Source organism: Epinephelus fuscoguttatus, linkage group LG1, assembly GCF_011397635.1.
Source record: "Epinephelus fuscoguttatus linkage group LG1, E.fuscoguttatus.final_Chr_v1".
NCBI lineage: Eukaryota > Metazoa > Chordata > Actinopteri > Perciformes > Serranidae > Epinephelus > Epinephelus fuscoguttatus.
The window spans coordinates 2,084,038-2,228,216 of NC_064752.1; the positions used below are offsets into that span (position 1 = coordinate 2,084,038).

Sequence of the window (144,179 nt, forward strand, 5' to 3'; positions counted from 1 at the left end):
TCAATGCAGAGACAAAGCGAGTGTGCGCCGGGTTCGCACGCTGCAGGACGCCTCGACCCGTCTCAAATGAAAGTTCATCAACTTCTAAACACCCGCCGAGGATGGAGAGTCGTCGTATCAGAGCGTCAGTTTATCTTTCTTGTAGATTGATTGAGTACAGTGCGAAGTTTTCCTATCACATGCTCATCAGATTATCTGACACGCTCTGAATACCTGCCATTCAATAATCAATTTACTTGCTATCTTTCAAATTAAACTGTCAAACCGACTCTCTGCTTCTCCTTCTGTCTCTCCCGTAACATCTGCCATTCACCAGCCAGTTATTGTCAATTTTTCAGATTATTACACATTTAAAACCCATCCTCCCTCCCTCTCTTTCCCTTTCCCTTTCCCTGAGGAACAGTTACAATATTTAAAATATAATAAGACCATATTGGCGACACATTTTCCGGAAAGTGAGGAACACTCATTAGAAAAGTGAGAGAAAGATGAGAGGAGAGAGAAGGGGAGTGGCGGCGATGGTGTGTGTGTGTGTGTGTGTGTGTGTGTGTGTGTGTGTATGGTGGAGGTGGTCGGGATGGAGGGGGCCAAGCAAATAGGATTTGAAGCCTAGCAAAACAGGAAGGCTCTCCGGGAGAAGGGAGTTGTCACTTTTCATTAGATACAGTCATACAGATGGGCCCCGGCTCGCCTGACGCCCTCCCTGCATTCATACAGCTGGAGATATTTACCTTCTCTCCCTCTTGATGTGTGCGTGTGTACGTCTGTGCTTCTGTGTGTTAAGATGCTTCTGTCACGTCCTACCTTCGTCCCCCATGTTCGTGTGTCTTTGTGTTTCCAGCTTCTCTTCATACTGTAACATGCAACCTGCCGTTTGTCTTTCATTCGTACAGTTGCAAAGGGGGAGAAGTTATTTTAGGCACCTGGAGATCCAGTAGTGAACGTCCTGTCATTTTGATGCATAGAAAATGTAGCAACTGACATTTTGAGCTCTCCCAACACGTGGAAGGATATGAGACTCTCCTGCTGGAATCAACAGTACATAAGATTATCAGCTGCAGAAGAAAATATCAGCTTCTTTCATAAAAGTCAAAGCTGAAGGTACATGTACAAAAATACTCATGGACAGAAGTCGCGTCAACTTTCACAGAACTGCGATTTTTAACGCTTGGGCCACACGGCCTGTGTGAGCAGTGCATGATGGCTACATCGCTAAACTGCTGCAGCTCACGTGTGAGGTGTTCACACAGACGGCGTTGCTGCTGCAGAGCTTCCTGCTACTCTCACTACAGTATTTTCACAATTAAAAGCCACTCCTGCACTCATTTATGGAGCGTGCAAGACACTGCATTGTTACCAACGCGGTCATGACAATGTTTTACAACATAAAGCCTTGTGTTTACAGATGAAGGGATTCTGACAGATAGTCAGAAGGCTTTTATTTTGAAAAGGGAACGAGAAAGGTTGAATTAAAAAAAAACGTTTTACGTTTTCTAATGTGACAAATATAGACGCTGAAATTAGGGATGAGCGAGCTTACCTTTATCTGTATCTGTTGAGGCAACAAAGTCATCTGTATCCGTATCTGTACTCCGGGTGGGCGGAGTTTATGGTAAAATGGGTGGGGTTTAAATCAGAAGTTGGTGTTTTAAGCCTGAGATTTATATGGGTTGATCAGAAGTTGCTGTATTTATTATTCATTAGAAATGTATTTACAGAACAATCTCAGAATTAGACTGAACACAGCTTCCTAAATGAGAATTATCCTTCATCACAGATACATGGCATATTTAACTTGTACCCATACTTGTAAAAAGTGCATTATCTGTTCCCTATTCTTGTTTTATTGAGTAACCCAAACCCAAACTGGAACTGCACTGCAGATGTTGCGCTAGACTTTTTCGTTGCCGGTCATTTTGACCGACAAGGTCATAAAAATCCAGTCATAATCTATTTTTACCGGTCATTTTAATTTTCGTTTTTAAATGATAATAAAGATATTCAAAGACATTTAGTTTTCATTCGCTTGTTTTTAATAAATCCAACAAGCAAGTTATAAAGTGTGCATTAATAAGGACATGAACAAAAAGATGAACAGACATCCACACACCTCAGTGCTTCAGTTCGGCGTCTGGTCTACACGCAGCCACGAGCGCTTCTGTCAAGCTGGATCGAGCGGATCGTACCAAACAGGAAGCCGGACACAGAAAAGACGAGAGAATCCGGCCAATTTTCAAAATAAAATAACAGCACGCACTGAGGAATGTGTGGAGAAAATACCATGTTTATAATTTAAAATAACACAACAGTGCATAACCGAACACATTTTTCAATACCCTAATCACTTCATTACAATTTTAATTTTGTGTCACCGAGCCTACAGACATAACTACATAAATAAAATGGTCAGAACAATATGCCCTATTCATTCAGTGTTTATCCATCATGCTCAATACATGGACATGCAATGACAAACTGTAATTAATTTATTAAGTTATAAAAAACGATTAAAATATGGCCTTGCCCATGTTTAAAATGACCTGTTGAAGTGAAAAAACGAGTACTGACGGGAACAGACGAGTGGAGTCAATGTTTAACTGGCGCGGAGAGCGCAGGAGAAATGCGCTGCCTGTGTCGACAGTCAAGACAGTCAAGGTCTTCTGCGGCACTAACGCGTCCGGTATGTCCAGGCCATTATGTTAACAACGCTACATGAAGCAGATTAATGACTTTTTCTCTGCAGTGTGAAAACGGCAGCCACTTAAACCACTGACTGTGCACTCTGCCGCCAAGTGGGCAGGGGTGGTAATTGCAACCAGTCATAATGACCGACGGCCTTCAGATTTTCCGGTCATTGTTCAAAAAAACGGTCAATGCCCGAGAATATCCTGTTAACGCAACCCCTGCTGCACTGCAAGGTGATATAACATCTATATGATTATCAAAAGGCCATTTTCTCTTTTTGCTGAAACTGCACACGTCACACAAAAACAGTAGACAAGACTTGTATTTTTTGGAGCAGTCGAGCCACCTGAGCAGCACTGCTCACACAGGCAGTGTGGCTGCTGTAACTTGTTAACATGGGGGTCGAAAAAAACCCAAGAGATTCTGCATTGCACATGCACTGCTCACGTAGGCAGTGTGGCCCGGGAGAAAGCCTGATCTTGCTACGGAAGTCTTAAGAGGCAAGCAGGAATTTTTGTCGTCCAAGAACAGTTTTTTCCTCATCTGTAGAAATCCTTGATTTTTGGGGGGATAGCTGATTGAAAAATCATCCAAATAAAGAAAATGTTTCACCTGTTTCCACAAGTTGAAAAAAAAAGACAAAAAGAAAAATCATCAACAGAAATAATTAAATCTTTCTCCTCTCTCAGGGCTCCTCAACCCCAATGTTTCTTACTAAACAGAAAAATATAACCAATCCAGGTTTTCCTCTCTCACCAAACTAACATTAATTTAATTGCCCTGTTAAGTTATCCTAAAACACACTTAAAAGGAAATTTTGGTTTATTTCAACCTGTCTCCTATCGTCCTAAATTTGTTTCAAGTTACTAGTGACATTAAAATAATAGTTAGCATGTTAGCCGTTAGCCTAGATACAGCCGGGGCGCATAGTAGCGTCAGACCTGTTAAAACCTAAGTGAACGGGCAACCTTCAAGTGCAAAGTTAGTCCACTAAACAAGCTTTTTTTCCACAAAGACCGCCTCATATCGTTAGGATAAATGTCAGAGAACATATAGAAAACGACATGTAAACGTGTTGTCTTACGTTACCGGTGTGCTGCCATGTTTGTTGTTTACCATTTAGCTCTGCTTTCCAAAGCATTTACTGAGTTAGATGTAAAAATAAACCTATGTTTGCTCTTCATGCTGTTTATCCCGCCGTCTCTTTAACGTTATGCCTCTCAGCTGTCGGCTGAGTAGCAGCTCTCACTCTGACAGAACGTCATGTTCAACAAACATGAAATTAATGGTGATGTCTTAAAATGAATGGATGCTTATATGAAAACCTAGCGACAGTGCTATTTTGGTCATTGCTGCAAAACCTCACCTCAGTGAGTCGCCACCTGTCACAGGTCCATTTGTTTAAACTAAAACGGTTGCAGTGGCAACAGTTCACATAAAGTGGCTGCCGCTCTGGTCATCCTGCTGTGTTGCTTTAAATGGGAATGTCAGTTCTACTCTCATTAAAAATGTTTCTTTGCTGCCAAACACAGCACCATTAAAGTGTTATATTAACAATTATTAAATAATAATAATAATGAAACCATTTAAAAGGTGCCTTTTAGCACACCCAGGGTCACCTGTTGTAATGTTGCCACTGAGCGTCGTCCAGTGTTTTGCAGGGTCATTCTGTGCTGCAGTTCTTGTCTGAAATCAGTCAGGAATAAATCAGTTTGCTTTTGGATTCTGGGTAAATTCTGAATGAATTCAAGGTGCTGCGTTTTGCAGCAAAGAAACATTTTTAATCTTCTACAGCTCTCATTTGTGCCTCTGACATTTTCACCTTCTCCATAGCAACACCAGCTGAGGCTGCCGTATTTAAAGCCAATGTCTACACCAAACAGAAATACACATGACTTCTTGGGTATTAAATCAGTTATAGTAATGGTCACAACATAAACATATGCTATGATATCCCTTTTTACGTTGAAGAGTAAAAAAAAAAGACTCTGGACCCAGCAGCTGCTTCCTCCACACAGCTCTACCTGTGCTGTGTCTGACAGCAGTATACAGTATATAGTGTATTCTTGTCTTGTCTGGCTCTCTTTGTATTTTTGGCAGGTCATAGTAGTATCATATCGTCTTCTTCAGACTCTCCTTCTCCAGCGCGCACACTTTCTCTGTCTTTGTCAGACTCAATATCACTTCTACCTCTCCTGCCCTCCCTCCCTCCCCCTCTCTCTCCTGGCTCTGCTGTCTCCCTCTGTGGTGTTGGTTAACTCCTGCTTCTCCTCTCATCAGTGCTTCTGTCATGTACCGTCATGAATATTGAAACACCACCTCCCTCAGTAAAGCCTGGCCTGTCTGAAGATGTTAGGAGCAATGAATACCTCCTCCAGCAGCTCGTCCTTGCTCTGCGCTAAAATGTTTGAGCGGTGCCTGGATGCTGCACGGAGCAGGAACAGCCCTGTAGTCCATTATGTCGGCGTTCACAGATAGTCCGCTGACCTTGCTGTCGTTTCCTCTGATGTCTGTGAGCATCAGGGAGAAGCCAGCAGATATATATTTAATATTTGTGACAATTTTTAACACCACAATGCTGTTGTAAACCTGAGTCTAGCTGTGGTTAAGTGTTCAGAATGCGTTTCAACTATTGAAATCAAAACACCTTTGTTTTTGCTCCCATTTTTAATTATTTAAAAATAGAAGAGTTTAGATTTTTTGTTTGCACACGTAAAACTTACTTCTCATAAATTTGTTTAAATCCATGTTTATGACCACTTTGCCAACATAACCGATCCACCTGACAGGTGTGACGTATCAAGATGCTGGTTAAGCAACTCTGATGTGCCTCAGGATGGTCACAATAAAAGGCTGCTCTAAAATAGTGCACTTTCATTAACGACACAATGCTGCAGATGTCACGTATTTTAAGGGAGTGTGCTGTTGGCATGCCAACTGCAGGAATGTCCACCAGAGCTGCTGCTCGTAAACTGAATGTTTATTTCACTACCAAAAACCTTCTCCGCTGTGACTTTGGCAGTTCATCCAGCCAGCGTCACAACCACAGACCACATGTAACCACAACAGCTCAGGATCTCCACATCTGACATTTTCACCTGCCTCTGAGAGTTGATTCCTGACAAGTATGGAATGTGATTGCTTCTTCCTGCTTCCTGTCATTTTGATATTGGCAATGTACAGCAGTTGATCTGCTTGAAAGTCATTGTTTACAAAAAAAGTTATAAAAAAAAGTTGGAATGTGGACTTGGCAGCTCGAGGCAAGGCACAGAACCCCTTAACTGCTCCAGGGGCAAAATAATATGGCCGACCCATCGCCATCCCCCTCAACTGTAGCCCTTTTTAAACAGGAGTTGTGCAAATTTGCAGGAAAGCCCAATCAGTCTTCTTTCAGCAATGGCCTCTTCGTTTGCGAGGAGGGCGCGCAATTCCTTGTCTCCCCAGTTGCTCATCTTTACAGTGTCTGTCAGGTTTGTGTTTCCCTCTTGCTACTAGCTGCTCGCTAATTCCTGCTATCAGCTGTTTCCTGTTTATCCACCACGAGTGGCTCGCACGTGCGGCGTCATCAACAGCTCCTCCCACAAGTCATCAACAGCCCCTCCCGTTGCAGCAGGCCGCCTCGGTGTGTTTAAACTTAAAGTTCCACCAATATGTCTACCCTACGAGGTGGAAAATTGGGCGCCTTGGATCAACTCGCCAATCCGGCTCTGTGTGTCTAAACGCTTGCAGCTTGCCGGCAAAACGGCCCAACATTCGGCAAAAATCTGGCAGTGTAAAAGGGGCTAATGTGTGTGTTGTGTTATAAGAGGGATATGTGGACGTTGCATTTCAACTGCTAGTTGTCTGTAAATGTGTGGATTGGTGAATAAAGAATACATTCAATTTAAAATCCTGCTGAGTTACAGTAACCAATGTTCTCCTGCTTACATGTATTGTTGATAAGGTTTAGGGTAGGCACTCTTTTCTCTGGTCTGTTCAGTCAGGGTGGCTTTCACTCTGTCCTCTATTTTTAGCCATGCTTCATTCTATCGATGGCCATGATCTGTTGTCACAATGATCAGTCTTCAGTGATTCATACTTAGATATCTCAAAAACTATTGAATGGATTATGAGATTTCAGACAATCGTGGTCCTTGGGGGATGAATCCTGCTGATTTAGGTTATCACCTGGTGTTTCCTCTCACGTGATCATGAGGTCGACATTTTTCTCTTGTAAAATAAATAAACAATTATTGGGTAGACTGCCACAAAATTAGGTTCAGGCATTCATGGTCCCCAGGAGATTATTACTTATAACTTTTCATCTGCCGCCATCATTAGATCAGTATAACAGTTTTCCCAATACTTCAGCTTATGACTAACTACCAATGCTAACATGCTAAACAAAGAACATGGCAAACATTTTAGGATTAGGAATTTATTTATTCAAAACAGGGACAATACACAATTTAACATTAACCTTGTAGGACAAGAGAAGATGTCTTGAGCCAGGTTATAGCAGCATTTGCTAATTTCCACCTGTAGTCCCTGGGCAGGTAGATGAAAAAGGTGCTAAACATCAGCACACAGCATGTTAGCATCCTGATGGTGGCATTCAGCTCAAAGCTCATACAGCCTTCAAGTTAATGTTTTATGATTTGGACACACTGTAGTTTATTCAGCTTTACTGGTAACTGTTGTGTAATCAGTGAAGAGCAGAACATTTGTGTTTCCAAAGTTCAGGTCTGGATCAGCATCTCCTCTCTCCTCCAACATCGTCTCAGCCAACCAATCACTGCAGAGTCGCCGGTATAAACAGCCCCCTCTTCCTCACTCCTCTGTGTTGCTCATCTCGCAGGCACCCACCATCACCTCAGCTCCACCTTCCATCAGATGACTCAGGACTCCCCGCGGCGGCCAGCTCAGACACCCTCCTGCAGAGCACTCTCTCAGGACGCTGCTCCAGCTTTGGGCCACACGAGCTGAGACCGTCTCTGCACCAAAAGGCTCGGTGCAACAGTTTTACATCTTATTCACGGGTGGTGAGCTGTTCTCTTCTTTAACTATGAAAAGACTACAGATTTATAAGATAAATAATGTGTTTAATAGAGCATGTAGACATGGAGGAAGAATTTAGAGGTCTCTGGGCTACAATACCATGCTAACTGCAGTCGAGTTAGCTGGTGTGTTTTTCCGAAGTGAAATGTTTCTGCTTTCCTTGTTTTTTAACTGCTCCAACATTTTTTACGCCTCCACGCTGGCGACAGCCTTCACTGGAGGCATTGTGTCTGTCCCATTCTTATGAACGTGATGTCTCAAGAATATTTGCGGGAAATTCCTTCAAATTTGGCAAAATTGTTCACTTGGACTTAACAATAAACTGCTTAGATTATGGTGGTCGAAGGTCAAAAGTTAAGATCACTGTGACCTTGTCTGTCTCCTTATTGTGAACGTGATATCTCAAGAACCACTTGATGATTTTTTTTTTTTCAAATTTGGCACAAACATCCACCTGGACTCAGCGATTAACTGATTAAAATTTTGTGGTTGATGGTCAAAGGTTCAGATCACGGTGCCCTTGTTGGTCTCATTCTTGTGAACACAATATCTCAAGAACGCCTTGAGGGAAGTTTTTCATATATGGCACAAACGTTCACTTGGACTAAAGTAGCTATAAATTGATTTAAATTTTGTGACTGAAGATCAAAGGTCACTGTGACTTCACAAAACACGTTTTTGACCATAACTCAATAATTCATGCGCTAAAATTTGTCGAACAGGATACAACAATACATACAATGCAACTGAATTGTCAGTCAAAATATATATACTTGCATTCACCCACAAATTAGACATACAATAACACAAACAACACATAACCATAAAAAACAAACAAACACAAATGTCTGACAGGATAAATTAATGAAGGTCAAAAGGTCAAAGGTCAGCTTGACTGTGACATCATCATGTTTTAACGTCATATCTCAGGAACAGAAGGGGAGACATTTGGTCAGATACTGAATTGGTGACTCTAATCTTGAAACTGTGCTGATTGTATAGATCTTCTGTGTGTGAAGCATCCATGTTTTCACTGACATGGATGGAGACTGTCAGAGACACTGGACTGGTTCATGATAATTGGGGATAAAGTAACTCTGCATTCACTGGCTCGTACTCAAACACACACAGACACAAATAATTTCTTTGTTTGATTTTTAAATAACTAAAGACAGGATGAGGCCACAGTTGGTGGGATTTCGGAGGCCCCCGAGCACCAGCCCAGCCAGCTCAGTGGAAAATCCATGCTTGAGAGCATAATGGAGCATTACATAGAATTCTCACCCATGCAAAAGTTCATTTACGTTGGAGTCTCATGTTTCCTTCATCCCATTGTCTTAAAATGCTGTTTTTGGTACTGGTTAGTATTTTCTCAACAGTTTACACAACCATACCCTTAACTCATCCGCCACGTAACCCCAGTGTCCTACAGAAACCTTCTACTGTCATAAACATCAGGACTTTTTATCAAAAATTGAGGATGAAGTGGTCAATTGTCCAATTTTGTCTTTTTTCATTTGTGACATTTAACAATACATTTTCAATTATCTGACTCAGCCCCAGACTCATGGAACATTTTTCTCCTACACAATGGGGACAATGTCTGCTGTCAGTTATAATAACACTCTCAAAGATGGCCTAGTTCTGGGACAAAATACCAACAATTTTCAAGATATGTTTCACTGCTCTTCCCCTTCAATCATATCCCTCTCTCCCCGATCACTCCACGTCACTTCAATGGCACAACAGAGATTCTGTACATTGTCACAGGTAACTACATACCCTCGAAAAACATCTGCTCCTCATGTACCTCTCCACTTGGCTCTGCTTTTCTTTTAGCTTTCATATATGATCACTGAGCAGTCACAGACACACAGTCAGTTCACTGCGGCTGTCGTCCTTACACTCCTCTTTGTTTGATCTAAGACAACTATACTCTTAATTAAACGTAAATTAAATGAAACCAATTTAATAAGTTTCACATTTCATTCACACAAAATGAGACATTGCTTAAAAGTGACATCTATGCTCGCTTGGTAAAAAAGATTTGATGACAGAATAAAGCAAAATCAAATTAAAGCAGTTTTTATGAGGACAGTCGACACTTGAGTCTGTATGTCATAACATCTGGGGGATGTCAACGCTTCCTGGTCACATCACTGGCAAGCAGACTCTCTGGAAGGCTAGTGACTGAAAATCCTGTTTTCTCTGATTTTAGGTACAGTGACAAATTTAGGCCAAAGCGTAATTTTCAAGATAGAAACCTGGAGTTTCTATGTACAAGTGAAGCAGCGACATGAAACACAAAGTGATGAAAATAATCACTTTTGATGAAAATTTGTCAAACAGACGGTCCAGACAACTTGTCTAAATCAAGCTAACAGACATTAGCTAATGCCTGTGGAGAATTGTTTTGCCTCCAGCTAAGCCCCGCCCACCAAAAAACACCATGCTGTTCACTAACAGTAAAAGGGTCTGTAGCTGACACAGAGATAACATCTGTGCAGAAGGAAAAATATAGAAAATCCTTAAAACAGCTGACAGAGATAAAGTCCTTTATTTTATTCTATTTAAGGCTTTTGGTTCGACTCTCAGCCCCACGTTGAAGTGTCCTTGAGCCCGACACGGAGCCTCAAACTGCTGGTAGTGAGCAGGTCGGCCCCTCACACGGCCGCTCTGCTGCCACGGGTGTATGAATCTGTGCTTGCGAGCGTGGGTGAATGTGCTGCATTGTAAAGTGCTTTGCAGTGCTCTTGGGATAAAGGCGCTATATAAATGCATTCCATTTACCGTTTACCATCACCCTACTTCACACTCCGACTATTACATATTCACACATCTCCACCTTCACCAGAACAATTGCATGTTAAGTGCCTTGCTTGTAGGCACCTGAACAGTAACTGGCGGTGGAGGTACAAGTGTTTTTCATTCACTGTTCATGAGCGTGTCTGAGATGTGGGCCGGTGACCTTCCAGTCAAAACACCGCTTTGGAGAGAAATCAATGTGGAGAACATATGAGCTATGACGAATAAGGACTTGTTCAGTCACAATTATTCTTGGCAAACTTTCCCAATCAAAGTTCAGCGTTAGTGGTGCTTGTGGCTCCCAGCACGAGGCTGTCTTTAGAGGTGAACCCCTCTTTGCACACAAAGACCTGAAAAGCCATTACAAGACAAAAAACACGAGGCTTTTACCGCGGACAAAGACTGATTTTATGAATTCATGGAACACTTAGTTGAGCTTTTATATCAAATCAAGCATTATTTCACGCAGTGCTAAAATGCATGAGCACATATAAAACCACTCCAGGTGCTGTCCATAAAGTCAATATGAGCAAAGACACACTCAGTCAGGCAAATAAATAAGCTTTTACTTCACACAGATACACGTTTGTTTTTTTCCTTATGTAACACAAAATGTGAAAAAGCAACTTTGTTTGGCAAAAATGGAGAAAAATTCATATGTGAAAAAGTTGGCAAAAATATGAATCACTTTTATTTTGGTCAGTTAGAGGACAAATATATTATTCATAATGAGCGCAGTATTTATCAGTCTGTCACATCCAGCTCAGTCACCAGAAGAACATGTTGGCGCTGTACGTTTCTGCAAACCACAGATACATGAGTAAGTTTCAAACACATCATATCAACGTTTCTAAAGTGATAATGTATGAGCTGACTTTGTCAGTGGGAGGTGGAGGGGATGATGGATGGTGAAACACTTAGGTGAGATGCCTGCCAAGCTGCAGAACAGAAGCTCTGGACCAGCAACAACGACTGCTTTTGGTGGCACAATGCGCGATGGAAGAACAGCAACCAGTCACTAAAAAACACACGTTTGGCTACAAAGGAAAGGAAAGGATTTACCATGAAAAATGAAGCCAATGCAGAAGTGCCACAAGCTGCAGTTCCTCTAATGTCCACTTGAGGCTGGCTCCAAGAGTGAGTCAGTTCCCACAGGCCCCCGTGTTAAAATGTAGAAATAACCATCTTTAGAGTGTGCTCCAAAAAACTGTTCTGGTCTCTGTAGCTAAGTTCAACATTAATGACAACTGTACAGGGACTGAATTTATATATAACTCACCTGTTTGCATTTTATTAAGGCTTAAAATTATGCATAAATAAGGGCGGGGTCTCTTTAAGTGACCCGGGAGAAGCATGTTTGAAACCATGTGAACTCTGAGTCATTTCAGGTACGTCCTCACCATGTTTCTTTTCCTGGACCTAACCTCCCTGACTTTACGTTAATTACATAACTGTACATTAAGGGCGTAACGTCATTCATGAGGCGCTAATTTGTAGGACAACATACAAACCGTTTTACAAGAATTCGTTGCCCCATCACAGCTCCACCTTCTCGCCCAAGTATGATCACTTCTGGCTCCAAAAAAAGACAAGATGACTACTGCCGAAATGCTAAACTCGAGGCCAGGGTTCCAGCGATGTATCGGTTTCAAGGTATATACGTGATATAAAAGTTGACGGTTATCGTACTGTGTACATTTTCTCATCTGCGATATTGAAAAAAAAAATGTAACTGGATGGAGAATCTCCCTTTATTTTAGCTTTTTTCAAAGAGGAGACTTTTTACACAAACATTCATTAACAAAACGGTTTAAAGTTTCAGTTATAGTTATAAAACATTTGTTCAACCAACAATAACCCTTCTGTTTTCATTCCTTTAAGTATCATTCTGACTAATTGTAATATAAATTCTATAATCCCATGAAGCTGTGATTATATTCTGAGACAGTTATCACACCGTGAAAAAACTTGGCTCCAAAAAACCAAGATGGCGACGGCCAAAAAGCTGAACTCAAGGCTTCAAAATGGGAGTCCACAAACCGATGGGTGACGTCACAGTATAGCTACGTCCATTATTTTATACAGTCTATGGTACGATGCTAACATTTATCCTGCTGACTGCGCTGACTGAATCTAACTTTAGTTGTTGCACTGATGAGATTGTTGTTATTTAGTGTATTTCACTACTGCTAATATCATACTATTACGACCCCAATTCGTACATATCCCTGGTATTTTGAAAGGCTGCGATCACATGATCAATAGGCTGATGGAAACTTTATCCCGGGACTTTCCCCAGGAGACCGATGTTCGGAACCACGTGAATGTTGAGTCATTTACGAAACATCCTCACTGTGTTTCTTTTCCTGAACCTAACCTCTGTAAATTTACGTTAATTACGTAACTGTACATTAAGGATGTAATGTTATTCGCGGGATGCCGATTTGTAGGATATCATATGAACCCTTCTACTAGAATTTGTCGCTCCTCCACAGCTCCACCCTCCCGCCCAAATATGGTCACTTCTGCTCCAAAAAAACAAAATGCGACCTCAAGGCTTCAAAACGGGAGTCCACAAACCGACGAGTGACGTCATAGTAGCACTACTGTAACTTTACGTTAATAACATAACTGTACGTTAGCAACGTAACGTCATTCGTAGGACGCTAATTCATAGAATATCATACGAACAGTTTGACTAGAATTTGTTGCTCCTCTACAGCTCCACCCTCCCGCCCAAATATGGTCACTTCTGGCTCAAAAAAACCAAAATGCCGAACTTGAGGCTTCAAAACGGGAGTCCACAAACCGACGAGTGACGTCACAGTAGCACTCCTGTAACTTTACGTTAATAACATAACTGTATGTTAACAACGTAAAGTAATTCGTAGGACGTAGAATATTGTATAATATTCGTAAAATATCATACTAACAGTTCTATTAGAATTTGTCGCTTCTCCACAGCTCCACCCTCTTGTCTCAGTATGGTCACTTCTGACTCCAAAAAAACAAGATGGCGACGGCCGAAATTCTGAACTTGAGGCTGGGTGATGTCACGGTAGCTACGCCCATTATTTTGTACAGTCTGTGGTACATTGCCAACATTTATCCTGCGGACTGAATCTAACTTTAGTTGTTGCCCTGATGAGATTGTTTTTATTTAGTGTATTTCACCGTGTCCATGAACAACAGAGCCCGTGACACTTCACCACTTCACTGCAATGCTACTGATAAAAAAGAAAGCTGCAGGATGATCATTCACCTCCCGGATCAATGTCATCATCATAATTCCATCTGAGGAGGTGTTGAGTAAACATATTGATTTATTTGCTCATGATTAGGGCGCATGCCTTCAGAGGCACAAACAGGCGGGGGGGGAGAAGTGAATGAAAAAGGAAGGAGACAAAGAGGAGAGGAATAAAAGGAGAATGTGGGAGACAGGAGAGCAAATATAGTGAATGGGAGAGAGGAGGAAGGATTCAAAAAAGAAAAGGGAGAGGGGGGCAGTTTGGGGGAGGAGTAATTCAGAGAATGCAAGCCACTGCCCTCCTCCCTCCCTCTCCCTCCCTCCCACTCTCCCTCTCCACTCCTCCTCCTCCGGGTGGAAATTCATCCTTCAGGCTCGGCAGCGGACATTTGTGTGGAGGACCTCGGGAGTGAGGGACGTGTTGAGCCGCCTCTCTCCAGCCGAGGTGCAGCCTCTACAGCCCCGCTGTACTCGTCCGGTGTCACCGCTGCACACACTGATGTGATTTATATTGATTTTTATTGCTGTCACCACTCGAGACAACATTTCTGTCTGTTTTTTACGCGTCACATTTTTCCTGTTCAACTTCAGGATTTCTGGTGCTGGTTTAATCCCAACTCCGGGCGCTGCTCCATCTGGAGCTTTTTCTACTGCACTTCTGAATCAGTAACTTTGGAGCAGCCCGAGGAGACAGCCTGCCGCCAGCCGGAGATCCGACACCGAGCACAGCCTATATTTGTCCGCTCGGCTGTGTGCGGAGAGGAAGGAGGAAACCCAGCTCCTGTCGCCACCTCCGCCACCAGCCTCCTGCTCCGCCGCACGGAGGGAGCAGCAGCAGAGGAAGAAGAAGAAGAAGAAGAAGAAGAAGAGGAGGAGGATTTAGGCTGAATTACACCAAGGGATATAAAGCTGGAGGAGATTTGACGGTCAGTTTGTGTCTCTCTCTCTTGTCTCTGTCTCACTGCTCAGTGTGTCTCGCACATTTCTTCCTCTGTGTTGCTGGAAACTCGGAGACATGGAGCGGATACCGGCGGAGGGGACAGGAGACATATGTGAGCGGGTCTCTCCGGTGTCTTGTGTTGCTTTGTGTCGAGGTGTGATCGTGCACACTCGGAGCAGCGTGAAATTGGGTGCGTTTGATAACACATCCGGGTCCGCTCGGCGGGGTTTGGGCTGCAGCAGCAGCTCTGTGGTCGAGGATATTTTTAGGCAATCGCTGTGTTATTAGCTGCCTTGCTGGGCTCCTTATCCCAGCTACCGCTCTCCACCCCTCCTTCCCTCACCTCCTTCCCTTGCCTCCTACCCGCCTCCCGTGCCCGGTGCTCGGACAGCTGAAGCCGCCTGCAGCCCGGCAGGCTCATTCCTCTGGCTTCAAACCGAACAGGTGCATTTTAAAGCCAGGCCAGGACAGGCTGTGGTCCAAGAGGCGCGCGCGCGCGCACACACACACACACACACACACACACACACACACTCTCTCTATCATGCGCACCGTGTTCACACGCTCCGTCTCGCGGGTTATTTTTGGCGTCCAGTGAAGGGACAGTCCCTCGAGACTTCCAGGAGAGGTCCGTGCACCCAAACTGAGCCCAGTGACCTCATTGTTCCTGCTACTGTTCCTCTATCATCTCCTGTGCACGCGAGCCTGTGCGCGTGCTCCCGTGCGCCACAAGGCTAGTTAAGTTGTGTGTGTCAGATGTGTGAAACGTGTCGGCGGACATGGACACACAGCTCGTTATGAGCTCCGGTAATGAGCTCCAAACACGTCCAATAACAGACACCGGCTCCGGTAATAACGCGGGGCTGTGTGGAGGTGAAGTGTGCGCGCACCGGAGGATGTGTTCGCCCTCCTCGTCGTGATTCCGCGCACGTATGCTTTGCCATGGAGACGTTTGACAGCCTGCCGCGGTCTGGGTCTGTCTCCTCTGACCGAGGGACGAGACAAAAAGAATATATGTGTGTGTGTGTGTGTGTGTGTGTGTGTGTGTGTGTGTGTACAGGGGACAGAAATATTAAGACACCACAAGTATGGTGTGTTATGGTCCTCAGTGGTGTCCACAGTGCGTCAGGTGGGACATCAGGTAAAATGGGACAAGTAGGGTTTCACATTTTGGGCTCTTTAAATATCAGCAGCTAAACATGTTAGGGACTGTTCGTTACTTATGAGGGGAGGAGGTGCACAAAGGAGGAGGCGTGTCAGATAATTCTGGATACACTGGGCAGGGGAGGGGCCTTCAACTGTCAATGGCCATAATTTGTATTTATTTTTCGGACTTTGTTTTTTTAAGAAATCAGGCATGTTTTCTTTAAAAAAAATTACCCAAAGTACAACATTTATAAAACAGAAATTATTGTTGGATTTTCAAATATCCGATGGTCCTTGAACACATCATGTGGGATGTGAACCAAATCTGAGCTCAAAATATTTCATCAAAATCACTTCATTCTACATTTTAAAATTTGGCCAAAAATAAACTTTTAGCACCACAGGAGTGAAAACACAAGGGTTTTTCAACTTTTTCAATTTTATTTATTTCTCTGGTTTAAATGTTTCTGTGTCGATTAAGATTATTTAAAAAAAAAAAGGGTTTTGCTTTGTTGTAGAACAGCTGAGGAGTGAAAGGAAATAGGGGACACAATAGTAACAGCACGCCACAAAAGGCCACAAAGCTTAGCCACCGCTAAGGCCTCAGCCTACCCGGCGAGCTCAAGGGCGCCCCCTTACTGCTAAGGGCATGTTTTCTTTTAAAATTGCCAAAATAACTTTATTTATTGATTTATTTATTTTGTACATTAAAAATAAATAGTGATATAAAATAAAGTAGAAAAAACCTACAATATAGAGACAAACAATAAGTCATGAACAGACAGTGATCAACAGTATCACAATACTTTAGTCACAATACAGTATTATTGAGACTTTAAATATGTTGTGATATGCTGAATATTGCAATAAAATATATTGTGATTTATTACCTTTTTTCCCCCCCTTTTTAAACTGTAAATTATGTCCAGAAAGGAAAAATTTGTCAACATCTGTTTTATCTAATAAAGTTTTCAGTCTGTCCGTCTCATCTCAGACGTTTTTTTTGTGGCAGTAAAATGTATCTAGAGGACTGAAAAAGCGACTGAATATATTATTTGTATTTGTAATATTAAAAGTTTATATAATACAAAAAATAATACCTGTCACTGACAAAATTAACACTTTTCCTCATGTCAAGAAACTGGGAAAACTGGGAAAAAAACAAAAAATATTGTTGGATTTTCAAATATCCTACGGTCCTTCGATCCATCATGTGCAACCACTGCATCAGAATAAAACAATGTAAAAAAAAAAAAACAAAAACTGAGCTTTAAAAGGTAATTTCACCAAGATCAGTTTAGTCTTTGAGTCTTATTTAAAATTTGGCCTAAGATGAAATTGATAATTTGTGTGAACTAACCAGTGTATACGTCAAGGATTTTATTTTCATCTTTTAACTTACAAACATCAAAGAGTGAGTTTTATAAATGGACATTTATGGTGTAGTTATGGTCGTGCATTTACACTCGGTCACTCAGGGGCTCAAGGGAAAATATTTGTAGCTTCAGTGGGGGTAAAAAAACAAGTCACACTCCAACCCTGCCCTCCTCTGATAAATAAAGAACAGTCCCTTTTTACACTGCAGAGCGGAGATTAAAACCTCACTGGTCCCAAACGTTTCCATGTGACATGATGATTTTCTGTGTCGGTCATGAGTACAGCTGAAACAGCAGAGTATAAAAACAAGATGGCTGTAGGATGTTGTAGTTTTTTAACTGTTTCACTTATAATCAAAATATTTTCACAATTCACTTTAATTTTTACAGGAAAGAGTTTTTAAGTGAGTGCTTCAAGCACACAGGGAAAATTGGACAATTTTCTGATGTGAACCCAAAATGTTTTTAGGCTACCAGGTGCTATCAGATCATGACACATGGTGTTATGTGCCACCCTGTCATATGACACACATTTTCAGTATTTTTGTCACTTAAAAATATTTAAGTTGATGCAGTGAGTCCATGTCAGCCACAGCAGTCCAGACGTAGTCATAGTTGTGACACATGTTTGTTGATTGTCGACAGCATGGCACTGAGGAAACAGGAAGCAAAGGACTGGGAACACATGGTGGAAAAAACGGATGATCTTTATTAATGAATAGTTTGGTTACATTATTGATTTAATTCATTATTAAACTGATGCATAGATTTAATTTTTTAAAAGTACAGACAAACATGACTGTCTCAGCTGTCCCATTTTACCTGAACACATCATGGGAGTGAGGTCGGGGTTCTCGGTGTGTTTGAAGGTCCAAAGTTTCCAAAGTGTTGAACTTGGAAATGTATTTTCTTTGTGAAGATACAGCAGATACACAACAAGATGTGAAAGCAAAGGTGTTTATTTGGTGATCACCAGATGACCTGACGTCACCCAGCTGATATAAATGACATGTAGTTACATTTTCTGACTGTGAACCTCAGGAGCTCCATGACACGTCTAATGAATGTGTTTGTCGTGCTGTTTGGGATTTCCAGCACTGTCTCTGGTGTCCTCCTGATTGTTTTACTGGAACCAGTTTAGATTTTTTTTGAGTGAAAGTTATTTTCTCCTCCATGAGGGAGGCCGAGGCTTCAGGTCTGGCCTGACTACAAAGGTGTTTCTCTTTTTCCATCAGTTGGCTGTTGCAGCCTGACCTTTGAGGTCCTGGTAGCGTTTCAGTTCATGCCTGGCTGCGATCCTGAATGTGATTTGCAGAGTGTGTGTGCAGCAGCAGCAGCAGCAGCAGCAGCAGCAGCAGCAGCAGCAGCAACAGCAGCAGCAGGCGCACAAGTGAAATTCCCCACGTTTTAAACGTGTCGTTTCCAATGACATGTTTCGGCTATTTCTGTTTTAATGTCATTCGATCGTTGAGAAACGCTTGGCCGCTCCATCCCACAGGCCCCTAAATAAATTAAAGGACTCGACTGTTCAGTAATGGGCAATTTGGAGGGTTGGGAGTGGTCCCATGGGTGTCATTATTCTCTGGCTGAGGCCTACAGAGGAGGCCTGAAGGTCCACCTATTCTCCTGCCACCCCCCATGGACACACATCAATACCTCCTCACTTCATCACCCCTTCATCATCTCTATTCTGCTTTACTCTTTTCACTCCTTAGTGACGTAAATGAGCCAGGCCGACAGCTGAACACACTTGCTCTTATATGTGTGTGTGTGTAAACAGGCATCATGTTGATAGGACTGGTGTGTTTTGTAGACAAGCTGTCTTTAATCCTCGACACAGAGAACAGTGTTTGTTTCCCTCAGAGCAGCAGGAACCGCCTCCACTGATGATGATGGTGCGTGTGTGTTTGTTTCTGCACTGTGCTGTTAGTTTGCTCACTTAGGGACTGTTCCTTATTTATGAGGGGGGTGTTGCAGAAAGAAGGAGGCATGTTGAATAATTTTCTAGGCACTGAGGACGGACTTATGTTTATGTATTTAGGGGAGGGGCAAACAACCTTGCTGAAGTTTGTATTTATTTTTCGGATTTTTTGAAAACAAAACAGGCATGTTTTTGTTAAAAATCGCCCATTTGTCTCAGCCAGAAACTGTAAAAACACAAACTGTTGTTGTATATTTAAATATCCGAGGGTCCTTGAACACATTACACGGACAAACGCTCCCATTAAAAAGAAAAACATAACCAAATCTGAGATTAAAATAGTGACATTTCATCAAATTGATTTATTCTACATTTCAAATTTGGCCAAAATGAACTGTTAGCATTAACTATGAGTGAAAACCAGAGGCTTTTTCAACTCCAGGATTTTGCCATCGACTTTCACGTCTCAAACATCAAAGGGAACGTTTTTAAAAACTAATAACTGGATGGGTTGTGCATTCCCCGTCATTTAGGAGGGATCAGGGAACAATATTCATAGTCTCACCACAGCCACCCGCCCTCTGATAAATAAAGAACAGTCCCTCCGGTGTGTGTCTCGTGTATACTGATATTTCTTGTTTTATGAGCGAGGATGAGTTTGGGCGTGTGTGTGTGTGTCTATGCATGAGTTGGCTCTGTGGTAAGCTTTGCAAAGTCTCCCAGAGCAAGACGCATAACCTCCTCCCCTCCCTGTGATGGCCTCGGCGTGGCTGATGGCGAGCCGTCAGTGTTTCCCCCTGCAGATGTAGAAGTGTGTGAATATGAAGCTGCGTCTTGCTGGAAAAGGACAAACATGTTGAGCTGACTTTCCCCCGGATGAAAAAAAAGGATTAAAAAACAGATTAGTGTCCCAGGCAGTCGCAGTAAATAACCTCATCTTGTCTTTTTTGATGAGGAGCAGAGGACACACAGCCTGTGCCACACACACACACACACACACACACACACACACACTCATCTGTTTGTGTATTAGACTGGATGTATTTATGTGGCGCCTCATCATCCTGCACTGTAGCAGAGCTGTAGTAACACAAAGAGGTGAGAAACACCGTGCACATGGAGCTCTCTCCCTCTGCAGTGAAAAGAGCTCCAGTTGTTTTCACGCTGTGCGTTTCTTCTTCATGTTTTCTAACATTTTTACAGAAGGAATCTCTGTGCTAACCTCTGAGGGTTAAGTAAACAGTGTGTGTTTGTGTGTACTTCGCCTGTGCAGTTCCTGGTGTTTGTGTATTTCTGTTTCACCGGGTCAGCCCCGGCAGAGCTCGCCTCTGAAAGGCACCTCAGTCTTCAGTTAAAAAGGTGTTCTTCCAGCCTTAAGAGGTTTGGATTACCTCTGGAAGGCATCGTGGCAGCCATCTTTTCAAGGTGATGATCAGCTTAATAGGAACTGAGAGCTGCTGCACGAGATGTAACACGCGCTTTGTGTTCGGCCTGCTGTGTGTCGGAGGAGGAAAACAAAGTCTTCGGGTCTGTTCTGTGGTTTTGCGAGGAAACCCTGGAACTCCGGTTTGGGTTTTGTCTTTGCCTTTTTTTCCCCACTTGAAGCTTACATAATCTTTAATGTGCTGAGTAACTTCTGACCTGAGATGACCCACACACAGAGGCTCGGCGCAGACTGCAGAGTTTCAGCTGCCTGTCATTTATGGAGACGGTAAAACCCCTTTTCCACAAAAATGAGTATGTGTGCGTGTTATTAAACGTGGGAACAGCCACTAAAAATAGGTGATAGACTCCTTTCCCAGCAGATGAGGGTGCCTTTATGTAGCTAATGTGTTTCTTTATTTACTGGTGTGTCACATTTGACGCCACCAACAGGCGTAAAACAGATCAGTAAACAGTAAAGCAGTGTAGAGCACCATGTTACAGTGGTGTCTTCCTTTTTTGTTTTATATACTCTATATATTTATTATCATATCTGTCACTTATTAAGGGTGGGACTCACCAGAGGATCCAGTCTGTTCAGCTCACCTCGGACTTTTTTTTTTTTGGCAGCGTAGTGGACTGAAAAAGCAACTGATTATATTATTCTAGCAGGCTACCTAAAGTTTAATTTGAATTTGTCACATATATAATAAATAAATCTACATGACACTGTGACGATATGATCTTGCAGCACTAATCTATCACGACACTGTGCTGTATTGATTTTTTTCCAACCTGTATTGTTTATTCAGTCTCTCTTTCAAACTCTGTGCAGTTGAGATGTGGCTAAACATTCGAGTGCTGCTTGGACAGAGATGGACAGTAATGAAGGAGCTAAAACTAGCCAACACTTTGTCAGTGACCTCTTACACTGAAATATGACGTGATAGATCTTCTGTGTCTGTTGTTGACGTTCTGAAACAGCGTGTTAATTTACATTTGCTATGTTCATTCTGTCTTTGCTAAATACACTAAAGTTTTCACAGGACGTTTAGTTTCTGCTCGTTAGATGTTTTCAGTTTGCTTTCAAAATAAACTCATAACGTTGGTAGAACACGAGTGTAGAACGTTGTATAGTGCTCTTATTTAGGGTTACACCTGTTAATGAGGAAACAAGAGACCTGAGAGACCCATCAGAGCAGGACAGCGCACCAGTTCCTACACACAACAGTGGAGGGCGTAACAGTGTCTCAGAAAGGACAAATGTAGGCTGTCCATATGTAAAAGTTAGGTTTAGATAAAATACAACATGGTTTGGCTGAAAACAGGCACAGGAAGCAAACAGCGGGCTCTCGGGTGAAAGTCCAGGGTTTGTTGGACTCATCCACTTTCCAGCTCTTTATATTATGTTGTTACCAGCTGTGTTTTAAACCGACGGCACCCAGCGCGCATCATACTGCTGTTAGTGGGTAAGGAATTTTTGTTACTTCTGAAACTCCCGGAGTACACAGTGCTCCCATAACTTAACAGAAATATCACAAAGGATGTTTAAAAGTCACATAATCCGTTATGTGCTCAATAAATCACATGTGGCCGTTAACAAATCTGAGGAGATTTATTTAGAATATCCCTCCGATCACTGTGCTAACAAGGCTGTTTTTCTTTTGTCCCCAAGGAGTTCAAATTCACTTTTTGTTTGTATTTCACCCGACAACAGCTTTGGTTTTTATCCCATTTTCATCTCGGCAAACAAGATTTTCGTCACAAGGCAGATTGGAGTCAAACATATTCCCCAGACGCTCCCTCCACCCCCACCCCCTCTCTGAGGGTGTTTCTTCTGTCTACGTCTGAGCTACTCCCTATTTCAGAAATCAATATCATCCAAAGCAGGATTGAGTTCCTCTGTTATGAAACGCCTTGTGTATCATCCACATGATAAGTCTAATCTTTGGCTCCCTGCTTTTCAAACTTTAGGTACAAGTGGAGAGAAGGATTCTTCTTTCAGCTCAGAGATCAGCAGAGATTTTTTTCTTTCCTATTTTGAAAGCTTTAGGAGGAAGGTGAAAAAAAGTGTGCATGTTGTGGAATAAGCCCACTTTATCACATTGGGAGATGAGATTTAGATCCTTTAGGCACTTTCTTTCTCTCTGTGTCTCATTCTCCTCCTCCCTCGGCCCTTCTGGGCTAAAATAGGGGATGAGGCATCTCCTGCGTTTCGCTGCCTACAGTTGGCTGCAATTCTGTCGCTGTGAGTCATGCTCTTGCCATGGCTGAAACACCACTTGTCGATACACATACTGCACATTTGTCAGAGAATAAAACGGTCCTGGGATGTTTAAAGAGCCTCGCAGGCTTTAAAAGGTGTGGGCCTGGGCTACTGCTGCTATTCTTAGTCTGAGATAACAACAGGAAAAAACAGAGCGGGCTTCAGTTGATGACGTCGGGCGGTTGAATCAGAGGGTGTGCAAGTGTAAATTTGGAGCACGTACAGGACAGAGAGCTGAAGTTGTTGTCATGGTTTCAGTGCGGTTTAAAATAGAGGCCAATGAAGACGTGGAGCCAAACAGAGGGGTTAATCCATAATGTGCAGCCTCGGCACCTTCACTTTGACTGTTTGCTGAACATTTAGGCTCCCTCTGATTGTAATCTACAACAGCTCTTGTCATGAGCTGTAATTCCCTCTAATGCATTTCCTCTGGGTTACAGTGCTCACTGCAGATCTTGTCAGTCTGTCAGAGCTTATATTGTTTTTCTCGACTCTGCAGACGAGTCTCCAGCTGCTGTTTCACTCACCTGTTGGGAGTCGCTGCTGCAGAATCATCAGCATTATAGGTTAAAGTTTGCAATCAGAGGAAGCAGGAAATGGAATCAGAGGTGTCCATGCAGTCCTGCTCATGTGCAGTTACGTTTGCACAGGATGATTTGTAGGTGATTTATCCATACTTGAAAATCGTCATGGTTGATTTAAGTCACAGTGTAAACATTTGTGGTGTGTCAGTGTTTATAAAAGTTCACACCCATCAGCGTTAATTTAACAGTTTTGATACAGGCCTGGAGCCGTATTCATCCTGTGAGCGAACAAACAACAGTCTAATCAACACCTGTCAACTTTAAATAATCGTCACTGAAATTGTGGCTCTTATCAACTCTGGGAATGTGCTCAGAGGAAATTATTTCAGACACGATGTGTTTCTGACTGCAGGTTTCCTGCGAATAAAAATCATCAGAAGAAACTCAACAATCAGAATCCTGATTCTTTGACATCGCAGTGACATCGTAGTGACATTGTATTGATGGGACGTGTGATTGGAGGATAGACAGCAGTGTTGTAACAACAGAACAGGATCTGTGAGGCAGCCAACCTGCTAACACCTGCTAACATCTGGCTCTTTATTGTAATGGGAAAGGCTACAACCGGCAGTCACGCCCAGGTCAAAAGACTCTAAATTGACTCCAGCTCAGATCTTAAATACCGTCCATCTGTGCCCAAGCTGTGCTGGAACATAGATCTAAAAAGTTTGAAAGAGAGACTCAATAAGTAAGCGATATAAGAAAAGACGTAACCACTGTTAAGTGTTCACAGGCCTCCACGTTGCTTCCTACTGTTTACTAACCTGTTTTCCAGCACGTCTGTGACACCAAAAAAACCTGCACACACAGAAGGGGAATGGAATTCCACTGGGAACGGGAAAGAAATCTGTCGCCTGTTTTTTAAAAACAGCGTACATGTGCTAATTTTGATGGAAAAGGGTTGTAACAAGCGGTTCACTTCTAACTTCAGTTGCTGCATTATGTCTATTAGGTGGCGCTGTATCAAACCCGGCACACTGCAGCGGGACCACAGTGAAGTGGTTACCAGCCTTACAAACACAAGACGGTCAGTGAAGTCATTATTAGTCTCTGTTTCCTGCCGTTCAGTGTTGTGATATAGCTGTATCTCACCGGCTGGCATTTAGAAACGCTGTACCAAACGTCAGCTGGCCCCACAGATTCAGCCGACGCCCCTTTCTAACCGTAGATAAGTAGACAACAAGCTTAATTTTCATCCCAACTGTCCTCTGAGTTCAACAAATAACAATTCTGTCTGTGTGCAGCCGACTGACGACACCGAAAAGAGATCTGACAAAAATATTCAGTAACTTTACTCTTACAGAGTGTAGTGACCGAAATCATTTCACACACACATCATTGCCTGTGTAAAAAAAAAAAAAAAAGTGTGTGCTTGAGCCAGTTGAAGTCATGTGCGTACACATGATGAGGATGGTGCCACCGCTCTTGATGGACGTGTATTTTCTCTTCCGCAGCGAGCTCAGCTGGGCGGATGCTCGCTGACAGGTGTGACGTGTGGCTGAACTGGAGTGTATTCTTGTGGGGACTCATTACTCCACCCAGCAGCAGGAATAATCCTCCCTATGTGGGGTTTGATAAGAAGATGCCTTTCAGTTATTGATTGAGTTGCCCTCGCTCACCCTAAATATCTGTTTAATGTGCTGTATCATCAGCATGTCCTCAGATCTGCTGATGCTGGAGAGTCATATCCAGCAGCTCAGTGGCATCGGTAAATTTCTGGCAGCCGCAGACGCCAAATGACACAAAATGTCCAGGCTGGGATAGTGTGGGGAATAATACTTCTTATTTTTTCTAACTCAGGCTTTGAGTGCGAGGCAGTGTGACAGACTGTCTGCCATGTGTGTATACGGCTGTGGAGCTGTTAGGGTGTTGCTCCTCGTGGCAGTTTCCCGTATAATTGCAGCTGACATAGCTGTGTACTGCTGCAGAGGGAGACGGTGCAGCAAGCTGGCCAGGCCATTATGAGCGCTCAGTGTAGCTAACTGCTCAGGCCTGTATGTCACTGATAGAGAGGCCATTTCAGTGCCGGAGCTCAGGAGGGTGGGGGAATTGTTCTTGTGATGATGCACGCATCTCGCTGGTGGAACCTGTGGCTCTGCTGCTCACTTTAAACACAGATTTTAACTGCTGACAGTGACACTTGTGCTGTAAGATACAGCAACATTTCCATATTTGCTTGGGTGCATTTTAATCATTGATTTAACTCCTCACATCAGATATTTTGACACGGTTTCCTCTGCACATCAGGGCGTTCATTTACTTAGCACTTTTTGAAACACACAGTGATAAAGCACTTCACATTTAGATACGATGCACATAAACATTCAAGTGCACATATGCACACCAATGCACATACATACATATATACATATAGACAGTATATAGGCAAGATTTACTCGTGGCATACAGAGAGATTTTTATTACAAGGCCAACCTACAGAAATGAGTTTTCAGGAGCAGCTTAAAGCAAAACACAGATTCAGCACTTCTGATGAAATCAGGACGACTGCTCCACAGTTTGGGAGCAACAACTGCAAAAGCTCCTCTGGATTTAAACCAGGAACAGGGAACACAAAGGAGGTCTCGATCAGATCGTTGAAGTAGTCGACTGGATGAAGCATCTCTGCTGTATATGCACAATGTTAAAATCAATTCTGTGTTTACCTGCAAGCCAAGGAAGGGAGGCAAGAACTGGGAGGATGTTTGACTGATGACTAGCTTTTGTTAGCAACCTGGCCGCAGCATTTTGTACCATTTGCAGTGGAGCTATAGAGCACTGTGTAATAGTGAAGATGAAGCTGCAAAGTTGAAGCGAGAAAAGATTAAGTATGCTCTAGATGTTTTTTGCTCATAGTGTTGGTTTGGTTCTTGCAGTATTTCTCGACTGGAAAGACATGACTGAAGTTCAAATGTTGGTCAGTGTTGTACAAGTAGGACAAGTACGAGGTTATGGGATGTTTAGAAAGTCATGAAGAATTTTCCTAATTTAAAGTAGTCACACATGGTACATACCATACTCAGTGAAATCTGTCTTAATGGCTAAATGAACATTTTCTCCACCATATTTTCCAATTCTTTTTGAAGGCGTATGGAGCAGGTCATCTGTTCCAGAAATGTTCACCAGTATTAACACAGAGCAGCCCAGCAGTGGGACAGTTTTTCTGGAACCACTATTTTATAACAGCCTTTTTACTTGCTGCCAGCAAGATCTTTAGCAGACACGTATCATCGTAACTTAGTCTGTCGGGGATGTGTCCAAGATAAAGGGACGTGAACATTGTACTAAAATCCAAAGTTTTTGAAATGATTGCTGCTATTTTCTTTCAGAAAGTCTGAACAGAACAAGACCTAAAAACATGGGCATGGTCAACTAATGGTCCAGTAGGATTGCTGAGTGCCATTTTGTTTAGACTTCTGTTTGGTTATGATGAAAAAGCGAATCAGGTTTTTCTGGCAGAAGTCTCTCCAGGTTCAGGAGTTAGTGGAGGTCAGCTGTGTTTCAGGGCATTCAGCTACATGTTCTCAGTTATTTCAACGTCTAGTTCTTTTTCCCATCATTGTTTCACATTTAGAGACAGTCTTGATATCGCTAGCAACGGGGTCAGTTTATTTACTGATGTCTGCAGTAAAACAGTCAGAGCCGATCAGAAGGAGCTCGGTTTTGTCAGAATGAAGAGCCATCCAGTTTGTAACAGAAGCTCTGCAGTCATGACGGGTGATAAGGTTATTAAGATTATTAGGTTTGACTGAGAAGTAAAGCTGCATGTCATCAGCATAGTAACGGTAATAGATACCCATAGAGGGGTTAGGGGCAGATTGCCCAGAGGTAGCATATACAGTGAAAACAAAATAGGTCCAAGGGTCGATCCCTGTGGGACCCCACATATAACAGTAGCAGAGGAAGACACGTGATTGTCTGTCATAAATTCAATTTTATAAATATTAGGCCTTTTAAAGTCAGTAAATAGTCTTAAATTTTGAATTTGTGAGGTCTTAATTGCCACAAACATTTTATCTAATTTAATTTATCCATCTTTTAATTTCCTTAGGTCATAAAGACGTGAACTTTTCTTTGCAAAAGTCCACAGTTTTGGTGTTATAAATCTTTAAACCTACCAACGAAAAAAGTTTAACCATATAACTATATTCCAACATAAAACCTACCTCTGCACAGGAACACATTTATACTACTTAACTTTATACTTACCTTAGATGCTTGAATAAGAAAAATAGTCTTAAACTTGGTTAAATATGATTTTGAAAAGATCTTAAAAAGAATTATATTTATGTGTCTGATACCTGTAGACACAGTGCGTGAGCTTCTGATTAACGTTCCCTTTCAGTTTAAAACTTCTTCCCCTTTCAATTTAAATCTACAAAACGTCCACTGACTTCCCAGAATTCCTGTTTCTACTTCTTGCTCCTCATTCCTCAAACCTTTTCTCTGTTGTCCGGTTACAGCACATATAACTCAGAGTGTGTATATATGTGTGTATATGTGTGTTTGTGCGTGTGAGCGTGCCACAGCACTGATTTGGGAGAGCAAAGATGGGGTGGCAGTGCAGTCATTAGTTCTGGGGCATTAACTGCTTATCAGTGGACAGTTTTATTAGCCCCCTTGTTTTGGCTGGTTAGCCTCCTGGACATGGAGCCAAATGGCGCTCTGAGTTGCCCGGTCAACCATGGAGGAATTCTACCGCCACGCCAGAACCCTTAACGCTGTGAGAAGACCTAATTGTGATTCGACTTCACCACTGAAGCAGCGGCCACATGCTGTGAAATATTTAACACTCAATGAGATTTCAGCATCAAGATGTGGCCTCATGATCTGAGATAGTCTCAGCAGGCTGAGATGACACATGAAGTGTGTGTGTCGGGGGGGGGGGGGTTTTGCTCGACTCAATGTTCCTGAATGAAAAACCATTTGGGTTTATCTAATCAAACATGAAGGGATTCCACCAGGCTGCAGTCCACTTTTTTAGGCCAACAAACAACAAAACTGGTTGTTTTTTAACGAGACATTGCTGCATTTCCTGCCGGTATATTGCCACAAAAGAGGTTGGTTTTTACGGAGACATCACTGTGTTAGTTGCCAGGGTAGTGCCACAAATGCAGGTGTTTATTTGCCCAAATATCGCCATGTTTCCTGCCAGAATAGTGTCACAAAAAGCATTTGTTTTTAACCAGACATTTACTGAGACATTGCTGCTTCTCTGGCCGGGATAATGCTACGAAAAGTGTTTTGAGACATTGCTGCGTTTCCTGATTGTGCCACCAAAACTATATGTAAAGCCAAAACATGATCTTTGTGTGTGTTTTTGTGCCTAAATAAACCACACATTAACCACAGCTTTGTTGTTTGAATGTAACTGCTACATAAAGGCGTATAAATGTAATGTTTGGGTGGTTTGCAGAAACACACAATGCCAACATTTTCCTGGATACTGAACATGTTATTGTTTGTAGCTGCTTTTTTTCTGGTATTATTGACACAGTATTTTCCCCGTTGTATTGATACCTCAGTGCTGTAAAACAAAAGTAATCCTGGTGTTCTACCTCCAGTCTGATCCTTGGATCTCGACGCATGCTGAGTGCAGACTTTCCATTCTCACTTAGCCTCATAATGATGCTGAATTTGTTCTCTGTAAGCACTGGAAACAGACCCACATGTAGAGGCGTGTTGCTCGGTCATCCATGAAGGAATTCTGCTTCACCACAAACAGCCAACGCAGCCACAGAATGTCAGAGCCTACTGGTGCTGTAACCATGGAGACGCGTCTGGTTAGCTGGGCTGAATGGGGGCGGTGGAGTCCTTTTTTAAAAAGTCCTTTTGTAAGTAGTTATGCTCAGTCAGGCCCAGATGAAAGTGCAGACATTCACAAATATTGGAATAACATTTGGTTTTACTTTCTTGGCGTGAGGACTGCAGATGCCTCAGATAGTGAAACACATTCAAATAAAATGCTGAGTGCTTGTTTTAGCTTATCTGGCGCACAGAGTTAACACCAAGAGCATAAAAGAGAGAAGGAAAAATCTTATCTGACACATGGTGTTAGTGCTTTGAGACTATTTGCAAGCCTTTTTATTAAAAATTGATAACTGCAGAGTAACTCAGAGAAGCGGAAGAGACGAACCTCCGTTTTCACATATTTGTCGCTATTTTAAAAGGACAGTCTTTCATCTGTCTCTTTCTATCTGACTCTGTGTGTGTGTGTGTGTGTGTGTGTGTGTGTGTGTGTGTGTGTTGACTCAGACAAACAGCTTGGCCCTTCCACCTGGTCGACAGCTTTTAAAGCGTCAGTGGGAGACAAATACAGCAGGCCAAGGAAATGACTTGAGAGGAACTGACATGTTAAATCTCACAGTCAAACACCACCAGGTCGACTTCACACAGGCCCACTGTGTGTGTGTGTGTGTGTGTGTGTGTGTGTGTGTGTGTGTGTGTGTGTGTAGATTCTCAATGGATGACATTGTTCCTGGCATGTAGTCAAACACACACACTCTCACAGGCAGGGTCATATATGTACATGAGGCGGTGCAGGTCAGCTCACACACACACACTGCATCATTTGACACAAGCAGGTCTGAAGGCTTCAGGTTACACAAATTCTACAAGTTTGGGCAAGTCAGTAGGTTTTTCAAATAGTGACACATTCCAGCGACGGCAGGAAGCACAAGACTGAAGAGACGGAGTTAAATTTAGTTTCCTGCTACTAAAAAATGTAGTGCTTTTGTTTTTTATCTGAAGGCACTTTACTGAACACACAGTTCACATAATTAGGATGAGAACAGTTGGTTTTAGGGCTGCGACAGAAGTTAGTTTCATCATCGCTTAACCTGCTGATTATTTCCCTGATTATTCCTTATTAATCCGCCCTCTGTCTGCGTGTCATATTTTCTGTGTTCGGGGTGTTTCTGGGCCGTTACGTCTACAGAGCTCAGGTGAGGTCAGGGCTTTATAAAAAGGTAGCAAAAGGTGTCCAGAGCCTCTTTTACACTGCCTGTTCAGGGCGGGAATATCGCACCATTATTCGGCCTCACGGTACTGTGTATATACGCTACGATCACTGAATCTGGGGACAGAGTTGTGTCGCCTGTAAGTCGCCACGGGAGATGGTAATGGTGCTGAAGTAGGACAGGATCATGGGTGTGATGTTTTGATGGCGTGTTGTGTGTGCAGCCCACCATGGGAGATTTAAGGAGTAGCAGTTAGCGGCTAACTTAAAGACAAAGCAGCAGAAAATGTCCACAAGTTGGGAAAACAATGAGGACAGAAATAGAGGGCTCGGCAGGGACGGAGCACCTGCTGCAGACTTCACTACAAGCTGATTGGCTGTTGAAACAGGTGACGTGCTTTAAAACCAGCCAGTGTCAGGCGACACCATCAGCCGGCTTGAGTCCAGCTCAGACCGGCCAGTTCACACCACTGACACTTTTCTCTGTAACATTCTAAAGCGGTTTCATCTCGTTGTGAATCTTTGGTCTGAACTGGGCTTTACATTCCACCCCTGCACCAATCACCTCGTCCCAGAGCCCTCGCTGATATCGTCAGTGTGTCCTGTCCAAAACTAAAACATTATATACAGATATAAAAGCAGCAGCTCCTCCATCAGAGTCACTGAGAGCTGCAGTGAAACTTTAGGATTCTTTTCTTTATAGATTTCTTTAAAGATTTATCAGTTATCAATAATATCGACCAGGCTAATCGTTTCACCACTCGAACCACTGAAATAACTCTGCTGTGTGTTCATCGATCCTTTGATAATGTACTTTTGTATTTCCCAAATCAATGAAACGAACTGACGGATGAATCAGCGGACTCTGAAAAATCAGCTCCTGCGATGTTTGAACTCAAAAAACAAACTTAGCTGTGGACGTACGGTCCTCCCAGCAACCATCAGGGTCTCCCTGCAGGCTGCAATAAATCCTCAAACTTCTCCACACTCGGTTAAAGTGCTACTCCACCCGCTACAGTTGATGCACCAGGAAGTAAACACTTGGGGAAATGTGTCACGGGGCATGAATGCTCATCTCCAAGCCTATTTGCAGATTTGTGTAACGGATCAGGATGTCATGAGTCACCCATTCATCCAGTTATTCACCCACCCATTTATCCCCTATTCATCCACCCACCCATCCATCCACACTCTCATCCACCCATCAAGCCATTTATTCACCCCACCCATTCATCCATCAATCTATCTTTTATGAAGGGCAGTCATTCAAAGGGACGAGAGCTGTCGTCTGCCAATGCGCTCTGATGATTCACGTCCTGGAGACGCCATGGCTCTGAGATTATGTGTGTGTGTGTGTGTGTGTGTGTGTGTGTGTGTGTGTGTGTGTGTGTGTGTTTGTGTATGTATGCAGGCTGCGGGGACAGAGGAGGAATTTGGCTGTGACAGGGGAAGTAGTAATGGGATGTCTTGATTGATAGGACTGGAGACTGCAGAAATACGCAGAGAGCGGGAGAAAGAGGGGAGGAGGGGGAGATAGAGAGAAACGGGGTTAACAGAAAGCGAGGGAGTGATTGCAACAGAGAAAATGAGCACAGTTAGAGGAGGAGGAGGAGGGGGGGGGGCAGGAAGCTGTGTGGAGGAAGACAGGTGAATAAAAGTCAGAGAAATGGAGCAACAGAGCAGCTTAGTGTCCCTGAACGTCCTCCGAGTGTCCGGTGTGACCTCCGTCTGCAGCTCCGCCCCTCGGAGGCGGGTCGGGTCGTATTGTTTACATAGTTGCTGCTTCACAGAGCATCACAGTTTAATAGAGCAATGATCTTCAAGGGCAAATGGACTGTGATGCAGACGGAGCTCACACCCACATCCCTGCTGTTAAAACTCCAGCAGCCTCACATCTCACTGGGTCCGTTTGTTTCCAGAGTTTAAAGCTGTTTATCACAAATAACAATCATCTGAAGTTTATTATTAGACAGCTGTAAAAATAACTTTATGGAACTCTTTATTTGCACCACAGGCTGCAGCCGACACTTTTAACGGAGGTGGAGTCCAAACTTAAAGCCAGAGTTTCCTCTCAGCAGCTGCTGAGACTTCAGTTTCGTCCTGGGTCAAAGAAACCAGAGATCGAAAAAAGTTATTGAATTCTAAAGCTCTCACGTCTGTATCTGTGTATGCTAATGTATGTTTCCCAGAGCAGCTTCAGTTTCTCCTGCTTCTGTTTGGACGTGTGTGTGGTAGAGTTGCAGTGGCGTACCAGTGTCAAGGTATTATATTGAAGAACGAAAATGTCATTGGACGGAGAATCTACCCTTTATATGAGCTATTTTTAATACCAGAGTTGTATAATTGCCTAGAGTTGGTTGGTGTTCTCACGGCAGCATTTACAAGAGGACCAGATCAAATGCCTTGTGTGAGAAAGCTGCTCTTGATTGGTCAGAATTTCCATGTGGGAAAAATCCAGGAAGTAAAGCAAACGTTGAAGAAGAGTACACTTGCAAGATAAATGTGACACTTTCTAATGTCACAATGGAGGGACAACTACGCAGGTTGATTTTAGCGCTGCTCATCGTGGACTATATTGCTGTCATTGTTCATTTTAGTCAAAGCATACAGTTTGAAAACGAGGCAAACGCGGCTCCAACTAGAAAACAATGTTTTGATGCATTGGATGTGCTGAATGTGCATATTAAGGCAGTACAGGAGGAGGTGCACATTAATAATCCTCCAGGACTGTAACATGCTCATGTTTAACCCAAACAATGTGTCATGTGACTGCAGTTGCTTCACATCCAGGTCGCAACACCTTCTCACCACAAACCAACCGCACCAGAGTTCATTGATTGAACTGAACCAAACAGGGCAGGTGTGAACGCAGCCTTAAGCTTGAAACGCCACCCTGCATTAAAAAGCTTCGTAACGGGAGCTGCTTGGTGTTTGGACTTGTTTGTTTGTTTGCTCCTTTGTGAGATGTGTCTTTGGTCCAGTACACACTTCGGTTTAAACACATCTTGCTACATGTTGTCGGGGATGAACGTGCCCCTGCTGTTAGATCAGGAGGACGAAGGAGAGATGAATAAATTAGACCTCCGTCAGTGTTTTGGAAATGAAAACAAAGGTTTCGCCTGCTGGTATCCAAACACACATCTCCACCTGTCTCTCTGTTAGCTGCTACGACCCACAAACGGTGAGATGTGGTTTTATCAGTCGATGTGGCTACTCGTCGCCCAAAGTCTCATTTGATTGGATGAACTTTTGTTAACACCCCTGAGTGCAGGATGAGTCATCAAACTGTTTCACAGGACTAGATAAGACTTGAATTTATATGTAAAAATACTTTGATGCTAATTTCTTGACACGTATAGTATTTGTCATATAACGAGATAAATGGTCCATTAACACAGAGACGCAGGATTAAACCTGGAGCATGTATTTTTCATTTCAGCAGGTCTCACAGAGTCAGGAGTGTCCTGACTGGGCGCTGACTGGCTGCAGTCATGACTTACAGTATGATGGTTATAGGACTGAAGATATGTTTTGTTTCCAGCGCGGCTCTCTGTAAGAAAAGGTTACAGCAATGTGAAGAAAATGTGATTTTCTGTGTGTGTGTGGCCTGAGGGAACCACTGAGGTCTGTCGTGGGCGGTGTGTGTTCACCAAAACTCAAGAAACAGTTCTCGCACAAATAAAACCCTGATTTACCCCAAATGTCTTTATATGTGGTGAGTTCTCACTCTGAGGATATGAACATTCAGAGGAAGACTCATGCACCATGAAATATTTATGTAGAACCAGTCAAAAGACAGTATACTCTAAGTGACGTTACAGCAGCAGAGAGTGCAGAAACATGGTCAATAAAACATCAATACAACCACCAAAATACCAGAAGTGACTACAGAGAAACATTTTCATAACCTCCAAAATGAGTTATGCTTTTGCATCACAGAAAAATGAAAGCAAAAAAAAAAAAAATCCCCAGCTTTGCTCGAGCAGCCGAAGGCGCTCTGCCGTCATCTGCTGTGTGTTTAAGTCCTGAGACATCAGGTGGATTTGCTGCAGAGCCACGGCTTCTCTTGAAGTTCACCTCAAACCAGGTGTTTATCCTCGGCAGAGCTCGGCCTGTAATCGGCCCCGCTCCGCTGGAATGATGTGAATTCTGTTTGAACATTCAGGACGAGGCTCAAACCCTCGCCACCTCATCGTGAAGTAAAAAAAAACACCTTTTTGTTTGTTAGCTTCTGGTCTTTGTTTGTCCCTCTCTTTGTTGCTACCTGACCACATATAATTTTATTTACAACCACGCAGGCGTTCATAAAGAATTTTCAATACGAGCAGCAGATCAGACTGATGTTTTCATCCACAGCCTCTGTGAGCAGAATCAAATTATTAAATGTAAATCCTGAGGAATATTCTTAATTTAAAGGAAAGACAAAGAGGAGCGGGCCGCTCTGTTGTTCTGCGTCTGTTTGTTGACAGAGGAGAGAGGGCGGTAAACTCTTCTTTGAAGTATGCTAATTCATCCGTGGCATCCTCCCTCCGCTTCGTTGTTATTCTGAGATGCTAGCAGACTCACTAGCATGGCCAATACATTCATTGTTTGCTCGGTGCTATCAGAAGGTACAGGACTGCTCTTTAAAAGACTGTCACCCACTTACCCAGGAGAGAGAAGGAGAAGGGGGGGGCAGAGAGAAAGTCATTAGGGCAGGGAGAGTCGAGGAGACGGAGGGAGCCAGCTATCGCTCTGTGCAGCAGTGTGTTTGAAACTGCGTGGCTGCCGCCTACAGTCCCTCAAGACACGAGACACACTGTGTGTTTGTGTGTGTTGAACGTACATACGTGTGCGTGTGCGCTCTGTGGGAGTATCTGCTGGTGTGTGTGTCGAGCTCGCTGGTTTACATGATACTATTTACCGTCGCTGAGGCCTGCAGGAAGTCTCCTGATGCTTTGAATCCCTCGGCTTCTCTCTGTCTCTTTGCTGCTGCTGCTGCTGCAGATTAACTCAAACACCTCCTCTTTCTTTCTCTCGGCCTGTCTCTGACTGTCTCTCCTCTGCTTCTGACTCCTGTTCTCTGCCTGTGCATTTAGGAAGAACAGTCTCACCCTGTCTTTATGTATCACCCACTTATGTAGCTCCTCTTTCAGCCTCTCCTGTGAGCTTGGCATCAGTGATGGGAGTGTCTGTCAGCTGGTTAATAGCAAATGACCACCCAGATGTTGTGATACTTCTCATTAAGTGCCGTCATGTGAAGGTGACGCTGGTGTTTCTCTTCTGTATCTTCCTGTCACTTTGGCTCATCAGCACACTGGTACCATTGTATCTGCACTGAGCTAATATCGGCCTAGCTGTAATGCTAACATGCTGAACTGAGATGTCTTTCCTAAATCTCTCGTCCGCCTCCTTTCCTCCTCATCCTCCCTAAATCCGACTGTCCAGTGAATGAAGATCCTTCAGCTGCGTCCACAGTTGAGACTATGCATTCCTCCATCTCTCACACTCTTCCTCCCTCCGTCTCTACGTGGTGCCTGTTCCTCTGATGAGCATCTAAAACACCAGATATTCAGGCTCAAGCTTTAACCTTTCGGTCTCTGACACACACTCTCCTTCCACCTCCCTCACACTCCGTCTGTTTCACTTTCATGTTATCAGTTTCTCCTGTTTGTGTCTGCAGTTTTTTTTTAGATAACACAAGTGCAGTGTTTCCTTGACTCAACCTTCTGCTGCACAACACAAACAAATCAAATCACCTTGTACGTCTGCAAAGAAAATCACATTTTAATTCACTGATTAGCATCAAAGAGGCTGGTTTGTACTTTACTAGAATAAACACACACAGGCTGAAATGTGAACTAAACACCAGAGTTGAGACGTGAGCTCCGAGAGATGAGCAGCATTCGTTACCCTGAAGAAGCTCTCTCTGCTCCCTCGCTGCAGGACTTTCTGTTGCAGCGTCATTTTCTCCTTTTAGAATAATAACAGACATTTTCTTTGTCCTGTCAGAGACGAACGAGCCGTAATGTTACAATCAGCGGTTATTTGTCCCTCCTCTGACCCTCGTAACCGCCGTTAACCACATGCAATCGTTTCCATATGATGGCTGATGGTGCATCTCTGTCAGGAGCACAGAAATAATCCGGACGCTCTGACAGCGCTGACCCCGCTCTTCTCTCTTGTGTTTTCATTTGAAACAGTTTAGAGAGGTCTCCGGTTTGATTCCTCGTGGCATTTACCTAAATCCCTTTACAGCGGAGCGTTAAGTAACATTCAGCGTGGAGGTGGAAAAATAAAATCTAGTGATAATAAATATCAGCTCAGCGAGGCTGCTGAACGTCGCTCGCTGTCTCGCTCTGTTTGACTGGGATAAATTTAGCAGACGGTCGGGGGCATCTTTAGCCTGGCGAAAAATCCAAGCTATGGTTCCTCTAAACCCCTGCCAGCGAGTTGGAGGTCACATTGCTCAGTCCGTAAGGCTATCAGCCGTGGCCCGCTATTATCATAGAGATAAAGAATGGAGCCTCGGAGCTGAGACATCTGCAATGACCGTGGAGAGACTTAGAGGTGGAGGGAGCGGGGGGCAGAGGTAGATCCAAGATGCTGGCTGGAGTGAATTATGAGCTTTCTGGGTTTAAAAAAAAAAAAAGGACTAACTGGCTGACTGGCACAGAATGTGAAAGACTTTGCTGCCTGGCTGGTTGAATCAGTGACAGTACAACTGGATTCATGACACTAAACGTGTGAGCGCCTGACAGACGGACTGTGGCTTCCTGTGCGGATGATGCGGCGTCCTTGCTGACTGACTGAATCAATGAATGAATGATGCTGATTGATCACTGATCTGCTGCTGTTTGGTCGTTAGATGCTGATGGACAAACTGACAAGTAGATTTCTGGTTGATGTGGTGCACCGACGCCTTTGTGGCGCTCAGGTCAACCCACCGAGTCAAATCATCCTCACTGCGACCTCGTCACATATCGACATTTGGTCTGCATACAGTCTCTTTCAAAATAAAAACACTATGTCGGTACAACACCACAATTCTTTTTCCTTCAACAACAAACGTACATGGTTACGTTTAGAAGAAAAGAACAGGGATTGGCTTTACAATCTTGGGTGAAAGCCACCACCAAGTACCAATATTTGACGACTTCAGAGTGACTGAGTCAGCGTGGCACGATATGAAACTTTCACATTATGATTATCCCGGCCAAAATAATTGTGATTCACAGTGACTGTGCTGATAATAATCCCAATAATCATCGCAATATACTCTAAACTCTTAAACTGGCCCTGAACGTACTGAAATCTGAATGTTTTAACTGACAAATATTTTTATTGTCACACATAAAGGACGCATGTCTTTTACAGCGCACATATGTTTTACTGAAAATCAGAACAGTCTGAAAAAGCCAGGCTCTTCAAATATTTGAAACAGAAGTTTATCTTTCGATATCAAATAGACTAATGCTTCAGATCTTTGTGAGGTTGGTGTGTAAACAACCCGTTAATGTGCGGACACACCAAACTGTCATCAAAGAACTAGCGGCGACGAAAGCCAACTGTTGCGTCGTCTACGTCGCCTCACGTCGCCTCACGTTGCCTCACGTTGCCTCACGTCACCCTGTGTCAGTTGCATTTGAACACACTACACGGACTACATCCAACGGCCAAGTAGCACGTACGTTCTGCGCCTGCGTGAGAGAGAGCGGAGTGAGAGAGTGGTACATCCTGTCAGCCGAGGGGTTTCCTATCTGTGCAGCCGAGCACCGCAGCACCTCCACAGACTATTACATCCAGACGGTCCCGGTGTTTCCTCCGCAGGCTCCACTTCACTCAGCTGCCCGATAAACCCGCTGCTTCTTCCCACTTTAACCTGAATAACAAACCAGGGCTCGGTGCTCCGGTTGGATCCAAACGGAGAGCCGGGGCTAGCTCAGAGACTAGCGGAGGCTAACTGGCTGTGCTTCCCTCCGGTCATGCTGCGGCTAACGCTCCGCTAGCCGCTCCCAGCTAGCTCCGGTTTGTTATTCAGGTTAAAGTGTGAAGAAGCAGCGGGTCTGTGGGGCAGCTGAGTGAAGTGGAGCCTGAGGAGGAAGCACCGGTTAGCCCCGGTTTCACTACAGGCAGATTCACTCGCTACAGGGGCGAGGAAATAAAACCTGAACAGCCAATCAGAGTGATCTCTCTCATTGACAAGCTCCGCCGCTGATTCAACATGCTCAATTGGCCGAAAAGTCGCCGATGCTGAAGTGCCGACGGTGCGGGACACACCGCAAAAACTAGGGTGACAGACGCTCACTGACGGCCCGACTTTGGTCTCGGCCGACCGTCGGCTTGGTGCGTCAGGGCCTTTAGGCTGAGTCTCTTTTACTGTTGGTTTCCCTGCAGTCTCTTTCATATTAACGATTATACTGATGATGAAAATTCATCACGATCAACTTGAATTTTAATGTCATTTCGTCCCCACCATGTGACACACCTCTCCTGAGTCATAACATCTTGGATTCATCTGTGTGATCGGTTTTTATTTGAATTCAATTAAAATGATATAAAGCTGCTTTATTTTGCAGGAGCAGGTGTAGTTCAGCTCACAGGCAGATTGAAGGCACATATGAGTCGTCCAGTCAGAGACTGTAAAGCATAATGGACGTAGCCACCATGACATCATGTTGTAGTTTAGTGTCCCTGTCTTTGCTTTATATTTTGATCACAGTCTGTTTTATTAAACTGGTTGTAACATCTCAAATGTGTCTCTGACTTGCAGCTGAGAACATGGAGCTCATTTCGTACAGAATACCGAGATATATATCGTGTGTCGCCATTCAGCCTGAAAACAGAGAGATATGACTTGTTGTCCGCATCGCTGCGCCCTGTGTCGGGCTCATGCACTGACTCTGCTGAAAGCCTGAAAATAAGCAGAGAGAAAGCCTCAGGTTGTGTGCAGGCTGTTTTTCTGTCAGGTGTGTGTGCGTGTGTGTCCGCTGGCTGACTGTTCCTCTAACCGGCTTATTATCCCTTCTTGTCGACTGGTCGGTTTGCTGCCTGGTTGTGTATTTATAACTCGGTGGTGTAAGCCAGATAGGACGGACACAGAGATGAGAATTGATGACCTGCATCACCAGGGGATGGAAGGAGATGGCTATCGCTGCAAACTCATCACACAACTGCACAAACACACACACAGATACACAGCACACAGAGACACGACGCCACAAAGACACGTAAAGTGCAGAGACATACACTGAACAAGGTTTTACGTTAGGACACACACACACACACACACACAGAGCCGTAGCTGTTGGTTGTCGCAGTATCCAGGTCACTGCAGTATGTGCAGACATGAACTATATTATCAGAAGTGTACCTGCACATGGCTGACCCAGTTTCCTCCTGTTTATCTTGGAGAAGGAGACAAGAGACGTGTTTGCATCATGGAGCTAAATGGAGCTCCTCAGGGCAGCGATCAGACTCGTGGGACAGATTTCAGCTGCAGGTTTTGTGACCTCAGAATAAATCTGCCATTCAGTCTGCAACCAGAAAGAAGAAGCAGAGGTGTTTTTACAGCTTCTCACATCTGTGATGGCGACAGCTCAGCGTGTCACATCTGCACTTTTTTGACTTTTGAGCCGTGTGAGTGACGGTTGTGTCGCAGCCTCCATCTGTTTGCCAAAGGCGCGAGTGAAAACTAATGTTCCCATTTAAAGATCTGTCTCGCCCTCCATCATCACCCAGAGGTCTCAGCTGATGAAGTGGAAGTTAGAAATCTAAACTTACATCAGTGCGTGCACGAATCTGTCAAACACAAAGCAGGATTTAACCCTCTAAGGTCTGTCGATCCTGGCTGACACTCCTGTCTTTAAGAGGCTGTAGCGAGCTGAGTGATGATGATGATGATGGTATCCTATGAAGGCAGAAGAACAGAGGAGTCCAGTGACATGTTGGGAGGAGACGTGATACTTTAACACCACAAGAGTCAAACAGTTTAAAACGAGATGCCTGCCCCCGTTTATAAATACAAAATCATTCACAGTGTAAAAATGGAGTGTATCATCTCCCAGACGCCGCCGTGTGTTTGAAGACAGAGTCGATTGTGTTTTTAAAATGATGAGTAAAGGTCAGACAATTTGCCCAAAACGCCGCGGCGAGAGTTTAACTTCTCGGTAACTTCCTGTAACCTCTGACTGTATTTAAGTCAAAGTCTAAAAATAGTCTGCGTGAGGTTATTTACCCCGATCAGAGCTGTCAGAGGGAAGGAAAGCAGGGCGCCTTCACAGGGAATTGGATGGCACCTGGGAGGGAAAGTTCACGGATTGAAGCGCACCCTCGGATTAAAGGCCACAGATTAGCAAGTCTGCAGTAATGTTTTAAGGGTGTGTGTGTGTGTGTGTGTGTGTGTGTGGAGCATATAGAAGGTCTTGTGTTGCCCGGCTGTCATTTTCTGTCACAGCAGCAACTGTCCCCAGCTGTCTGTCACCACACACACACACACACACACACACACACACACGTGACCAGCTGCCCCCAGCTGTCACTGTATCTCAAGTCTTGGCTGGTGGTCCCAAAGGTCACACACACATGGACACACACTGTGACAGCACACACACACCTTCAGCTGTGAATTTGTGCTGTTTTGTGTCTCATCAGAAAAACGGACGCAGGAAACGGTCGTTTTTATGATTCTGTTGAAACAGATGGAAAATAAAAAGCGTATCAACAGGAGCGTCATGACCTCATGTTACGTCACGTTTCCTTCCGTGTGCAGACCATAATTCACTATAATTCTCCTGATATTTCCCTGTATTGACCACGGGAGATTGTTGTTTGCATAAACCTTCATATATTAATCTGCAGAAGCTAAAAGCTGAGGTTTCTGTCCTCCCATCATCACGTTATAAACTTATGTTACGTTTCCTTTCATGCAGTTCAAACTTTATATTTCGCCATAAGAACGCCGAGATTTCCCCGACATGGCCGTGGAATATTGTTGTTTGCATTATGTGTGTATAAACTATGATAACTAGAACATTCATTCTTTCCGGAGGAGAAAGCTCGGGTTGATATCCGTGTCATCGTGTTGTACGCTCGTATCATCACACGATGTTACGTGTGGTGCAAAACATGCCGCGGCACTGGAGGAATAAATAACGACTCAATCATTACCAACTCGTTCTCTTCCCAAGTCGTCACATAGCACCGCTTTGTCAGTGAACTTTCACCTCTAGATATCCTCCTGTGTCTGCTGTTGATGTTCCTGGAAGTCGCTACGAACACCAGCACATGGTGAGGTTTAGAAAAAGACATCATGGTTTGGCTCCATGTACACACGGGAAGCAACCATGGGTGAAAGTCCAGGGTTTGTTGGATCCACCCTGTCAGGGCTTTCCAGCTCCTTATGTCATGTTGTTCTCGGCAGCGTTTCAAACTGATGCCGCCTGTCGGCGTGTCATACTGCCGCCACATACTGGCCGATCAGAGGCATATTACAACACTCCGAAAGGTTCTGTCCAGCTGTGTTACAGAACAACACGGTGTATCACAGTGAAAGGTGGCTTTTGTTGTCGGTATCTGACGCTGAACTCGCTGACATCCTGTTGGTATTTGACAGCTTCAGAATGAGACTCGGCTGTCACAGCGCCTTTACACTCAGCTCATAGCAATGAGCATATCTCTAAACTACATAATGAACATAGTTGAGAAATATTTTGTTTATGCTTCTACGTTTAAAAATCTTTTGGATCAAAATGTTTTGTGATTTTATTTTGCGAAAACATGTCTGATTTTTATAGACACAGTTTCAACACTTTAGAAATTATTACGGTTTATTGACTCACAGAACCTTTTATCTTATGTTGCATAGATTTTAGTGATATGATGAGAAGATACTCCAGGAAATGACATCACAGTATGCAAACATACCAGTGGACAGTTTCTGTTCAGAGCACAAAGGGTTAAACACACACAGAGACAGCAGCAGAGAAAACTCACCTTCAGCAGTCTAATTGGAGTGAAATGTAATTACTGGTCCTACCTACACATTCTTTAACAATAATTGTGTTTCCTCCTCCTCCTCCTCGTGTTTCTGCCTGTTGTTTCCTCCTCTCTCTGTGTGATTGTTCGGTCTTTCATGTTTCATTTTTGCAGCCGTGGCAGTGTTATAATTAGCCTTCTGAGATGCGCAAAGCATCGCGGCACTTTCCCCTCATGAGCTGTTAGCCTTCACACACACACACACACACGGTCTCTCTCTGAAAAGCCTATGAGCCTTATAAGCGAGCGGGCGAAAGCGCTGATGCTTCGATGCTCCAAAACACAACTCTAATCAAAGTGGACGTGTGTTTGGCTGCGTTCGCAAAAGAACCGCAATTCCCATGATTCCGCCTCGCTGGGTTCATTTTGACTTTTTTGCTTCGCCTCAAATTAAACCCTCATTTCGAGGAACTTAAAGCAAGCTGAGCCCTGTGGGGGGCAAAAAGGCTTTGTAAAGGCATTACACGGGCAGCAGGAACACACACGCCTCCATGTTACAGGAAACTAAAACCAATATGAAGAATATTTCCAAACAGCAGGATGTTGTTGTGTTTCTTTCATCTCGCTGAAGTTCACATTGTGGTTTGATTTCTTTTCTAATATCACGCTTGAAACAACAAAGAAGAGGATATTTTTAATGCTCAGGTGCCACGCTGACTGCATGATTCCTTCTCTGGTAAAACAATCTTGTTTTCGATGAAAGGATTATTTGGGAGATAAGGATCTTGTTTTCGGAGATAATAAGTGGCGTCCCAGTCGCCGCGGGTCGTCTGTGTAACTCTAGAACACAAAGCTTCCCGGTGTGTTTTCAGAGCGTTGGGAGGTCCGGAAGAGCCGCCACACCTACCGTATGTCAGGTCACAGTTTCCCTGATGTGTCTTTGTACATCTGGAGTTCAGAAAACATCCACGCCTCAGTGATCCTGTCACTTTTTCCTCTGGTGAACCCCAGGAACCAGTGGGTGCTGAATCAAATGTAAATCCCATGATCGGCATATTAACATCATGTGTCTGAGATCATCCAGACTGATCGCACATCTGCACGTCTCAGTGTGTGTGTGTGTGTGTGTGTTTTGGCTCCTCTGGGTGTTCACAGGACTCTGTGTGTTTTATGAGGCAGGTTCACATCTGCCTCCGACTGTCAGTCACACGCAGGTCTGAGCGGCTCCTCTGTCACAGCTGGGCGAAGGAGGAGCGTCCGGAACCTTCCAGCAGGAGGTGTTTGCTCTGTCAGTTGGATGTGAAGCTGTTCTCCTCGCTCCTCAGAGTTCTGCTTTTATCACACGATTGTTTTTCATCTCTGTTACGTCGGTGTTTGTTGTTCTGCTGAAGGAGCTCTGACTCCTGCTGCTCTGTGGTCTCCTCTGTGGTCTCCTCTGTGGTCTTACCTGGGTCACCAAGACTGTTTGCCTCTGCTCTTTCCTTCCTTCCTTTCCTTTCCGGTCCTCTCCTCTCATTACCTCTCCTTATTTCTTCACTACATATTTCCTCTCCTTGTCTCCTCTTTCCTCTCAGTTCTTCTGTCCTCACTACTTGTTACCCTGTTTTCTCTCCTCTCCTTTCCTCTCCTCTCCTCTCCTGTGTGAACGTGGTTCATGACTCACTGGGTCGTTGGAGTGTTTTGGGGCTGAGCTGGTTCAGCGTTGGCGTGACACACGGACCCTCTCCTCTCCACCGTATGTTCGCACATATGGCCGCCCGCCTGCCTCAGTCGCAGCTCACAGTGAAGCAGACTCACTCTGGACGGTGGCGTTTCGTTGTGACTGTATCTCTGGGAGTGTGTCGTGTTTCACTGGAGCTGGATCGTCTCGTTCAGACTGCAGCCAAGATGATTACTGATGTCACTGTGAATCTGAATCTGCTGAGATGTTTTAAAGTGTGTTTGAGACGCAGAGTGGACGGACTAATGCTGCTGTGTTGAGATTCATCCATAAGCAGCCAATAATGAGTCCTAAATGATCACATGTCCTCTCTCTGTCTGTCTCCCACACAAACACGACAAAGGAACAATGCAGATTCTTCCATCCTCACACCGAAGCATAATCTCACCCTCCTCTGGATGAGCGCGCCGGCTAAACGCCTGAAATCTCTGCGCTAAATATCTAAATCTTATTGTAAAGGCAAAGCGTTTTGTAATCTGGCTGCAACGCACACACAACCTGCAGTGTCTCGAACCCGTCCGCCGCTCAGAGACGCCGCTTCTCTGCCAGGACGCTGAATAATATTTGCAAGCGTGCAGATTAGGAGGACGACTCACTGTGTTTATCTGCATCTGAAAGTGTGTGTCTGATAGTGGTAACATTTGCATTGTGCACGGCGTCAGTGTCACCTGTCAGTCTGGGAACTTCCTCAGGAGTGTGAGCATTTTAGACCCCTCCCCTCCCCCACCTCTCCTTCTGTTTCTCAGGCCGCTCTCGTCCTGTCGGCGCCAATAATAGAGGCATCAGCTGCGACTTTGGGGGATTGAAAGGTGACAGCGGGAGAAGGTGGAGTGAAAGCGAGATCGAGTGAGGAGTAAACTTTAAAGTGCCAAGGTCTCGTCCTTGACAAGATGCATCTGATTGGCTCCCACGTGGGAATTCCTCCTCCTGTAATTGGCCGCTGAGTGGCGTTTCTGTGTCCTCACTGGTGATTGAGGTGAATTCCAGGGAAGGAGTTTCCTCAGAGTTTTCTGCAGGCACTTTTACTGTTTTCCTGTTCAGACTGATTTTAGTTCCAGGATGTCGTCCAGGGCGCAGGTACTCCTCGCACCTCGCCGTGTGCTGCGTTTGGATTTAAGCAGCTGTCTGGGGTGTTGGACTTCTTGCTGCTCTGTTGAGTTAATGCAAAATCCTCACAGCCTACTCACCTTATTAAGTCAGAAACTCTGCGTGTGTGTGTGTGTGTTTGATACCTGAATTCCCAACCGCCGTGGGTACAGCTTTTTTTTTCTCCCAAGGGAAGGAATCAAAGCCTTTCGAGAAATTTTACCTTTGGTGCTTTCAAAGCTCCCTCCTCCTGTCCCCGTCCTCCGTTCCATCACCTCCTTTTCATCATACCCCAGTGACAGCATTAAAGTCTCTCTCAAGTCTCAGGATGCCACCCAGGATGTCGCCTTTATCCCCACCCAAACAAAAAAAAAAGGGGAGAAAGGAGCACAGGCTGTCACCACTTTGTGGGGAAGGGTGAAATGTGTTATGGGAGCGTAGTCTCCTGTAAGTGAAGGATCACAGGTTCTGGGGGTAATTGGGGATTTTGTCGGTACACAGTATTCTTATATCTCAGCTGGTCTGACAGATAAATATTGAAACATGCTTTTTGCAAGTTCTCAAAGCCCAGATGAGCCGGCCAAGACTCTGAAACCCAAAAATATTCAATTCACAACGATCTGAAACAGAAGAAAGCAGCAGATCCAACAGAACTGTTGCTGACTGTTGATTCTCAGGTGATTAATGAACTCATGGTTTCAGCACTGCGGCAGATTCACAAAGCTGCTTCACGCTGAATCATTAAAGTTCAGCAAAACACTTGACAGAATAAATGTCAGGATTGTATGTTTCTGCAAACCAAAGATATGTTAACATTTGTACATTATCATGCAGCTGATACATCGTGGTTACGTTCAGGAAAAGAACATGCTTTGGTTTGAAATATCACCTTTTTGTGGCAAAATCATGGCTGGAAAAGCACCAATGTCTTCAACTGCCTATTCTAGGTTGGAATTTCACGCTGTTATGCTGACTCACTGTTCTGTATGAAAGGTACAATCTGGAAAGGGGGGACAGAGTTGTCTTGCCTTTAAGGTGGCAAAGTTGTTACAGCGGCAAAATGACGTCTGTGTAAATGGGACAGCCAGCAGGACAGGGCTAGTGTGAAGTTTTGATGACATGTTATGCGTGCAACCCACCACGGGAGATTTAAAAAGCAGCTGATAGCAGTTAGCAGCTAACTCAAAGAAGAAGAGCAGTGTCCACAAATTGGGAAAACATTGAGGACGGGATCAGACGCTATATAACAGAGATGGTAAATAGTTGTTATTGACATGTTAATGTCACTGTTATTGTTTATTAAGCGCTGCTAACGTGTCTGTTATTTGTCACACTAGAGGCCGACGCTGTGGTGTTACATGTCACACTTCTTTGCTTCTGTGATGCCGGCATGTTGTCTAAAATCTCACACCGGAGCGACATGATAGCATTGTTGTTTGGTTCTGTTTAAAAATGCAAAGGTGGTGTAAAGAAGGGACTTCATAGCAACTCTATAGCGCCATCTCTGCACACTTTTAGTGCCACTATCCTCGGCAGAAAAACAGCAACAGGTCACTAAAAAACACTCAAGTCTGGTGGCTAAAAAGCCGCCAGAAACTCAGCAATGACTCCAAAAATAACAGGTTTTGTTGGTTGTTGTTCTTGAGCAGTGGTCTGCAGCTTGGCAGGCCTCTCGCCTTGTTGTCACGCCACCCACCATCCCCTCCACCTCCTGATGACAGTCAGCTCACACACTACATCACTTCAGAAACGCTGATATGATTCGTATGAAATGTGCAATTGTAACGTGTTCATGGTTTATAGAAACATACGATGTCGACATCTGTGTGTTCAGACACATCAGATATTTGTTTACAAATGCAGCGCAGACTGTGACTCCACATTAAAGAGAGTGTGGTATCACACTGTTATTATCACAGTGTAAGCTCTAACTGTCGCAGTGTATCGAGGCATGAAACTATCTTTGGACCCGCGGCAGGGCGCGACATCCACCCTGTTATTAACACAAAATAGGAAGTGCATCTGCTCTTTGCTAACTATAGCTTTCACAGAGCGCGTTTCACATTGTGTTCTGTAACTGATAACAAATGATCGGATCTCAAATCTCCTTTTAGCTCAGTGTCTCATCCCCGAATTCCCACAGCCGCCCCCTCTCCTCTGCCCTCTCCTCCACTTCTCTTTCCAAGTCCATTCAATACCCTGCAGAGGAAGAGAGGAGGTGAAGGCACGCAAGTGTCTCATTAACTGTTTATTTATAAGACGTGCTGGCTACATGATAGTGGAGATGAGCTGCAGGGGCGTTGGTGTCGTGTCTGGATATTTATTTTTGTCACTGGGCAGCAGCTCGTGTACAGTCTCAAAGAGACGGCATAAAGTTAAAGTCATCAGTGAGTCCAGCCGGGGAGAACACACGTCTGTAGTCAGATTATACTTCCTGTTGTGTTTTGAACCAAGTCCAAAGACGGTTGCAAGAAACTCAGAAGACTGATGTGTGGTTTGTTTTAATGTTCTCTTAATTGTGTAGCAGAGTGTCAGCAAAACACACAGCTATGTTGTGTAATGCACAAATTGAATCTGCCTCTGGTGGTTTGCTTTCAGTTAAAGAAAGATTGTTTTAATTGAGTTATTTTTAAAGGCCAGAAAGAATTGAAATTAGACATGAATGTAAGAAGTGTCAGAGACAGTGAGCCGAGTTTGTGTTGCAGAAACCAGTCTTTCTTCTTTGATTTTCTGTAAATCATCTGGTTATCCCAAGATGGCAGCCACTGATGTGAAACCTTATTGTCTGAAGCCGACATGTAACAGTCTGTTATTCACTCTTGAACGTTCGCCTCCGTCTTTTTACCTTTAAAAGTGTTTTGATGTGACGTCTCACTTTGAAATGCTCCGTGTTCTTAACTAGTCTGCTGCCATTACGCTTCCATTACTCTGGGGTTGTTTTGCACAGCGTTGCCTCATTTCTCGTAGCGCCGCAGCTGCTGTGGTTTTTAGAAAAAATAAATTAACCTCCAGGATCTAATTTTATTTCTCTCTCTCTCTCTCTTAGTTTTTTCAGGAAAATCAACAGCTTACTAAAAAACACAGTGAAAAACAAGACAAGACCTCAGCACTGCATTGACTTTTGGATTTGTAAAACCATCCAGCAGGAGAGTTGAGGAGTGACTTCATTTTGTATTCAGCTACTTTCAAGCTCTCCAGTGAGCCGTCACTGTTTCCTGTTCCCACTGTATTCAGTCAGAAAGCGACTCTATTAGTCCGACACGTACACCCAGTTAATTATCCCTGGTTCTGTGAAGCAAATACAACATGAAGCCAATTAGAAAAGGTTTGTCTCTGAACACGCTGCTCAGCTTACCTGCTCCTCTGCTTCAGTTTGAGTCGGGGCGAATGCAGTGTGACGTTCACTGTTCGACCAACAGCAGTAAATCAGAGGTGCTCACTGCAGCTAATAAGAGAGAAGTCACATTGGCAAAAAATTCATCTTCTAACCGCTTCATCCTCTTGAGGGTCGCGGGGGGGCTGGAGCCTATCCCAGCTGACATCGGGCGAGAGGCAGGGTTCACCCTGGACAGGTCGCCAGACTATCACAGGGCTGACACATAGAGACAGACAACCATTCACACTCACATTCACACCTACGGACAATTTAGAGTCACCAATTAACCTGCATGTCTTTGGACTGTGGGAGGAAGCCGGAGTGCCCGGAGAGAACCCACGCTGACACGGGGAGAACATGCAAACTCCGCACAGAAGGGCTCCCACGCCCGGGATCGAACCGGCAACCCTCTTGCTGTGAGGCGAGAGTGCTAACCACCACACCACCGTGCCGCCCTTGGCAAAAAATATTTTCTAAATAAGTGCTTTTCTTTAAGGGACTGTTCTCACTGTATTTTGCAATACATGGGGGAAAATAAATAAATGAAAATTAAGTTTTAAAGGCTCCTTTTCTTTAAAAACCTGCGGTAACTGTTAATAAAATAAATAAAAATAATGTCCCTGCACTCGTTTTGACTTTTTCTTTTGTCACCGTATTACACAATAAAAGGGGAAAAGTAAATAAATCAATAGAAATTAAGTCTGGAAGGCTTCTTTATTTTAAAAATCTGCAGTAATTCATGATAAAATGAATCATGTCCCCGCACTTGTCTTCACTCGTTCTGTTATCACTGTTTTACACCGTGAAAAGGAAAGAAGAATAAAAAATAACCTAGAAATAAAAAAAAACCTTACATCCCTGCCCAGCGCTTAAAACATTTATTTGACATGCCTCCCCCTTTTTGCACCCGCTCCCCTCAGAAGTAATGAACAGTCCCTGAGTTCATCTCACCACCCAAAATGAATGCAAAGCTTAGATTTGAGTGGCTTTTAATTTCCTTGCCGATCTTTCCGCCCACACGGCCCGAACATGATCAACATGTGGGAAAGCCTTCCGGACCGTCGTCCCTCAGAGCCCATAAATCTCTGCAGTTACTGGCTCAGTAATTGCAGAGCAGCCAGAGACTCTGAAAGACCCCGGCCAATCGGAGGAGAGTCACACAGACATCGCTAAGTGCTTGTTCAGAACAAAGGTGTCACCATGGCACCCGGTGAACTAGTTTCAGCCGACACACCCACAAAAACACACACTCACACATGCCCCCCCCCCACTCGCTCCAGCTTCCTTAGGTTAACTCTTTTAGCTGTGGGCGATGTTCATGGATCGCAGCAGAGCTGGACACACAAAAACAAAACTCTTTGCTGTAACTTGTCAGGCATGTGTAACAGCATCTCTTAGCGGTAGAGCTTTGATGTTTTGGACCAATCAGGAGGCACTCGGCAGGACGGGTGTGTTTGTCTGACATTGTGTCTCTTTTCCTTTCCTCTCTCTCTCTCTGTTTGTCACTCTCATGTTCATCTGAAATGTTTTATTCAGCTGCACAGACACAGAAAAGTGACATAACATAAGGAGCAGGAAAGTCCCTGTAGGGCGTCAGAAGGGGGGCAGTGGACCGATCCAACAAACCCTGGACTTTCACCTGGGAGCTCACTGTTAGTTTTCTATATCATTGCAGCGTCAAACTATGATAGCAGACGCAGGAGGATACCTAGCATGTAGCGTGGTGCATGTAAGCATCAAAGTCTGCTGACAAAGCAGCGAAATGTGACGACAGGGATGAGAACATGTTGGAAATTCCCTCCTTGAACAGGCGGTGTAAACGGGCCTCATGTCTGCCTCCTCCCTCGTCAGTCTGTGTGTGTCAGAGTGATCAGTGGGTGGAGTGTGTTGGGGGGCGGTGTTGTAGGTGTCGAGGTAATGACAGCTCTCCGTCCCGCTCTGAGTAGAAGCTCTCTCGTCCCTCTCGGCCTCTCTTTACCTCTCCGTCTGTGTGTGTCCCTCATTCTCTGCGTTGACAGTGCTTCTTTATCCCGCAGCACAGACAGCTCAGCGGGCTCTCTCATAGCGACACTCCCCCGCCATCATCAGCCCTTTTGTCACGCGATGAATAGACAGGCGGTGTTTTTGATAGGTGACTGAGTGGAGGAGAGGAGAAAAAAAAGAAGAAGCCTTGAAGGTTTTAGAGATTTGAGAAAGAAGGTGTGATGTGCCTTAAGCCTGTGGAGGAAGGAGAGGACAGGAAGAAACTGTTTTTGGAAAGAGAAAGCTGAGCGAGGTAGACGAGACAAAAGACATCCTGAGAGACGGAGAGAAGCAATGAAAATCATGAAACAGATGACAGGCTGAACAACAGTGAAGCAGCAATAAGGGGAAAGGGGAAACAGGAGGGATGTTGCCCCCGGCAAAGCAGTTGAAGGTAGCCGACATGAAAGGGACGGAGTTTATCCCTGGCAGCCATCTTGGACTACTTTCGAGAGGTAAAACTTTCCAAATAGTGCGCAGAAATAATTCCAGGGTGGCATCAATGAAAAACAAAGTTCAAAGTGTGAAAATCTTCCACAAAGCTGGAAAGGTAAGAAATTGTGAAGTTTCAGAGCGAAGAAAGAAACTGTTCTGCTCTGCTTCCTGACTCTCTCTGGATAAAAGCTGGCGCAGCGGGGAGACGACACAGCGGCACTCGTGATTAAAAACAAAGTTTTGTCCAAAGGTGATGCATGGCAAGGGCGAGGCAGCGGCAACAAAGAGTCTTTTTAGTTGGTCAAAAGCTACCTGGGAGGCCTTGTGTTGTTGTTGCCAGGGAGTTCCTGCGGTGATTTCACTTTCTCCAGCGGGCATCTGCGACGGGGCAAAATGGAGTCACAGCGGGGACTCTCTCCCTCTTTTTCTTTCTCCTTCGCTTTCATTCTTTTCTTTCTGCTTTCTGTCCATCTCTTTAACGAAAGCCCTCGGGGGAAATCACTTGTACCGTGACACACACACACACACACACACACTTGCACAGGAGGGGATCCTCTCCTCCATGAAAGAACTGTATGAATAACAAACCCCTGAGTTCAGTCCTCCACACCGACAATGGACACAAACACCAGCACATGCTCTCTCCCTCTTTCTATCCCTCTCTCAGCTCTTTCTTCACCCCCTACACACACACCTACACACACACACACACACACACACACACACACACACACACACACACACACACACTCAGTTTGACCCCTCTCACAATAGAGAAGGCATGCATTCATTAGCACTTCCGAGAAAGCTTTGACTGGTTCGGCATTGTTGGCTAATCCAAAGTCCCACCGTATATCACCTTCACTCTCCCCCCCTCCATCCATCCATCTTAGTCTCTCCATCACGTCTCTTTCACTTCGTCTGTCTCTCTCACTCCGTTCCCTGGAGCTCTTCCATTCTGAAGCTGCTGAATGACCCACCGATGGTCTGAAAAAAGAGATGTGAGAGCTTGTGAGAGGAGCGAGGGTGAAAGTGAGAGCCAGAATTGTTGTAAGAACTAATCAGATTACTCCACAGCATTGATGATATTATCCCCCTCCTCACCACTCCTCCCCCCCTTCATGATGGATTTCTATCGACAATGAGATTTGCGTGGCACGAATCAGTTTAAGGGGCTGAACTTATCAAGGGGATTGACTTTTGATTCAGTGCGAGGCGCTTTAAGTCGAGGTGTTTGTGACGAGACTGAGTGCGGAGCGGTTAGAAGCTGGATGTTTGCCCTGCTCTCCTAACCATGCCTTCTGTCTTTCTCTCTCTTGTCTGTCTCCTCACAGATCTCAAAGGTGCTCGGCACAATGGGGCTCCGAAACCTCTGAGGGGTGAGCACAAAAGGCCGAGGGGAAGAGGAAGAATAAAGCCAAGGGAGGGGGAAAAGAGGACAAAAGAGGAGGAGGAGGTGGAACAGAAGAAGGAGGGAAGATTCTTGCCCGGCGCCTGGCGAGCAGGAGAGCTTTTCGGCAGAAGAGTGGGCGGAGAAGGAGAGGGAGGGAGGGAGATTTGAAAGGAGGGATTTGCTCGATCTGTCGGGGGTGCATGCTCCCCCCTAAGTCCCCCCCTCCCACTTGGACATCCTCCTTTTTATTTTTGTTTCTGCATCACTGACAGGCCCACAAAAGGAAAAGAATGCATAATAAACTAAGTTGGGGACGCCTCGGGGCAAGCAGGGGCCTCGATGTGAGACTACCCAGGACTAGAGCCTTGCTGCTGGGTTTGCTTCTGGCCGTAGCGGGCTGGCTCCCTCAGCCGGTCCGTGCAGACGTGGAGATCGATGTGCTGGGAGAGATGGTGTTGATGGAAGGAGGTGGAGAGAGTGACGTAGACAGGAGAAGCGACCTGGAGGCCTCCATGCACTCCTCGCTCCTTCGGGACTTCCAGGAAGTGACGGAAGGTATCCGGGCGATGGAGGTTGTTGCTGGAGACACCGGCGAGCCTGCGGCGACTCAGCAGAACACGGCCGCGCCCACCGCCTTCCCGGACTCCTCGGCGGTAGTGGGTCGGATCTTCCAGATGACAGTGCCAAACAAGATGGAGGATGTTTACCTGGGTGACATTGTCAAGGTGAGTCCCAGAATCACCACCTCTTCCTTTTGCAGGTCAGCTGACTCCATGAATCTGTTTTGGCTAAAATTGGCTTCCTTATTGTTTGAGCTCAGTTTGACCCAGCGAGGTCCAACTTCCTGTTACACCAGAAAATACTTTTTGGGATGTTGCATTAAAAGTACAGACCACAGTAATATTCCACTGTATGTGACCATATTTTACAGCTGAGCTCTCTCAAACCTTGATCACAAGTCTTTTTCTATAGCGAACCTCTGAAACATGCCATCAGTTCAAAATATGGCTCATAAGCAGTTCTCATTAAATTAGGAAAAGTCAGGATGTATCTACGTGACAGAAGAATGTGAAGTTAGCGCTGGGCGATACAAAGGATATCAAATATTACAATATTTTTGACTGAATACCTCGATATCTATATTTCAGTGATACTGTAAGTTTGACTTTTGGTGCGTTTTGCTCGCTGTTTTTGCATCGCTGAGCACCGGGAGTTTTTGCTGGAGCAACCTGAACGCCTCGAATTGAAAAAAAACAAAAAACTGACTTGAGAGACGGGTCCTTTCTGACAGTGATGAGTGGACTCACCCATATGCCGAGGGAGGCTCAGGTGAAGTTTTAGAGTCCTCACATCACTTGTGGAGCTCCAAGGGGAGAGGAGGTAGCAACACAACTCCAACGTTTAAAACTTCACCTGAGCCTCCCTCGGCATATGGGTGAGTAGATAATGGCTGAATTTTCATTTTTGGGTGCATTATCCCTTTAACTAGGACTTTAATGAAAATCTTCACTTTCTGTGTTTTGTGCAGCCAGGTGATTTAAACCAGAAAAAAAGCATTTTAACTTTACGTATCAGGGTTTTTCCGACGCTGCTGGTTGCGACAGGGCTGCTAACTAAAACATGAATGTCTCTATTTAGAGCCAGTGTTTGGTTTGTCCGCTCTGAGCTACTGTAGAAACATGGCGGTGCAACATGGTGATCTCTGTAGATGAGGACGTGCTCCCTGTGTAGATATAAACGTCTCATTCTGAGCTAAAGAAAACACAATGATTTTTATTTTCAGCTGATTAAACAATAAAGAAAACACACTGATTATATTCCACTTCTGCCAGCGTGTCTTCCTGAATCCGACACTCGAGCTTTAAATAGTATTTTTGAACTTTGTTAGAGAGGACGCAGCAGCTTTGTGACTCCACCGTCACATCCGAGGTTATGACACATTTACAAACATGTGCGTGCAGTCGCAGCCGTAACAGAGAGCCAGCCGGGAGATGAACGAGCGTCGGGGCGTTGGGGTCGGGTACAGTTTCCTCAGCCTCAGTGAGTGGGTTGACTCCAGATGAACTCCGAGAACAAACAGAAAGGAACCATTTCCCTAAAAGATATGTCCCTGAAATGATGCGACCGTGTGCCATAGCTCAGAACCCGCCCCGCGGCGGCGCCCATCTGAAGCCATTCACAGCAATATGCCCTTTTTTAATTGCTCTGCATTTTCCACGATGGCCAATTTTCTATAATATATGTAGCGTCATATCTGAATAGGAGGCTTTAGTAGCATTACCCTCCCTCTCCTCCTCCTCCTCCTCCTCCTCCCTCTCTCCTGCCTCTGCTGTTTCTCCTCTCTATTCATCCTCTCTTAATGTCTTCCTCTCCTCCGTCCATACTCTCCTCTAGCCTGAACAAATTTAACTCATCCTTCTCCATCTCTTTCCCTCCACCCCTCCCTTGTTGTTCCAGACGCACTTTCTCTACTTGCTTTCACACCTAAATGTTATCACTCCATCCTTCCTCTCCTCCCTTCATCCATTCCCACCTCTCTCACTCCTTCAGGCTAAACCCTAACAGTGTACGCTCCCTTCCTTCTCCAACCAGTTGTTGCTCCTCCCTCGCTATCTATCCATCCTGCTGTTCATCCATCCCCTCTTTCTTCTCCTCTCATTCCTCCATCCTTCTCTCCCCTCCTTTATCTCCCTCCATCACATTCCAGCCTTTCATATCCTATCGCCTGCCCCCCCTCCTCCCCTCGGCCTCCATCTTTTGCTTTTAAGTCCAATCTCTCCCTCCACACCCGTTCCTCCCTCACTCCTTTCTTCCATCCCTGTCAGATCACATCAGATCATATCAATCATGTTCCCGAGTGATGAGCAGCATGAAAATATCCCCGCACCGCCCTAATAAAGCCTCCACACGGGGCAGGTCGGCTGCACCGCAGAGAGACAGGCGTCCACATACGTTGGTTTTGATTTCACAGCAGCAGTTATTCGCTGTGTTTCCAGACGGCAGATTTGATTCTGGGTACAAACCGTTCCTCAGTTGTTCATAATGTTTTTGTCGAGTTCACAGATGACTGAGCAGAGCTTATTTGCAGGATCTCAGCTGATTGGGGCTGACTGGACGTGGCTCGCTGGCACCCAACAGGCGCCTTGTGTGTTCTGTCTGGGAATTTAAAGGAGTGTGACGTGTATTTCTTGTGACAGTTGATACACGACCCATCGGGTCAGCTGCCTGGCTCATCTGAGACGGTGGAGATGGAAATAAAACATGGGTGTGGAGGCTTGTTTTTTTTTAAACCCTGTAAAGTCTGCAAAAGGTGCGCCAGGTGCGTCATTTCCTGGAGTAGCTTCAAACGCTTCATGCCCCTAAAATCTGTACAACCTCAGCTAACAGGTTATACAAGTCAGTAAATCATAATTGAAATAAGTATTGAAATTGTCATAAAATATACAGAAATCTGGTGTTACACACAAACCATATTGATCCCAAAGATTTTTAAATATAGAAACACAAATTATTTCTAAACACTCCAGAAGTTATTCGAACTATTTAAGTTGTAGTTTTTGAGATATGCTCATTGTCATGAGCCGAGTGTAACGGTGTTGTGACAGATTCATCATTCATCTCTCTGGCGCCAACATCTGTTTTTGTGCAGTTTTGGGCTGCACGTATTTGTGGTGCAGTGATGTCATTACGCAGTTACAATGTGATGACACGGACGACAGAAACCTTAGCTTCCTGTTGCAGAAAAAAGAATGCTCTCGCCTTTATTGTCTTTGTTTTAGATCGAGATAGACAGGGCTATGCAAATAATGATCTCCTGCAGACATTACGGGGAAACACCGTGTAATTACAGTGAAATACAACATTTAGGTAAAGTAACATCAGGTACTGACGTGATGAGAGGGAACGCAGATGCCTCAGTTCTCTGCTGCAAGAAGAATGAATGTTCTTCTTATTTTAGATTCATTTAACTCTGTGGAAACAGACTTCCTGCGGGCGGCCGTGAGGGTTGTTGTTTAAATGACCCTGTTTAAAATCGATCTAAAATTTAAAAAAAAAATGGAGCGACAGCATTAATTCGTCTTTGCAACAGAAAGTTAAAACGTCCTGTCATGTTGTTTGTGTGCAATGACATCATTATGTCATGCTACAAGTGGTCCAAGAGACGCGTGGTGATGCTCCAGTACTGACCTGTCATGGCTGCGGGAGATTGTTGTTCACATGATCCTGTTTAAAATCTAAAATAAAAACTACAGTAACGAGAGCGTTCATCTTTCTGCAGCAGAGAGCAAAGGCCTCTGTGGTTTGCACCATCACGTTGTCCACTTGCAGTGATGTCATGATGTTATTCTACAAGAGGTCCAGTAAAGGTGAAAATGTGCGGTGGCACCAGAGAGGCAGGTCGATAGGAATGTCAGTTGCGCACAGTTTCAATGCTTAAATCAGTTATTATGGGTTATTGACGTACATAACCTGTTGGCTTTTAGGTTTTACAGATTTTAGGGACATGAATACAAATGTGGGCGCTGAGGACATATTTCTGCTGCAGATGAAACTGTCAAAACTGTTTTGCACTCTGCTCATAAAAATGATCATATCTCAAAAACTAAAAAAAAAAAGTCAGTTCAAATATCATATTGACCGTTCATAAATATTTTCGTCATGTTTCTACAGTTAGAAATTTTTTGGATTTATATGTTTTCTGTGTTTATTTTACAAAATCTGACGAGGAAACGTGTTGGATTGTTGAAACTTTTAGGTTGTACAGATCTTAGGCATATTGAACATTTGAAAACACGCCAAGAAATGACATCACAATAAGCAAAAATACCAACAGATGCAGTGGCGGACTGATTCCATAGATTTAAAGGGTTAAACAGGATCTCTCGCAGCGTCTGTTTTTAAAGGGTTAATTTAACCATCATCCTCTTCTTTGGATTTTGGCACTCCTCTTTTCTCCTCCTGATCTGTCCTCACTTGCTTCTCCTCATTCATCAATGAAGCTCCTCCTCCTCCTCTTCCTCCTCCTCTCTTTATGTTTCATCCAGCTGCTCGTCTTCCTCTCACTCTTCCCATCACCATTTTCACCTCCTCCTCTGTCGCTGCTCCTCGCTCTCCATTTGTCCCACAGGCTGAAGCTGTTCTTCCAAACCTGATTATATCTGTCACACTGTAAGCCGGGGGCCTCCTATTAGAGCCAATAGGAGCTGACAGCGTGGGCAGAGAAGTGGTAGGGAAGGAACAATGAAGAGAGAGGAGGAGAGATAGAGGACAGGCTGGAGGTGGTTTTCAGAGAGATGAAGGGAGGCGTGAACAGAGGAGCAGATCATGACCTCAGAAGCAGCAGAATCACCTTTTGGGAAAGTCTACTTTGCTGTAAAAGAAAGGTCACAGATTGTATCTGGGCGGTGTGATCCATACAGTCCTGTCCAACCGTCATTGTGAAAGACTCGACGCCTCCTTCTTACTTTGCTTTTGGACTGTCGGCTCCGTCTCTACAACTTCACAGAGTTTGTTTACTTCCCCTCCGTTTCTAATTTCACCGCCGCTTTCCTGCTCTTTCCTCCATTACAGATTTCAACACTTTTCCCGCATCCACCGTCCTTCCCCTTCTCTTTAGATGTGAGTCCCCCCTCCGGTATTTGGAAGGTCGGCACTCAAGGTTGTGGAGCGAAAGGCCAAATCAATTTTTGTGCTTGGCGTTGCACTCATACTAATGGCCTTTTCTTATGAAAATCGGCCGGAGTTTGAGAGGTCTCGAGCTCCGTGACAGCCCGCCTGCCCATTCACCTTTTGCTGAGCGGTCTGGGCCCCGTCAGTGAATACACCAGCGATTATCCATTCATACGGCGTCGAGCTGTGGATTCTCAGCCAGGTGGGCAGGACAGCAAGCTTAGAGGAGGAGAGGCAGAGACGGGAAATATATTCTCCCATTGATACAAATTGTTTCATCATAGACATTCATTTTTTAAGGTTAGTTTGACATCATGGCTTCATTCAAGGCTCATGTGTGAATTAAGGATGTAAATGTTTGGTCATATTCTTGTTTGTTGGACAGTTTTCAAATAAAATAGTCCAGGGTCCCACAGTCACCTCTTCCAGGCCTGGAAAAGTCATGGAATTTTGTTGTGTGTGAAGAAATGTATACAGAGTTAGAGACAGATGACTCTGCAGTAATTACAAGTATTTATCGGCTTCAGCATCGATCAGCAGTGATGGAAATACAACACCTGGTTGGAGGCGCTAATTGTAGCCTCTTTACCCTCGTCTCCACCAAACCCTTTCAGTCCAGCACCTCTGGAACCAGCAGTAAGCCTTCAGACATGGTACCTAGACCCTCGGTCTGTTCAGACAGTCCTCAGCACTTGCTGCATTTCCTCATCAGCGGTGACACAGATGGAAGTCTGCACCTGGTTTATCGTCCACAGAACGAGGCTGCACGCCCACATTTTCACAACAAAATAGAACAGGCTGCAGTGAGAGTCTCTCTCCATGGGATATTTCAAAATAGCAGCTTTGTGCATTTAGGGGGACCAAACATGGGGACGCTAAGGAACCGTTCTGTTGGTACCATCCACAACTTCTCACTGTGGGAACTGAACTGAACTGAACTGAACTGAACTGTTCGGTGGAAACAGGGCTTTTGCTGGCGTGATGTGATTCCAGGCTGCGTCCGTCTCTGTCCAATCAGCGCTCCAACATCATTCAAATTTCTAAAGTCAACGCTGAGTCTGAGAGAGAGGCTAATTTAACTGGTTTTCCCACATTTAAAAAATCTGCTAATTTTTGTGGAAGAGGGTTAAAGGGATAGTGCACCCAAAAATGAAAATTCAGCCATTATCTACTCACCCTCACGCTGAGGAACGCTCTGGTGAAGTTTTAGAGTCCTCACATCCCTTGCGGAGATCGGCGGGAGGAGCGGCTAGCACACCTAATGGCTAATGGCTGACACATGAGCGCAGAGCACAGAGAAGCAGTCAGAGCTACAGGCTACAGTGAGGCTAAAAACAGAGTTCATATGACGTTTTTCCAAACAACTTTTTATGTCGGGGCTTCAGCACACTTGGATCACTACGGATGAGCAGTATGGAGATACATTGTGGTTTCAATTTTGTGTTCTTGGACGTTAGTCTGGGGCGCCGTCTGCCATTAGGTGTGCTAGCCACTCCCCCCGCTGATATCCGCAAGGGATGTGAGGACTCTAAAACTTCACCAGAGTGTTCCTCAGCATATGGGTGAGTAGATAATGGCTGAATTTTCATTGTTGGGTGCACTATCCCTTTAAAGTCTGTGAGGTGGAGAAAAGCTGTCAGGGAGCTTGTGGTGCAGTCGCAGGTGATTAGTGATGACGCTGACTGTGTAATGCATAAAAACAGAAGTGCTTTAGTCCAGTCTGACACACTGGAATACCAGTATGTGAACACACACACACACACACACACACACACACACACACTAGTGGTGGAGTGTGAATGGTCACGGTGTTAAAACACCATCAAGGTTTTACTAAAACAGTCCAGGCGAATGATTTCATATTCTCTTTGATCAAGAGCAGATTTCTAATTTGATATCTGGTGTGTTTTCCTCTCTGAGGATGTCTTAACCTTTTTTAACATTTTTAAAGTGAATGATTTTAAACTTTTCAGCCTCTAAACAAATAAAAAGCTTTGCTCCAACCTCTAAATACCTACAGAGCAGGAGAGGGAACACTTTTTGATTGTTGTAGTCGAGTCCTCTCCGGGGGCAGAGCGACAGCAGCGCAGTGATAATTCACAGCATCGACCACGGCTCGAGAGGTGGCACCTTTGTGACTGCAGCATCTGTATGCAGGTGCTGCTGGGACTGAGAGACCCTGCGGCGCTGCTATCGTCTACTGTTATTAATGGAAGTGGCCGCGAGAACGGGGTTTGTGGCCAACAGATGAGTACTCTCCATAGCCTCATTACCACAATTACCAGTGTAATTAGCTGATTGGCTGATGGGCCGGCTGGCAGGCGAGCTCACCGCCTTCATTTCTTTTTCCCCATCTTTCATTCCAGGAAATAACTGACGTAGCTGAAAATTCTTTTGTACTTTAGTTCTCAGAAAAAGAGGCCAGAAACGTGGGTTTCAGCGTTTGTGTGTGTGTGTGTGTGTGTGTGTGTGTGTGTGTGTGTGTGTGTGTGTGTGTGTGTGTGTGTGTGTGTGTGTGTGTGTGTGTGAGAACAAATAATGTGGACATATTTCTTTGTTTTTGCGCGTGTGCCTAAAAGCATATGTTGCATATTCCTTTGTGAATATTTTGATTGTGTATTTGCGTGCAGATTAAAACGAGAGATACTCACAGCTAATTACTCTGTGTAAGCCCCCTCACACACACACACACACACACACACAGTGTCTTTGTCTTTCTCCATGTAAAATCGCCCCTCAGCACCACCCTGGATAGCAAACAGTTTATTTGGTAAAACACTGCTCTGCTGAGCCGCCTGACGTCACAGAGAGAGTGTGAGGAGGGAAACACAGGAAATGCAGCGACATGGCAATGTCTCAGTTAAACACAACTGCTTTTTGTGGCCCTATCTCTGCAGGCAACAATATTTGGTAAGAACAACCACTTCATGTGAAGCTATGTCAGCAGGAAATGGCACGATGTCTTGGTAAAAAAAAGATTGCTTTTTATGGCAATATCTCAACAGTAAATGTCTCAATAAAACACAATAGCTTTTGGTGGCACTATCCCGGCAGGAACGGAGCAATGCCTTGGTTAAAGAAATCACTTTGTGTGGCACTATCAAGGCAGGAAACGCAACTTTATTTGGTCAAACACAACCACTTGTTGTGGCTCTACTTCAGCAGGAAACACAGAGATGTCTCAGTAAAAACAATCGCTTTTTTGTATCACTATTACAACAGGAAATTACACGATGTCTGGGTAGAAAACGATTGCTTTTTATGGCACTTTAACTGCAGGAAATGCAACAATATTTGTGAAAACACAACGACTTCTTGTTGCGCTATTTCAGCAGGAAATCCAGTGATGTCACAGTAAAAAACAATCACTTTTTCCTGTCACTATCACGGCAGGGAATGATGCGATATCTGGATGAAAAACAATCACTCTCTGTGGCACTGTTTCAGCAGGAAATACAGCGATGCTGCAGTAAAAAAAACAGTCGCGCTTGGTGGCTATTATCCCAGCAGGAACAGAGCAATGCCTTGGTAAAGAAAACAATCACTTTATGTGGCACTATTGTGGCAGGAAAATAAACGATATTCGGTCAAACTCAACCACTTGTTGTGGTGCTACTTCAGCAGGAAACACAGAGATGTCTCAGTAAAAAACATTCACGTCTTGTGGCACTGTCCCGAGATGAGAAGCAGCACAGCATTGCTCATAAACAGCCACATTTGGTGCCTGAAAAGCCGCTGAAAACACAGCTATGACTCACTAAGAGGTTTGTTGGTCTCAAACACGACTTTGTAATTTGTATAAAACTTAACTTATTAGCTGTTTGCAGAAACGTGCAGAGGCAACATTTTCTGGCGTCTGACGAGAGTCGGTACAAAATAATCAACTTATGAAAACACAAACACATGCATATTTGTGGGAGCGTTGCTGTGTGTGAACACAGAGAGAAAGCCAGTGTGTGTGTGTGTGTGTGTGTGTGTGTGTGTGTGTGTGTGTGTGTGTGTGTGTGTGGTTGTCAGAACACATTGAGTCGCTGTTTGAGTCGTTCCCCTCTTGATAAATGGAGACAGTAGCTTGCTGTTGTAAAGGGCCGCTCCCCTCGGGGGCATTTTGGTGGGAAAACTAACTTTCCCTTCTCCTCCCCACTGACTCCTCTCCTCTCCTCTCCTCTCCTCTCCTCTCCTCTCAATTCATTATCGTCTCCTCCTCTGTGTCTTCAGTCGTCCACTCTCCGTCTCTCTCTCCTTTGCCCTCACTGTCTTCCTGGCGTCCTGTTATATTTCCACTCCTCTCCGTCCCTCCCTTGTTCTCTGCCCTCTTTCTTTTTATCACTCTCATTCTTCCACATCAGCAGCTCTCCATCTCATCTTCTCTCTTTACAATTAGTTTCCCCTCCGTCTCCTCATAGACCCCTTCTACATTTACTTTCTGGTGGTCTTTAAACCCACAGACATCACTGTGTTGCCGAAACTTTTATTTCTGATGCTCTGGGCTCGTGTTGTTGGTCGTCTGCGTCTCTGCTGTCCTGTCCTGCGTTTAAAAACAGAGCGGCTCACCCTGTAAGCCCCCGCAGCTCTGTAGCTGTTAGCTGGCAGGGCAGCAGTGGAAAACTGGTATTAAGAGCGCAGGAGGGAGGAGGCAACCAAAGATAAAAACACACACACACACACACACATACACCAGAACATATGAGTCACCCGAGCTGTAAGCTAGCATGCCGCGATCGGTTTACTGGCACCAGGACGGTGGTGGCCATGTTGCTATGTAATTAAACATACAGCAGGCGAGGCTTTTTGATTCATACGTCCCAAATTATATGCTCCCATGAATCCATTCATGATGTGGTGTTTCTCAGTTTGAGCTGAGAAAACACTCCCGTCTGTCCATGTGCAGGGATACTTTGCTGCTAGTTCCCCGATGCCTTCATGTCAGTGTTGGATTTCAGTGTGTAATTTCCATTTGACCTTTGACACACATAATTACAGCCAAACAGCCTCCGCTCGACTCCCCAAACTCCAGGAGAGCAGTCTGAAAAAAAGGAGCTAATTTGGTGGTTTAAGTTTCCAGAAAGGGAGCAAGTCCTCTCTGCGTCTGTTGATCGCTGTGGAGAAAGCATCCTGATGTTGTGATGGTGTGTCCCTATGTCGCCTAGCAACCACAGGTTTTGGACTGGACGGTATCCTCCAGCATGCTTGGTTGTCACCCAGAGGGGAAGTTGCAGCGCAGCGGGCTGCTTTCATTGGTTTTCCAGGCTTAGTGAGCCGAGCCATATTTGGTGTGTGAGGGCTACAGTAGCAGATTATATTTAGATGCTGGACACTGTGATTATAGATTGGCCTGTTAAGGCAACAGAGCAATTTGTTGATCATCACATGGTGCGATAATACACGGCCAATGATTGTGTCAGTGTGACGAGCTGAATGAAGGAGCACAGCTGTGTTCAGTGCGTCCTGTGTCAGAAGTCGTGCAGTTCAAAGCCTTCAAGTCTCAGTTTGGAATAAAACTCTCGGCGTGTCGTTGGTCTCATCTCAAACACCATTGATTTAGTGTTCGAGTGACCGGCCTGTGTCTCCTCCTCAGGCGGCAGCACCCCGCATCTCCTGCACTTCAAAAAAGGCGCCTCTATATCATGTCTCTCATTATCCCTGAGCAATGTGTTTAAGATTTAATGGTTTGTGTCTGCACTATAGCTCGTTAGCCAGATAAAGAAAGCTAATGTTTTATTCACACGGCATCAAAGTAAAGGAGATAATTGCTGACCTAGGGACGAGCGAGGGCTCTGCAGAGTTTGTTCGTCAGGAGGAGGAATGATCCTTTAAGGATGCACTCCGCCTGTCACATCACACTGATGACGGCAGCGGGTCTGTCAGACGTCTCACTGTGAGGAGGACTAAATTGAATAGTGGCTGAGCTCTTTTTTTATTTGCATCTCAGAGGAAATGATGGGAACTTAACTTTGGGTGAAGTGTGCTTAATTGTCTCATTTAGTCTTCCATTGTAGCTGTGTCACAATGGATTTAACAGTGTTTTGATTTGGCCCGCAGCTCCGTCTTCACTGTATTTTTCTCCTTGTCCTGCTCCTCGCAGCACTTTCACATGCATCTGCCTCCTCTGCTCACACTGAACCACACCACAGTTAGTGCTGAGTGTGCAGTTTGCTCGTATCCCTCCTCTGTGACGTCCTGTCATTCTCTGTAACGTGTCAGTTTGTCCTGCTGAACAGAAAGCTGCTGACATTTCTCAGCTCCAAGACAAGTGTCTCAACACTCACTGTTTTAACTACAGCTAAATATTACGGGATCAGGATTCTTATTAAATCTCTGCAGTCAAGACGAAATAATTAACCGATCAGTCACCATTTTGATAAGGATTAAATCATTTTAAACATACAGTGTTTTCTGCTGCTAGAGGTCTCTCAATCACAGAAACAAAAGACGGAGCGATGCAGTCACCACGTTCGGTTTCTCCTGGTTAGAATTCCTTCAGTGTTCATCGTTCAGGAGGTTTTTACCAGGAGCTGAATTATCCTCAGAGACCTCTTCCTCTCCAAAACAAACAGGCCAATGGATTTAAACCAGTAAAAACACTGAATGAAGCAGTTTCACTTTAGAAATCAGTGTTTTTCTGCTGTTGCTAGCCTGGCTACTGCTAATGTTTGCTCATCTTTTTTCTCTGACAGCTTAAGATCCAAACACTCAGGAGCTTTTTACTGGTGGCCGAATTATCCACAGAGGTCCCCTCCTCTACAAAACAAACACACTGGGTGAATTAAATCTGTAAAAACACAGAATAAAGACGTTTCACGCTAAAAGCCAGTGTTTTTCTGGTGCCGTTCAGCTCGTTAAGAGACTGCTAATGTTTGCTTATCTTTTTGTCTGACAACTTAAGATCCAAATGTTCAGGATGTTTTTACCAGAAGCCGAATTCTCCCCAGATGTCCCTCCTTCTCCAAAACAAACAGACCCTGTGATCTAAACCAGTAGAAACACTGAGTAAAGCAGTTTCATGCTAAAAGTCAGTGTTCTGTGGATGATCTTTGGCACAGCAGGGGCTGGAGTCGAGCTGTCGCTAACTCTTGCTCACCCTGTTTCTTCGATAACTTCTAAGATCTGAAATCCAGTTAAAATATTTAGTAAAAAACACCAAGATCTGAATTGTTTATCGTAAAAATGTGACTTAAATTGGATAATAAGTCAGTTTACAGCAGCTTCTGACAGAAGCACAACTCTGACACATGCACAAAGCGGATATGACGTCACCTGTGCCTTGGACCAGCGCCCCGAGCAGGTGGGGGTTCAGTGCCTTGCTCAAGGGCACCCCGGCGGTGGTGACCTGGCGTCTCTCCAGCTACCAGTCCACGCTCTGTGTGTGTGTGTGTGTGTGTGTGCTGATGATGATAGTGAGTAATTCTGGTGGGGCTGCAGTATTAGTCAGAGCTGAAGCTGAGAGTCTGCGGAAAACGAGCCACATGCTGAGAAGGAGATAACACACACACACGCACACACGCACGTACACACGCGCGCGCCTGCTGTTATTTTTCCAAGCAGCGTTGTTCACATATTCACGTGCACACACACATGTATATAGAGAGTATATACAGTGTGTTTTTGCCTCTGCGTGTGTGTGTGCAGGCCTAAGTGTCTTCATATCCTTCCAGGTCACTGTCTCTCCTCTCGTTCACACACACTCACACACAACATCTGTCTCGACGGGACTTTGTTTACACTCTGCTTTATTTTCCTTCCTCCCAGTGTGTGTTTGCTAAGCAAAGACTGGACGACTGCTGCAGAGGCAGCAAGCTGTGTGCTCGTCTCCTCGCTTGCCTTCCAGTTGTCCTTGTCGTAACAAAACACACACACACACACACACACACACAAAACACACACTCTCCTACCATCATTGTCCTCCTCTCTCTCTCTCTCTCTCTCTCTCTCTCTCTCTCTCTCTCTCTCTCTCTCTCTCTCTCTCTCTCTCTCTCACACACACACACACACACACACACACACACACACACACACACACACACACACACGCGCGCAGCCTCCTCAACTTTTGCCTTCACACATTCACACTCACTACATGTATTTCTCTTTTGTTCTTGCGTGGTCAGCATGAGCCGCTGACTTAGCGTCTCTGCCCTCACACACACACACACACACACACACACACACACACACACACACACACACACACACACATTCTGTCACCACACAGCTGGAATCAAACAATGGCCGCTCCCGTTGGCTCCTGTGCAGCTTCCATTGCTGTAAACTGTGAGCAGCAAGATCGAGAGCTACAGAGACATAGAAGGAGAACTTGTGTAGTGTGTGTGTGTGTGTGTGTGTGTGTGTGTGGCGGGGGACTTTATGAGTTTTGCTGCAGGCTTTGGCACCGGGGTTTACCACAGTGTGTGTTTGTGTGTGCATGTGCAACACAGAGAGCATACTTTAGCACAGGTTTTATAGCTGAGAGCCCTCTCCATCATTATACTTTAATGACTATATAATAGGGGTGTATTTGTGGTTCTGTGTGTGTGTGTGTGTGTGTGTGTGTGTGTGTGTGTGTGTGTGTGTACACATGCACACAGTGGCTCTCCTCGGTGTACCGGGAGTCGTTTCCTCGCGCCTACATCTGTGTTTGCTGGCAGTTTTCTCTCCATCAGCGTGCAGCGGTCACAAACACTTTAATGACTCCTCGTCTTTAGTTCCGGCGCCCTGTGATGTCGTCCTCATGCAGCTGATTCCCGTGGACGTGGGACGCTGTGCCGTCCCTCAGCGGGGCCTATTAATAGAAAAGGGTGTATTTTTCCTGGATCGATTTCGTCTCTGGGAATTTCCATTCAGCTTTATTACTGTACACTGAACATCTCGTAACTCAGCTTCCACTGGCGAGCTTTTATTTTGGACCTGAACAGGAAGTGCAGAGTTTTGGTCATGCGTTGTAGGTTTTATGGTCGAGGAGCCATAAATGCATAATTTAATTTGGCTTCACAGTGTCGGTGATATATAATAACTGCGTGGCAGGTTTTCTAATTGAAGACTGAGGTGAAGGTCGAGATCATGTCGTTAATAACTTTATTGGTTTTATTGTGTTCAACATGTCACTTCCTGTTGCTCTTAAAGCTGTAGTGCGTAACTTCTGTCGCCTCCCAGTAGATAATGCGTTATTACAACTAATAAGCCGGCGGCACTTCCATGTACACAGAGTAACACTCGCCATTCACCACACACCGTGTACACAACGCTACACAACGTGGCGAACACCAGGCTGCTAACATTACATTACGTTCATAGCACCATTTCCAAGAAAATAATAAAGTACTAGGTCCAGCACATGTAACAGCAACACATACTACTCATAATATAATTATCCAACAGCAGCAAGGCAACATCCATGTCTGCCCTCAGCCCAATTTCTTCCTTCAGGGCTCTCCACCAAGGAAAAGCGACGCCACTGCAATTCCTTGTTTGCCTTCTCCGTCGGTCACTTTCCTTCTTTGCTAACAGACCTTCAGCCGAACGTCCAGGCTTTTTCTTTGTGGTAGGATTCACTTCTGAACCGTGTCTCGGCCACTTCTCCGCCATGTTGCTTTCTCTTTCTACCTGCGCTCTACTCCCCCTCCCTTCTTGTTGTGAGGAAGCATTTCCTGTGCGCCAGCGTGGGAATGTCGCCGGTCGACACACAAACTAAAAATGATATATATTGAAAAATACCGCGACATGTTAGAGGAGCCGATCAGCTTAATCAGCATTGTGTCATCTCCTCTAGTAGTGGCTTGGGTGAAACGAACATTTACGGACACGTAGAAGTTACGCACTATAGCTTTAAAGGGCGGCTACACCCAAATCACAAAATAACATATTTTCTTCTTTAACATCTGGAGTGGTATCTGACCAGTGGTGGTTGTTGCATATTTGGTGCCTTAGGTGAGCCTCCGACTCGCTAATAACCAGCCAGTGTTGTTGTTTGTTGGTGTTGAACAGTGGTCTGTAGCTCACAGGCGTGTCGCCAAGGTGTCATCTGGTGGATATTTGCCTCCAAAAATATCCAGTATTAATCAAAGCTTCGACGGAGGGTGGGGTTTAAATAAGAGAAGAGGGCATCAGTGGATGCTCCTAAAATAATGTCAGTCAGCCACTTTGCTAGCGTACAGGTCGCACATTAGCAATAATGGCTGAAAGAACTACTCTGCAAGATGCCTCAGCTGTTAATTATTCCAGTTTTAAGGTGTTTTGCTGAGTTCTGTGTGACGGACCAGTTTCCTTCTGCTCATCTGTCACTTGACTTTTGCAAATTTTGAAACTATTCCAGACGCTTGACTTTTCCGACGTCTTGCTGGCGTATCCAACAGGTCTCAGTGTTTCTGTCAGCCTGTCCCATGTGGTCAGACTGTCCCAGTGTGAGTGGAGCCCTACAGCAGTGACTGGCTATGGTTAGAACAATCATCATGTTTTAGGTTAAAATACTTTTTGGGGCAGAGCGACCCCCACTGGAAACACAGCGACAGGTCGCTAAAAAACAACTGGTGTTGTTGTTTGTTGGTCTGGAACTGTGGTTTGCCGGTTTTGCAGCACTGTTAACGATACAGGACGTCAGCTGATCCGCTAAAATATCACTTGCCGCCGGTCTGCTGCTCGCTGCATTGCTCCCATAGTTGTAAAGGTAATGAAATGACACCACAGAGGCCCTGCAGGGTAAACCAAGGCGGCAAACTCTTCATTTCCTCCCTCTTTCACAATAAAAGCTTTGGAAACATACGCGGCGCCACCGGGGTTGGAAATGTTTTTTGTTTACCTGCCACTGTGGCTGATGGAGAGCAAATTCTAGCAGCCACTCAGCGGATCACTGTTGTTTCTGGACTGGTGAGTGAAGCAACTCGTGCAGCCTCTTGCATACGTTACCAGTATTTGACTGGTGCTAGTTTCCAACTCTGCTGCTGACCAGAGGGAACGTCTTCACATGCTGAGGCCGTAGCTGTTCAATATTCTAAAATAATTATGCTTCAGATTTTGATCAGGCCTCTTCTTGAAGTTTGTATTCAGAATAATTCCTCATTATCTCAGTGAAATGTAGGTTAACAAATGTGTCTGTGAAACAAAAAAGACAAGTTATTATTCTGGCCAGTAACAGTATGCTTGTAGTTAGTATTTCAGAAAGTTAACTTTGGACCCTGCATCTGAACGATTCACACACCTAGTTGCAAGCAGCTTTCATTTGCTTCAGCTGCTCTCTACTCAAGAGATCAAACACCTCACATCATCCACTGTGAATATCTCAAAACCCCAAAATAATGTATGTCTGTGGCGCTAAAGGAAAGTTGGAGGATGTTTTTTGTAGTGAAGCTGAACTGACTCTTTAATCAGAGCGTCGTTCTGTGGTGTGTGTTATTGTTGGAGCTGCAGAGTCAATGTGAAGTTACACATCAAATCTCCAAAACTCATTTTCAAATCAAACTTTTCTGTTTTTTTAAACCTGGCTGTTGTTGTTGTGTGAACATGTCGTCGCTGCTTGTGTATCTCCTGATCTCAGACTGCACTGTTACAGAGTGTGAATGCTCCAGCTGTGGACCTCGGCCATGAATGAATTTTTAACGGTAGAAAATGGGCTTTAAGATGGATTTCCCCTCGTAAACATCCGCCTGCCTGTTGGCCACCCAACCCCCCCGCCACCCACCCTCCTGTTCTATAGCTCTTCAATCCATCCATCCGTCCGTCCGCCCGTCCGTCCCTCCTCTTCGCCTCATAGTTTCCACTGGAAACACGAGGCTATGCCAGCAATTCCCTCTGCGCCCTCTCTCTCTGTAACCTCTGGGTTACTCTGGTCTCGCTTCACTTCTCCCCTCCCCTTTTCACATTACCTCTCACTTCCACTGCTTTTTCCTCCATCACTCTCTTTTTATCTTTTCCCCTCCTTGTCTATCGCTCGCTCCCTCCCTCCTTCTTCCCCTCTGTCCTTACCTCCATGCCCCCTCCTCTTCCCTTCATGCTCCCTCTGTTTTCCTCCCTCTCATTCCCCCTCACTGAGTCGCATTTCACCCCAAGTCATCATATCACAACGACATGCGCAGGCTGCTCCTCCTCCTCCTCCTCCCTCACCTCTCCAAAATATGAGGCTTATCTGTCGAGCTGTCAGCCGGGTCCCGGTAACAATGGTCTCCTTTCTCCGTGTTCTCTTGCCGCAACAATGAGCTGCTTTCTTTCCCCCGAACGCCGAGAGACTCGACGCCTCCTCGTAATATCTCTATGTTTAGGAGATCTCTCTCTCATTCTTCTTGCATGACCTCTCTCTTTCTTTCCCTCCATCTCTCCTTTTTATCCGACTGTCTTCACTCCCTGCGTCTGTCTCCCGCTCCTCCAGCTCTCCCTCCTCTGAAGAGCTCTGTGATTGCTCGTCTCTCGGGGTAATAAAGATGTTTGTGTTTGTGCATCGTGCCTTTGATAAAGAAACACTGTACACACAGTATGTGCAGTGTTAGCAGGTCAGGAGTGGAAGAGATGTAAAGAGAGCTGCAGGGAAAGACGAGGACAAACGCAGACGATTGTGAGACGAGAGAGGGAAGAACTGCAGGTTACAGTATGTGTCTGTGTCTGTCTGCTTCTGCTGTTGCAGGTTAGTCCTCCTGCCTTGTGTAGATTAAATGATGACCCACTCTCAGTCACTGTTCGGCTCGGGCCTGCATTTATTTCGACACTGGTGGATATAAAACAAGAAAATCAGCTTCCACAGCTCCCGTTAACAACGTAGCTCAATGTGCACTGTAACAAAACGAAACACGTGAAGCTCGCTGCAAATCAAACAGCCACAGCACCTGGATTAGCCGCGGCTAACAGCTAACAAGCTAATAAAGTTAGCTGCACAGTGACCTGCACAGCTACTGGCTCCAAATACATCTCCAGCCACCCAGCATCATCCCAGAACAGTCATTAGTGTTTTCAGGAGCTTTTATGCCAAATAAAACAAACGTGTAACCATGAAAAGTATTTTTGATGAAGCTTAGCCGAAGTCAACCTGAGTCCATGAGTCCAGAGACACACAGACTTTTCCTCTGCTCATATGAAGCCAGGGACAACAGCAACATTCAACAAAGGTAACGTGACAAAATTCGTCTCCATTACAGCTCACAAGGTTCAACAACTGTTTGGAGATTTCCTCTGCTCATATTTCAGCCAGGATAAATCACACACAAGACTTAAAATGCTATCTTAGTGGAGGCTTTATTGTCTTCACAATTTATTGTTTCTTATCTGTGAAATTAAAGTAAATCAAAGCTTTGATTCCACTGAGGGAAATGGTTTCAGCTCACAGAGACAGACAGGAGGTCTGTGTCACTGTGGGAGGTGCACGTCAGGCTACATCGTAGGGTACGGCGTTGATTCGATGCAGGAGTATAAATTCTGCATGAGATGTGACAGCTGATCTTTGTGGTGGGTTATTTGTCCCGCCCCTCCTCCGCTGTGATTGGACTGCAGGGTTAAAGTTGACATTGATGCACAGTGGTTTACTCAAAGTTGAATACTTTTCAGCAGTCGGTTAGCACTCAGAGCAGAATAGACGTTCAGCATGTCATTACTCTGCTGGAGTTAGTTGCGAAGTGTATATACTCAACGCCCCCACTGCAAAGAATTAACAAAATATGCTGCCTTTCTGGTTGATGAGCCGAGGCGGAGCCGTTGCTGTCTCATAAATGTATTTCGTTAGATTCCACCACAGCTCTAATCGTTGTAATGAGAGACACTCGTCACGCCAAACAGACTGAAAAATAATTATTTCTCAGAGACAAAGTTGAAGCAATGTGTCAGTTGCACAGGAGAGTATTTCTGTGTTTAAGAACATCAACAATATCATAAAATTCAACTTTCAAATAGTTCAGTGTTCCAGAAATCAAATCTTTGTGTAACCAGCAGACAGTACTTTGACTCTCTGACATTAACCGTCAGCACTGAGGCTGTTTAACAGTCCGACTTGTTGTCCGGCCGCTCAGACTGCAGCTCCTCTCTGACGGAGGACTGTAACTCTGAGGGAAACAGCTGAGGAGGCAGCGAGGGCACTGATGCACAGTGAAATATGGATGATGCCAGTGATATGCGATAATGTCTCCTAGTGTTTCATGCCTGTCGCTCACACGCACTTCAAATACGCTCTCAGCCGAGCTTGTTGCACCACGGCGCCCATCACTGGAGCTTATAGCGCCGATAGTCACGGTGGCTTTATGGCTGACGTGTGTGTGTGTGTGTGTGTGTGTGTGTGTCAGTGAGAGAAAAAATGATCAAACAGCCCCGAACTTTGATGAGATTATCATTTATTTCCTTTTAATTAACAGTCTTTTAAGTCGGGGGGGGTTGAAGCAGATGTGGTTTGGCGCTGCGCTCACACGGGGGGTGGCAGGCGTGCTTAGACCTCTTTACACATGTCAGTGATTCATTCTTTAAATCATCCAAAAGGCTGTTATCTCCTCGTGGCTCGGGGGTTTAATGCCATCAACATTCACTCTAATTGTCCTCAAAAGCCGCATTACTCAAAACTGGTCGGGACTGAACCTTGTTGGAGAATAAGATGTGATTTGACCGCCCCAAAGTCCTTGAGCAAGGCACAGAGCTGGTGCTGTGAGAGGTTATCATACGGCTCAGTGAATGCCCTGAGTAAATTAACTGTGGCTGTTGCTTCTATATGTTATGTCTTTGCCCTAAGTTGCCCTTGCCACCACCTTAATAGCTTCCCAGAAAACAGTCTCCTTCCCTCGCGCTGCCTGGCCCTCTGTGCTTCTCCAAATAAATCTTCCAAACTGCAGGGTTTTCCCTGGCTGTTTCACAGGGGCTTAGGCGTAACCTTGCCAGTGGTGTGTGTTGTACGGAAGGCTGGAGGAGTCTGTGAGAGCACACGATAACCTTTAGGGCCAAACATCAAGCTCTCTTGCGCTCAAGCCTTGTGCCAGGAAAAGATATGAAATATTTTTCTTGACATTTTGGCGGATTTGATGTATTTTTCATGTTCTTTTAGGGAGGCAGGAAACTACAAGCTCTCTTCCGAGTTCTGGAGGAGTTTAAAAGGCACTGCTGTGTTTTTGCTTTAACACTTACCGAGTCAGGAACACTGAGTCAGAGAACATTGCTTCTGGTCCGTAGCTTCGGGGAGCCTATAGAATTTCCAATGGCAGGGACACACAGACTAACCACCACAACTGGAAGCTGTGCAGCCGCAGTGTTTCTGTGTGTCATATCGTGTTTCTAAAGTGATGTAGTGTAAGAGCTGACTGTGTCATCTGGGGTGGAGAGTATGGTGGATGGTGTGACAACACCGGTTGTGTTTCACCTGTCAGTGTGTTTCCAGCTCTGTTTGTGTCTCCAAAAGCCAAAACATGATTTTTGTGCCTAAAGGCAGAGACACACCAAATCGACATTTAAGAACTAGCAGCGTCCAAAGCTGACTGTGGCCTCAGCTAAAAGTTACACATGAACACATGGCAAAGACGACAGCCAGCTGCCAACCAGCACGAACATTCTGCGCTTGCACGAGAGGAAATAACTCTCCACACCAGCAGAGGGCGGTCATCTGTAATTCATTCAAAAAGGGAAACAGGAAGAGCATCTTGATGCTAGTTAGCCACTTAGCACATTAACAACACAATCAGAGCATATTCACCGTGTGTCAGTGAACAATAACACAAGCCATCAGGAAACATTTCTGCTAAAAGAGAAAAATAATCTGACCTCATGGAACAAGTTCGTTTTGGTCTCACTCCCTCTGGACTTTAGCTTTTTGTTTACTTTCCTCACTTCTGTTTCTCTTCTCATGCACTGAGCTGAACTGACAATCAGAGTGATTTCATTCACCGACGGGCGCCGCCATCTCCAACACCTATTCAACATGCTGAATTAGCCATAAAAAGCCAAGAAGGGCTGACGAGGGCCAACGGTGCAGGACACACCGCACCGTTGAGGGCGACAGACGCTCACCAACGGCTCGGCATTGACCGGCAGACTGTCAGCTTGATGTGTCTGGGCCTTGACACAACTCCTTTTAAACACGGGTTTCGCTCAGAGGTGCTGTCTCACATCCTGTGTCAGACAGAGTATTGTGTCCCTGATGTGCGTTCTCACCAGCTCGGTTTCGGTCGTTTCATCACTAGTCGGTTATTCTAGCAAAATCGTAACCTAGGAGATTGTTTATGAACCGAAACCTACAGGAGACTCCACACCTAACTGTAGCTTAAAACAGAGATCATTTTTATTTACTTATTTGTGATCATGATTTACAAAGATACACTTAGAATTTTCCTCCCTGTACTACTTGAAACATACACTGCTACAACCTGCAAACCATCCCGTCTCAGCAAAACCCCATGTTTTAAGTTCGTCCCTAAACCAAACCACACGTCCACCACAGCGTTGTTGAAGCATAACGTTGCAACATTTCCTCTACGTCATGTTATAGAGATGTCACTAAGTGGTTTGCAGAAACATACAGTGCTGACATGTTTCCTGGTGATTGATTTGTAGATGTTGGAGAGACGACTTTTCTGTGTCATGGAGGGATTCAAACTTTGCCGTGTCATCCAGAAGTTTCTCCGTGTAACTCAAATATCACAACATGTGGTGCAGCTGATCTTGTTTGTTGTAAACTCGTGATATTTTTACCTCCTCTGACCAAAATGAAATTAAATGTCACCTATTCTTTTCCCGTATTTAATTGGCAGCAGATAAGCCAGCGATCATTCTTCTGCTTTCAGGATGCAATTTAGTAATTTACAGAGCAATTACGACAGTTATGATGAGATTACTGCCCGGCAACTCACTTGTCCTTCATCGTCTCTTTGTGATTTAATTTGCAATGCCATGTCAGGAGGCAATTGGTTTGAAGTTTCCAGGCAGTGGAACTCCGTGACAAATTAAATCAAACGTTGCTTGAGGAGCCACATTTGAAGACACATAAGTATTTTTGTTTCTTGTTTTCTCTCACAGGCAAATATATGCCATCAACACTTTCACTGATATTTGTCTTCTTTCTGGTGCCAGCAGTTGGACAGGAAATAAAAAAAAAAAAAGATGGATGTTGTGGAGCTAAACTGTCGGCTCTAACAGTCCTGCATGTTTCCCTGTAATCTACAATTATGTGAATAATATTCCTGTTTCCTGCTGTCGTAATTTTCAAGATCTTTCTCATAATCTTGCCCAAGAATCATGACATCTTCCTGCACCATCACCTCAGAAATGAGCTTTTATCTACCAGTGAAAAGGACTGTCAGATTTTGAAAGTGACATTTTGAAATAATGACAGGAGAAAAGAGGGAAGCAGGGACGCAGAGGAGGGGCGAGGTGTCAGAGGAAGACAGAGGGAGAGGAACAAGAGAGGGAACTGAGTGTAAGAAAGGACGTCACAAAGACGAGCAGGAGAACATAAATAAGAAACAGCTGAAGCTTTGATCGTTCCCACCAATCCATGTCCAGATCTGTGTTTGAGTGGTTAATATTTCGACATGTATAGCACATGACTTAAGAAATAGTCATCCGACATTATTCATCAGCTATTACTAGTCATTATGACAGGTGTGATAGTTTTGTGACTCAGACTCACCTGTAGTCCAGCACCTCTGTACCTGCGACACTTTAACTTCATGTGGTTGATTAATAAGATGTCAAATAAGTCCAGCATGGGGCGCCCAGTGGCTCAGTGGGTAGAGCGAGCAACACCAACTTTCACCTGTGACTCTGGTGTTCACTTCCTGTAAGACTGTAAAGCCAAACCCTGTTTGTCTTTTTCTAAATCCAACCATGTGTTTGTTGTTGACGGGGGAAAAAAAAAAAGTCAATTTGCGGCGACGTAGTGCTTTTATTTTGAAAGAGACTGTATGCAAACTGTACATTTCCTGTTGACACGGCGTCCCAGAACGTCAACAACCAACACACCCAGGGTACCTTGGACGTCATATGTGGACCAAGCGTCGATATGTGATGAGGTTGGAGTGAGAATGTGTTGGTCCGTCCATCTCATTCTCGTAAGCGTGATATCTCAAGAAGACCTTTAGGGAGTTTCTTCAAATGTGGCACAAACGTCCGCTCCGACTCAAGAATGAACTGATTAGATTTTAGTATGTAACCTCACAAAACATGTTTTTGGCCATAACTCAAGAATTCATTCACTGATTGTGACCAAACTTGACACAAATGTCTGACAGGATAAAATAATGAAGGTCAAAAGGTCAAAGGTCAGCTTGACTGTGACATCATCATGTTTTAACGTCATATCTCAGGAACAGAAGGGGAGACATTTGGTCAGATACTGAATTGGTGACTCTAATCTTGAAACTGTGCTGATTGTATAGATCTTCTGTGTGTGAAGCATCCATGTTTTCACTGACATGGATGGAGACTGTCAGAGACACTGGACTGGTGGGCGGAGTCATACAACCACAGGGTGGACTGGTGGGCGGAGTCATACAACCACAGGGTGGGCTGGTGGGTGGAGTCATACAACCACAGGGTGGACTGGTGGGTGGAGTCATACAACCACAGGGTGGACTGGTGGGTGGAGTCATACAACCACAGGGTGGACTGGTGGGTGGAGTCATACAACCACAGGGTGGGCTGGTGGGCGGAGTCATACAACCACAGGGTGGACTGGTGGGTGGAGTCATACAACCACAGGGTGGACTGGTGGGCGGAGTCATACAACCACAGGGTGGGCTGGTGGGTGGAGTCATACAACCACAGGGTGGACTGGTGGGCGGAGTCATACAACCACAGGGTGGACTGGTGGGCGGAGTCACACAACCACAGGGTGGACTGGTGGGTGGAGTCATACAACCACAGGGTGGACTGGTGGGCGGAGTCATACAACCACAGGGTGGGCTGGTGGGTGGAGTCATACAACCACAGGGTGGACTGGTGGGCGGAGTCATACAACCACAGGGTGGACTGGTGGGCGGAGTCATACAACCACAGGGCAGTGATTCTAGTTTCTAGTTATTATAGCTAACATCACTGCGACCTGCATGCAGTGAAGTGGCCATGTACCACATTATTTTAGGTGTATTGACTGAAAACTGATTGAGTCCTTGAAGCTTCGATCAATCGCAGATATTTCTCACTGAAGCTTTGATGCCCAAAAACTGCGGGCATGCGGAACATCCCTAAAATAAAGTCCGTGGAGTCGCTCGTCTCCACTACGATCCTTCATAGTTTCCACTGCTCCTTGAAGAAAGATGATCCAAATGTTTCAGAGAAAAGAGGCTGAGATTTGAGGAGGCGTGACTGTCTAGGGAGGGTAGTCTCGCCACCAGACAATCAGAGATCTCCTTTCTAAAGTGTGTTTAACACACCGGCAAAAACGGCCGGCAACAAAGCAACGCCTCTTGCATTTTTGAAAAGGACACGCCCTCCCGGAAATGTGCACTCCCCCTTTTCTCGTCCGCAAGGAAACAAACACACAGAGAGCTTGAAAATGGATGCCGAGAGATTAAACTCTGTTTCATCAAACGTGTGCTCAGTCCACAAGATTGTGGAAATGAAGGACTTACAGCGACTTGAGCCATTTTGTACCGCTACACGTGTTTCTAGTCGGACTATGTTTACGAGCACAAGAGTTCAGAGAGCCACCGAAGGACCGCCCTGCAGATTTACTATTGGTTCTGCAACGTAGGGAGTTTTTTTAAACTCTGAAATTGTATCTGCCCATCTAAACACAAAATCAGGGAGAAAGACATCAGTCTTTAGTTAAGCAAAGCGTCTAAAGACTGACTTGTGAGTCTAAGGGAGGGAGGAAGGTTTAAGGAACTGTCCGTGAGAGGATGAACGTTAAGTGTGTGAATGTGTGTGTGAATGTGTGTGTGTGTGTGTGTGTGTGTGTGTGTCCATTTGAATCAGTCAGGGTGGCCACATGTGTACAGTGAGTCTCAGTGAAAATGCACACACAGCTCTCCATGTGTAGCCTTGTGAGCGTCTCTATGGCCTTCAGTGTATGTGTGTGTGTGTGTGCTTGAGAATGTGTGTGTGCTTCCTGCGTGTGTGTTTATGTGTGCGTGTGTTTTCCCCCGGCGCTGCCTGTGTGCTGGTTAGAGCATTAATGATGTGTCTAGGGAGCACTGCCTCTACATAATTTATCAACCAGGATTTATTAGCCGCAGAATTAACTTGTAGGGGCCGGGGAGCGCACCATGCATTTGTTCTTGTTTTTGGATTTATGTGTGCGGATGCATTGTCACTCCCCTGTGATCCATTTCTCTCCATCAGCCTCCTGCCACGGGGACGTCCCCACTCGTATAATTGGCCAAGTTATTTTAATTTCAGTCGGGTTTAAATTACAATTCAGAGCACTGGTTTCCAGTGTGTGTGTGTGTGTGTGTGTGTGTGTGTGGATGGCAGCACATACCATGTTTCACGCCCCCAACAGTAAATAATGTTTTATGTCGTTTACAGCAACACTCTGTTTGTGCGTCTGTCTGCATGTTCGCTGTCTGTCAGAAGTTATAAGATGAAGCATCAGTATCGGATCATTTCAGACAAACACAGAAACAGTGCATGAGGAAAACAAAGTGTGAGTCTGACAGAAGATGAAGCTGTACCCTTGAATCTGTTCATTGTGTTCTGGACAAAAAAGCTTCGCACTCTGTTAAAAGTTTTATTTGTGCCAACGGTGTATTTTGTCCGTCCAGCCTTCTGGACAATATTTTTTCCCAGGAAACTGCCAAGTACATTACCTACAAGTATTTCATAAGCAAACGTAACCTTTTCCACAGGTAACAGTTGCCAACGTCCTCTGAAAGCTTTCTGTGTGTGTGAGGCCTTTAATTCATGTTTGCTTTGTTCACTCATTGTTTTCTGTCTTTAAACCTTTTGTTTGAACAGTTCGCTGCAAATAGCGTTTATTTTGTTTCATATGTTGTGTCACTGCAGCGTTCTAGGGATGCACCGAATTCTGGGCTGATAATAATACTGACTGTAGCCAGTACCAGTGTTTTTAGTGTTGTTCATTTTGGTTTGTTGTTATTTTTTCCCCCTTTTGTTCCAGGAACACAAAGACAGTTATAATTAAAGAAATAAATTCAGTCCATTACACTGCACACACATTGAAGACAACAGCGAACAAACAGCCGTATTCTCACCAAAAACTACATTTTACAAGATTACATTTAAACACATCATGTTAAAATTTACTTTCACCCAATAAGTGTTTTTACTGAATAGAGCTCGAACACATCATGATGTAACTCAGTTCAGCTTCCATCAGCTGTTTTCAAACTGTGTTCATATCTGTGCGTCCCTGCAACATTTATTATAATTATTTATTCCCATTGAGTCAAATAATTATTATTATGTCTTTGTCTGTGATGAATCCTCTCTCCTGGTCTGTATATTGACAGCTGTGTTCTGTGTCTCCGTCAGATCACAGAGATGGGGAAGGACTCCCTCCCCGCCTGGCTGCACTGGGACGCCAGCAGCAGGATCCTTCAGGGTCTGCCGTTGGAGGAGGACAAAGGCGTCCATTACATCTCTGTATCCATCTCCAACCACACCAAATCCTCCACTTCTTCAGAGGTGTTTTCCATCGAGGTTCATCCCGAAGATCATCTGGATGCAGATTCAGCCCAGCTGACGTCCAACCAGGCCTCCACCGAAGACGACGTCCAGCCATTCATGTGTAGCAATGAGGAGCCGGTCACGGTGCTGACGGTGATCCTGGACGCCGATCTGACCAAGATGAGCTCAGAGCAGAGGGTGGAGCTCCTGGACGACATGAGGAGCTTCTCTGGGGTGGGGCTCCAGCACATGAAGATCCTCCCCGTGGTCAACAACAGGCTGTTTGACATGTCTGCGTTCATGGCAGGACCGGGGAACGCCAAAAAGGTGAGTGGATGTGTAAGACAGGGAGTCCATGTCGGTGATAAAAGCTAAGGAGTGCATGGGCGTGTGGCGCCATGGAGACGTTAGTGCTGCACCATTATAGACAGGATAGTCAGGAAAGTTTTTCCACTGCAAGGTGTGAGAGGTTTGACGGCTCCTCAGAATGAGAGGCTGCTGTTAGTTGAGAAAGCACTTGATTTGAATATGAGGCAGAGTTTTTATACGAGCAGAGCACGCATCCTAAACTTTGATATTGCAGCTGATCATTAACTGTGGGAGGCCGAATTCATGATCGTGGTTAATATTCATCAGTGATGCAGCCCTAGGATCAGCACATATCTGCCAGGCTGTGAATGATTTAACGTGTCATATTAGTAGATGGATAATTAGATTAACAATCCCCAATGTCTCCCCAGGTGGTGGAGAATGGCGCTCTGTTGTCCTGGAAGCTCGGCTGCTCGCTGGACCAGAGCACCGTCCCAAACATCAACAGTGTCCAGGGTCCTGCAAAGGAAGGCACGATGTCGGCCAAGCTGGGCTACCCTGTGGTGGGATGGCACATCGCCAACAAGAAACCCCACGTCCCTAAACGTGTGAGGCGCCAATTAAACAACACTCCAACACCTGTTCTGGCTGTGCTTCCTCCTACAACTGTAGTGGAGCCTCCAGTGAGGATTATTCCAACCCTCTCGTCTCCTTCTATCGCCGCACCAACCGAAAGCTCTGCTCCGCCTGTAAGAGGCCCCGTTCCCCTGCCAGGAAAGCCTACAATCAGAGTCCGTGACCCTATTGCCCACACCCCGACCCTGGGGCCCCCTCAACCAACCAGAGTCATGGAGACCACCAGCACGCTTCCTATCCAGCCGACCATGACCAGGCCTACTTATGTGGAGGCGACCGCCACACCACCAGTACCAACTAAAAGACCGACCAAGAAAACTAAGAGACCCAAAACCACACCTGTGCCCAGAGAGCCAAAGACCTCCACAGCGAAGCCGTCCAGGCGCACCACACCGTCACCAGCCATCATCCCGGACCCATACAACGAGAAGCCTGTCCTGCGTAACCCCATCGACCAGGTCAACGCGTTGGTGGGCACCTACTTCGAGGTTAAGATCCCATCTGATACCTTCTTTGATAAAGAGGACGGGACCACTGACAAGCTGCGTCTAACGCTGAGACAGAATCATAATGAGGTGGTCGGAGAGGGCTCCTGGATCCAGTTCAACACCACCAGCCAGCTCCTGTACGGCCTGCCTGACGTCCAACACGTGGGGAAACACGAATACTTCATGCAGGCGACTGACAAAGGAGGCCTGAACGCAATCGATGCTTTTGAGGTGCGTGTGAACCGCTGGCCCATCAACGACAAGACCCCCGTGATTTTCACAGCCAGATTCGACGGTGAGCCTCGTTCAGTTACGAATGACATCCACAAGAAGATCCTTCTGGTCAAGAAGCTGGCGTACGCGCTGGGCGACCGCAACAGCAGCACGGTCAGTCTACGAAACATCAGCAAAGGCTCCATTGTGGTGGAGTGGACAAACACCAGCCTCCCGCAGCACCCGTGTCCAAAAGAACAGCTCACGGCCATGAGCCGGACGCTCGCCAGTGCTGACGGAAAACCCTCACAGACATTCAGGTACTCTATGGAGCCTGAGTTCAGACCGCTGGACGTCATGGTGAAGGGAAGGGCGAGCTGCAGAACGTATTCCTTCATCCCGCCAGGAGAGATCGATATACCAGAACCTCCAGCAATCACTCCGGCTTCAGGAACAGGCCGGCAGAGCACAGATGACGTCTATCTCCACACGGTCATTCCCGCCGTGGTGGTGGCGGCGATCTTGCTAATAGCAGGCATCATCGCGATGATCTGCTACAGGAAGAAGCGAAAGGGCAAGCTGACCATCGAGGACCAGGCCACCTTCATCAAAAAAGGTGTGCCGATCATTTTCGCAGATGAACTTGACGACTCTAAGCCGCCTCCGTCGTCCAGCATGCCCTTGATCCTACAGGAAGAGAAGCCCCCTCTTCCACCGCCCGAGTACCCCAACATGGCCACGCCAGAGACCACTCCCCTCAACCAGGAGCTGCTGGGGGAGTACACAGCTCTGCGCGATGAAGACCCCAACGCGCCTCCCTACCAGCCACCTCCTCCCTTCACCACTCCCATGGAGGGCAAGGGCTCCCGTCCCAAGAACATGACTCCCTACAGATCTCCACCTCCCTACGTGCCGCCCTAAGACTTGTTACACCCTCCCCTCGTAGGGTGGAGGGAGAGGACGCCTGAGGAACTGTGACGGTTTCCATTCTGGTGTTTGTCTGTCTGGACATTTACAGGGAGAGATGACAAGAGGTGCTAAAGTACAAAACAGCGATGGGGGACTTTGGTGTGGGAGGGGGCGCGACGAGTCGGGTGGGGTTTTACAGGTGGGATGATTGGTTGAAACAGCTGGGAGGGACTACTGTTTTAGTGGTAGCCCAGCTACTACAGTGGCCTAAGACAAACAAATTCTCGTCACATTGGCTTTTGGATCGACCAGTTGGTCAGAAGCGACGACTGGGAGACGTGCTCTCCCTTCCCAGCATCCATTTCGTTCTCTGTTGATTTAAAATACTGGCTTTCATTTTGTTTTTTCATCATTATCCCCAGGTTATTCTTCTTTTTTTTTGTCTCTGGACTGAACCGTTTGCCTAACAACTCGTCTTTTGTCTTGCTTTTAAATAATACGAGGAGACAGTGAACTGCCATCAGACCACTGCAGGCAACAACTCGTGTTTTTACTGAGGAGAGTGAGATTCTCTGAAAATGAAAAAATCCATCACAAGGATCTCAAATCACCCTGCAGACGACACAAGAGGACGTGAGGCCGCGGTGTGTGTGCGTGTGCGTGTGCGTGTGGGTATGTGTGAGAATGAGTGGGAGTGTGTATTCAGATTCAGTACGGTTTGCCTTTTAACACTAGTTGTCTGTTTCTATCCTTATTCACAATGTCTAGTAAAGATGAGAATAACAAGGTAGCCTAAAAAAGATTTAGAGATGAATAATAAATAATTTGTTTGTTTCATTGGTTTTAAAATTCACTGTATATCTGGAAGATGTTCTGATAGATTGTGTTCTATTTTTTTGGTGGTGGAGGGAAGCGGCAGGAAGAGGACTGCCTCGCTGAAATAACCTGCGGGAGCTCCTTACTTCCTGTTTGGATACGACTGCAGGTCAATTACAGTCCATCAGAGGGAAATCTTCTCTCAGCAGATCTAACAGGGCCGATAAGGTGGAAGGAATCTGGGTGGGAGGAGGTTAAGAAAGAAGCTTTTCTTGTTCTAACAATAAACTTATTTATTATGTTTGAATGTGAAACTTTCTCGTTGTAACAAGATATGTTTTATGTTTTTACAAAATAATTTCATGTTATAACAAGAAACCTGTAAAAATAAACTTTTTTTGTTAAAAAAGAGAAATATTTCTTTCTAAAGAGATGCTTTACCTTTTGTTAATACGTGAAACTTTTCACGTATTAACAAGATGTTTTCTTGTTCTAACAATAAACATATTTATCTTGTTAGGACGTGAAACTTTTCTTGTTATTACAAAAAAGTATATAAATTAATAAAGTTTCACGTTTCGACACTTTCATGTGATAAACTGTTGTTGTAAAGAAAAAATGTTTCTTGGTATAACAATATACTTATTTATCCTGCTAATACAAGAAATTTTTCACGTTATAACAAGACAGGTTTTTTTATAACAAGAAAACCTTTGTTATATCAAGATATTTTTTATGTTTTAACAAGATCTTTTTACAGTATAACAAGACGTGTTTACCTGTTTCTTGTTATAACGTGAAAAGATCTTGTTAAAACGTAAAAAAAATTTCTTGATGTAACACAAAGGTTTTTTTTGTTCGAAAAAAAAAGATAAATAAGTGTATTGTTTTACCAAGAAAAGTTTGTTAAAACAGTTAAACATCTTGTAAAAACTTGAAACTTTTCTTGGTAGAACGAGATTTTGTTTTTACGTATTCTTGAAGTTTTCATGTTATAACAAACATTTCTCGTTGTTCTCGTTGCAACGATGCTTATTTGTTATAAAGTGAAACTTTTCTTGCTAAAACAAGAAACTTTTCACGTTAAAACTTGATTCTGATCAGTTATTTTTCCTGGCGTGGTAGTTTTACACTTGCGTAGTTTCAGTTCACACAGTTTGGCCTTCATTTGTCAACAGTAAAGTTAATAATACAGTAACAGTTAAACGCCCAGCCTTCATACGTGTACTCAAACAGGAAAAGGAGCCCTGCAGTTTATTTTGGAGCAGGGATAATTATTTTTTTATGTATTGAGGCAGTTCTTCTCCTCAGTCGGAGAAACTTTGTGTGCCATGGAGACTCTCCCTGATGGGATTGTACAGATTCTCACATTGTAGAGGTCACAGAGGAGGCGATGGAGGCCGAGATTCAGAAGGAAGAAAGAACCCTGAAGTTCCAGTAATTAGCTCACAACGAAAATCTCCTTCTAATTTTTTTACCAAGTTTTTGATACAGCCTCAAACAGTTTGATTATTAAAATAAAACATGATTAATGATTAGTCTTCTGTGATTTGTAAAACTTTAGCCTAGAAGTTCGATTATGATTCAGTTATGTACACTTTGTTTTCTTTTTGTTTCTGTCATGGGTCACATTTTCTCAAGTGTTTTATTTTATCGTGTGTGTTTGCATATCGAAATGTATCTCCCACTATACAAAGATGGAATGACCCATATTTTATGTAATCACAAATTTTATTTTTATGTCCTTATGTTTGCTAATGAGTTTCAACTGAAAGTGACCCTTTGCAATAATAATGTAAGGCGCAGTCCACTCAGTGGCTGGTCGATGCAGGCTCGAGCAAGTGACTCGTATTGTCATAATCTTGTTGGTTTTTGCAGGATGCCAAGGCTTTTTTGCTTATCAAGTGTGCATTGTCATAATAAAACCAACTGGTACGATAAAAAACCAACTTCTTCATTCATGCATCTGATTTAACTTCTCCTTACTGGTTCTGCTGGGAGTTTTCCGCCTGTGGGAAACGTCTGGTTCGGTCCTGCTCTGCGATCAAACCCTGCCTGATGTTTATGGATGAGGTTTTTGATCACTGTCACTTTTCTACTGCTCCCGCTTAGCCTTGAATTGATATATCAATCTGTCTGAAGTCCACAGGAGGTTTTACCTCCCGAGACGGCTCGCTGCCTGGCAACCGTCTTTGGTCTTTGGACTCACTGAAACAGTCGCGCTGCTCTCCTTTTTGTACTAAACTATTCTGCTGCTGAATGACTCGTTGGACTATTCAGTTTGAAAGCTCTGCCCATTAAAAGGCTGTGCTGTGAAAACACCCTCTCAGCTCCGTCTGTCTCTCCACACGTTGCATACAGATAATTTGCATCGATTACTCGCAGTATTGATTAGATGTAAACAATTTGCCGGCTCTGTTGCACCTCTGTGATAATTCGTGACAGAGTTTAATTTGGAAGCGATGATGAACGTATTCCCAGGGCATCGCCACTTGCTTAAATGGATGACAGTGATGACAGAGATGAATGGAGGATTGATCTTGGTTTGATTGAGACGAGATGTGAGGCGGCTGAATGTGACCATGACAAGGTCCTCGTCTTTGAAAATACAATCCGTGATTTGCTCATTTCAGAGGTGAAGAGGGCTGAATCAGCACATCTGTGGCCTCTCAGGCTTCATTGAAACTGGTTATTAGTTAAAAGCTCCAGTGTCAGATTCAGGGGGATTTATTGTCACAAATATAATCTAATCACTCTGTTTTCTTCTCTTTAATCAGCTGAAAATAAGAATCATTGTGTTTCCATTACCTCAGAATGAGCTGTTTATATCTACACAGGGAGCAGGTCCTCGTCTACAGAGATCACCATGTTGCACCGCCATGTTTCTACAGTAGCCCAGAACAGACAAACCAAACACTGACTCGAGACAGAGACATTTGCATTTCTGCATCAGCTGTCATGGTTTGAAGCCCCACCACAACAAGAGCGACAAAAAAACACTATTTTTTAGTATGCATTATGTCTCCAGGTTGTCTGTCCAACATTGAACTGATTCAGATTTGGTAGTCAAAGGTCAAAGGTCACTGTGACCTGGTTCTATCTCCTTCTCATGAATGCATTACCTGGAGAATGCCCAGAGGAGTTTTTTTCTTTTAACTCTGCAGCAGTTAACTGATTCAGATTTCGTGGTCAACGTCAAAGGTCAAGGTCTCTGTGATTGTGTCCGGCTCATGAACGTGAAATCTTACGAAGGCCTTCAGGGAATTTCCTCACTTTTGGCACAAACGTCCACTTGGACTCAACAATAAACTGATTTGAATTTGGGGGTCAAAGGTCAGTGTGACAGCACAAATCATGTTTTTTGCCATAACTCAAGAAGTCATACGCTCATCATGACAAACCTGCACATAAATGTCTAACAGGATAAAATAATGAAGTGATGATAGTTCATATCCAAAAGGTCAAAGGTCAGCTTCACTGTGACATCACCATGTTCTGCATAAAACATTTTTTTGGCTGTTATTCAACGTCATATCTCATATCAGGAACATTTGGTCATCAATAATGTTTCAGATTGTTAGTTTTCATGGAGGCGTGCGAGACAAAGTTTTCTACATGACTGTAAGTGAACATGCAGAGTAATTCATATTCAAATGGTCATTTTGAGGGTGAACTATTCCTTTAAGGTAGTGTCTTGTTTCACAGTAAGCGGCTTTCATATTGTGTATTTTGTATTCATGATATTTTGCACTCTGCCACTCACCATGGACGCACAGTAACTTGAGGATTTCGTGAGCAAATTCTCGTCTGGGATGTGCTGAGCATCTGATTGGGGATTCAGGCAGATTATAGATGTGCTGAGGCTGCATTTTACAGAGTCTAATCAGTCGCCTTCAAAGTACCAGACAAGCTCCATCTATCACTGGGAAGTTGCTGAAATGATTTGTAGTGCCACTTTGTCTGCATGCTGCAGGAGCATCGCATCACGGAGGCAGCGCTCTGCTCCTCCGCAACACGAGGTCAAACCAAGACGACTGAAACTCAGACTGCTCGTGAGTCCTGCTCTGTTGTTGGCACACGTGGACTGAAAGCAGCTGGTTGTCGCTCGTTACACAGGGCTGATTAGTGCTGTAAAGTTTATGTAAAGCACTTGTTAGTGAGAGGCCTCGGTTGGTCCTTCATGAAGCCTCTCTGCAAAACTATACTTGATGAATCCAAGAACAGGAGTCCTTCTCAGAGCAGAGGCCCCAGAGTGGAATCAATTATCAGACTGCATGAATGTACACTTAACATTGACTCCATGTCCCCTGGATACCCAGCTCTCACTGCTCCTATTCTTAGACACCACATGAATATTGGTCTGAATTCTGACGAATTCTGAAGTCGCGCTCACAGAAACGTCTAAAGTGACATTAAAGATGGGACATGACTTCACATGCACAACACTCAGCCCTGACTCAAAGTTAAACACTGTTGTCACACAGTAACAAGCCTGTGTTTTAGGGAAGAAGGAAACCAGAGATGGACACGTGGACATGTTGAAGTGAAGTGGTGATGTTCACTCATTTTGATTGAATTAGCTCTTTGTGCTGTGGGTCAGCTGTGGGCTGTAGGTGCTACGAAATCTGACACAAGAGAACAACATTACTAATGTCAGTCTGATCTGTGGGAGCTACTGTACACGTCTTAATGCATTTAAAAGCTTTTCAGTCTCATGGAGGTCTGATCCTTTGTCATCGTTTAAATCCTCCTCTGCACACACACACACACACACACACACACACACACACACAGAACCATGAAGGAAAACAGATTGATTTTCTGCAGCTGTAATGAGTCAGTGATTAATTATTCCTCCTCGTGCCTCCTTCCAAATATTTAAACTACAAATTTTAATTCACATGGTTCTTTGTGGTGACACTGATCCCCCAGAATTCAGCTGGTCGGAAAGAAGTGTGAGAACGAGTTCCCAAACGCGTGATAAAACTGTATTTATACACCTGTAGGAACAAGTCACACCGCAGACTTTACAATGGAGACAATAATAATAAACAAACACCTCTAAGATAATAAACAAATGTCTCTTTGATAACAAACTAACAAACAAATGTTTCTGCAATAATCAACAAATGCCTCGTCCGTCCCCACGCCCTGTGCAACAGCTGATCCCAATTACTCTGATGAACACATGATAATTGTGACGTTGAGCTAAAATGAACTGAAACAAGTGAAATGACAGTAAGAACCATGTGATGCTGCAGCTCAAATCTGAATCTAACAGACAGTTATACAGTCAGCCCTCATTTTATTGTTGGTTTAACAAGAAATGTTTAAGAAAGCAGGAAATGTTCCTGCAGTGAGAACCAGGTAAAAATGAATTTGACAAAACTGAGCAAAGGAAATAAAAAGACAAATTACGTTGGAGTCAGCCCTCTGACAGATGATTGGCTCTCTCTGGAGTTGTGACAGACGTTATGAGATGTTATTTCAGCTGAATCTTCTTTCTCTTCTTGTCTTGTGAAAGGTAAATGATTGTACCTTTTGACAGTTGTGCAGAGCTTTGTTTGAGGAAATGGTAAAGCCCCGCTCACAAAGGCTTCCCTCCTCCTTTAGGGAAGGTTGATTAAACTCACCGGCGTCCACATGGGCTGCAGTTAGAGGGACCACATGGAGTGTGATGGTCGGGCAGAAACTGTGCCGTGCAGTCGAGGACCAGGGCGTTAAATTGAAAATAAATCAACTATCCATCCCACGGAAAGTCATTCAGAAAACAATTCAGCCGGCCTCCTGCAGCCCGGCTATTATCCACACAATCATGAGGACTTTCAACACTGTCCACAATGACATACTCTGTCATTACAGCCAACACGGCCTGTGTGCTTTATTCCACTCTGCAGAGTAAACTGTGTCCCTGAGCGTGAGCAGGGACGCCGACCCCACACAGTCACTGCCCACACGTGGAGTATGCAGCTTCAGAATAATATAAACATGGAACATGTCTCCCTGTGCCGTCGCTGTTGCTCTTTTGTGTTCAAGCTTGTTTTTCCATAATGGAGGTTTTTTAAAATGAGGCAGGAGTTGATTCTGGCCTGTTTGAGGGATGAAACGAGAGCAGCCTCATGCGATCACTAGATGCTCAGAGACGCTTGAAGTTTACCTACAGTATCTTACCTACACTATTTATTCTGCGTGGTGTTTAAAACAGAATCATCTAAATACAGGAGTGTGACACAAAGGAGGAGTCGTGATGAGGAATGTGATTTGTTCTGTATTATCTGAACTGAGGAGTGCCCGCAGTCTTCAGCTCTCACAGTTTCTGAACACACTTGTGAAGATGAAATGTGCGACCGCGCTCGTGTTGAACAAAAACAGGTTTGTTTTGTTGGCCGTCATGAAGCAGCATCAGAGGGGGTGGGGGGCTCTGAGTCAGCCTGGTTTTCAGACACATTAGCACGCATCAAGGGCCCATCCCAATTTCTTCACTTCAAATCGTCGTGGTCGATGGAAAACACTCAGGAACAAATACGCTGCAATTGCAGGATAACAGCACTGCCGAGCTGAAAGTGCAAAGTTAGTGTCTATTGTGAAAACATGAAAGTGGAGAAATTGGTCAGAAATCTTTTCTCCTTTTTATTTTTTGTCACATCTCTCTGTTTGAGAGGGGAGAAGCTGTGTGACGTGTCACGCTGACCTTTACATGATTATAGATTTGCTATCTCAAGATTTTGCACAGAATAATTATCAGACATCTACACACAGTATTTGTAACATTTATTCTGATGTTCAAGGATTTTAGAAGAGTTACAGATCGGCCTGTTTCTGTGTGTCACACGTCACACTGGTTCATGTACAGTTTACTTCATGGTCACTGTTACTCTGGTATCGGACATCTCGCTTCACTCAGAGGTGATAATCTGTCGTCTTCATCTGAGATGTCAGATTATAAATTTAACTCTGTCATAGATTCATCCAGCATCTCTGAGATCACTTCAGTTGCATGTCAAGCTGACGCACCAAAACTGCAAAGAAATACAAAAATATTTTAAATGACACATCAATAACTTTAATTTTAAAGGTCCAGTGTGACCACCAAGGCAACGGTCGGCCGTCAACCAAAGTCACTTTGGCGTTGGCGGCTTTTCAGTCGAATGAGCATGTTGAATCGGCGGCGGAGCTCGTCGGTGAGAGAGATCACTCTGATTGGCTGTTCAGGTTTTATTTCCTCGCCCCTGTAGCGAGTGAATCTGCCTGTAGTGAAACCGGGGCTAACCGGTGCTTCCTCCTCAGGCTCCACTTCACTCAGCTGCCCCACAGACCCGCTGCTTCTTCACACTTTAACCTGAATAACAAACCGGAGCTAGCTGGGAGCGGCTAGCGGAGCGTTAGCCGCAGCATGACCGGAGGGAAGCACAGCCAGTTAGCCTCCGCTAGTCTCTGAGCTAGCCCCGGCTCTCCGTTTGGATCCAACCGGAGCACCGAGCCCTGGTTTGTTATTCAGGTTAAAGTGGGAAGAAGCAGCGGGTTTATCGGGCAGCTGAGTGAAGTGGAGCCTGCGGAGGAAACACCGGGACCGTCTGGATGTAATAGTCCGTGGAGGTGCTGCGGTGCTCGGCTGCACAGATAGGAAACCCCTCGGCTGACAGGATGTACCACTCTCTCACTCCGCTCTCTCTCACGCAGGCGCAGAACGTACGTGCTACTTGGCCGTCAGATGTAGTCCGTGTAGTGTGTTCAAATGCAACTGACACAGGGCGACGTAAGGCGAAGTGAGGCGACGTAGACGACGCAACAGTTGGCTTTTGTCGCCGCTAGTTCTTTGATGTCGGTTTGGTGTGTCAGCACCTTTAGTGGCAGCTTGCAGTGAGGACTGTAGATTGCAACCAGCTGAAACTTCTCCTGGTTAGAATTCCTTCAGTGTTCAGGAGCTGAATTATCCTCAGAGGTCTCTTCCTCTATGAAACAAACACACCAGCTGATTTAAACCAGTAAAAATATTGAAAAAAGCTGTTTTATATTAAAAATCTGTGTTTCTTTGCTGCTCTCTGGCTCGTTGCAGACAGGCAGCTCACCCTGCACCTGCTAATGCGTGCTCACCTTTATACTCTGATAACTTCAGATCCAGATTCCTGGTAAAAACCTCCTGAAGATCTAATCAGGAGGTTTTTACCTTACCTGCAGGTAAGGGGTCCCTTCCTCTCCAAACAAAAGGACCAGGTGATTAAACCTGTAAGAACACTCACTAAACATGTACTAAGGCTATGTCCTTGCTGCAGTGGCCGCAGCTTTGAAGTGAACACGGGGCTCCCAGGTGAAAGTCCAGTGTTTGTCGGCACCCTCCAACGCCCCTCTTGCCCATCCTTTAGGAACTTTACAGCTCCTTACACTACGTTGTTACAGGCAGTGGACTTTTAAACTGACACCTTCCTGTGGCGTATCATACCGCCATGACAGGTGCCATCTGCTCGCGTTATGAACTGAACTACCCTTTGGCGTCAGTGTGTGACCTTGAAATCACTGACAAGCAGCAGTATCTGACACCTAAAAGACATAACTGGAAAAAGATGTGCTGAAATGTTTTTGTCACCAAAAAAGATATATATTTTTAATTTATTCAAATAAAAGTATTTTTGATAAATAGATGTGTCACGGCCTTCTTTCATCTCATGTTGTCTACACTGTTTACTAAACCCTGACAAAACACGTACTTCTCTTTTCACCATCATCTCTGTGAGTGAAAAACACTGAGGCAAAAACAAAACTCATCCTGTTCTGTCTGTGGTCGAATGCACCACCTTCATATCTGCATAGCTGCGACACAACGAGGGTCTGTGTGATGTAAATTCTGTCCCCTGCTTGCGTCCCACAGGAGCCGTGCAGCCCAAAATCTAGACTGTACCTGCCGACTGCTCATGTGAATAAATGTGTGTGAGCCGTGTGCCCCTCTGCTGTCCATTTGGTGGCTATCAGGGCCGTAAAGGTGAGAATCAGCCGTGAGAACATTTCAGTAGGTGAGAATTTATTTTCCTCACCCAACTAGATTTCATTTGATCTGCATTTTAAAAATTTATCAGCAAATTTTAAACGTACATTCTTTATCCGGACAGTTACAGTGTTCAATAGTGAGACCAGCTCAGAAAGTAAAAACTATTCTTCCTTGCTGCACCAAATCCCACTGCGGGCGTTCTTGAGCAAGGCACCTCGCTGCAGCTGCTCCTGCTGAGCTGCTTAACTGAGCATGTGAGAAGGATCTGGCTCGACGTGGTGACTAACAGGTGAGGAAGCAAAGAGTTTTTGGGGACACTGTGCATAACGACAGAGGAGCAGAATGCATCGCAGCATTTTAATGAGCTCTCACATTCTGATTTGTCTCTGTGCTGCCTCTCTGAAGCTCCTCGGTGCAGCAGACGACATCTCATTTAAAGAGTTCTGCATATTAACCAGCTACTGTGGCTGTTTGTCTGTCCAGTGATCCAGATCTGTCTATCTTCCTGTGACGTGCGGACAGACACACTCAAAGGCGCCACACTTGTCTGATTCCCAGCAATTTTAATGGAATAGATTCTGCTTGAAACTCCTCTCCAATCACTCATCTTGTCACCATGAGTGTTCTTGACCTTGTATCCTCCAACAGAGGTGTGTGAATAGAGCTCCCCCTTCCCTCCCCTCCTCCTCCTCCTCTCATCCAGCTCACCCACCCGCTATTGCTTTTGTAAACCACATAATGAGCTCTTGTCTGGTTTTTACTGAAATGCTTCTTTTTGTCTGCTCCTCTTTGGTGTAAAACGCTGCGGCTATTGACAAGTTTTTACCTGTCGTCTTCAAACCCTTCATTTCTGAGAATACCACACAGCTAAAGATGGAAAATTAGAGGGCCTGATATGTTTTTGTTGTGAAGGAAAAAGTGTGTCTTTAAAGATTTCTTGTCTCTGTTGCTTTGTAGGACGCCACTTTACAGTGACAACACTTCAGCTGCAGAGCTCCGGAGAGGAGACGCTCTGTAAAACCTACATGCTCGAAATGCAAACATTTACCGGCCGAGTGTCGGGAGGTGTGAACGGTTTGACAATCAGTGGTGGACAAAGTACTCAGATCTTTGGCTTCAGTGAAAGCAGTGATACCAGGAGTACTCAGTTACAAGTTAACACCCTGTATTCATTCTTTGTCTTAAATAAAAATACCATCAAAATATACTTAAAGTAACAAAAGTACTCACCGTGCAGAATGGATATGCATATTTTACTGGATAATAATTAGTGATGCATTCATGTGTTCATCACTTTAATGTTGCAGCTGGTAAATGTGGGGCTAATTTCAATTACTCAGGTAATTTGTGAATTTCCCAATAAATATGAATTAATCTTCAGCTCTAATGATCATCCTGATTTCTTCTGTGATATATTTTGTATTATCAGTTGGAATTTGCAAAGCAACTCGTCCTAACTTAAGTTATCATAATATCTGCCTCTGAATTGTGGTGCTATAAAAGTATAAAGAAGCAAAAACACAGAAATACTCAAGAAGAGTCGGCTAGACGTAACTCCAAATTGTATCTGAGTACAGTTGCCTACTGTAGTGCAGTTACGATTTCATGCCCAGGCTTCACCAGGGTCCCTGAATAATGTATATTGATATGATCTTGATAAGAAAATCCCGCACACTGCTCTTGTTCAGCATCACAATTTATTGGTTATATTACATTATACTATTATATATTATATTGAAGAGTATGTCTTCTTGATGAAGGTCCAGAGGGGCTGAACCTGTTAGTATGACCATTTGGCACATGTATACATATACAGTATTTGTGTACAAGCGGTACAGTTATTGGTGACAGTCAGATCACTTTTATTATCTGAGTAAGACTGTCCCTTTTTTGTAGTTACTAACTTTCCCTGTGTGTATTTTGTTTACCCTTCTCTTTCACCATCACAGGTCATCCTAATCCAGCCGGGGTGGGGAGGGTTAGACAGTAGGTCAATTTTTCCTTCTGGAGTTTAAATTTTAATTCATTTTATTTCATTTCAATTTATAAAACATTTGGAGACATTTGGATGAGATGTGGCTGTGTATATGTAACCCCCTATTCCTGATTGTTGGTGTTCCCCAGTTCCTCCGGGCTGTGAGTAATAAGCTACAACATTTGTTTCTTCCTCTTCGTTTAATTTTTTACCAACACACCAAGACAGTACTATCACATCCCAACTTAGGGGTACAGCTACTTCTCTTCTATGAAGCACGAGGCCCTCACTCTCTCTTGTGTCTCACTCATACCTGTCCCCACAGAACAAGGGCAGGTAGGAACCAATTAGTTCATAACCAAGGAACATGTGACTCCACTTAAACACTGCACATGAAAATACAAATGAAACTATATACAAAGTGCTTTAAATGACAATGAAATAATAATTTACCGGTAACTCAGCAATGCTGAATCTATTACCACTTAAATATGAATAATGTACCCATTAATGAATAACACAGTAACTTAAGTAATAATGTGTGCAGTAGTTATAGTTACATATATATGATTTATTGTTAATACTTTGCAAAGAAACTACAGTGTGTGGGATCTTCATCACAAGACTCAAGTGAAACTGTCCATCGCACCTGCATCTGAGATAGCCAATACCTTCATTTAAACGTGCAATATGTAATTTTCTGCTGCTAGGGGTCTCAAACCAAAACAATAACAGAAGACGGAGTTGGATGACATCACGAAGTAGCGTGGGATCATGGGAGTTGTAGTAATATAACCGCTGACCGGAGCGCTGGTAATACACTGGTGGAAATGATTAATATTTCGATAACATCGGCCAGATGTTTGCTTACCTGTCTAGTAGAACACACGCAAGATCGACGTTGAATTGTAGTCCTAGATTTTCACGCAGCTGCCTCCATCTCGGAAAGGCCGCACCAATATTTATCCTTGATTTAGCTCTCTTCTTATCCCAAATTCTTCTGGGATCGCTTGGTTGACCTGCACGTTTCAGTTTTACCGGCTTGTTTACCGGGACAGCTTCGGTGTCAGAAGGTGCAGCAACCGTCAATGCATAATCATGATCCATGACGAGTTAGCTTAGCCTAGCAACACTAACGTTCATTCTCTGACGTCTCATCTGGTCTGCTTCTTCTTCTTCTCCTTCATTTAATGGCTATGGTAACTGGAGTTACGTCGCCATTGACATGCGACCTGATGACACGGTCCGTAACTTTTATTAATATTTCATATTTATCTGGGTTTGAAAAATTGTTGGAAACATTTCTGATAATCAAAGTACACAACTAAACAAAATATATAATATTGGTTTAGTTGTCTTTAGATGTTTTTATGTGGAAAAACTACATATTATACCTTTAAACACATCAGTAATATTATAAAATCTATTTATAATATATGGTTTTTTTACGTGTATTAATTCTAATTTTTTTATGCATGAAATTAAAAAAATATATAATTATTCAAAAATATTCAAACGTTAAAATGATTTAATTAAAATTATTCAAAAATACTACTAATAATACAGGGGGTAAAGGTTATACATCCTGTGTCCTGATTGGCCAGTTCATTGCCAATGGTGATGTTTCTTGACTCCGATTGGTCAGTTTGAGGTCTCAGCGTTGCTACGGGTTTTTTTTTTTTTTTTTTTTGTTAAATCATCTTTATTGCAAAAAGTGGTTTACAGTTCAGATGTGACTTACAAAGATAGATATATATAATAGTGAACAAACATATAAAATACAAATAGCCTAAGGACAAATGAAGCTTTGCCAGGGGAGGCTTATAAGTTATTAAAAGGAGAAAGAGGACCATATGTTGACAGTTTTAACTGCCTTTCTGTTGTTGGAGCCAGAAATCAAATTAATATAATGTACAACTTCATGGAGAAAATATATAAAGTTAGGTTTTTTTACTGGTGAATTTACATTTATGAATGTGGAACTTTGCCAACAAAATTAATAAATTTATAATGAAGTACATATTTTCTTTGCTTTGACTTCTACGAAAGCAAAATACGACATTCTCCCACAATAAGGTAAAGTCTTTATAAATATGGTCAATGACAAATCTGCTGAAGTTTTGCCAAAATGTTCTGGTGTGTAAGCAATACCAAAAGAGGTGCAAAACAGTTTCTGGGTGGTCTTCACAAAAAGAACAGTTTGTATTGATGTCTCTTTTAAATTTAACCATGTAATGATTTGCAGGGTAATATCTGTGAATTATTCTGAACGACACTTCTTTCACCTTGTTCACTATCAGGTATCTGTGAGGAATCATCTAAACTTTTTTCCAGTCAATGTTGTCTACAAATCGGCTCCAGTAAAACATGACATTTGGAATACAATTTCTTTCTGAAACAAGGCACGACTATTCTTATTATTTCGAGGAAGTTTAGAAAAACAGATTTTTCCAACAGGTGATTCAGCCACAGCGGGGAGGGAGACAGAAGTGGGTGGAGGTCTGCCAGTATTTCTAAAAAGCATTATTGAGCCTGATGGAATGGCGTCAAACACAATTGCAAATTCCCGTGGCGTAACTGGAATATTATATGTTGATAGAAACTCTCTATAAGAGAAAAGTTGCCCCTCTCCGTTGAATAGCTGGCCCACCAGCAGAATCTGATTCTGTACCCAACTCTTAAAAAAGAGTGACTTGTTTTTATATAAAATATCTCTGTTATTCCAAATTAGATACCTGTGAGGTGAGAAATTGTGCTTATAAATGAGAGACCATGCTAAAAGGACCTGCTTATGGAGAGTGGACAGTTTTACAGGGAGTTTGTCCACATTGTAATTACAGTTCAAAATAAAGCTCAGACCACCAAAGCGAGAGAATATATAGTGGGGAATAAAATTCCAAATTGAGACAGGGTTTTTTAGAAAATGCTTAGCCCAATTTATCTTACAAGTATTGTTTAGTGTATTAAAGTCCAAGCGTTGCTACGGGTTGCCACCTTGAGTTTGAGAGGAAAAACGTCAACATGGCGGACTTCCGGAGACACTGGAGCGGCGCTCTACAGCCAGAGGACCGGCAAAACAAGAACGGGAGTTATTTTATTTTATTATTTTATTTTATAGAAATAACAAAGTTATGAAGATTTTTATTTCAGAAAGACACAAAGCGACAAAACGGCAGCTCTCTAACGTTAGCACACAGGCTGTATGAGACGGTAAAGTTAGCTTAGTGTTAGCATGGTGGCTCGCGCTAATGTTAGCATGATTCCCGGTGAGAGTGACGTTAGCCCGGAAGCTGATGAACACAATCAGCTGTGAAGAGGAGCACATACTGACGCTACCGGCCACCGTAGAGCAGCTTCTGCCCGCGGACAGCCGACTGCAGAGACCGCCGCAGATGACACTGAATGGAGATGCCACTGATAACACTGACCGTGCTCACTGTGTTAACACAGAGCTGCCAATATAAACACCAGAGACTTACATCATGTGAGACTGAGCCATCTGACACTGATGTCCACTGAGAGGGACATTATTCTGGATCTGGACCTTTCAAGGAATTTATTCAGGACTACTGCTGCCATGACAACCAGCCGCAGACACTTCTAAAGGTAAGTCAGAGTTTAATATGAATATTTGTTATGACATTAATGTGCCAGACTGTTCGTGCAGCTTGCAGAGCATCTGAGGCCTGAACCAAGCAGGACTTGGAGTTAACGAGGTAACCTCAGGGTTAACTCTGGGTTTTCAGTACCACTGTGCTGGTTCTCCATGGTAACTGATGCTGAACAGCTAACCTGATCACAGCCTGTCAACACCCTGACCTCTGACCAATCACATCACTGAAGAAAAGAGTATCCATGAATGAAACATATGCTGTTATAAGTCAGTAGAATCATTTGATATTCCCACTGGTTTTAAAACAGCTTCTAACAAAGGCAGAGATCGTTTACAACACTAAACACATGCTTTTAGCACTATTTGAAATAATGAAGTTTATTTCAGTCCGCAGTGACTGCTGACAGTGGTGCTGCTTTTACACTCTGATTCCATCACTGCAGCTCAAAATCACATGAGACACCTGTGTGATGAGAACTGGGGAAGAGATATTATCTCATTAGAAAATGTGTGCTTGTTTGTGATGGATGTATTCAGTCTCTGACTACTGAACGTCACCATCAGTCACACATGTTTTCTGTTAACAGAAAAAACCTTCAGATCAGACAGCTGAGCCTTTGAAATTCAACAGAAATGAACAGTGTTTATTAAAATGTCATCTTGTTGAGTCAACCTCTGAACCCATCAGCTGTGAGAGCCGGGCGTTTCCCATCATTCCCTTGGTCTTACAGTCGCAGCACCTGGCTCTAAAAACTGCAGCCGCCTCGATCACTGTCCACTTTTGCATGAATTCAGAGCAAGTCGGGATGAACACTAACCAGCATGTGAACCAGCAGGTTTTTACTACGTTGCAGAACGGGGCATTGCAAGTGGTTGCCTGTTTCAACTTGTCAGCTGGTCTGGACTGGGTTTGACTCTGCTGTTGACTTAATAAGACATGTCTGGTTATTTAATGTGTGTAGCCTACACTAATATTGCTTTTTGCACCCGCCGTGGTGTCCACAGCTCTTGTAATTTGTTGTCAGTCACGTTTGCGTTATTGTCTGGGTTTTGTCCTTTCTCTGGCTGTATAGGCCGATTTATTATCAGATGTGTGAACAGGCTGCAAAGTGCAGAAAAGGAATAGACTGTTAGTTTGGACATCAGGTGGGCTCGTAGACTAAATCAATTATTTATTTAAATAGGTCTATCTTATACATCATTGTATACAGTTATCTCTCAACCCTTCCTCCTTCCAGATTTTAATATGTAACACAGTTACTCTGAGTACATTTTAACTGACCTAACTTTGTCAGTCAGTATGCATCTCTCTTTCACATATGCTTTCATGACCATTATTATGAGGTATCACACATCATACATACAATAGAATACATACATACATACATACATATACAGGGGAAGTAGATAAAAGATGCGGAGCTCCATCTCTTTATATCACACTGCATCCTCTGTTATATAAGCACCACTTCTTTGCAATCAAATGACTTGAGAGGCTTTGTATGCAACCTTGATACTTTGCATATTGATGGGAAAATAAATAGCACACACACACACACACACACTATACATACAGATAGATATTTGAAGTGTATGATAGAAAAGAATAAATCACATATTGATACCTGTGAAATAGCTCCAGCATATTGCGACATCAATACCTCATCTGCTTCATGAGTTGCTCAGGGATTCAAATCTGACACGGCGGCGAGCAGGAAAAAGAAGCATCTGGGGATGAGCGTCTCACTGAGCTCGTACTACAATCATCGTTACTAACATCAATCGATTAACCTTCACACCATGTGACCTTCACAACAATTCAATGAGTAAATGTTATTACTTCCTCCTCGCCGCTTCTCTCTCGCCACCACCTCCCCCCCTCCCCCTCCTACTTCCTCTCCTCATTGACCATTTTAATTTGGCCCTCATCATGTCCGCCCTGCTATAAAGCAATAATGTGACAAAAGATTTGAAAGATCGAAAAGATGAAAAACCCACGTTGAACAAGAGGAAAAGTCGACTTTTAAAGATCAATGTTTGGAGATATTGCTTCTCTGTTATTGGCGATCATATTACCATGACAACATGTAATTTTCTATGCCTCCTTATTGGTTGTGGTGGGTGTCTGGGTCTGCACTGTAGATTAAAGCTCAGCCAAATGTTGGCAATCCAGCTGATCCCCTCACTGTGGACCAGTACCAGTATGTTAGACTGGCAGGCCCTATTCTGAAAGTGCTTTCATTCTGAATGTAGCCACAGCCCATAATAATTGTTGTAGTAGTGTTTGTAGTATTTGACTATATCACTAGGTTTTTGAATCCCACATGGAGTCAGGTCAGATCTCAGTAGGGATGTCGATGCTTTAGAATGAACTATCAAAATCGGCCAACAAGCTTTTTCTTATTTTGCGCAATGAATGAATATTACATTCGTAGAAAAGTATTTCATGTCTCCATCTGCTGGTGGGTCGTCACCATAAGAGTATGCATGCATAATATAATAATACTACGACAGAGGAGACTTGATGATCACTAGAATTAGGATATCTTCTTCTTCCTAGAAATAGATTGTTGTTTTTAGGGGCTGAAGATGCTTCAAAAGACATAAAACTTTGCACACTTGTCAGAAGTGGTGGGAGATGTGACGCTTTATTGGTCTCGCACTCTGATTTGAAACTTTCAATGAAGCAGCCCCTGTGGTACATTTAACCTGCAAGTACGAACATTGGTAGGAATATCTAACATCCCAAGACAAAAACCTCTCTTAGGGCCATACCCTAAACCCAACAGGAAGTCAGCCATTTGTAATTTACTGAGTAATTTGTGTGCATCTGTAGCCATTACAGGGGTTGGAGATTTAATCAGTTTGACTTCAAATTTTGTCCGTACTATCTAAAGAACTTTGATATGAAAAGTTACTCAAAGCTTGACTTTTCGTTGAACCACGTCACTGTGACGAGGTGTCACATTTCCATGTTTTGCCACCAAACAGGAAATGGTTTGTAACTCCACTGTACATGGTCCAGTCTGCCCCAAACTTCATGTTTGATAGCAGTCCCGCCCCAAACATATCTATATGCCAATAATTACTCATAGCGTCCCCTACTGGCAACAGGAAATGACACGTTTTATGCTTTCATTGGATTCTCCCAGTAGGTTGACCAAAGCCACCTCAGATTTGCTCGCTAATGTCTCAAGATCATGATGATGCTTTCTGATGAAAAGTGTGAGTTTTCATCAAACAGTGTTGCTGTGGTGTGGCGGCCATTTTCCACGTTTGGCTATAAAACAGGAAGTTGTTGTAATCTGAGCATACATTGTCCAATCTGCCTAAAATGTTTCATGCAGGAGTCCTGGCCTCATGGCATCTATGTGCTAAAATTAAGTTAGTCATAGTGCCACTCCCTCACAACAGGAAATTACATGTTTTTGACTTACTCTTCCCACAGGGGTGACCAGATGCACCTCAAATTTGGTCAGCGAAGTCGCAACACCTTGATGATGCTTGTGAAGATTGTGAGTTTACATTGAAAGACGTTGCCATGGCGCCCCCCAATTTGTCACGAAACAGAAAGTTGTTGTAACTTTGTTGTACTTGGTTTATAAGGCTACAAAGGTGTGAGGGCCCGTTCATTGCTGCTTGCAGCTTTAATCCATAAATGTTTTTCTTTCAATACTTCTGATCCAGTTAAAATTATTCATAAAAACCTCAAAAAGGAAAATAAGAAAACCAACAACTAGAAATAGAAGTTTACAGGAAGCTGACGTGGCCACTGTTAGGTACAGATTTTTCAGAGGTACAGATTTTTTTTTTCATATAAGTTATTAATATTTCAAATACAAGTTAAACTTTTAGTAGCCTACAACTATAATGAAATCTTTCCTGCTTTATGTTATTAGATTAAAACAGATGTAGACACAGTTTTCTCTGGGGACATAATTTGCAGTTGAAATGAGGTAATGAATTGTAATACATCATAATATATGTTATGATAATACTCAGCTATTATTATCTTACTACTACTATTGTATCATGGCTTAAGTATTGTGATGATATCGTGCTGTGCGGCCTCTGGTGATTCCAGCCCATAGCCACTTTGATATACAGCTAGTAAGTACTAACTTTTTAACTTTGAATATCACTTTAAACTGGAGCATTTGCCAACAAAGTGAATGTGACTTTACCCGATGCCCCTGCTTTTATTTTGAAAGTAGAAAGAAGGGTCCAGCAGGACGGCCCTTCACCTCCAAGAAACATTGAACAAGCGACACTCTGCTTTCAGTCTGACTTCACGCTGAGGAGATTCAGACCGCCGAAAGTGAGCGTGAGCAGCTTTGATCATTATGAGCGTGAGAATCTTTGTTGCTGCTCAAATGTAGTTTCACAGTTCTTCTGACTGCTCAAATCATCTGTTATACTCCTGATTCTCTCCTGCCTTGTGCTCAAATCCGTGCCTGTGACTTCTCAAAGGTTGGCTTCAATAGTGCTCAGAATTAGTTTTTTGCTCTCAATTCTTTAGTCATCAGTCTATGTCCATACCTTCTTTTTATCTTCTGTTCTCCTTGTGTTTCTGCTCTCTCTTCATCCTGCACCCCTCTGTTTGTCACCTCCTCCTGTGTGTGTAAGACATATTTGTTTGTAGGTTGAGTCATTGACATGCTGCAGCTGAGCTGTGCTGCAAATGCCTTGAAAACACATCAGCACTGATGCAGTGAATTCAGAGACGCTCAGAACTGTTCCTGTTTTCTTTCCTTTACACTTTCTGACTTGTTTTAACATACGTAGTGAACAAGGTGGTCAGTCAACAATCACTGCTTGTTAATGTGAGTGTAAATGTGATTGTCTGTCATGTGATGGACCTGTCCAGGGTCTGGGGAGAGACTGAAGGCCTCCCACCACCCTGAACAGGATAATCGGATATAGAAAATGGATGGATGGAGAGTGGACTAAGCTGTGGCGCTTTGCTGCACTGTAGTTGTTCTTGTTCCCCTCTTACACTGATCCTGTGTCAAGGACTGTTAACTCTGAAGACAGGTTTTCTCAAGAGATGTATTAATTAGCATGCAGGGTTGGGTATCGTTTGGGTTTCTCCTGATACTCGTGCTAAAAATGATGCTTTTAAAATGGCACTGGTGCCTAAACCTGGAACTTACCGCCTCGTCATTTCAGTAAGGGGAAGGTGGCAGTGGGGAAGTGGTTTCCAACATGGTGGCAGGGGTATGAAGCAGTTGCTGAGTTTACTGTGTTGAACTTGTGGTGGTTGCTGCCTGGCTGTGGTTGATCATGATAGCACAAAGAAGACAAGACAGAGGAGCTGATAATGTTACTGTCTGAATACCCAGAGTTACGGCACTAGCTGCTATCAAGGACAATTAGAGGAAAAACTTGGCCTGGGAAAACACTTATACCAAATTTCAGATGGTAAATTAGGTGCTGGAAACATCAGTAAGTCCAAACTGGTAGAAAAGATTTCTGCACACTTACATCTGTGCGGTGTTTCACTTTATTGTTGAGCTTTCAGTCTATTAGACCTTCATCACGTGGCGTATGCTCTGATGAAGGTCTAATGGACCGATGCACAGATGTAACTGTAACTGGGGGGGTGGGGCGGGGACTGAGCTAGGAGGTGCGAGTGCGCATGCGCATCTACTGTAGCCTGGAGTTTGTTTAATAGTGACGGGGAGTCGATAATGGTGGATAATTTAGTCTCGACGAAATCAAAGAATGCGCCACTATGGCAACACTTTGGCTTTGAGCCAGACGAAGGAGGCAACCCTTGTTTGCACTGATTGAGTAAGCTGCAAAATTTATTTGTAAGGAATAAAAGAAACAACTTGTTACTGTCACTCTGTTGTCCTAAGGTCGTTTTTTATTTTAAATGAGTCAATTGCGTCCTCAAGTGGCAAAAATCTGGTATTACCGACTTGATGCGTTTTTTTTTACAAAAACCGGACCGTTTTTTTTTTTCTCATACCGACCCAACCCTAGTAACTGTGTGGAAATCTTTTCTACCAGATGGTAAATTTTCAAATATGTACAAATCTTTGGTCGTTTCAGTGATTTCCGTTGTCTTGCTACAGTACGCAGCTACAAGCTAGCTTACACCTCTGCCAGTGTTAACCGAAGCACCTGCCTGTCGTCGCAGCTGTGGACTGTAGCGACAATAGCTGCTCTTAAAAACGCTTTGCTTTTTGGGGGAACTCTCTTGCAGATCAGTGGTTGTCGGGGCGGTTACCATAAGGCCGCATGAAAGCACTTTTAATGGTGCCTGAACTGATACTACCATGGGAACTAGAGGGCTGCATTGGGATTGGGTCCCCCTGGGTCCCGCGGGACCCAACCCAAATCTCGTGGGAGCGGGCGGTTTGAACTTTGCTGCGGGCAGGAATGGGTGGCTGAAAAAAACACTGCGGGATCGAGATATAGCCTATAGCGACAGGATGGAGTTAACAAATGTTGTGGAAAAGAAGCTCAAACAAGGTCTGAAGGCGCACTGAGCGCTCTAATTCCCAGCGCTCTCAAAGCTGGCGCGTTTCATCTTCAGCATCCAGTGCGCCTTCAGAGCGGCCTTTAGTGTCTGTGGGCACATCTTGGAAGAGAGACGCACTGGACTGGGGCCGCAGTCGGTCAGCAACAATCTCTTCCTCCACAGCAATATTATGGCCAAGTGATTCATTTGTTAAATTCATTTGTTTCATTCATTAACTTTGTTTATTTTATGTTATTTATTATTATGAGCCACTTACAGCCTACTCTCGTTGCTATTTGTTAATTACATAAAGAGGCGTGATGTTGCCGGTGTTATTGAGCATAGGCTTTATCTTTATCTCATTAATGTTTCTTATTCAGGTCTCTCTTAGAAAAGAGACCTGAACCTCAATCACTGCGTGGTTATATAAAGGTAGAAAAATAAATAAAGTACAGAGGAGGAGAATAGAATATGAAACAACCTTTATTTCATTAAAAACTAAATGAAAACAACGAAATAGGAGCGCTATTCCTGACCAGTGCATCGAAAGACATGCAGGCCAGGGAAACGAAACAAACAACCCCATGAATCTCTTTATTAATAACCTATAAAATGACCTGTTTTCTCCTGCGGGACGGGAGAAGACACAAAATCAATGCATCTCTATTATTGTGCGGGCATAAATTCTCAGAGTTTTGCGGGAGCGGGCGGTAATGGTCAGAAATTCAGCGGGAGCAGGATGAAGAAAACAGTCCCGCGCAGGGCTCTAATGGGAACTTCGTCACATACATGTGCGTGATTCAACGACAGAAACTTTGTCAGACATGCTTTCGTTACACACACAATCTGTCTCCGAAATCAGGCGCTGAAATCTGCATTATGACTTGGTTGTTCTGATACCTAACCTTATTAGTATAGCTTGACACCAAACCAGTGTCTCTAAGCCAAAAGTTGGTTCTAAAGTTGGGCGATCTTATCCATATCCTATCGTCCTATCGCCATCTAGTGAAATCGCCGATGAACGATGTCATTGTCATTCTCCTGACATTGTGTTGTTTGGTTTATTCACCGCTCTGTGACATGCGCGTTAGTGTCGAGCGGGCGGAGGTATTGATCTCGCATCCCTCCCCCGACCCTCCGCTCTCTCACTAAGCAGCCTCCCTCTGTCCCCTCTCACTCAGCCTCGTTCAGCCTCGATCTCGTCAGCATGCGCCACACACGCGCTATTGGACTTCCGGGTCAAAGCCCGGGTGGAAACTGTGGAGCATGCTCAGAGCGCCTCGGCCAGTTTGGGTCTGATTGACTGTAAACATGCAGGAGTCACACGATCTGGGTGTGTTAGTCCCACTGTGACACATTCACTGCAGGACCATTTCACTCACACTGACATGTTTACAGAGATTTTAAAAGACAGACGTACAGAGTGTGACTGTCTCGGCTTTATTAGAGGCTGGTAGTTTGCTGTGTTACTGTATTTCAAGTGTTAGATTAGGTTAATAAAATGTGATGTCCTGCAGCCATTTGAGTTTAATCTGAAGTCTCAGGACTGCAGATAAGATAAATACCGGTGAGCGTCAGTGTTTCCCTATTTGATTATTCTCCGTTCATATTCAGCTACATTGACACTGCAGGCAACAAACATCCACATCACAGCTCTGCAGCTTTAATGCTGCACACACACACACACACACACACACACACACACACACACAGAAACGCAGCAGAGGTGGCTGCACACAGGGACGCGCTAATGCAAACATACACACCAAGTTGCACGAACACGCATGTACACACACACATACACACAGGGCACCACAATTCAATGTCACAGCCATTTTCCTATCACCTCAGCCATGGTTAGTATTCTGTCACAGTGCCCAGTGTAGTATGAAGCAGTGCTCATTTGTATGTTGATAAAATGTAATCTCCCAGGTGCCTGGCTGAATTTGTGAACACTATCCTTCTGACATTTGCAGAATGCCAAGCAACACATTGCTCTGCCAGCCAGGGTGAAAGTGTGCGTGTGAGTGTGCTTGTGTTTAGTATGTGTGTGTGACACCGACTGTTTGTGTTGCATGTGCCAGTCAAGACCTATTAACTTGTGTATTTGTTTTCATGCATGTATTTATGTGTGTGTGTGCCCTTGCATTTATTGTGTAAATAGTGTTTGAGTGTGCAAATGTTTTTTTTCTGTGTGTGTGTGTGTGTGTGTGTTGGTCTTTATTTCCTCTGGTGTCCCAAGAGGTGTGTGAGGGATTAAGCCAATGTTTGCTCAAGACAACAAATAAGATGGTAATGCTCATGTCTAATAGGAATTAAGTTTTACAATCTTTGACAACAATGCCTCGAGTAGCTGAGCTGGTTTAATGAGGAGTCACTCAAACGTCACTTTGGTCTGTTCTCCACCCCCTTTTGTGTGTGTGTGTGTTTGTGTGTGTCTGTCAGCTATTTTATGATTCTCCACAGATTGAGGATAATTTCTGTCAGCATGTAAAATAACAGATGTCTTGCTGGTTTATGTTTGCATTGTTTGTTTCTGCAAACCGCAGATATGCTACATCTTTACGTTTTTATGTAACCGGAACATTGAAACTTTACGTGTCTTTACGTTTCATCAGTGCTGCGGTTAATTTGCAGTTAGGTTAAGGCATAAAAACCACTTGGGTATTGTAAGGAAAAGATCATGTTTTGGCTTGAAATACACTTTTTTCCATGTCATCCCGGCAGGAAACGCAACGATGTCTGTGTCAAAAAAAACCCACAGCTTTTCGCAGCACCATCCCTGGTGGAATCACAGCGACGGCTCACTGAAAAATTGGAAATTTGGCTTTGAGGGAAGCAAAAATGACGGGGACGGTGAAGGACGGGCCGACTTATGAGAGAATCACTGAAGGACTGACCAGCCGCGGCTTCCCTCCCACGTCACTGTTTACGTCACACGCTGAGCTACACGTTTTGTTACTTGCTCACGCCCCCCATTGCCCCGAAAAAGGCACATTCTGTATAAACAAAAGTAGGTAGGCGGCATTTTGCTGCCCTCCCGATTTTGTTTTTATACTGCCAATGCTGAAAAAAGACTGATCGGGCTTTCCTGCTAATTTGCACAATTCCTATCTAAAAAGGGCTTACGTCACTTTGGAAATGTTGACATGATACATATCTTGTAGAAAAACTCCTGCATATTGTCCAGTTTGCATCACGAATACAATTGCCTGATGAAGGTCTGGTAACCGAAAGATTGCAGCATTAAAATTATTATTTCTGCCAGTTTGAAGGCACAGGGAAGTTTTTGTACAAGTTGTGTTCTGCCTGTCCCAATCCTACGCACCTGTGTGGAAATAGACATGATACATATGAAATGAACAGATGTGTGGTTTTGTAATAATGTACAATGCCAACATGTTTTTCTAGCGACGGGTTGTGGGTCATGGGTCAGGCCTACTTATTGTTCTGTCAGAGCTACTGTTTAAGTGTTTGTGTTCTGAAGTTAGACTCTTTGAGGTGAAAAGTAAGGGGACTCATAAGGGACACATTATATTTTGGTTCCTACATTTCCCATAATGCTAGAATGGATTGTGTCTGTAATTAGACCTTGACTCCCAAATTCCTGCTGCTTTTTAAACCAAGCCCAAAGAACTTCTGTGATTTAGTTCTGGGTTATATGTAACTGCTTTTTTAACAGCCTGTCATTGATGATGTTAATGAGCAGGAGCAGGTCCAGTCTACAGAGTGAAATATTGTAATTGAAAAGCTTTTGAAACGCTGGTTACAGAGGTATTTTATGTGTGTGTGTGTGTGTGTGTGTGTGTGTGTGTTCTTGATAATATATCTGAGATACCTTCCTGTGTCAAGGACAGAAGTGTTGCTCTGACATTGACTGAGGTCAGTTTGCTCACTCACGTCATGAACTAATTGCGTTATCAGGTAACACTGACCTTTTGAAACGTGTCCTGTTTGTAATTTATCTGAATGATATAAACTCTCATGGAGCAGAGTGAAATTCCTCATTCCTGCACATCTCCGTCCAGACTGATGGTTTCCTCGTCTGTCATTCAGCAACAACATACCTTTGGTAAAGTGCTGTGGTGCTGGTTTAAACACCGCTCCACCCTTCAGATACTCTCTGTTACTTATGGCGGCATTACGTTTGGCATCCAGGCTGGTGTTGTGCAAGCAGCATCCAGCTGGTAGATTAGAGCCTTTTTTAGCTCAAAATATCTGCTGTCGTGGTTGGAGAAAAGCTACGCAGACAGCGTTACACCAAAATAACAGTCACACCATACATTCTTTTTACAAGACTCTCCTTTTAAATGAAGTCAGCTGGAAGCCAAGGAGCAGCCATCAGGGCTGAAAAATGAAGCCAACACCAAAGCCAGAAACTGCAGTTCCTCTAACGTCCACTTGAGATTGGCTCCAAGAGTGAGTCCATCCCCACAGACCCCCATGTGACTGTTATGACGACTGCACAAGGGGTGACTCTTTAAATAACACACTGGTTTACATTTTAATAAGGCTCAAAGTTAGGCATCGTTAAGGGCGTGGTCGCTTTAAGTGAAAGGCTGGCTGTGAGGCGCCACCACAGTCTTTGAGTCAGATCCACAGCTCCATAATATGATGACTTCAGGATGGTGACAGCCAAAATGCAGTCCACAAATCAACGGGTGATGTCACGCTAGCTGCATCCATTGTTTTTATACAGCCTCTGTTCAAAACATTAAAAGTCAGCCAGAGACTGAATTTGCGAAGTCTTGGAGCTAACTTGATTAGCTAGCTAGCTAAGGCTGCTAAAATCAGCCAGTGACACAGGGATGTAAATATTAACAGTGCAGGCAGTGTGGTTGAACTGGGACCGTTTAGGTATGGGAGTATGTGGGTTCCCCAACAATGTTCTGGGTGGAGAACAATCCCCTGACAGTGATGCCACCTCCATCATGGCTCTCCGTTTTTTTTTTCTTACTTTCTTGGGTATTTTTATTGATGTGCAGTGATAATTGCTGGGTATTATATAGGGGTGTAACGATCCATCGATCTGGATTGGTGGATCAACGATTCAATGATCAACGATCCAGTATCATTGACGCAAAGAAAACATTGATCTGTATCATCAGCAGCAGACAGATGACAAGCAGCCGAGAGAAAGACGACGAGGATAGCGTTATTTACTCGGGAATAAATCAGCAGTGTGCAAATATTGTCGATTACAGAGAAAGCACAGGTCAACAGACAAAACATATGCTGAATATGAACAATTTTGTGATGAGATAAAACATGACTTAATGTTGCGGACATCTTACTTATAACTTCTTGCAGCTAAATGACCTCCTCTCTTTTATCACCGTCAGACTGAAAAAAAATGTGCATGTAGGCTGAAATTCAACCATCCTGTTCTGTTGGGAGATACAGTGACTTGTCTCTCTGACAGAAAGCCCAGAAGGTTACCTGATCCCACGTGCTGTTTTGTGTCTGTTAGTGGAGTCAGTTTAAAGTCAACTTTACTGCTCTTATTATTTATGTGCTGTTTTAATCTTTGATGGGGTGGCAGCTTCTTCTGTAACAGATTGTGTGATGTTGTCTCATGCCGATTGTAGGCCCATGAACTGTAAATATCGTATCGTTGTCCAAAGAGTCGATATAAGGTCATATCCTGATGAAACTAGTGATTTACCCCCTGTAGTAATATTAATGTGGATGTCCAATATCGAGTCCCTGTTTGTTCATGTGATGAGACAATACGATACATGGGAGCTAGTTGAGCTCAAAATCTGTCAAGACTGACAAACTGAGCACATCTGCCAGCCGACCAACCAGTCATAACTAGTAACTAGCATGCACCAGGGCCCGTCATAACAGCGTGCACCAAGGCCCGTCATAACAGCGTGCACCAGGGCCCGTCATAACAGCGTGCACCAAGGCCCGTCATAACAGCGTGCACCAAGGCCCGTCATAACAGCATGCACCGGGGCCCGTCATAACAGCGTGCACCGAGGCCCGTCATAACAGCGTGCACCAGGGCCCGTCATAACAGCGTGCACCGAGGCCCGTCATAACAGCGTGCACCGAGGCCCGTCATAACAGCGTGCACCGAGGCCCGTCATAACAGCATGCACCGAGGCCCGTCATAACAGCGTGCACCGAGGCCCGTCATAACAGCGTGCACCGAGGCCCGTCATAACAGCATGCACCGAGGCCCGTCATAACAGCGTGCACCAGGGCCCGTCATAACAGCGTGCACCGAGGCCCGTCATAACAGCGTGCACCGAGGCCCGTCATAACAGCATGCACCGAGGCCCGTCATAACAGCGTGCACCAGGGCCCGTCATAACAGCGTGCACCGAGGCCCGTCATAACAGCGTGCACCAGGGCCCGTCATAACAGCGTGCACCGAGGCCCGTCATAACAGCGTGCACCGAGGCCCGTCATAACAGCGTGCACCGAGGCCCGTCATAACAGCGTGCACCAGGGCCCGTCATAACAGCGTGCACCGGGGCCCGTCATAACAGCGTGCACCGAGGCCCGTCATAACAGCGTGCACCGGGGCCCGTCATAATAACTGGGGCCCATCGAAACTACCCTCTGCGACTGCAGTGACAGTTTAAAGTTGAGCCAGTAAAACCACTGATTGCGACCTGTATATGGGATGCTGCTGTCTGACATTAAGGACACAAATTGTTTGCAAATGCTATTTTAATATTAGCTGATCAGAGTGACTCTAAATGAGCCAAATGTTAGAGTTGTTTGGACCAAACGATACAAACAGAAGTGTAATTGGACGACTGAAGAAGAGTCCCAGTGAGTGTGTTACTTCCCTCTCTGTGAGTTTTTCTGGGCTCTGCTCTGAACACATATTGCCACTTGAAGCAGTGTGACCTATGTGTCATGTCATGTTGCTGCATTTCTTGCCTTGGGCACTGAGATACAGAGACCAAGTCATCTGTTTCAAAGACAGTGGCGTTTAAAGTATCAGTGGGATCTTCGTGTCCCTCTTCTTCTTCTTCCTCCTCTTCTCTCTCCCTCGCTCTCAGTCTGGGTACACTCATTCCCCCAAGGAGTCATGTCTAACAGAGAGGAGCTGATATCAAAGGTTGCGTTAGCCCCCTACGGGGTCGGGATCAGAGGGGTCGAGCCAGGAAGAGGCAAAATGAGTCGAGAGGAGAAGAGGAGCGGAGGAGGAAGGAGCAGAGAGGAGAAATTATTTTGGGGGGAGGATATGCCATATTGCAGCGGGGCAGAGGGGGCAGATGAAAGAAGAGGAGGAAGGGGAAGGAGAGTGGGAATGAGGAATAGGGAAAGAAGGAAAAGGAGAGGAGGGGACTGTGGAGGACGAATGAACTATAAAGAAGTGTTAGAGAAGTAACAACCACTGTGGACGCCAGCCAAGGAACGAAAGAAAGGAGAGCTGTCTTCTGCCAAGGTCTTTGATTTGTCCTTCTCTATCATGGGTCAGGACATGACAACAGAGGAGGAGGGAGATAAAAGAGAAGGACTGACTCATTCTCCTGACTGTACTCAGGGGGAGGACATGTAAAAACACCAAACTAGCATCAGAGAGTCAAATGTATCATTATTTAATTATGATAGGACTCCAAAATGTGGCTGTTTTATGCTTACAGTGTTTTTTGATCCCTGCTTTATGTTCAGTTTCACAATTAGGTAACCCTTTAAAGACTGCTGCAGGAAATTATTGGTTGCATAATCCTGTATTCAGAATTCAAACCATAATAGCTACAACATGCATTCTTTTTGCAGCAGAAAGCGAAGGCTTCTGTCCTCTGTGTCATCACATGGTATGCTCCCAATGACGCCAGAGGAATAAATAATAAAACTCTCAAGATGTCTCATAAAAATGAGCATACCTCAAAAACTAAATAATGTACATCCTTCGGTTAACTTGTGGAGTAATTGGAAATATTTTGTTCATGTTTCTACATTTAGAAATCTTCGGATCATTTTGTTTTGTGTGTTTATTTTGTAAAATTTCATGAAACTAAAGTTACCGCCCTGTGGTTGTATGACTCCGCCCACCAGTCCACCCTGTGGTTGTATGACTCCGCCCACCAGTCCACCCTGTGGTTGTATGACTCCGCCCACCAGTCCAGTGTCTCTGACAGTCTCCATCCATGTCAGTGAAAACATGGATGCTTCACACACAGAAGATCTATACAATCAGCACAGTTTCAAGATTAGAGTCACCAATTCAGTAAATGACCAAATGTCTCCCCTTCTGTTCCTGAGATATGACGTTAAAACATGATGATGTCACAGTCAAGCTGACCTTTGACCTTTTGACCTTCATTATTTTATCCTGTTAGACATTTGTGTCAAGTTTTGTCACAATTGGTGTAAGAATTCTTGAGTGATGATGTCACAGTCACTCTGACCTTTGACCTTCGACCACCAAATTCTTATCAGTTAATTCTTCAGTCCAAGTGGACGACGTCTGTGTAAAATTTTAAGAAATTCCTTGAAGGTGTTCTGGAGATATCGAGTTCACGAGAATGAGATGGATGGAAGGTCAAAGTGACCTTGACCTGTGACCACCAACATCTAATCATTTCATTCTGGAGTCCATGTGAACATTTGTGCCAAATTTGGAGAAGTTCCCTCAAGGCGTTCTTGAGATATCACATTCACGAGAATGGGACAGACGAACAGGCAACATAATGCCTCCAGATGTCACCGGAGCAGAGGCACAAAAACATGTCCAATTTTTGCATTTTTAAAACTTTGAATTCATGACACAATTTCAGTACCTTTACCATTTATTATGGTTCATTGACTCACTTGACCTTTTAGTTTATGTAGTACAGATTTCAGGGATATTTAGAATTGAAGATACTCTCAGAAATCACATCACAATAAGCAAAAGTAGCTGTGTAGGCGCTGGTTTGTATCGCAGGGTTCAAAGGGTTATGCTGCTTTCACATGGAGGCGGTAGACGGCAAACTGGATATTAAGTTTGAAAGCAGCCAGCGGATAATGCCGGCAACAGTCACTGTAGTTTAAAGTTAAAATATTTCAACTTTTTGCCGTCCTCTGTGATGGAATATACCACCCGTTGTTGTAGAAAAATTACATAAAATAATAAACACAACATAATCTTAATTAATATATTTCCTTCCATTCCTTGTAAACCATACAGCACTACCACCTCACTCATATTGTCATGCGTTTCCTCTCACTGTCCTGCCATTCTGCTGGACTGTTTGTTTTCCCTCTGGCGTCCAGGAGGTGTTTTCCATCTGCCGTCTATCGTCTGCCTGATTCCTTTATACGCACTAGGGCTGTCAAAATTGCTCAAAAATGACGTTTGAATATTCCTTCTAAATTATGTCCACAAGAGGGCAAACTACACAAGGAAACATACTTGTATATGTATTAATACAAGGAAACACAACTACCTGTAGGTATTTTTATTTCAACATAAACGTCTTTGAAAACATTTACATAACTGCACATTAAAACACATAAAACAGTTATCTATAACATTACGTTATAAACGACCGCGGACCTCTCGCTCACCCCCACTCTCTGACCTGTGACCACACCGCCCGCGGAAGCACTGCGAATAGCCTCGAAGCACCGGAGCAGCGATCGTTTCGGCGTCTGGTCTATTTTCTGCGCGAGCTGCAAGCGAATGTGTCAAGCCAGGTGACGGAGACAACAGGTGGGAGCAGAACCGCTTGTCGACCCGGCTGGAGAAATGCGCGTCTGATGCCAACGCCCACTCGCAAAGAGGACAGCTGCAGTGGTGTTTTTTTTTTCTCCACAATCGAATATCAATTTCCACATTCGAAGGTCCATTTTTTTTTTTTCAAATTTGAATTTAAATTTGAATTTAGAATATTCATTGACAGCCCTAATACACAAGTGCCGTTGGACCCCACAGTTCATACAAACCACACACACAATGAATAGAATGGGGAGAGAACGTCAGTGCTATTAATAAGCCCTTTGTCTTTCACCAGTATTTCACTGTAATCTTATTATTGAGATCATAAATCTAGCGATAGTCCAGTTTAATCAAAAACAAATACAGCACTGCTCCATTCACAGTCGCTCTCTCTAGCATGAGCATGGGTGAGAAGAAATTAAACGAAAACATATTTATCATCTAACACTGTCGAGACCTCACTTAGCAATTCAACGACCAAAAGAAAAAATAGTTTCACACAACCTATTCAGATATTAATGGTTGTATAAGCCAGAATATAGTTGGCAGGCTGACGCTTTCTGCTTGGCAGTATCTTCTTCAGCCCTGCTGGAGTGTTAAAGGTCACAAGAGATGGGGAGATGTTTACAGCGCAAATTACATACAAGCACAGAAGCCTGGGGAGAGCTTACAGGCTCCAGTGGACCTGACTTGACTCATTAGTTAGAACTGCTGCAGCTCCATCAGGGTGCAAGGCCAGGAGATCTGACAACAGCATTTCACAAATAAAGCTGTGTGGAATTTTGGATTTTGTTTTTCATATGGAGTGCTATATGGAATGTGTCAATAAAGACGTGTTTAGTCTCTCGGGAAGGATAAACTTGAACCCTTTTAACGGCTTCAATGTGCAACTTTTCACCTTGAGGCACTGAGAATAAAAGTTCCTTCCCCTGAACCTGCGATGAACCTGAGCTTATTCTGTGAATCCACTGTGACAGTGAAGAAGCAGACAAGGCATAAGAAAAAGTCAGCACATCAATTCAGACAGGTTATTGTGTTCAGCCCTTCACAAACTCTAAGATACAGTTCTGACTGACAATTAAAAATGCAGGATCAAAGTTCGTCAAGATAAAACCAAATCAATCAAAAAAATAGTTAATACTTACTGTAGTTCACAAAACTTTGTGTAGAGTTGTTCATATTTGACTAATAGATCAAATATCCAGGCGCACTTTAGTGCTCCATGTCTGGGATATAATCAGTTCAGTCACCTTCAGGTTAATACAGGAAATAAAGACTTCTCAGTGAGGCTCTGATCTTCTACTGCTACTAGAGGTGTCGAGGAGTAGCAGATGGGTTGAAAGTTTTTTACTTGTGTTTAAGGCTGCTTTCACACCTGCCCTGTTTGGTTTAGTTTTGTCGAACTCAAGTTCATTTGCCCCCTCAGTGCGGTGCGTTTGTGCAGGTCTGAACACACCAAAACAACCGGACTGAGACCTTCTTGAAGAGGTGGTCTTAGTCCGGTTCCAAAGGAACTCTGGTGCGGTTGGTTTGTGGTGAGAAGGTGTTGCGACCTGGATGTGAAGCAACTGCAGTCACATGACACATTGTTTGGGTTAAACATGAGCATGTTACAGTCCTGGAGGATTATTAATGTGCACCTCCTCCTGTACTGCCTTAATATGCACATTCAGCACATCCAATGCATCAAAACATTGTTTTCTAGTTGGAGCCGCGTTTGCCTCGTTTTCAAACTGTATGCTTTGACTAAAATGAACAATGACAGCAATATAGTCCACGATGAGCAGCGCTAAAATCAACCTGCGTAGTTGTCCCTCCATTGTGACATTAGAAAGTGTCACATTTATCTTGCAAGTGTACTCTTCTTCAACGTTTGCTTTACTTCCTGGATTTTTCCCACATGGAAATTCTGACCAATCAAGAGCAGCTTTCTCACACAAGGCATTTGATCTGGTCCTCTTGTAAATGCTGCCGTGAGAACACCAACCAACTCTAGGCAATTATACAACTTTGGAACAACATGAGTCCCTGACTTAGACCAGAGGAGACCACTCTAGGGCTGACAGCAGCCTAAATCACTGCTGTATTGGTGATGATGATATGACCGGGATCATGACCTGGTTTGGAGCGTGTCACCTCGGGCCGAGATGAGGTCATCTGTTGTGCCACAAACTTAATGTCAGGTTCAAGGTTCAAGGTTTCTTCATAAGTACCAGAGGGTAAATTTGTTGTGCAGTTGGGAAACTCAGTGTTCCACAAGATATCACAGTAAAATTTATTGAAAGAACATTAAAACCAAATACATTAAAACAAGTATCACTTCGTAATAAAACAGAATCAAAGTAAAAAGAACACCTTCGAACATCAAGATAAAGTCAGAGAGTTTCAGGCGGCCAAAGAAACATTGCCACTGCTGCTTTGCCTTAAGGTTAAACTGCATTTGCTTAAAACTTTTTACCCTGCTGTCAGAAATTGTTGTTGTATTTGGACTTTTTTTATGCCTCTGTGTCGGCATTATGTTTTTCAGGTTTTCTGTTTGTCCCATTCTCGTCAACGTAATATCTCAGGAATGCCAAATGTCTGCTTGGACTTAACAGTGAACTGATTAGATTTTGGTGGTCAAAAGTCACTGTGACCTTGTGTCAGTCTTATTCTTGTGAATGCCACATCTCAAGAACATCTTGAGGAAAATCTCTCTAATTTGGCGCACACATCCACTTGGACTCAAGGATTAAGTGACTGAAATTTGGTGGTCAACCATCTAACAGGATAAAATAATGAAGCGATGGCATCCATGTTTTAAAAAAAATAGCTTTTTTGCATTAACACCCATATGTAAAGTGTGTCAACTATCATGGGTACATATGAGTCTGGACAGACATGGATATAAACTGTAACTGCAATCTGTCTGGTTCATGGAGGTACAACCACAAGGTGGAAATTCTAGTTACACTTACAAATTGCTTTTTCCAAAGCAGTCCTTACTATATGATTATTAAATCTGAGGTATTTCCTTTGGTTGGATCATTTTTGCTTCTTGCAGTTTTATTGCATCCTGGGAAATACAAAGTGTATTTGTTTATATCTCCCATCTCTGTTTGTTTGTGGACTTGCCTGTACTGGTGGAAACCCTCCTGTTTCTGCAGTCAGTGTATTCAGTGTTTCCTGTAGGTCTTAGCCCTCTTCCTGCCTCAGTCACATATAATACCTGTCATATATTGATTGTTTGACGAGGGGACCAAAAGAAGCTGGTGCCACGTCTTAGAAGTTTTCTAACACTCTGCTGCCTCACCAGCACAACTGCTTAAAAGGCTAACACTCTGAGATCAAGATCCTCAATAATCTAGCATTGATCATTGTTTAATGTTGCTGTGGTGTGACAGAAAGTTGCTTATTTCAGGGTTCTGTGTCCTCGTTCACTGAATCACCAACACTTACAGTATTGCACCTCTGCAGCTGGCTGAAAAAGTTTAATGTTTAAGTGCATCTTTGTACCATGATGTCGTCATGTTGTGTGGTACAGTTTGTGTCTGCATCTGATGGTAAAAACCTGACATTAACTTCTAAGTTGTTAAGAAGAGGCTGAAGCTTTGTGTTACAAAAAGTCAACACAAAACAAAAGCCTCCATTTATTCTGCAGACTTTGATAATCGCTAAATCGCCAAAGTGGAAGCTGCAAACTTTAATGAATGGACGAGTTAAAAACACAGTGCTCTTCCATTAAGCTAAATATTACAGTCAGCCTTTCTCAGTATGTAATGTATGGAGTGGAATATGAAGCTAACAGCTTTGGGAGTAGATAGATGGAAGATAGAGAACAGAAACTGCAGCTGAGTCTATTAGCAATTAAGAATCCCGATCTCCCTCCATTCTCCTTGAACTGTATTGGACAGCGGAGACTGTATCTCAGCGTTCAATTGGTCACTGTCAGGACACAGTGAGCCCAACTGTCCAACTGAAATCAGGACGGTGCTCAATATAATGGATTCCTATTGGTTTCTGCCGGCCAGACAAACGACATTGGAGAGATGAGAAAATGGCTTATTGATGAGTGTCTGAAACTGTGGTGGCTCTAATCGTCTCTCCACCTCTCTTTCTCTCTCACACACAGTTCTGGAAACTGTGAGGACATTTAATTGACTTGGAGGCTTGTTAACTCCGCTCCAACCAAAACAAGTCCTACCCCTAAATAAATGGTCAACCTTGTGGGCATAGGCCTTTTGTGTCCACATGGGAAGTGAGTCCTCATCATGCTTTAAATGTTGCTGTGTCCTTCAGGAGGAAGCTCTGTTTTGATATCGTTGGATCTGTTATACACTGTAGACTGCAGCATCCTGATTAACAGGCTCTCTGGGTTATTGTGGTCTCAGTTTCTTTGTGTCCTCACCTGAAACTTGTATTGTGGTGTGCCCCAAGGTTTTGTACTGGGTCTTATTCTGTTTGCCTCGTAGATGCTTCCAATGGTGCAGATAATTTTACAGGAAGTCTGTCTCCTGCCACTGCTTTTCCATTATACACCTTGTTAAACCATCAAAATGTAGCAAGATTGTTTGATTTACATGAAACAAAACAAACAACCAATTATATATATTCAAGTATGCAAGCAAACTTTTTAAACTGTACTTTTAACGTATTTCAAGTCGAAATATCTATTTCAAGAATGAATATTGTCCTACGCTGTATATGAATGTTGAAAGCTAAACAGATTAAACCAATCTTACTTAAAAGCCTCAAGTTGAAATGCAAATCAGTTAAAAAAAACTCCTGTAGAAATAAGCCTGACACCCATCATAGATGTGCTTAAAAAAAGAAACTACTGCTTTTTTATTTTGCTGAATATATTATTTTACACTAATTTATGCCTTAGAGGAGGGGTCACCAACATTTTTCAGGCCAAGGACGCCTTCGGTGTAAAGAGACGGAGCAGAGATCTCCTACGACATAAATTGTAGAAAGTGGAGAGTACGAGACAGGTCAGTTGTTGCCAAATTTTGGGACGCTAAGATGTTCACATTTTTGCTATTTCAGAAAGTACTGAGAAAAAGGTACTTGTAGGGTGCCGGTGCCTAATTCTAGGTACAGTTATTGGTTCAGTTGTGAATGGTAAGTTACTTTAGTTCCCTACATTTCAGCGATGTAGATGTTCTAGGCTCAGTACAAGATGGCAGTCAGACTCACATATAGAGGCACATTGAGCAGCGTTTACAAACCTTGTATCCAGCTGTAGTATGCAACAGCATTTATGAGATACAACTGCTGATATAAAACTATCATGAAACGGCAGGGAAAAGGACGTTTGTTGTGGTGGCAGAGACATTACAAACAGAAACACTGTGATGCACCACAGTTTTTTTTGGACACACTCAAAAACAGACGGCTCTTTTCGTCCTCTTTGGCAGTTTTGGCAGTGTCTGTCCCAGTGCCCAGAGAACTGGAGGAGGGACGGAATTTGATTGAAGGGAATTCTCTATGCAGCATGTTTGTAGTGACTGGACACACACCGTAGTGAATCATACAGACCTCATTTCCAAACAGTATGTATTGTGTGAGCTCCATTATTCTATGTTACATGAGCTTAAACATATTTCAAACACCAACCAAAAACTTCAGTTACTTAACTTTCATAACCGTTTTATATAATTTCCTTGAACTTGTGCATTAGTCATCAAATTGTTCACATTGCCTTTCAACATTTCCTGAGTCCACAGCTCCTTCACAGCCTCTGTTTCTTTATCATTATCTGTTTCTATGTGGAACATTAATGCATGCTCACACAAACAAACTGCACTGGCCTGAGGCGTGTTGAATAAAACATGAGGATGCTGAAACTCTGTGCAATTTCCCTTTAAGTATATTTGTAATTTCAGGCTAATTTGCTATCTTAAACTGCCCGCCTTGTTTCTACTGTGAATAACTGTAGTGTTTGTTCACTGATACAAACGTGGTCACCCCTCGGTGTTGAATACTATACGTATAATATGAACCTAAGATTTAATATGATCTGCATGTGTGATTCATGAGTTTCAGTTACAGGGACAGAGAATGCATCCGAGCTACATGAGGATAGTGATGCAGACTGTTAGACGTGTCTCTGTGGAACTACAGGAGATTTAATATGATTTCAAGGTGGGACACAAATAAGAAATGTAGTTATCTCAACATACTGGTTCTGTTATCATATAGTTCAGACCAGCTCGCAAAGCCCAGATGAAAAAGACACTCCACAGGGTGTGCTCCACAGCATATGAATCATTTAAACCTCATAATTAAATTTCATACTATGTGTGATTAAAAAGCAATGATGCTAACATTTTATTATTCATGTCATTGTTATAACGCCGCCGTTTCCGTTCTGTGACATACAACGGTTTCCTGTTCGAGAAAATATACGCAGCTACCCAAAGATATACGGTACAGGCCTTCATTTAAATTATGGTGATACACGTTATGGTGTTTGTATAATTCATGTGCTTAACCCCACATCCTCAGTCACGTGTCTATATTTGGATAATGTGTACTGTATGTGCCTGAGGACTCCATGCATCCCATGAATCATAACACATGATGAATTCCATATATGAATGCCTAAACAGTGAGAAGCCTCAGCGCCTCTGCTTTCTGTCCTGATGTTTGTTTGTCTGTTTTCTCACTCTGTTTAATCCTAACTACGCCCAAATACTAAAAACTAAACTACAATCACTTAACAGTGTATGAAACTTAAGCTTTGAAATTCTTTGATTTGTGGCTCATATATTGTTTGTCTTGTCTTACATGTAGAGCTGCAGTCTTTGAACACAAAGAGACACTTATCTCTCAGGACCTGCACTAACAGAATAAACAATACAAAGATCAAATAGTCCATATATGAAATTCTGTTTATGGATGATGAAAGGGAAATTCCCTTTTTGAAATGATGGTCAGATCTCATTACGTGCTATATATTTCTCTGGAGTTGATATATGGCTCTGTTGCATCTCTGGATATACCGAGGAGAGAGTTTCTTTATTGAAGCCCCCCTCCAGCCAGAAATGTGTTTTTCTTATGTTTATGTCCCTGAAAATGTCTGAAGGGCGACACAGGCAAAAATGTTACGATAAAAATATTATGAGTCAACACTGATAGTTATCACAATAAATGCCAATAATTATTTCTTTAAAGTTAAAAGGCAGAATTTTGCTCTGAGGGAAAGTTAAATGGTTCCCAAGTGTTGGGTCACAGTCCATTCTGAATCAGCCGCAAGTGACGCTAAAACTCTAGATTGTATGAAACACACTTTATTTTGAAATACAGTGAATTTCCGGCACAGAGCTTTTATTTTGAAGTGCCATTTCCTGCTGTAGAGTGACTGATGATTGGACAGATACTCGCCAGAGACAGCAAACTAGCTCAACAACATGAACTAATGACCAGGGAGAAGTCTGGACCCTGGGTGCATCTCATCGAACATTTCACAAATCACAGGTAGATTAAAAACAATTCTAATCAGCAATTAGACAGAGAAATCTTTATTGTGGTCAGCAGCATGTCAAACTCTTTTTACAGGCATTTTAAAACATCTTGTAAGTGTTCCAGATTTTCAGCTATGGTCAGTTTTTACTGTTCATAAACCAATAGTATGGAATTTCTGCCGTCGGATGTTGATGATATCGTAAAGTAGCGTATGATCGTTAAAAACAAACACCGTTGCATATTAAAATCTATCTGACATGACCCAGTCAGAAATCATGTTCACGGATGAGTTTAATCTACGTTATGTTTAATCACATGAATTCACATTATCATTTTATTTTTATGAACTAGCTCCAGCTAACATCAAGGTCATTGTGACCTTGCATCTGTCACATTCTTGTGAGCGCGATATCTCAAGAACAACGCCTTGAGGGAGTTTCTTCAAATTTGGCGCAAATGTTCACTTGGACTCAACAAAGAACTGATAAAATTTTAGTGCTCAAAGGTCAAGGTCACTGTGACCTTGCATCCGTTTATTTTTGTGAACCAGATATCTCAAGTTTAAACCTCCAGACTAACATGTTGCACATGATGAAACAAGTTATGTTTCTGCTTCTTAACAGTCACATGGATCAGTCAGAGTTTACAATGAACCTGGGGACAAATCCTAGTTGGCTCACATTAGTTATTTGTTGAGAGCATAAATAGAGAGATGTTGAGCTTTTCAGATGATGATCAGTAAGTGTGTGCTCGTAAATCAGCCCTTAAACCTGTCACACACTGCTGGAGACATGACACACACGTTATTTCATACAACCTGTCACCTTGATTCTGATTTATGATCCATGAATCAGCCTCACTGGATTAGTTTAAAGAGAAAACACATATAGAAACCATAACAAAATACATTTTCATCAACTAAAACGATGGAAAATAAAAATGACTAAAATGTGACGAACACTCAACACTAACAACATTTTCGTCTCAAGACTAAATCTAAAGTAACTGTCCAAGTTAACACTGCTTAACTGCAGACTGATCACATGACACACAAGTAAACGTGTCATCATTGTTTCATCCTCAGCTCTTTACCTCCTCCCACACGTTAAAGACATGCAGTCAGGTGTGTTGCAGACACTAAATTACACATGAATGCAGTGATAATGTGATCATATGTGAGTATTATGTCTGTGATGGCATGCTAACCTGCTGGGAGTGTCACTCTGCCTGTTGCACAATGCTGCAGATCAGATTGAAGCCACTTTGACTGTGAAAAGGATCAAACAGCAATAAAACAACAAACCTCAGATGTCTGAGTGTTTGGCTCGTTCCTCCTTCCTCCTGAGATCTTAAGCCTGTCTCATCTTTTTGGAGCCTTTTGAATTTCAGTCCCCAGAAAGCATGTGTAACAGACATAAGCTTACAAACTCAGCTGGTCATGATCACCATATAACAAACTCTCCAAACCATTTCCTCTTCTTGCCAGTGTTATTTTCATATAATGACTATTTCTGCTGCCACCGTTTTTCGTGGCATGTGAGTTTCCCCTTTTGAAGCTCAGTGGAACTCTTATTCTGCCATAGTGTATCATTCAGTCTAGGCCGTGCTCTCCTCCTCATTACAGCCACTCATAAGGTCAGTCAGGCCCTCCAGAACAATATGGAGACAGAAAGACAGATGGGGAGAGACAGCCAATGACTCAAATAGACAGACAGAGCTGTGTCAAAACCGAAAGCTGCAGCTTTGCCATTCGGGCAAGAGGAACTATAAATGGGCCTCTTAATTAAGGTCCCTTAGCCCCACACATGTCGCCAAAGGCTGTTGCTGCTACTCACATCCAACTAATATGGTTTTATAAGGGCCTGGAGGAGGAAAGCGAGGGGCAAGAGAGGGACAGAAGAGTGAGGCAGACAGGCAGGGGAAGAGAGAGACAAAGGGAGGCCACATCCTGATGGGCATATCATATTTGGAATATTCTGAAATAATATGTTTGTAACAAGGATGGAAAAAAGTGGCTGCATGTGTTACAGGCTAATAGCTTCTAAAAAAAACATTGGACCATAACAGGTCCATAATACACTGAATCAGGGCTGGGTGATAAAATGATCTTGAAACGCAATATGACGATGATTATCACTTTGGCTGGATATGGGTAGACTGAGATAGATCCTAACAGCGTGTCATGCAGCTGAGGTTAACAGACAGCTGTCAGTCAGTCTGCACTGTTGGGGACGCCCATTTTTCACTGCGGAGTTTGTGCTGAGGTGAGGAGGAAGTGAACGTAGCGTGGACATAAAGAAAAGAGGGGGCAATGAGTGGAAGTGAAGCTGAAGAGGAGCTCGCATTGTCCTCAGAAACAGACGACATTGTGGATGAAAAAAGGTGGAAGTGGTTTGGCTACTTGAAAGGTGACGACGCACAGACAAAGACAATCTGAAACATGCGTCATTGGGTTGGTGCCAGCCAGGACGGGAAACACAACAAACCTTTTCCATCACCTGAAACGGTGGCGCCCCAGCGACTACACTGAGAGCATGAAAATCCGGACCATACTTCAGTCAGTCCACCAACAAGTGTTCAGCTGCTGAGACCTTCTGCAGCTGGGCAGAGCAAGCGGGGCGGCACCAAAACACCAAACAATACTGTCCTATTTCGTTGACGTAACCCTGTATGAGAAGCGATCAAAAAGGAGCAGAGACTTAACGGACGCAGTGTTGTACTTTCTCGTGTGTTCAGTATTAATTTGAATTCCCTTTTTGTTGTTTAGGGACGTGGCAGTTGGTGTTTCATGGAGGGGTCTCCAGCTGATGATTTAAATCTCCGACTTTTAAGGGGCAGCCCTCGAGACATCGCTGCTTTTCCTGCAGGGATTGTGCCACCCAAATTTTAAGCCAAAACATGATCTTTTCCAAACCATAATCAAGTAGCTGTCGTGGCTAAACCTAACCACAAGTTCACTTAGCGTTGTTGAAATGTAAAGTTTCAACATATCCGCCACATAATAACCTACAAATGTAACGTATGCTTGGTTTGCAGGGTTTGGGTTAGAACTGCTTAATAGATTGTAGTAGAACCTTTGAATCAGAAATTTTATTTAATCACAAATACTTGAAAGAAATGTTGGAAAAGTCAGTCAACAAAATGTGGGACACATGGTCATTAAATGGAAGGTTCAATATGGAGCAGAGAGAACAAAAATAAAAAATACATTAGAAAAATTCTTGTTTTTTTTCCCCCCACAATATTTTTATTCAAATTACATGCTGTAAAATACAGCATTTTACATTTATATAACACGTAACGTAACATAAAACTGCTCCAATAGACAGAGAGAGAAAAGGAGACAAAAAAAACAGAAAAAATGAACCACCAAAAATGCTCCTCCAGTGTTGATGAATGATAATCTACTCAAAATGAAGTTTAATAAATGCATTAAATACAAAATGTAACCAGTATTTGTAAGGAAAGAAAAAAGCTCAGAAACAGCATTGTCTACAGAGATTATTCATTCACCTGATCATCTGATAGATCTAATCTATTTTTGACATTTTGTCTCACTACACCATCAACTTTACTTTTAATGCTGTCCGAATACAACACATGACTGTCACACACACATGCACAGAAGACAGTGACAATATTCAGTTTTACAAGCGGCTTCTATACCGAAAATCTGTAGAGTTCACTGGGTGCAGATTCCTTATGGGTCGATGATGCTCCCTATTTCATCCGCCTGATCGTGCTACGTTGTGACATTTGTAGGTCTATTAAAAGGCGACAGTATGTCAGTGTTGTATTAACAGCTTGCCAAAAAAAAAAAAAAAGCTCAGCTGTTGCGGGTGGAAGGATCTGTATAGACTCAGTGTTGACCCCACAGACTGAACTGTCTTGGACTCTCTCCCTCTTTGTCTCTCCGTCCTCTCACTTATAAGATGAATTCTAGTCTGATCTAGTCCAAATATAGGCCAAGCAGCATGTGGGCCAACAGGCAGACACAGCATGCTAAAAAGCTTTGGAGAGTCGAAATGCATTAACAGACGTACACATCTGAATGGCTGCCGCTGAGCACTCAGCACAAAATGATCAGACTGTCAAAGGAGCTGACAGATGAGCCATACACATCAAAATGCTGATGAGAGAAATGTTTACCGTGAATAGATAACAGATGTGATGGTGAATTATTTATTTCAATAATGTCTTCCATTTCTGTAATGCCATTGCTGACGGCAGCAAGCGACAGATAGAGCCGGAGATGTACACAGAGAGAGCAGAGAGACATGTGCTGTCAGCTATAGACGTGCCATTGTCACTCCTAATAAACCATGGCAGCCTGGTGACTAATTAGCCGTAATTTTGCTCATCGGGGCTTTGAGAAATGTTTGAAAATCTCGCCCGAGTCACAGTCTTGTTCTGCCAGGAGGAATGTCACAGCCAGGCTGGGGCTAAGCGATGCTGGCACAGCATCAAGAGATGCTGGCATGTGTCGACGAAAAACTCTCTGAATGGCCCCTAGCTCTAGAAGAACTCAACAACAGTTGGAGAAAACTTCAGCAGAGCATGGGTTTGTCTTTGGCAGCGAGTTTCTCCGCTCCTCTGACCTTGATGGAAACGAAACGTTTGCCGGTTTCAAAACTCTCCGAGGATGTCTCTGGGACCAACATATACGCTGAAGTCCTTCCAGAAAACCGCCGTTTAGGAATGCAAAGGTTATCTCTCTGCAGCACACGTCAGTTCAATCTTTGGAAATCAGCGGAGGAGATAATGAAGTGCATCTGTGTGAGCAAAATAAACCAATTTTGCAGATTGTTTCCACGTTTAGATTTGTGGTGGTGGTCCATTAAGATGCTTGTTTTGCAATCAGAGTATCTCTGACAGCAGTTATGAAATGAGTTTAAGAGTTAAGGCTGTAAATAAGCATTTTGAGACTGTTTGCCACAGCTCAAACTAAATATCTCCAGAGAACAGAACTGATATTGATAACAGCAAGAGAATATTTATAGAGTGGTTGTATATCAACAGGCAGTGTCAACATTTCACAATGTTTGTGGCATTTAAATGTCACTGATGCCCTCAATGAATTACAGTGAGAGTTAACGTCTATTTTAGCCCATTTTCTTGGTGCTGTTGCCTCAATCAAGAACTTTGTTTATAATGTAATTTGTTTTTAATATTACATGGTTTCCCACACATTCATTTATTTGTGGCGACCCGCCATGTTATGACTTTCTGTTTCTAGAGTTAACTGCAGAGTAGAGAAAACTCCATGTCTCAACTCTCACTTCTCTTAAATCAAGGTTGAAGACTTAAGGCAGATTTATACTTGTGCATCACCTCTAAAACACTGGTCGGCAGTGGGGTTTCTGTGAAGCGAAGTTTAACTGATTCAAAACACACAATAAACATGATTTAATAGAGACAATTTTAATTACAAGTACACAAATCAGCTTCACTATAACTCCTAACTCTGCTAATGTTTTTAGCACAAGTCTATGGCATTTTACATTTTATAAACTAGCCTAGCAGCCAGCAAACTTTTCCTCTCCTCATATGAAGCCAGGGACAACAGCAACATTTAACAAAGGTAATTTTACAAAATTCAGCTCCATTACAGCTCACAAGGTTCACTGACAAAACAACTGTCTTATACAAAACACGTTTTCCAGCGGCAGGTGCAGTGAAAGTGAAACTTAACCCTTCATTGTGCTGGGTATAATAGTTTGGTTTCTCTCACAAACAGCTGCTCCTCTCGTCTATCAATTTGATCTGATCAGCACGGATATGATCGACTGATTGATTATCCATTCCTGTGACTCAAAACTCCTCACACTGGTGCTGAGGAGAAAAGTAAGAGTCCCACCTGTGCTGCATTCACTGACTGCAAAAACCTCAAAACTGAGAGAGTGGACACAGTGATAGCCTACTCAAGGACACACAGGTGGGTGCAGACGTTAATTGTCGGTGTTGCCTCTCTAAATCCTGAGGTCGCGGGTCCTTGAACACAGCACAGACGGACCGCTTCCTTTTTTCCTCAGCAAAACTCAAGTTTTGAGTCGTGGATAATGATCATATGATCTGATCGGAGGAGCAGCTGCTTGTGAGCGAAAGCAAACTTGTATACCCAGCTCAATGAACTGCTAAGTTTCACTTTCACTGCGCCTGTTGCTCTGCTGCTCCGCCTGTGCCAGAGTCGCTCTGCGCTGCGAGAATGTGGTGCAATGAGTAGTGGAACAGTAAATATATTCCAACAGTGCACCTGATGAGCTGTTTAGCTCCAAAAACAGGAAACCAGAATGTGGTGGCAGATGTTTTAATCGTGGAGGGCCGCCACAATGAAATTAAACCCTAAAATATAAACACCAAATCTGAAACTTAATTTACACACCAGTATATACTTCTATGCTTTATGCATCTTTATATACGGTCTATGTACAAAATGTACAAATGTCACAATGTAGCATGATCAGGGGAATAAAATGTGAGTGAGTAAATATCCTCCCAACCCAAGCGCCTGACTTTTTCACGTAACGGATATGTTGAAACACTGTGGTTAATATGTGGTTATGGTCAGGCAGGACAACCACCTGGTTAAGGTTGGGAAAGATCAAAGCAGCAAAATCGCTTTTCAGGGCACAGTGTTTGCCAGAGGGTCACTACAAAACATCCACGTTTTGAGCCTAAAAATCCGAAGCAGACACAGCAGTGATTCGCTAAAACACAGCTGGATTTGTTGGCTGTTGGTCTCTGAACAGTGGTCTGCAGCTTGGCAGCCGTCGCTGTTAAAAATACTCAGTTGTTGTCAACTGGCGGTCCCTGGCGACCTCCGTGCTGTGCCGCAGATACCACCTGCCTTTACGCCAGGCAGTGGCGGTTCACAGAGCCTTAGAGATTCGGGGATAAGGGCGAGCAGGAGGGCGGCCAGGCAGGTGTCAGATCTGAGCAGAGCTGCGGAACAGAAACACAGACACATTAGAATGTCCAAAACACAAGTTTCACTCTCAGTGGTTTCTGTGACATCATAAGAAAAACTTTAACAAAAAGTCACATGATGCCACTGTTTCTAAAATGTGTTCACAGTGTAGCATCATCAGGGAAAATATTAGAGCATCCCTGGACGCACTGATGGTGGATTTATTGCGTCCTGTCAGACTTGAATGCATCATGGACAGAGAGAGCGTACGCAGCTGCATCACTGCATCCTTTTAGTGCTCAGTAAAAAATCAAAAGTTTGAAACATAACTTCCTTTTGTTCTTATTTCAACCTCATCCTCACTTAGGAACATATTTCTGATCCCTTCACCTGTGTGTCAGACTTTGCAGTGCTCCTGTGGTGGGAAGCGACCTGAACACCTCCTCCGTTAAGTGTTATGCCAAAATGGAGTGATCTTGACTCAGTTTGTTAATATACCCCCTGTGTTCAGTGTTTAAGTTAAACACTGCCTGCAGCACGACATCATGTAATTAGACTCACAGGTGAGGAGACATTGTGCAAGCTTAGCAAGACTTTGCCTAATTAAAATCTGGAGTTTTCCCAATTAAGAAGAACAACCTGCCAGTCTTGCAACTGCCGTTCCCCCAGAGTCCCCAGAATGGATATTCAGATGTATGGCTTCATTCAGGTGATTAGATTTGAAAGAAAATGATTCTTGTTTCCTCTAATACTCATTAAATGCTGATGCAGGTAAAATTACAAAGAAAAAGAGATTAAATCGGTGTAATTTCAAACCTGAGAGATGATGCACCTCCCACCGCCTCGGCCTGAACTGTGGAGCTCACTAACGGTGATCGACAGGATAGAGATTGTTAAATCAGCCCCCACAATTAAACAGAGAAAATCAGAGGAGGGAGACATCAGTTGTCTGGTGGCTTAATCTCTGACTTTCTGCAAATGTGTCTCTGCTGTCTGAAAAACTCATATCTTCATACCTTTTATATAAGTCCATGAACAGTATCACAAGAAACTTACTTTTCACAGCTTACTACTTGTTGCAGGACAATAAAGTAATTTGGCTTTAAATTTTGCTCCGGCCTCTACTTAAAGTTTGTATTCAACATAACACCTTATTATCTCAGTTAAATGTACTGAAACAAAAGCCCTGTTTCCACCGAGCAGTACGGTACGGTGCTCTTTGTGGATGGTCCCAACAGAAGCGTTCCTTAGCGTCCCCATGTTTGGTCCCCCCTCTGTTGGGGTACCTAGCACACAGATCTGGTACTAAAAGGTGGAGCTAGAAACCCTGCAGTCTGATTGGTCAGTAGAGGACGCTCACTCTGGTTTTATGTAACCTCTGTTCATACATCAGTAAACTACAACTATAAAATGAAAGAGAAAAAAATAACTTCATTCACTGGGCCGACTGCCGGCAACTTTTAAGGTGGAACGTTAACTTGTAATGTTACTCAGTGCGTTTGGTGGAGACGGGGCTTTACAGTCTGTATCATTTGACACTCTTTGTCTTTGCCCCTCATTTTGGAGCCTTCTCCTCTTTACAAACAGACTGATGTAAGAGTTAGGAGCCAGAGTCAGAAATTAGCAAGGGCCACGGGCCATTTGGCCCGCAATTTATCCAAGAATGCCCCCAAAAGCCAGGTTCCGGGGGCCAAAATTGCCCCCAAGTTTTTGAAACAACTATATGTATTTATATTTTTAACAGTATTACAATCTGACATTAAAGTCTAATTTTATTTTCATTAAATTAATTTACCGTCACGTCTACAACTCATTTTCCAGACATAATCAACGAGATTGCACTGATTACGTGGGAGTAATCTGACAGAGAAGGGGAGGGGGCTTTGCTGTACCATAAGTATAAATTAACCATTTCTTGGGTGATCTGTGTCGACACAATGACAAATTAATGAAAAATTAAGGTAGAATGAATGTTAAATTTTAAATTAACTTACTTCCAGGATTGCATCTAAGGAATTTATAGTAATTTGGCCTTTTTAACAGTAAAAGTAACTGTAATGTGGTGAAACATTAGTACTGCTATCAGTAGTAGTAGAATCCATCTACGTTAAAATAGAGAAGCCGTCTCTAAACAGGGGAGGTGGCCTGAGACACCACCTATCCCCCATTTACAATGCGGCCCTTGCTGCTGTACCTAAGAGATTGAACAACAAAGACTGCCCGAAACTAACCTCAAGTGGCTCAAAGAATCACAACGACAGTCGTTCACTGGTAACCACACATCATGCCTAACGACTGTTGCTCACCAGTGGCCCCACTCACTCCTAACGACTGTCGCTCACTAGTGTGACTCACCTGACCCAAACAATGGTCCAGTGAAACTCCACTAACAAAGTACTGTCTTATGAGGGTGGTGGGTGTACATCTCCACAGAGGTTAAAAACCTGAGTCTTACTCCACTGTTTGTCAGACTAGTGAGGACTAGTCAGACCGATGCGTTGAGAACTGATGAAGCCGCTTGGATAAGAGGCGAAACGTCTTCTAGACAAAATCAAAGTCCAGTTGCCTGCGATTTAATTATTGCCAGAATGGAATTGACCTGGATAAATGAGAATATCCACAGTAGATTAATGGTTAAATCATCACATTTAAACTGGTTGAATTATAGGAAATCTGAGTGATATTTTGCAACCATAACTTTATGTAACCTATTATTTATTTCATTTAGTGGTTTCTACTGAAGAGTGAAGACACTATCTCAGTTGGTTTTGCTTTTCATGTGCTTATTGTTAGAACATAATTACAATTTTTTGATGGCCCCCAAACATTTCGAAAATGCCCCCATTTTTTAGACCGTGGGGGCCAAAACTGCCCCCAAAATATTTTGTTAATTTCATACCCTGTTAGGAGCTACAGATAGCTGCATCACTGCATTCCACCATGATCCACTCAGGTCCATCGGGGACATTAGTTTTTAAAATATATATTTTAAATATTACATTTTAAAATAGAGTAAGAATGTGAAAAATTAACTGTTAGGGTTGATGCAACTCTTTCTCTCCTAAATGTGACTCCAGAGATCGACGACAGAACCAGAACCAGCACTCACATGAATCATGTCTGTTGAATTGTGGTGATGCCAAAATGAACATAATGCAAACAGCTGTTTACTGCTGCTGTTCTCCAACTGCTTAGTGCAGGACTTCTGACACAGCCCAGCATTAACCCTTTAATGTGAAACCATGAAAAGACACGTTCCCTCTGAAACCTGCTTTTATGGGAACTGTAAAATCGCTCTGTGTTTGTGTTACTTCAGTATCTACATTTTGCAGACGGGTGAAACGTGTCCGTTACTTGATGGTTTGTACACAATCTGGCTTCCATATGGAAATATCAATCATGTCACAGTTAAAGTGATTAACATGATATGGATTCAGAAAATGTGCGCTACTGTTTCCAAGTTTTCCTGTTTCTTTAATGACAGGCTGTGTGTGTGTGTGTGTGTGTGTGTGCTCTGAGTTGAATTTTTATTTTCCTCACACTGCTTTATGCACCACCCACAGAGATCATAACAGTTATTTACATACTGTTTGCTCTTTCAATGTCAGACGACTCTCAGCATTCTCTTCTTGCTTAATCAGGGAGTGGAGCATCACAGACTCAGACCTTACACAGGGTGAGGGCTCCGCTGTACCAACAAATATACAAGTATATTGTAACTTGTTTATTTGACCCCTCTGCACCTCCTGTGTGTACAGAGGGAGACAAACACAACAACACAACAGTTTACTCTATAAAACCACAAACTGCAGCCTGAGAGATGACCACAGAGTCAAGAGTCTTTCATTATAATCAGTGGTTCTGAATTGTAAAGTTGGATCCATTTATTTGTGTAATAAGCAGATTAGTTTAGATCATCAGACACTGGGTAGGCTGCCTTGTTGTTGGGACAAGAGATGAAACGGGCCGTTCAGATGAGGTTATAAAGTTAAGATCATTTTAGCTTCAGCTGTTTACACCATGATCTAATGTAAACTGCACTGTTGAGGGTGTCCAGTGTACAGTATGGGGAGCCCATCCTCTGAGATCACAGATAGACAAAGTAATTGAAAAAATAAGTTAAGAACAAAAGTTCACACGACACAGCTTCCACAACCTGTCGTCTGATAATCACGAGTCTTGCAGTTGTTGTTTTCACACTGCATTACTGACCCGTGACACGAGGGATACGGTGGAATACTGGTATCAAGGTATACTGGTGCACTGTGGTATAGAAGCTGATGGTTATCGTAATGTGTATATCTGCTTATCTATGGTATTGAAAAAAATGCATCTGGACCAAGAATCTCAAGTTTAAATCAGATATTTTCAAAAGAGAGACTTTTTATGCCTCTGCACTAGGGGTGGGAATGTCTACGCACCTCACGATTCGATTCAATTCCGATTCTGAGGGCAACGATTTCAATTATAAAACGATTCTTGATAAAATAGAAAATTTACACTAGACACTGAAAACATTATTGTAATAAAGCTGGGAATACATATCCAGTGCATACAAACTGTATAACTTACTGTGGTGAGATGACTACGCTCCACCAGTCTCCTCCTCATCCACAAATCTCAACAGGACTCTCCTGTCCCTCGTCGACCACCTCAACATTTCTCCTCCAGTATTAATGTAACTGACTATAACTATCTATGAACTATAAAAACACCAACTATTGCAAAAAAGACGAACGATGGCAAAACTACAAACTATGGTGAAAATACGATGAAAACCACTCAAAAACACGACATAAAAAAACCTCAAAAGCTCTCAAAAACCACAAATACTATTATTTACAACACTAAATATTATTTACAAAGAAAACGCCACCCAAACTCCGCTAAATCACTCCAACTTGCTCTCTCCTCATCAGCTGTCACTCCTCCTGCTGTGCTCACTTCCCTCCCCTCCTCCACAGGTAGTGAAGACACTACCGTAATATACCGTATATCACTGGAAAGCTCTGCTTCCCAGCTTTCAGAATCCGCTGGAATTACATCGATAGAGTGAATGGTTCAGGAGTTACCGTAATTTGAAAAATAAATATAAAAATAAAGTTAAAATTTAAAAGAGTTTTCCACATCAGTGCTCGCATCATTCAAGACAGAATCTCGATGCATCTAAAAATCGATTTTTTTCCCCACACCCCTCCTCTGCACGGGTGATAGGCGTGGCCGGAGGCTTTAAGTTTGTGGTTTGTCCGTCTGTCTGCCTGTCTGTCCGTCCACCCCATCATTGTGAACATCTCAAGAGCACCTTTAGGGAATTTCTTCAAATTTGGCACAAACATCCACTCGGACTCAGGATGAACTGATGAGATTTTCGTGGTTGTAGGTCAGTGTGACCTTGCATCCGTCTCATTCTCCTGAACACGATATCTCACGCTAGAGGTGCACCGATCCAGCTTTTTCAGTTTCAATACCGATCCCGATGCTGTGACGTTGAGTGTCAGCCGATACCGATCCGATACCATGGTTGACCTAAAAAGCTATATGCCTTTAGATATAGGACAGAAAAGACTGGAGGCATCAGGCATTGATGACCACACAGTTCTTTCCTAAGTGCAGTCTCGTAAAAAATATTTGCGAGACGGTAAATTCTACCTTGGCGCCAGGTGATTCAGTAAACGCTGGAAGTGCACGTTTTTCAACAACCGTCATTGGTTTTCCATCCAAAACAATGTACTCCGGCACTTTCTCAGAAATTTTCACAGCGTTTGCGTTATTGCTGTTATTACTCTCTTTTCTTTGCAGCGCATCTGCTAACGTTAACTGCTGTCTAGTATTACCTCCTGCTCCTTTCGACCTGCTCAACTGCTGGCTCAACTCTTGGTGCTCCGTTTGATGATGTTTTTGTAGATGCTTTATTAAATTGGTAGTATAATACTTGGCGGCTCTACCACCACCCCTAGCAACAGCAACAGCTAGTTGGAGTGTTAGTGTGAAATACCTCCACACAGCAGATTCTCTCCTTCACTCCATGACGTATGACGTAGCTCGCGTTGCAATAGATTTAAAGGGAAAGGATCACCTCAGGTATAGGTTGCATTTTCAGATACCCGATACATCTATTTTGATGATATCAGGGCCGATATTCGATCCAGATATCGGTTTGGTGCGTCCCTCTCTCTCTCTTATCTCCGCGCACCTTAAGGGAACTTCTTTAAATTTGACGTCCACTTGGACTAAAGAAGAAACTGATAAGAATTTTGTGGTCGAAGGTCAAGGTCACTGTGACACAAAATATGTTTTTGACCATAACTCAAGAATTCATGTGTTAATTATGACAAAACTTAACACAAATGACATTTTATATCTAGAAGGTCAAAGGTCAGCTTGACTGTGACATCATCATGTTTTAACGTCATATCTGAGGAACAGAAGGGGAGACATTTGGTCAGAGACTGAATTGGTGACCTGTGGGGAAAAAACCCATTCGATTTTTTAACAAGGGAACGAGGGTGATTCTGACTTCCACGTCAGCCTCCAAAAACCATCCTTCTGGGAGCACTCTATACCAAAGTCAAAAAGTGATGAAGCAGCGTTCCAAGTCAAAGTCGTTAAAAGTAATTTTACTTTCACATCTTTGTATTTATGACGTCCATCTGTAGTGTAGGGTTATGTGGGGGCGGGGCCAGTGAGGGTCGACCTGATGTTGGCAGGTATGAAGAGTCACAACTGTTGTTTGTTTGATGTATTAACAATAGTTATGTCAGTTAAATTTGTTTCAGTCGGAGCTGTGGAATATTACATCAGCCTTTCTGACCCTCAGGTGAACATTAACTACAGGCTGTACACTTCTTTTTAAAATACAAACTTGAAATTATCGGTTATCGTACCTGTGGAATAAATCCACATCAGTGCATCTTTAATAAAAAGTGAAAGTTCAGCTGGATGAGTTGGACAAACTCAGATGCAAACCTTCAGTGAATTCTCTAAATGTCTCCTGTTATTGTTTCTAAATGTAGAGTTTTATATAAATGTTTGTACAGCTCCACACACCTTGAATGAACGCAGCATCATGTGACTTCATTTCCCACAGTTCTCGTCACATATGCTCTCTGTGTGTGTGCAGATGTTGTGTCTTTAATCCGTAGCATCACGTCTCACTTCTCACCTACACATTTCATCGTCTTTGAAAACTTTTTTTTGGCTCTATGTCCCTCTTTTTCTCACTTTTTTTTTAAAGTCTTTCTGGGCCTCCTGCCCATTCCCCCTCACTTCACTCCTCTTCTCCTCTCCTCTCATTCACCAAAGTGTTCAACGTCAGTCTGCCGAAAAAAAAAAAATCTTTAATTAAGTTTACTGCTCTGGAGACTTATCCTCTCTCATCTCCCTCTCATCTTGTCTTCTCTCTCTCCCTCTGCGACTCTCTCAATAATGTTTTTTCTCCTTTTCTCCTCGTTAACAATATCACTTCCTCTCTCTTCCTCTTCCTCCATCTCTCCTCGTCCTCCCCTCGTCTCTGTCTCTCTCTGTCAGACTCTCCATCCCACTCACGCTCTCATCAGGCAGCTTCAAGCATTCTTCTTCTTCTTCTTCTTCTTCTCCGCGTCTGCTCCACAGCACTCGTGTTCCCAGGGCTCTGATTGGCACGCAGCAGATGTTAAACAGCTGTTGCAGAGCTGATAGATTGCTCATTTTTTGCCTGTTCAGCCCCCAACCCCCCCTGCTCTCTGTCTGTCTGTCTGTCTGTCTGTCTTTCCTGTCTGGAGCAGAGCGGGACTAGTTGACCCTGTTTCTCTGTCTTTGTTGCTTTTCTCTTTCTCTTCTCTGGGTATCAACCCCACAACACACACACACACACACACACACACACACACACACACACACACACACACACGCATACACACACAGTCAGCTGTTGCAGAGTTTTGATTTATGCCTCCCATGGTGAAACGCTTACGTTCCTGCTCTTCCATGTGCGGGCTGACTTTGAGAAAAGACAAACGTGTGGGTCGTCTTCAGGGAGGAAAACTTTAAAGAAAGTTTTACATCAAAACACATCAGATACATGAAGTCACATCACAAAGAGGAGCCTCATCCCTCTGTTTGTAACGCTGTAGCGTGCAGCCTCGTATGTTTGTGTGATATAAGGTCATGAATCACACATTCCTCCCTGCCTCACATCTCTTCCTCACACGTTAGCTCCTCCCACTTAAAATTAAGTGTTCGATTTTGAGATTTTAATGGTGGATTGATTAGAGATGTGGCGGCACAGTGGTACAGTGGTTAGCAGTGTTGCCCCACAGCAAGAGGGCTCCTTGCTGGTTCAAGTAAGTGAAGGGGGCGAAAAAGTCCGAGTAGGTTGGGTGGGAGGGGTGGTGGATGGGTCCAACAACCACAGACTTTCACCCAGGACGCCGGTGTTCACTTCCTGTAAGATTGCAAAGCCAAACCCTGTTTTTTCTTTCTCAATGTAACCGTGTGTGTGTTGTTGAAGGAAAAAAACATCAGTTGGTGGTGTTGTACTCACATAGCACTTTTATTTTGAAAGAGACTGTATGCAAACTGTACATTTCCTGTGAAAACAGAAGTGTATTTTGAAAACAGACAATGCATGTAACAGGCTGAAGTTGACACGGCGTCCCAGAACGTCAACAACCAACACACCCAGGGTACCTTGGACGTCATATGTGGACGTGGAAAGTCCATGACCAAACGTGGACATGTGACGAGGTCACAGTGAGGATGAGTTGAAACATCTGTCACTGCCATCACTGTCATCTTATTTGCTGATGGGTTGATGGTAGTCAATAGGGAGAATATCAGCTGATGTGCAGACAATAAATCGCTGCATCCTACTTCTAACTTGAAGGAAGAATGCTAATGAGTATTTCCAAAAATGTGGAACTGGTCCTTTGAAGGCTAGTTCCAAATTACACAATTTTCACCCCACAAAATGCGACTATCATGATCTTTTGAGTGTTCATACCTGGCGACGTGTTGTCCTGTCATTGGAGGTCTCGCCAATTGCGTTACGACCTGTGTGTGCACACCACAAGATTTCTCCACCGAGCCCTCGCTGACAGAGCCCCAGATAACGCAGTGATGTCACCAAACTATGTTTTTTAAGTTGGAGACGACACATCATAAAGGCATGGATACTCTTCCCAGTGTTGAATCAGATCTGCCTCCAGGGCCTGGGTCCAAACACAACACGCTCCCCGTGATCCTGTGGACGCCGCCATTGTTGTTGTTGCTTGCCGGCTTGTCAGTGTTGCCAGATCTTGGGAGAGAAACAAGCAACCAGGGCTATGGAAACAAGCCCAAAAGTAAGCAACGGATATATATAGAGAAATGTGACGTTTAGAGAGCAAGCCCAAATAAACAGCTCCACTTTAGAAACAAGCCCAAAAAGCCCAATATTTGTAAGCGACTTTACAAAAAAATGAGCCCAAAGTTGCGGCTAATAAGCGGACCTGGCAACCCTGCGGCTTGTCCTCCTCACATTTCTTCCGTCCTCCTGCGTGCTGACGTGGGACGTATCCCGCCTCTCATTGGCTGATGCTCTTTGTCAGTCGTGTCACACTTCTCCAGTTTTCTAGCATGCCAGATATCCAGTCCCAGTCTCAGACGACTCACCTCTGACCCAAGGTGGCTCTCAAGATCCTCTGCGACGTCCAAATCGTGGTGAAAAATGTGTAATGTGAACTAGGCTTTAAATGCTGCGGGGCAACAGACTTTCATCTGTGTAAAGAAGCATCACTAGCAGTAAAGTGAAGTCTACCTGTGCACTTCACACAAAGAAAAGAAACAGCGTCTGTTGTTGTTCGCTCACAGCGTGAGAGACACCATCAAAGTATCTCAGTCATATTTTGGCTGAATGCAACATGTGGACCGCGGAGCAGTGAAGTGGATGATGCTGCTGCAGCGGTTTGATAAGCTCCTTTGGACATTTGATTCATGTGTCATTTTTTATTTCATTTACTGATGTTTTTTAATATGAATCAAAGCTGGCTAAAGCATATTATCTCTGAAGGAACTCCAAACTGTGAAGCCCATACGGGGCCAGGTATTGATATAAAACATATTTGGAGAGTGTCTCAACACACTTTAGCCTAATGTACCATAATTATTCCACAGTGTCTGTCCGAGTGTCGGCGCAGCGTCAGTGCAGTCAGGCGGCAGTGATTTGGTTCTGGTTTGCCAGGATTTACTGCTGAGCTTTCTGGAGGTGCCGTGGGTTTAATTTAACGAAACATCTGCGGTGGGAGGTGCCCATTTGATCCATATACTTAACTCACACACACAAACTGGCATCCTTGTTAGAGAAGATAGAAAACTGTGCAAGTGTTCACCAGAGTTAACAAGCCCAACACAAAGGACTTTAGATGCTGTGTAAGCTGATAAAAACGGATTCACAACATGGTAGACAAAGACATATCAATACAGGATCTGAATGTATTTATTCTCTTGTTAGGGAGGAGAGTTTTCTGCTGCTGAGTGGAGAATAAATGCATCAATTAAAGTGTATTCAGTTTAGGCAGCGTAATGCTTCACATCTCAGTGATTTATATTCTATTTTATTTTATTCAGAAAAAGTCCTGCGCCCAATCAGTTATACTTCTGTCAGGGATGTGTTAAAGGGAAGGCTACACATAGACTGTGTGTGTGTGTGTGTGTGTGTGTGTGTGTGTGTGTGTGTGTGTGTGTGTGTGTGCAGGCTGGTTTGCTGTTTAACAGTGGACCAACAGTAGTAACTGACTTGATGAGGCAGACCTTGCAGCTGCAGCTTTTCCCCCAGTCCTGGTTTTATATCTAACTGTAAAACTCGGAGCCCATATGTTCGCCTACATGACTGACTCTCCACTTGAGTGGTCAAGAGTAAAAAAGGCAATTTGGAAAATCAGTTTCAACCTGTTTCTCGTTATTGCACTGAGTCAAATGGTCCAGTGAAAAGTAAAAGCCAGTGAGCGTGAAATCTTACAGGATTGCTCCGCTGCATTCCCACATCGTGCAAACATCCTCCTCTTCCTTCCCGCAGGCGTTCTTAGGGTTGTGGCTATCAGTGCTGCTTCCTCTAATGTGGTTAACCAGTTAGTTAGTGTTATAGAGAAGGGGGTGGAGGGGGTATGTGTCTTGGCCAGTGACTTCCTGGAGTGTCTGCTGGTTGCCTGGAAACTGCTCAGTGTCAAGACAAACGCCCTCAAGTAAAAAGACTTTCCAAGAATTAACATTATTGTGCTCTGACAAGTTAGATAAACAAGATACAACACGTTTGTTTGTGAGCTTTAAAGGTGCTGTAGGTCAGAGTCCTGCACAGGTCCGTTTTTGAAAACCCGTAAAGCTCAGCACCAGAACCGACCCGTGACCCGTCATCATGGGTGCGTTCAGAATCACACACTTTTTTCTTTTTACTGTTAAAATGTACTGCAGCTGCTCTTAAAACATACTGTTGCATGCAGTCTGCGCACAGGCGGGACAGACTACTGCCTCATAACATCAGGCCCTGAACTTTGACCCTCTTGCTTTTATATCTGTTACCGTGGAGATAAAACAGATGGCACTTACTGAGACGGAGGTTAACCCAGAGAGCTCTGCTGGTGTCACTTTGTGATGTGTGTAGTTTAATTTTAAAGTTATATCAGCACAGATTGTAGATTCTAACATGTTATTTTTGTGACAGTGAAATTACACCTGCAGTTCTGTCAGTGTTATATTTATTGTTATGTCCTTTTGTTGTTTGTAATATTTATGATTATCTTGTTTACCTGAACAATTATATTCCTATTGTTACTGTTTGACTTGTCATCAGTCACTTGAATGCACTGTCATTCATCACTGTGGCTTCTGACAGCTGTCACTCAGCTGTCATGTGTTTGAGGCTCAGTCGATGTGACGCATCGTGCCCTGTGCAGAGGATTGTGGGTCAGAGTAGCCAGAAAAGCATGCTGGCCTACACACTGCAAAATCCAACCAAGATGTAGCAGAACATCCTGGTATTTTTGGCACACTACATATGACATACTGTATACTACTGGGACATCCTAAATCCTCTTATGGTGTACTGTATAGTCTGGCAGTATGGGGATTGGAACGCACACAGTGTGTCTAAGGGCACAAGTGTACTGGCTGCGTGGCCAAACTGCGCCTGTGTACATACTTGCTGCAGCACAGTCGTTCGTCGATGCACTGGCGGTCTCCGCTCGGGGCAGACCACAACATTTAGACAGAAACGCGAGGAAGGCGGTGACACTGTATTTCTGGATGTAGTAGGCTATACACAAACATGGATACCCTCGATGAAGAGGAGATTATAATTTTATGTCTTTTAAGATCTCGGCAGAGGAAAAGGTGCTGCCTCCGCCGCCATCGGAGATGGTATGTGCGGCCCGACCTCAAGTTCATGGTCTCTAGAGGTCTACTTCACACGAACACCTCTAGTGTTCATGTCAATATTGCATCTCGTGCAGGCGTCATGTTACCTCGCGTCAAAGTGAGCGGCCTACGTGGCAATCGACCGCAAAATACGCATGACAGCTATGATGTGTACGCACACACGTTGTCAGCAGCAAGTATACTTCTCCTCTAAGTCAAATCGGCACCCGTTAATAGAAGTCCCCCGACCCCCCCATGATCAACCCCCCCAGGCTCCAGTCCCTCACATGAAGCTGGGTCTCCGTTCTTGAATTGGACGTCTCTTTGACTGGATGGTGAAAACATTCAATCACTGCCAGGTTAGGAAACATGTTAGCATGCTCCTTCCACCACCATCAAACCTCCAAAGGACCCGAACTCCATGTAGGCTGCCACCTCATCCTCGGGCTGCAAAGTGTCATGGCTGGAGTCCTCCACGTCGGTGACCAATGTGACCACGGGGTCAAAGGTTACACTTGAACGTGTCATTGACTTTCAAAATAAAAGGAACTGTGAAAAATATTACACACATACTGCACATCTTTTTACTGCATTTTATTCTGAAAAATAAAACATAGATTTTTGTTCTCACCCCTTGTCGGCCCACATGGAGTTCATTTTTACCCATGCTCGTACCCGTGACTTTATATACATATTTGAACCTGCTCCACAGCTTTTTGCTGGTTCCCGGGTCACACCAGCCCATATTCACTGTAAAGCCCACGCCTCCTCTCCTTCTCTGACTCCAGACTTATAGTCTTCAGCCCCAACCGAGGCCGACTGAGTGACATCATTTGAGGACTTTTATCAGGTTTCTGGAGCCACAAAGATTTTGTTTCACATCTATAAACAGACACTGCAGCGTTAACGTACGACTCAATTAGTTGGTGGTTAAAAAAGTGTGCTGAGGCCTGTTGTACTGCTTTGACCCTCTGAACAAATATGTCTTTGACGCCAGTAATTTATATTTTTTGGGAGGACGAGTTTTCTCTGTGGTTGAAGATTATCTTCAGCAGCTTTTGACCAAAGATCAAATACTAGTAAAATCATCAGAAGACTGTTGTTTGATGTTCTTTCTAATTTCCAGGAACAAACATGTCGACATCCTTTAATCAGCTCCAGATTTGCACATTTTGATAACACCAAATCATTTCACTCTTAGTTCTGTGACTTTAATCTATCATGCTAAATGGATCAAACCTCAGAGATAACTTCTGCTTTATGAGGAAAGATCAGAAATGTCAATGTGCAGATATTAAGCAGGTTTAATATTTGTTCCTTTTTGTTGCTAACTTGCTGAGTAAACTTTAAAAATCAACATGCTGCTTTGGCTTTTGTCAAACGGTGTTAAGTGATGAGGGAGCTGAAGTGTGGAGGGATATTATAAAATCAAAGATTTGTGCTGTGCCCTGAAGGGAAGCTTCTGTCCAGCAAATCATCTGTGAACTGAGTCTGAAAGTAATTTTATAGACTCCTCACATCTGTTCTCTTGATACTGAGCATCCGACCTTCCTTACTACCATATATTCCTTGTTTCTTTTTTCCTACGTCTGTCCTTATCCATCACATCTTCTACAGTTACTGATTCTGTATTCCTTTAAAAAATAATCTCTGTCCTCGCTCCTCTCTGAACTTATCTGCTCCCTTTACTCCATCTGTGTCTGTTGACAAACTGTCTCCTGGTCACGACACCCGTTGGTTTGAAATGGGGGCAGAAAAAGACAGAGCGGAAAATCTTTTACAGCTTCGACGGCTCTCTTTGATCGACGTCGCATCTAGAGGCCAAGGGGGACAGAGATGGAGAGGGGGAGATTTCATTGAGGTACTGCGACCACTGTGTAAACACATGCTGAGCTCTCTTATATCTGCTTTGGTGCTTCCCAGGAACAAGCTCACTTCCCCTGAAGTCAACTCGGGGCTGTGCATCATCACACTCCTGAACCCTCCGAGGTTATTCCACTTACAAATCAGTTTGAAAGCTCTGACACCAGGGCCACACTGCCTGCAAAGCGCAGCGCACCAAAATTCTCTCGCGAGCCGGAGCACCTCTGTTCACATCAGACGCGCATTTCTCCGCGCCGGTCGACAAGCGATTCTGCTCCCAGCTGTTGTTTTTCCATCATGGGTAACTGCCCGGCTTGACACATTTGCTCGCGTCTCGCGCCGAAAATAGACAAGATGCCGAAATGGTCGCTGCAGGGCCAGCGGCGGAGCTGCGCGGCGCGGCCGGTGTGGATGACACAATCGGTTAACATGGGCGCCGAAAGGAAACTGGCTTCGCTTCTTGGCGCTTCGAGGCTATTTGCAGTGCTTCCGCGGGCGGTGTGGCCCTGGAATGAATCTTGTATCAGGCCTCAGAGTGGTTTAAAGGGAACTACACCCATTTCTTTTTAGAGACTCTTACATGTTATTCCTACTATGGGCCCAGTCCCATTTCTACCCCTTAAATCTTCCGCTTGGTATTGAGTGTCCTCGTTTGCGAGATAACCCTTGATGAGGGAAGTGAGAAATATTAGGGTAGAGATCTTTCCCACGTAGTAGTGACGCAATGAAAATGCCGGCTCCAGCGGTTGTGTTGTGGCGTGTGCCATGTTCATTCTTCTCTGTCTGATGAATCAACGCAGAAGAAATGCTGAAAACAGGAGGTGCCTACGACGTCTTCTAGTTCTGATCGATTTTGTTCGGGTAAGTCGATTTGTTTAAATATTTTGACGCTGTGTTCAACTGAGTTGCTGATGAGTTCACGCTAGTCCAACCATCTGTTGTTTGTATAGCCTACATTCTGATCGTACAGTAACAAATTGTTTTCCAAAACTTGCCGAAGTTGCTTACTTCGTAAGGTGTTCTGGGAAATTTCATCCTCCTCTTCTTTGAATGTGTGGGTCGGGGCTACCTTGGAATCTAGGGCGGGTTTTAAGTGTTGGAAACCACTTCCACTACTTCAATTCTGTTTTGGGACACCACTAGCCTAAACGTAAACGCACACAACCAAGTGCAAGCGTGTATTTCTCGGGGAAGTGTGGGTATTGGGATAGGCCCTAAGACAGTCCAAAAATATCAGTAACCATAAACAACTCTTTCCCAAATCCAACAACTAGAGTGCTGAAACTCAAATTTGCTCCACAGATCAAATCACTTCTCCTTTTCTGTGCTGCTGCGCCGAGTCTAAAGTTTCTGAACTTTTCAGAAATTTTCTGGTGATGTCACTGCTGCTTCTTTAGCTAGGCTTCTGTTTAGGGTTGCAGTGGTATGAAATTTTCATGGTACGGTAACCATCTCAGTAAATACCACATTTTCACAGTATCACGGTATCACAGAATTCGTGTGACAACTTCGGACAAAAAAAACGGACTCAGTGTGCAAGGACCTTTGTTTTTGGTTGAACAAATGTTTTATTACGATAATGAAGCTTAAAAATATTTTTGTTATGGAAGTTTGTGTCAAAAGTCTCCCTTTTAAAAATAACTAAAATAAACGCGAGATTCTTGGTCCAGTTGCTTTTTTTTTTTTTTTTAAAAAAAGGTAGATAAGCAAATGCACACGGTACGGTAACCGTCAACTTTTACATCACGGTATACCCTGAAACGGGTGTATTGCTGCAACCCTACTACTGTCACAGCAAACTCTCAAAGTCAACTCTCTGTTAACGTAGCGTTGCATTAGCCACGTGGCTAACGTCATTGTCACAATATTGTTGTCATAGAAACATACCCACGTGGAGCACGTCATTTAAAAAAGTTCTGGGAATGTATTTTTATGAAGCAGCAGGATGAAGCGCTCCCGACT

The 144,179-nt window shown here is 43.8% G+C and overlaps 1 protein-coding gene across 1 annotated transcript; it reads left to right on the forward strand.

The window, feature by feature from the left end:
• The first annotated feature begins 14,141 nt into the window (after positions 1 to 14,141).
• On the forward strand, positions 14,142 to 84,871 carry dag1 (dystroglycan 1). Its single transcript, XM_049586209.1, has 4 exons — positions 14,142 to 14,700; positions 52,313 to 53,096; positions 79,417 to 79,878; positions 80,292 to 84,871. Exons 2-4 carry the CDS (start codon positions 52,662 to 52,664, stop codon positions 82,116 to 82,118), a joined length of 2,724 nt encoding a protein of 907 aa, XP_049442166.1. The 5' UTR covers positions 14,142 to 14,700; positions 52,313 to 52,661; the 3' UTR covers positions 82,119 to 84,871.
• The last annotated feature ends 59,308 nt before the right edge of the window (positions 84,872 to 144,179 follow it).

Coding starts and splice junctions, on each gene's coding strand:
- dag1 (XM_049586209.1), top strand. CDS start 52,662: ATGCATAATAAACTAAGTTGGGGACGCCTCGGGGCAAGCAGGGGCCTC. Junction 53,097..79,416: donor ACCTGGGTGACATTGTCAAG/GTGAGTCCCAGA, acceptor TGTCTCCGTCAG/ATCACAGAGATGGGGAAGGA. Junction 79,879..80,291: donor GACCGGGGAACGCCAAAAAG/GTGAGTGGATGT, acceptor ATGTCTCCCCAG/GTGGTGGAGAATGGCGCTCT.